General features: G+C 44.4%; 1 protein-coding gene and 1 long non-coding RNA gene across 2 annotated transcripts; one reads left to right on the top strand and one right to left on the bottom strand.

The window, feature by feature from the left end:
* Positions 1-41,815: 41,815 nt before the first annotated feature.
* Positions 41,816-58,550, top strand: LOC125450931 (selenoprotein P-like). The gene is made up of 5 exons (XM_048527381.1): positions 41,816-41,950; positions 45,441-45,652; positions 52,418-52,630; positions 54,606-54,726; positions 57,122-58,550. The coding sequence occupies exons 2-5, from the start codon at positions 45,459-45,461 to the stop codon at positions 57,392-57,394; spliced, it is 801 nt and encodes a 266-aa protein (XP_048383338.1). The 5' UTR covers positions 41,816-41,950; positions 45,441-45,458; the 3' UTR covers positions 57,395-58,550.
* A 12,339-nt stretch (positions 58,551-70,889) lies between these two features.
* On the bottom strand, positions 70,890-142,456 carry LOC125450874 (uncharacterized). The gene is made up of 5 exons (XR_009445645.1): positions 142,357-142,456; positions 132,854-132,922; positions 111,684-111,786; positions 87,461-87,550; positions 70,890-72,601 (listed from the first exon to the last, which is right to left on the bottom strand). It is a non-coding gene; the product is annotated as an uncharacterized LOC125450874 (long non-coding RNA).
* Between the last annotated feature and the right edge of the window lie 1,723 nt (positions 142,457-144,179).

The raw sequence follows: 144,179 nt of genomic DNA, 5'->3' as shown, positions 1-144,179 counted from the left end.
GTCACAATGATACCACCCGAAGGTTGCAGTAACAGCAACTCATATTCCGCTTGGGAACCCTGCAGCCCAATGGTATCAATGTGGATTTCACCAGCTTCAAAATCTCCCCTCCCCCCACTGCACCACACAACCAGCCCAGCTCTTCCCCTCCACCCACTGCATCCCAAAACCAGCCCAGTTCTTCCCCTCCCCCCACTGCACCACACAACCAGCCCAGCTCTTCCCCTTCCCCCACCGCATCCCAAAACCAGCCCAGTTCTTCCCCTCCCCCCACTGCACCACACAACCAGCCCAGCTCTTCCCCTTCCCCACCGCATCCCAAAACCAGCCTAGTTCTTCCCATCCCCCCACTGCATCCCAAAACCAGCCCAGCCTGTCTCTGCCTCCCTAGCCTGTTCTTCCTCTCACCCATCCCTTCCTCCCACCCCAAGCCACACGTCCATTTCCTACCTAGTCACCTCATCCCGCCTCCTTGACTTGTCCGTCTTCCCTGGACTGACCTATCCCCTCCCTACCTCCCCACCTATACTCTCTCCACCTATCTTCTTTTCTCTCCATCTTCGGTCCGCCTCCCCCTCGCTCCCTATTTATTCCAGAGCCCTCACCCCATCCCCCTCTCTGATGAAGGGTCTAGGCCCGACACGTCAGCTTTTGTGCTCCTGAGATGCTGCTTGGCCTGCTGTGTTCATCCAGCCTCACATTTTATTATCTTGGATTCTCCAGCATCTGCAGTTCCCATTATCACTTATCTCTTGGCAGTTGGCTCTCCCCGATTTTCCAAATGCCCTCATCTTTGTACCTATATTGATGAGCTAACATTTTCTTTCCCGTTGGATTGGTTCTAGGTTATTAACACCATCAGATTTAAATTTGATAGGGTTTTTTTTGTATCTAAGTGCTCGGTTCAAATTGATTGGCTAAATTTAAAATTTGGTCTTGGTAAAAATGCTGCTTGGCTATTCAACACACAATAGTTGCATTCTGGTGCTCTCTGTGTACACCTGCACTTCAAGCTGCTGGTCAGGCATCCATTATAACTCTAAGCACTGAAAAAAACATCATCTTTAAAAGGGGCAATGCAGTACTTTCCCCCATAATACAATTTTACACACACCAGCTTCACAACAGTATCACTGAATAGCCTCTACTGAAGACCACCTGGGTCTCTCGTGCCCTTTCAAAACTGGGAGTAGAGCACTTGCTTGGGGGCGGGGTGTCTTGTGTCGGTCATGTAGACAATGTTCCCCAGTTGATCATCGCCAATGAAAGGTATCAGTGCCTCGATGCTGGGGATGTTAGCCTTGTCGAGAATGCTGGTGTTGATGCATCTTTCTTCCCAGCAGCTCTGCAGGATCTGGTACAGACAGCATTGTTGGTACTGGCCCAGTGTCTTCAGGTGTCTGCTGCAGACAGTGCGCATTTCAGAGCTCAGGGAGGGGAGTGGCTTCTAAATATGACGACGTGTGAGTCAATGAAACTATCTATGATGCTGTCAGTGACTTTGGATGAGGATAAACGTTTGCAGGTGATCTTCAAATCATCAGATAGTGAATTTTCCATTACACTGAATGGGTACAGTTCTGCACAGGTAACAAAATGTAGAGCTGGATGAGCACAGCAGGACAAGCAGCATCTTAGGAACAGATGCTAAGATGCTGCTTGGCCTGCTGTGTTTATCCAGCTCTACATTTTGTTATCTCGGATTTTCCAGCATCTGCAGTTCCGTCTATCTCTAATACAGCTCAAATTTCTCAAAGTTTGCAGCCTTGAGGAGATCACTTTATCATTTGTTGACCTGTCACTGGATCAGACCTGCATTGTGCCTGCGAGTGCTGATCGGAAAGCAAGAACATTGCACCATAAAGTGTGTATTTCCTTTGTGTGTGTTTACCCAAACAGCCAGGTCAACTGATTTAAATCATGTTCTTTTAAGGTCTCAATTTGCTGTTGTTAGAAGAGTTGACAATCCAACCCCTCAAGCCTGGCTATTCACTATGATTATGGAAGATTTGATCTGGCCTCAACTCCACAAACCAACAGGTCTCTTGTTACCCTACATTTTTGTACAGTTCAAAAATCTATTGACCTTAGTCTTGATTGGATTCAATGGCCTCACCTTCACTGCTCCCTGGAATAAATCCTAAGATTTAAGAACCTCTAAAAGAAGAAATTCCTCCTCATCTCTGCCTTAAGTGTCCAGCCCCCTATTCTACGACCACACCCTCAGGTCCAAGTCTCTTCCACAAGGGACCCAACCTTCTCCCCTGCTTAGTCCTTGTTATTTAATGGGTTAGCTCTCATTCTTCTGGACTCTAATGAGTGCAGACTGGATCTACTCAACCTCTCCTCATAAGGTGGTCCCTCCATACTGGATATCAGATGAATGTTTTTTTTTCTGGACTGCCTCCAATGCCAATATATCTTTCCTTAGTTAAGATGCCCAAAAACTGTTCACAGTATTCCAGTCGTGGTCTGACTAGAGCCTTGGACAGTGCCATCTTACGTGAGAAAAAATTATTCCTCATCTCAGTCTTAAATGGGCAACACCTTACTTTTGATAGTAATCCCTAGTTCTGGATATTCCAACAGCAGGAAGCATCATTTCCACATGCACCATCTCAAGCTGCCTCAGGATCTCATGCTTCAATCAAGTCACCTCTTGCTGTTCTGAACTCCAGCAGACACAGGGTCAGCCTATCCATCCTTTGCTCATAAGACAATATGAACATATCCAGGTTTGGTAAACCTTCTCTGAGCTGCTTCTTTGCACTCACACCCTTCCTTTAATAAGGCGACCAATACTGTATGTTAGATGTGATCTCACCAGTGCCCTGTAAAAGTGAATCATAACCTCACTACTTTTGTATTCAATTCCTCTCATGAGGTGTTACCAACAGTGCTATCAGGTAGTACTTTCAAAGAAATGATCTACTTACTAACTTTAAGGAGTCAGGAGGTGAGTTACTGACTGCTATATTCCTAGCCTTTCACCCTGAACAGACATAAAGAGTTTTCTTTTGAGAATGGTGGAGGTCAGCTGGACAGCTCATTCAAAGCAAGCTTTCCCCCAACCCACACACACTACAACAAAAACAAAGTTGCTGGAAAAACTCAGCAGGTCTGGCAGCTTCTGTGGAGGAGAATACAGAGTTAAAAGTGTCAGGTCCGGTGACCCTTCCTCAGAACTCATCCAACCCAACTTGTTCTTAGTAGGTCTCCCTCCAACAGAATGAGATTAGGGAAGAACCTCTCCAAGCCAATTGCTGCTCTAAACAGCCCCAAGAGGATCAACAGCAAAGCAAGCTAGTATCATTAGTCATGTGATTTCTAGAAGGTATAGTTAAAAGAAATCCAATATTCAGTCTTCGTTCCAGTATACAATAGAACAAAAGAGAATTACAGCACAGGAAGAGGCCCTTCGGCCCTCCAAGCCTGTACCGATCATCATGCCCTAACTAATCTAAAAAACAAGTCCTCTGCCCTTATTTGGTCCATATCCCTCTAATAACCTCCCCATTCATGTAACCATTCAGATGCTTCTTAAAGATGCCAATGTGCCTGTTTTCACCATCTCCCCAGGCAGTACATTCCAGGCTCCTACCACTCTCTGTGTGAAAAACTGTCCTCGCACTTCACCCTTAAACTTTCCTCCTCTCACTTTAAACTTGTGCCCCCGGTAGTTGAAATTTAAGCCCTTGGAAAAAGCCTCTGACTATCCACCCTCAAAACTTGAAATGTCCTCAAAGCTCTAAATAAACCACAATCCTTCAAAACTAAGTACTCCAACCAATATGAAATGAAAGAACCTTCATAACATTGCCAACTACTTGGAAAACAGCATCACCATTTCATTTCAAATCAAATTCCCAAATTTAAATGTGTTCACAAGATATTCACATCTCCATCATAAAGTGCCTCGGTGTACCTGTTGCTATAAACATGGCAATGTATACAAAGCTTGTTGAGTTCCTGCTGAAATTGCATTTTAGCACTTCCTCATCCCTCTTCAGTCCCAACCCTGAACTTGATGGTTGAGGGACATGTGCTTGCAACCCTGTCAAACAGGCTGTGTATCAACCCGTAAATCCTTCTGACAGACACTGGCAGCACGTGGCGAGAGAGGGGGAGAGACTCCTGGGCAGTGTGTGGTGGGAAGAAATTGAAACCCCTTCCATCACACTTCCCAGCCACGGGACTACAATACCTCGCATCTTGGACAGGCTGAGTAAACAGCAACACTGCAGCCAGCACTCATATCCTCGGGTAATGTGGTAGGGTTGGTGCAAAGATTTTGTGATGGTTATATTTAATGTTTCATATTTTTCACTGTTGCAAGTCTAGACTTTGAATGACACATTTCCGGACACCTTAGAGTTAACTTTTAGCGAATGATGTTTCCCTTCTGGAGTTTAATCAAGGGCAAACTTTTAAAATGAACAAAACAATTTCAAGAGTTGATATCAGCTGATGGCAGAAATGCTGATGGAGACAGCTTCACACTGCACCCTGGCGCCGGTCCCAGTTACAGTTCCAGCCTGAGCTGGCCACACGCCCTGCGAACAAATTCCAAGTTAGTGCAACTGTTGCTTAAACAGGAAAAACGCACACTGAGCCTTCCTCCCCCTCCAAGAAAAACTTCATGTGTCAGCTTTTCAAACATCAACAAGGCAGACTGGAAAGAACTGGAATTTCAAAAAAAAATAGTCCCTGCAATTTGCAAATCTGCAAAACGTAGGAAAAACCAAAGATGATTCTGATTTGTATGTGTTTGAATCTGTTCTGTCTGAGCACTGTTGCCTCAGGAGTCTAAATGCCAATCCTATACTGCTGCAGGCCAGGACGTGAGTCAATCTATTTTCCGCTCCTAGGAGGTGGAAGGGAAAGGCATTGTGCAGCCAAACTCCCCTGAGTTCCAGGATGAAGCCACAGGTAATAGTCAATTCACCAAAGGCCCAAACCCACGACCGCTTCCATCCAGAAGGACAAGGGCGGTGAACACACGGGAATACCACCCCCTGCAAGTTCCCCTCAAAGCTACTCACCATCCTGACTTGGAAAGATATCCCCGTTCCTTCAGTGCTGCTGGGTCAGAATCCTGGAATTCCCTCCCTAAGGGCATTGTGGGTCAACCTACGGCACATGGACTGCAGCGGTTTAAGAAAGCAGCTCACCCCCACCTTCTCAAGGGGCAACTAGAGATGGGTAATAAATGCCAGTCCAGTCAGGAACACCCACGTCCCATGAATAAATGAGAAAACAGTCAGGTTTAAGTTATCAGTGGTCTTTTTTTTACTTTATAAAAACCAAAAGAACTGTGGAAACTGTAAATCAGGAGTAAAAAGCAAAGTTGCTGGAAAAGCTCAGCAAGTCTGGCAGCATCTGTGAGGGAAAAATCAGAGTTAACATTTTGGGCTTAGTGGCCCTTCCTCAGAACTCCTGAGTTCAGAAAACTTAAGAGTTCTGAGGAAAGGTCACTGGACCCAAAACAATAACTCTGTTTTTGCCCTCACAGATGCTGCCAGACCTGCTGAGCTTTTCCAGCAACTTTGCTTTTTGTTCCTGTCTTTTTTACTTTGTGAGGCACGTGAGCATCACTGTCACGGCCACCATTTATAATGTTCATCCAAGTTACCAATCTCCAATTGCCTTTGAACTAATTAGATTGCTTGTGCTTTTCAGAGGGCCGTTCAGAGTCAGCGACATTGCTGTGGGTCTGGGGTTGCATGTGAGCCCGGATGGGTAAGGATGGCAGATTTTCCTCCCTAAAGGACATTAGGTCAGCTCTGAGAGAAATTGCTAGTGGCCTGGAACACTGTGTCTCACCTGAAGAATCTCTGAGCCTTCTCGTATTTCTGATGAAGGGTCTAGGCCCGAAATGTCAGCTTTCGTGCTCCTAAGATGCTGCTTGGCCTGCTGTGTTCATCCAGCCCCACACCTTGTTATCTCATATTGCTACCTGGTAACAACAGTCAGCCTGAGGGCACGATTTACTCCATATCTGCGAGAGAGGTAACGAAGTGTGGAGCTGGATGAGCACAGCAGGCCAAGCAGCATCTTAGGAGCACGAAAGCTGACGTTTCGGGCCTAGACCTTTCATCAGAAACTACCTGGTTTGCTTCAGGACATGGTCGAGCAGTTTCAAGGCCGAAGATTCAGGCTGAAGAGATTACAAGAGAGTTGCAGTGGGAAAGAGATCCCCTGGGGTTTCTGATGAAGGGCCTAGGCCTGAAACGCCAGCTTTTATGCTCCGAAGGTGCTGCTTGGCCTGCTGTATTCATCCAGACCCAGACTTTGTTATCTCTTTATTCCTTATCTGCATTCAGATGAATTCCAGTGAGTCCAAAGTCCTGTGGCTGATAATGGCTAACAGATTAAAGTACAGTGACATGACTGGACACAAACAGTCCTGGTGTGTTGGCCAGTCCATTGTGTAAACAGGTGAATAAGCCTGAAAAGTCAATGAAGGCAGGAACTTGATGTTTTAGTTTGTACTAACTGTTGATCAGCAGGGAGAAAAGAGTCCATCCAATCTCAATGCTCACTGCAGCTTGGTCAGATTAAAATTCCTGTCATTTATTGTGAGGCTGACCAACAGAGCAATGGGAGGCAGGTTCAAACTCACAAACTCACTTAATAACCATGTATGGAGCGATGGTGAAGACTTAAATTCAACGTGCCTCACTGACAAAGGTCACACATCAATCTGTGCTACAGTGTCAGGAGCAGCTTAAATACACTCTGCAGACCTAGCAGTTAAATGGAGAGAGACAGTAGGAACTGCCGATGCTGGAGAATCTGAGATAACACGATGTGGAGCTGGATGAACATAGCAGAACAAGCAGCATCAGAGGAGCAGGAAAGCTGACGTTTCGGGCCTAGACCCTTCTTCAGAAATGCGGGAGGGGAAGAGGGTTCTGAAATAAAGAGGGAGTGAGGGGGAAGCAGGTAGAAGATGGATAGAGGAGAAGATAGGTGGAGAGGAGACAGACAGGTCAAAGAGACAGGGATGGATCCAGTAAAGATGAGAGTAGGTGGGGAGGTAGGGAGGAGATAGGTCAGTCCATGGAGGACGGACAGGTCGAGGGGGCGGGATGAGTCCAGTAGGTAGGAGCTGGGGGTGGGCCTTGTGGGGTGGGAGGAGGGGATAGGTGGGAGGAAGGGCAGGCTAGGGAAGCAGGGACAAGCAAGGTTTTGGGATGCAATAGCGTGAGGGAAGATTTTGAATCTTGTGAAGTCCACGTTGATACCTATCTTCTCCTCTTTCCATCTTCTATCTGCCTCCCCCTCTCTCCCTATTTATTTCAGAACCCCCTTCCCCTCCCCCATTATGGCAAAAGGATGTGGATGCTTTGGAGAGGGTGCAGAGGAGGTTCACCAGGATGTTGCCTGGTATGGAGGGTGCTAGCTATGAAGAGAGGTTGAATAGATTAGGATTATTTTCATTAGAAAGACGGAGATTGAGGGGGGACCTGATTGAGGTCTACAAAATCATGAGGGGTATAGACAGGGTGGATAGCAAGAAGCTTTTTCCCAGAGTGGGGGATTCAATTACTAGGGGTCATGAGTTCAAAGTGAGAGGAGGAAAGTTTAAGGGAGATATGCGTGGAAAGTTCTTTAGGCAGAGGGTGGTGGGTACCTGGAATGTGTTGCCAGTGGAGGTGGTAGAGGTGGGCACGATAGCGGTCATTTAAGATGTATCTAGACAGATACATGAATGGGCAGGGAGCAGAGGGATACAGATCATTGGAAAATAGGTGACAGGTTTAGACAGAGGATCTGGATAGGGGCAGGCTTGGAGGGCCAAAGGGCCTGTTCCTGTGCTGTAATTTTCTTTGCTCTTTGTTCTTTCTTGTTTCTGAGCTGGACTGACATGACCTTATTAGATATTACTTTTAAATCTCTCTGCAGCTCAGAGTTTTGAAATCTCTCATCATTTAGATTTTCTACTTTTTTTTATTTTTGCTGCCAAAACATACAATTTCACAATTTACCTCATTCTTCACCATTGGCCAGACCTTTGCCCATTCACTTCCCTGTGTTTATCCATCTGTAACTTTTGTATGTCCTTTTTAAAACTCTTTTCTACATCTAGAATAGAACAAAAATTTTCTGTCACGCGCACTTTTACACGGAAAATACTGCGAAAAATTTTATAAGTTGCCACGTCTTCAGTAAATATGGTCGCTATACCTTCTGTCCCTTCATCCAAGTCATTTATATAAATTGTGAAGAGTTGAGGTCTCAGCACTGGCCCCTGCAGCACACAATTCATGACACCCTGCCAAATTGAAAAATGCCCATATATTCCTACTCTCCACTTCCTGTTAGTGAGACAACATTCTAACAATTTCAATCTTAACCTACACCATAAAATTTATTTTCTGCGATCAGCTTTGATGTGGCACCTTATCAAATGCCTTCAGACAAAACTTCCTCAAATAACCCCCACAAGTCATTAATTTCCCTTTCACAAAACCAATGGTGACTGTGCCTGATTGTGTTGGACTTACCCAAATGTGACTCTATAATGTCTTTTAGATTAGATGATTAGATTCCCTACCGTGTGGAAACAGGCCCTTTGGCCCAACAAATCCACACCGCCCTTTGGAGCATCCCACCCAGACCCATCCTCCTATATCCCACACACCCCTGAACACTACGGGGGATTTAACATGGCCAAACCACCTAGCCTGCACATCTTTGGACTGTGGGAGGAAACTGTAGCACCCGGAGGAAACCCACGCAGATACGGGGGGAATGTGCAAACTCCACACAGACAGTTACCCGAGGCTGGAATCGAACTCAGGCCCCTGGCGCCGTGAGGCTGCAGTGCTAACCACTGAGCCACCGTGCCGCCATATTTGTCATTTAATAATTGCTTCTGATATATCTCCTACGACAGACATAAAGCTAATTGGCCTACAGTTTCCTACTTTCTGCCTCCCTGCCTTTTTGAATAAAGGAGCTATATTCATTATTTTCCAATTTAATAGGACCATTCCCAATTAAAGGAAGTTTTGGAAAGTGAAAACCAATGCATCAATTATCGCAGTAGGCGTTTCTTTTTAAACCCTAGGATGATGTCCATTAGGACTCAGGCACTCGAGTGCTTTTAAACGAAAGGGGGACAGATCCTTGTTGAGAAGGAGGATGAAATGTTATTGTGGGAAGTATGTTTACCACTGGATCTTATTGAATGGGGAGCAGGCATAATAGGTTGAAAGGCTTATTTCTGCTTCTTATTTGTACGTTTTTCTTGCCACTGCAGCCATGGACTTTTATTTATTTGCCTTGTGAATTGTCTTATTTTTCCATTTCTGTGCTCAATTGGACATGGCATTGACGTAGACTACTACAGCTCGCAAATTTTCTAATTCTGATTTCAAGAACACATCCCCGTTGTGATATCATTTGGGCCATGGCCTCTGGCTGGTAGCTTTCCGTCAGAAGAATGTCCTGCAGTTGTTCTGTGACTAATTTTATTTGCTCCTGGGATGTCAGTGTTACTGGCGCGGCCAGCTTTTATTGCCCAGACCTAATTTCCCAGGGGAGAGTGAGGAGTCACCCACATTACTGTGGGTCTCACCAGGCAAAGACAGCAGATTTCTTTCCTTCAAGGATATTAGTGAACCAGAGATAATGGGAACTGCAGATGCTGGAGATTCCAAGCTAATAAAATGTGAGGCTGGACGAACACAGCAGGCCAAGCAGCATCTCAGGAGCACAAAAGCTGACGTTTCGGGCCTAGACCCTTCATCAGAGAGGGGGATGGGGGGAGGGAACTGGAATAAATAGGGAGAGAGGGGGAGGCGGACCGAAGATGGAGAGTAAAGAAGATAGGTGGAGAGAGTGTAGGTGGGGAGGTAGGGAGAGGATAGGTCAGTCCGGGGAAGACGGACAGGTCAAGGAGGTGGGATGAGGTTAGTAGGTAGCGGGGGGTGCGGCTTGGGGTGGGAGGAAGGGATGGGTGAGAGGAAGAACCGGTTAGGGAGGCAGAGACAGGTTGGACTGGTTTTGGGATGCAGTGGGTGGGGGGGAAGAGCTGGGCTGGTTGTGTGGTGCAGTGGGGGGAGGGGACGAACTGGGCTGGTTGAGGGATGCAGTAGGGGAAGGGGAGATTTTGAAACTGGTGAAGTCCACATTGATACCATATGGCTGCAGGGTTCCCAGGCGGAATATGAGTTGCTGTTCCTGCAACCTTCGGGTGGCATCATTGTGGCAGTGCAGGAGGCCCATGATGGACATGTCATCAAGAGAATGGGAGGGGGAGTGGAAATGGTTTGCGACTGGGAGGTGCAGTTGTTTGTTGCGAACTGAGCGGAGGTGTTCTGCAAAGCGGTCCCCAAGCCTCCGCTTGGTTTCCCCAATGTAGAGGAAGCCGCACCGGGTACAGTGGATGCAGTATACCACATTGGCAGATGTGCAGGTGAACCTCTGCTTGATGTGGAATGTCATCTTGGGGCCTGGGATGGGGGTGAGGGAGGAGGTGTGGGGACAAGTGTAGCATTTCCTGCGGTTGCAGGGGAAGGTGCCGGGTGTGGTGGGGTTGGAGGGCAGTGTGGAGCGAACAAGGGAGTCACGGAGAGAGTGGAGCTCGAACAGTTCATCCACTTCACCAACACCTTCCACCCCAACCTTCAGTTCACCTGGGCCATCTCCAGCACATCCCTCACCTTCCTGGACCTCTCAGTCTCCATCTCAGGCAACCAGCTTGTAACTGATGTCCATTTCAAGCCCACCGACTCCCACAGCTACCTAGAATACACCTCCTCCCACCCACCCTCCTGCAAAAATTCCATCCCCTATTCCCAATTCCTCCGCCTCCGCCGCATCTGCTCCCATGACAAGACATTCCACTCCCGCACATCCCAGATGTCCAAGTTCTTTAAGGACCGCAACTTTCCCCCACAGTGATCGAGAACGCCCTTGACCGCGTCTCCCGCATTTCCCGCGACACATCCCTCACACCCCGCCCCCGCCACAACCGCCCCAAGAGGATCCCCCTCGTTCTCACACACCACCCTACCAACCTCCGGATACAAGGCATCATCCTCCGACACTTCCGCCATTTACAATCCGACCCCACCACCCAAGACATTTTACCATCCCCTCCCCTGTCTGCTTTCCGGAGAGACCACTCTCTCCGTGACTCACTTGTTCGCTCCACACTGCCCTCCAACCCCACCACACCCGGCACCTTCCCCTGCAACCGCAGGAAATGCTACACTTGTCCCCACACCTCCTCCCTCACCCCCATCCCAGGCCCCAAGATGACATTCCACATTAAGCAGAGGTTCACCTGCACATCTGCCAATGTGGTATACTGCATCCACTGTACCCGGTGCGGCTTCCTCTACATTGGGGAAACCAAGCGGAGGCTTGGGGACCGCTTTGCAGAACACCTCCGCTCAGTTCGCAAAAAACAACTGCACCTCCCAGTCGCAAACCATTTCCACTCCCCCTCCCATTCTCTAGATGACATGTCCATCATGGGCCTCCTGCACTGCCACAATGATGCCACCCGAAGGTTGCAGGAACAGCAACTCATATTCCGCCTGGGAACCCTGCAGCCATATGGTATCAATGTGGACTTCACCAGTTTCAAAATCTCCCCTTCCCCTACTGCATCCCTCAACCAGCCCAGTTCGTCCCCTCCCCCCACTGCACCACACAACCAGCCCAGCTCTTCCCCCCCACCCACTGCATCCCAAAACCAGTCCAACCTGTCTCTGCCTCCCTAACCGGTTCTTCCTCTCACCCATCCCTTCCTCCCACCCCAAGCCGCACCCCCCGCTACCTACTAACCTCATCCCACCTCCTTGACCTGTCCGTCTTCCCCGGACTGACCTATCCCCTCCCTACCTCCCCACCTACACTCTCTCCACCTATCTTCTTTACTCTCCATCTTCGGTCCGCCTCCCCCTCTCTCCCTATTTATTCCAGTTCCCTCTCCCCATCCCCCTCTCTGATGAAGGGTCTAGGCCCGAAACGTCAGCTTTTGTGCTCCTGAGATGCTGCTTGGCTTGCTGTGTTCGTCCAGCCTCACATTTTATTAGCTTATATTAGTGAACCAGATAGGTTTTTACAACAATTGACCTGGCTACCTTTTGATGAGCTTTTAATTCCAGTTCTTTTTTGATTGATTCATATTGCACTCTCTGCTACGGTGGGATGTGAACCCATTTCCCCAGTATGTAGATAGGCCAACAAGGGGCAAGCCACTTTAGATTTGGTACTGGGTAATGAGCGCGGCCAGGTGTTAGATTTGGAAGTAGGTGAGCACTTTGGCGAAAGCGATCACAATTCTGTTATAATATAATAAAATGTGAGGCTGGATGAACACAGCAGGCCAAGCAGCATCTCAGGAGCACAAAAGCTGACGTTTCGGGCCTAGACCCTTCATCAGATGAAGGGTCTAGGCCCGAAACGTCAGCTTTTGTGCTCCTGAGATGCTGCTTGGCCTGCTGTGTTCATCCAGCCTCACATTTTATTATCTTGGAATCTCCAGCATCTGCAGTTCCCATCATCTCTGACACAATTCTGTTATGTTTACTTTAGTGATGGAAAGGGATAGGTGTATACCACTGGGCAAGAGTTATAGCTGGGGGAAAGGCAATTACGATGAGATTAGGCAAGATTTAGGAAGCATAGGATGGGGAAGGAACTGCAAGGGGTGGGCACAATAGAAATGTGGAGCTTATTCAAGGAAAACCTCCTGTGTGTCCTAGATAAGTATGTACCTGTTAGGCAGGGAGGAAGCTGTAGAGTGCAGGAGCCGTGGTTTACGAAGGAGATGGAATGTCTGGTCAAGAGGAAGAAGAAGGCTTATGTTAGGGTGAGATGTGAAGGCTCAGTTAGGGCGCTTGAGGGCTACAAGGTAGCCAGGAAAGACCTAAACAGAGAGCTCAGAAGAGCCAGGAGGAGACATGAGAAGTTGTTGGCAGATAGGATCAGGGTAAACCCTAAGGCTTTCTATAGGTTTTTAAGGAATAAAAGAATGACGAAAGTAAGATTAGGCCCAATCAAGGATAGTAGTGGTAAGTTGTGTGTGGAGTCAGATGAGATAGAGGAAGTGCCTAAATGAATATTTTTCAACAGTATTCACTCTAGAAAACGACAATGTTGTCAAGGAGAATACTGAGATACAGGCTGCTAGACTAGGTGGGATTGAGGTTCACACGGAAGAGGCATTAGAAATCCTTCAGAAGGTGAAGATAGATAAGTCCCCTGGGCCGGATGGGATTTATCCTAGGATCCTCTGGGAAGCCAGGGAGGAGATTGCTGAGCCTTTGGCATTGATCTTCAACTCGTCATTGTCAACAGGAATAGTGCCAGATGACTGGAGGATAGCAAATGTGGTTTCCCTGTTCAAGAAGGGGAGTAGAGACAACCCTGGTAATTATAGATCAGTGAGCCTTACCTCAGTTGTTGGTAAAGTGTTGGAAAAGGTTATATGGGATAGGATTTATAATCATCTAGAAAAGAATAAATTGATTAGGGATAGTCAGCATGGTTTTGTGAAGGGAATGTCGTGCCTCACAAACCTTATTGAGTTCTTTGAGAAGGTGACCAAACAGGTAGATGAGAGTAAACCGGTTGATGTGGTGTATATGGATTTCAGCAAGGTGTTCGATGAGGTTCCCCACAATAGGCTATTGTACAAAATGCGGAGGAATGGAATTGTGGGAGATATAGCAGTTTGGATCGGAAATTGGCTTGCTGAAAGAAGACAGAGGGTGGTAGTTGATGGGAAATGTTCATCCTGGAGACCAGTTACTAGTGGTGTACCGTAAGGGTCGGTGTTGGGTCCACTGCTGTTTGTCATTTTTATAAATGACCTGGATGAGGGCGTAGAAGGATGGGTTAGTAAATTTGCAGACGACACTAAGGTCGGTGGAGTTGTGGATAGTGACGAAGGATGCTGTAGGTTGCAGAGAGACATAGGTAAGCTGCAGAGCTGGGCTGAGAGGTGGCAAATGGAGTTTAATGCAGACAATTGTGAAGTGATGCACTTTGGTAGGAGTAACCAGAAGGCAAAGTACAGGGCTAATGGTAAGATTCTTAGTAGTGTAGATGAGCAGAGAGATCTCGGCGTCCATGTACACAGATCCTTGAAAGTTGCGACCCAGGTTGACAGGGCTGTTAAGAAGACCTACAGTGTTTTAGCTTTTATTAACAGAGGGATCGAGTTCCAGAACCAAGGGGTTATGCTACAGCTGTACAAAACTCTGGTGCGGCCGCACTTGGAGTATTGTGTACAGTTCTGGTCACCGCATTATAAGAAGGATGTGGAAGCTTTGGAAAGGGTGCAGAGGAGATTTACTAGGATGTTGCCTGGTATAGAGGGAAGGTCTTACAAGGAAAGGCTGAGGGACTTGAGGCTGTTTTCATTAGAGAGAAGAAGGTTGAGAGGTGACTTAATTGAAACATATAAAATAATCAGAGGGTTAGATAGGGTGGCTAGGGAGAGCCTTTTTCCTAGGATGGTGACGGTGAGCACGAGGGCGCATAGCTTTAAATTGAGGGGTGAAAGATATAGGACAGATGTCAGAGGTAGTTTCTTTACTCAGAGAGTAGTAAGGGAATGGAACGCTTTGCCTGCAACGGTAGTAGATTCGCCAACTTTAAGTACATTTAAGTCGTCATTGGATAAGCATATGGACGTACATGGAATAGTGTAGGTTAGATGGGCTTCAGATTGGTATGACAGGTCGGCACAACATTGAGGGCCAAAGCGCCTGTACTGTGCTGTAATGTTCTCTGTTCTATGTACATTAGCCTTCAGTTCTGGACTATTTGCCCAGTGACAATACCACCACACCAACAACTCTTCGGCACATAACTGTCTCAAGCATCACAGAGTGAACAAACCAACCCAGAAGCACATTGACAGCGGCACAAACACCTGCCTGTCTCACTAATAAAGAATCACTGATCAGTAGTGCCGTTTCAATCTTCATCCTCCCCTCCAGCACAATGCGAGCATTCATGGTGCCACAGGCTTGGCTTATGCTGCACTGCTTCACAAACCATGCACTCTCACTGAGACCCAGAATGGAAAACCAACTGGTGTGCAGGACCTCTGGGGGCTCCCACACTACTTGCCCATTTCGCCTGGTCTGCCTGACAGTCTGCCATCCCTATTCCCCTTGTTTACCCCAACTTGTGATGTGCCTAGCACTCTAAAATACCAACTTTGTTAAACGTTCTCTGCATCGTGGATATTCCTCAGTAACCCGAGCAACTGCTTGATCGCTCAAACTTTTGCGTGCAGTGACTCTTGCTTCACTAGTAATGGGGGATGGAAGAGTATCAGGAATGAACAGGAATGTCGATTTTTGGTTAAAATCAAGTCAGCCATGATCTCATTGAATGGCATAACAGGCCTGATGGGCCGAGTGGCCTACTTTTATTCTGTGTTCATATATTTTATGTTTCATATGTGTCCACAACTCCCCCCATTGCAAAGAACTAACATTTTACTTGGGTGAGCTGCCCTGCTATACCTTATGTCATGCTTTTACGTTACTGACTAAAACGTTAATTGCTTGGCCTTATCCTTACACTATTAACTAAAAAGCTGGTGTTCTGTAGAATTAGAAATTCTTCTCCCTTACTCACAAATCAGCTCCCTCTTCCGTGCCTATAAATTTGTTTTTTTATTCTTGCGAGGAATGTTGGCAATACTGTCAAGGCCAACATTTATTTTCCATCCGTAGTTTTCCTTGATACTGATTGGCTCCCTCAAGCATTCCAGAGGGAAGTTAAGAGCCAATTACATTGCTGTTTGCCTGGAGTCACATGTGGTTCGGACTGAGTGAGGATGGCAGCTTTCCATCCCTAAAGGACATTCGTGTCGGTAAGATTGGGGAGATTATGCACTTTTGTTGGAAGAATAGAGGTGTAGATTGTTTTCTAAATGGGGAAAGGCTTCAGAAACCTGAAGCACAAACTTACTTTGTAATCTTCGTTCACGATTTGCTTCAGGTTAACATGCAGGTTCGGTTGGCAGTCAAGAAGGAAAATGCAATGTCAGCATTCATTTCACGAGAGCGAGAATGTAAGAAGCAGGGATGTGCTGCTGAGGCTGTATCAGGCTCTGGTCAGACCATGTTTGGAATATTGTGAGCAGTTTTAGGCCCCATATCTAAGGCAGGATGTGCTGGTGTTGGAAGGGGTCCTGAGGAAGTTCAAAAGAATGATCCCAGGGATGAAGGGCTTATGATATGAAGAGAGGTTGAGGACTCTGGGTCTGAACTCGATGGAGTTTAGAAGGATGTAGGGGAACATGATTAAAACTTATGGAATACTGAGAGGCCTGGATAGAGCAGATGGGGAGAAGCTGCTTCCACTGCGAGGTGAGACTAGAATTGAAGGGCACAGCATCAGGGTGAAAAGCCATGTCTTTAGAACTGAGATGAAGAAGAATTTCTTCAGCCAGAGAGTGGTTAATCTGTGGAACTCATTGCTGCTGAAAGTCATTGAGTGCATTTAAAACGCCTCTCTCTTATGCTTTTCAAGACGGGCTATTGTGAAGGCCAAAGCAAAATATTCATTCACTTCATTGTCTGTTTCTTTCTTGTGCATTACTAATTCCCCAGTCTCAATTTCTATAGGACCAATGCTCACTTTTTTAAACCCTTCGATCTGAAAACCTTGCTTTCTGTTTTGGTTTTTCTGGCTAGATTTCTTTCATAATTTCAATATGCTTTCCTAAATTGCTTGGTCATTTGTTACTGTCTTTTATATTGTGTTCATTCCTTCTGACCAGCCTTCCCACTGTCTTTGCACAATTATCCGTTGCTTTTTGATTTTGAAACTATAATTTCTGGTTAACCATAGATGGTGGAACTCATCCTTTGGGTTTTTTCTTACTTGTAATAATGTTTTGAATCCGTGTGTTCTGAAATATATGCTTAAGTGTTTGCCTCTGTTGATCTATCCTTTAAACGAACTTGTAAGTCCACTTACCCAGCTCTGCATTCATCTGCTCGTAATGGTCCTTATTCAAGTTAAATTGCAGTTGTGTTATTGTTGATATGATCTAAGTCACCTCCCAAATGAGACCATTGATTATTCCTATCTCGCTGCCTTAGGTGTAAAATAGCCTGCTCTCTGGTCAGAATGTGCTGCTTTGGTCACTACTGGTAGCCCAGCCCTGGTTGTTCTTGAGCTAATTGGATGTGTTGACCATTTCAAGCGGTGACCAGATCATAATTATTCATTTATTATTTGCACTCTGAACTCATCTGTTTTGTTTCAAATGGAAGTTTACACAGACGTAGAAACTTGACTTTTATCTTGTTACTCTTTACGTAAGTGCTCCCCCTCGTTCTCACACTCCACCCCACCAACCTCCGGATACAACACATCACTCTCCGACACTTCCGCCATCTACAATCCGACCCCACCACCCAAGACATTTTTCCATCCCCACCCCTGTCTGCCTTCCAGAGAGACCACGCTCTCTGGGACTCCCTTGTTCGCTCCACACTCCCCTCCAACCCCACCACACCCGGCACCTTCCCCTGCAACCGCAGGAAGTGCTACACTTGCCCCCACACCTCCTCCCTCACCCCCATCCCAGGCCCCAAGATGACTTTCCATATTAAGCAGATGTTCACCTGCACATCTGCCAATGTAGTATACTGTATCCATTGTACCCGGTGTGGCTTCCTCTACATTGGGGAAACCAAGCAGAGGCTTGGGGACCGCTTTGCAGAACACCTCCGCTTGGTTCGTAATAAACAACTGCACCTCCCAGTCGCAAACCATTTCCACTCCCCCTCCCATTCCTCAAGCGACATGTCCATCATGGGCCTCCTGCAGTGCCACAATGATGCCACCCAAAGGTTGCAGGAACAGCAACTCATATTCCACTTGGGAACCCTGCAGCCCAATGGTATCAATGTGGACTTCACCAGCTTCAAAATCTCCCCTACCCCCACCGCATCCCTAAACCAGCCCAGTTCGTCCCCGCCTCCCTAACCTGTTCTTTCTCTCAACTATCCCCTCCTCCCACCCCAAGCCGCACCCCCATTTCCTACCTACTAACCTCATCCCGCCTCCTTGACTTGTCCGATCCCCCCCCCCCCCAAGACTGACCTATCCCCTCTCTACCTTCCCACCTATGCTCTCCTCTCCACCTATCTTCTCCTCTATCAATCTTGGGTCCGCATCCCCCTCCCTCCATATTTATTTCAGAATTCTCTCCCCATCCCCCTTTTCTGATGAAGGGTCTAGGCCCGAAACGTCAGATTTTGTGCTCCTAAGATGCTGCTTGGCCTGTTGTGTTCATCCAGCTCCACACTTTGTTATCTCGGATTCTCCAGTGTCTGCTGTTCCCATTATCACCTCTAGTCCAATCTGTTGGCTTGGACCCTATATGACTTCCTGTTCATCATTTCCAGCATCATTCCCTCTCCCTTTGGTCTTTGCACCACTCGTTGATATATCCCATCTTTCCAAGTTTGATTCTTTATCCCCCCAGTATTTGGTTGAAAGTTCTGTCTGGCCATCCTCTAGGTGGTTCTGTCCGGCATCTTGCCTTGGGCTTGTCTTGTTGTGGACTTTGTGTTCTGCTTCTGTTTCACCTGCTCTGAGGCATACTCCTCGCTGCTATTACCTTTTACTGCATGTGCCTGTTTGCTCATATCCGGTTGTAGCCTCCAGCTCAGTCTTCCACAGGCAATTTCAACCTTCCAAGAACCTTGGAATGCTGGATAGCTCCATGGCAGATGTGGTGGACCACACTTAGCACACAGCTTGCCTGTTTTTTGTGCCTAGCTGCGGTGCCGAAGCCATTGGCCGCACTTACACTCCCTGCGGGCCTTGCTGTGCTGTTGTACCAGATTCACATTTCCCACTCTCTGATCGCAGTGTGTCAACCTTCGGGCCTTTTTTTTCACAAGAGGTCTCTTCGGAATTCTGCAACAGTTGCAGGGGCAATTACCAATTCCACACTCCACTCAGAGACGGAATAATCCCACTCATTGATAATGGGAAGTGCAGATGCTGGAGATTCCAAGATAATACAATGTGAGGCTGGATGAACACAGCAGGCCCAGCAGCATCTCAGGAGCACAAATCCCACTCATTGCCCTTGATATGTCATTTACTGACAAACTGATCACTGATTTCTCCAGTCAGACACTAATGCTCCACAATGAATTCCAAAACTGACTCTTACACAGAGCTGATGGGAACTGCAGATGCTGGAGAATCCAAGATAACACGGTGTGGGGCAGGAAGGACACACCAGGCCCAGCAGCATGGCCTGGTTGTGGTGGTCATGATGTTGCTTGGCCTGCTGTGTCCTTCCTGCCCCACACCGTGTTATCTTACACAGAGCTGATTGTCCTCCCCCGACTGACCTATCCCCTCCCTATCTCCTCACCTATACTCTCCTCTCCACCTATCTTCTTTACTCTCCATCTTCGGTCCGCCTCCCCCTCTCTCCCTATTTATTCCAGTTCCCTCTCCCCATCCCCCTCTCTGATGAAGGGTCTAGGCCCGAAACGTCAGCTTTTGTGCTCCTGAGATGCTGCTTGGCCTGCTGTGTACATCCAGCCTCACATTTTATTGTCTTGTACTTACCACAGCTTTGTAGGACCTTCCTGCAGGTCAGCTGGAGATGTTCACATTGGATTGCCCTCATTACTAACTGCTCTCAGTGGTTTCATGGTTTGGCTAGTTTGTCCAGGAAGCATGGCTAAAACTTCAGAGCCTCGTTGTGTGGTTCAAGGGCTAATCAAATTCAAAACTGATCCTACCCTGCCCCTTGGCTGGCAGTAAATTTCCAAGGACAGTCATTCTGACTGAACTAGCTTGGTCAAATTAACCCCTTTGTGACTATAGAATGTTATATGCTACAATGCATTTGTTTTCAGTCATATCGAGATGTTCCAGAGCAGTCAGGGGAAAACACGCTGCCCTGCTCCTTCTCCCCAAGCACCTCCCTCTGGCTTCGTGTAGCTGACACTAACAATCCTCTCTGCAATGCGTGTGTGAGGGTAACATCTCCATTTCTAATTCTCTTTGCCCCAATCTGCACTTCTCCACTTTTCCGACACAATCTCCTTCCTGCTACCTGAGCGAAGAGGTAATAACCTTTCCCAAGCCCAGGCCACAGCTCCCCCTCCCTGGCATGGCAATCGGCCACACACCTTCTACTGAGTTTTTGACAGCTTGGTGGCATTTGGTTCAGCTTGTGAAAGCTTTCCAACAGGGCTAACAGAGCTCACACTACTCTGGTCAGTTCAGACATTCTGCTCAAATGTGTAAAGCCATGTGTAAAGGTCATGTTTCAGAAACGTGGCCAATGGAAATTCACACCCAGCTGAACAGTTTTAGATGTCATCCAAATGTGCAAAGAATAAATATTTTACCCACATGCCCAGTGAAAATGGGTGTCACGTTCAGTGGCAAGAATCCCCAGTTGGTGCCCTGGTACGATATTGGCTAAGGCCTTCTCTCCAGCTCATGAAGATTCAGACCATGCAGTCTGCTCAGTGTGACCACTGGATGTTCATGTTTATCCTAATCCCTCTGATCGGGTGTCACTGCTGCTTTCCTGCAGTGACTGTCTAATCTAAACCCAATAATCGGAACTCTTTCATGGAATTGTGGCATGACCAGCATTTGATGTTCTTTCCTAGTTGCCGCTTGAATGGAGCATCTTGTTCAGCCATTTCAGAGGCAGTTAAGAGTCAGCCATATTGATGGGGGCCTGGAGTCACTTGTAGGCCAGACGAGGGGGGGGTGGCAGATTTCCTGCCCAACCATCTTCAGCTGCTTCATCAATGACCTTCCCTCCGTCATAAGATCAGAAGTGGGGACGTTCACCAATGATTGTACAATGTTCAACATCATTCGTGATTCCTCAGATACTGAAGCAGTCCGTGTTCACATGCAACAAGATCTGGGCAATACCCAGGCTTGGGCTGACAAGTGGCAAGTGGCATTCGCGCCACACAAATGCCAGGCTGTGACCATCACCAATAAGAGACAATCTAACCACTGCCCCTCGATATTCAATGGTGTTACCATCACTGAATCCCCCCCCCACTATCAACATCCTGGGGGTTTTCACTGATCAGAAACTCAACTGGACTCACCACATAAACACAGTGACTACAAGAACAGGCCAGAAAGTAGGAATCCTGTGGCAAGGGACTCACCTCCTGACTCCCCAAATCCTGTCCCACCATCTACAAGGCACAAGTCAGGAGTGCGATGGGATACTCCCCACTTGCCTGGATGGGGGCAGCCCCAACAACACTCAAGAAGCTCGACACCATCCAGGACAAAGCAGCCGCTTGATTGGCACCACATCCACAAGGATCCATTCCCCCCACCACCGACACTCAGTAGCAGCAGTGTGTACTATCTACAAGATGCACTGCAGAAATTCACCAAAGACCCTCAGACAGCACCTTCCAGACACACGACCACTTCCATATAGAAGGACAAGGGCAGCAAATACATGGGAACATCACCCCCTGCAAGTTCCCCTCCAAACCACTCACCGTTCCGACTTGGGAATATATCCCCATTCCTTCACTGTCACTGGGTCACAATCCTGGAATTCCCTCCCTAAGGGCATTGTGGGTCAGCCTACAGCAGGAGGACAGTAGCAGTTCAAGAAAGCAGCTCACCCCCACCTTCACAAGGGACAGACGAGAAATACCAGTGATGCCCTTATCCTACAAAGTGAAAATAAAAAACCTGCACAAGTGGGGTTTGAACCTGTGTCCACAAAGCAGTGAGCCTCTGCATTACCAGTGCACTAACGTGACATTAGCTTCAAGGACTAACTCTGCATTATACAGCTTCAAACCCCTTTGGTTAAAATTGTGGTGGCAATAACAGAAATCTGACTCAAGGAAGGGCAAGACTGGGTGTTAAGTATTCCCGGATATAAGTTATTTTGGAAAGACGGAAAGCAGGAGTATGTCAATGCTAGAGAAGGAGGATTTCTCAGAGCATTCAAGAACAGGTTTGATATGGGTAGAACTAAGGAACAAAAAGGATACAACTACATTGTTCAGTGTAGTCTATGCATAACCAATAGTGGAAAGGATGTAGAGGAAGAAATCTGCAGAGAAATTACAGAAAAAATGACAGGCTATGGAGCAGTTACAATGGGGGATTTCAATTACCCAACCTTGAATGGGAAATCAGCAGGGCAGTAAGAGGCTAGTGTTAAGAGACCGTGTCCAGGAGCGATTCCTACAGCAGTATGTATCCCATCCAACACGGAAAGATGTATCTTGGAGCTAGTGCTTGGAAATGGAGATGGAGCAAGTGGATTAAGTGTCCATTGGAGAACATTGAGAAGACAGTGATCATTGTATCATAACGTTCAGGATTTTGGAGAATGACATGCAATATTGGAAAAATGTGAATGCTTTGGAGAGAGTGTGGAGGTGATTTACAAGAATGGTTCCAGGAATGATGAACTTCAGGGATGAGGATAGATTGAAGTAGTCGGGACTATTCTGCTGGGAGAGAAGAGGCTAAGAGAAGATCTGGTAGAGGTTTTAAAAATCATGTGCTGGCTGGAGGGAAAGAAGATTGTTGCTAACTAATTCTTTGAGGATGTGACAAAGTTGATTCATGAGGGAAAGACTGTAGATGTCATATACATGGACTTCAGTAAGGCATTTGATAAGGTTCCCCATGGCAGGCTGATGGAGAAAGTGAAGTCACATGGGCTCCAGGGTGTGCTAGCTAGATGGATAGAAAACTAGCTGGGCAACAGGAGACAGACGGTAGTAGTAGAAGGGAGTTTCTCAAATTGGAGACCTGTGACCATTGGTGTTCCACAGGGATCTGTGCTGGGACCACTGTTGTTTGTGATATATGTAAATGATCTGGAGGAAGGTGTAGGTGGTCTGATCAGCAAGTTTGCTGATGTCACTAAGATTGGTGGAGTAGAAGATAGTGAAGGGGACTGATAGAGATTACAGCAGAATATAGATAGATTAGAGAGTTGGGCAGATAAATGGCAGATGGAGTTCAATCCAGGAAAATGCGAGGTGATGCATTTTCGAAGATCAAATTCAAGGGCAAACTATACAGTAAATGGAAAAGTCCTGGGGAAAATTGATGAACAGAGAGATCTGGGTGTTCAGGTCAATTGTTCCCTGAAGGTGACAATGCAGGTCAATAGGGTGGTCAAGAAGGCATATGGCATGCTTTCCTTCATTGGGCGGGGTATTGAGTACGAGAGTTGGCAGGTCATGTTACAGTTGTATAGGACTTTGGTTCGGCCACATTTGGAATACTGTGTACAGTTCTGGTCGCCACATTAGCAAAAGGATGTGGATGCTTTGGAGAGGGTGCAGAGGAGGTTCACCAGGATGTTGCCTGGTATGGAGGGTGCTAGCTATGAAGAGAGGTTGAATAGATTAGGATTATTTACATTAGAAAGACGGAGATTGAGGGGGGACCTGATTGAGGTCTACAAAATCATGAGGGATATAGACAGGGTGGATAGCAAGAAGCTTTTTCCCAGAGTGGGGGACTCAATTACTAGGGGTCATGAGTTCAAAGTGAGAGGAGGAAAGTTTAAGGGAGATTTGCGTGGAAAGTTCTTTACACAGAGGGTGGTGGGTGCCTGGAACGTGTTGCCAGCGGAGGTGGTAGACGTAGACACGTTAGCGTCTTTTAAGATATATTTGGACAGGTACATGGATGGGCAGGGAGCAAATGGACACCCACCGTTAGAAAATAGATGACAGGTTAGACAGAGGATCTTGATCGGCGCAGGCTTGGAGGGCCAAAGGGCCTGTTCCTGTGCTGTAGGTTTCTTTCTTTCTCTGTTTGTTTCTATTCAACTCTTCGTTCTCAAAAGAAGAAGAAGGATTTGAGGAGGATTCAAGTGATGCAGACAAGTTAAGTGAATAGACAAACACAGTACAATGTAGCTAAATGTAAACTGGCATACTTTAGTGTGAAAAACAGAATGAAAGAGCAACATTTCTTTATCCTCCTTGGACACTGAGTCGTTTGACAGTTGAAGAAACAAGATGTGATAGGAGATACACTTTTCACCCATCTCCAACCATGGCCATTCTATCATAAGATGGCCAGTGGATCTTATAATGAGTGGAGCAGGGAGGTCACAGTGAGTCATAGAGTCATACAGCATGGAAACCACCCCTTCAGCCCAACTTGTCCATACTAAACAGGTCGCCCAAACTGAACTATTCTCATCTGCCACATTTAGCGCATGTCCTTCTAAACCTTTCCTATCTCCATGCCTGTCCAAATGTCCTTTAGATGTTGTAATTGTGCCCACCTCTACCACTTCCTCTGGCAGCTTGTTCCACATACACACCTCTGTGAAATAGTTGCCCCTTGCATCCCTTTTAAATATTTCCCCTCTCACCTTAATCCCACACGCTCTGGTTTTGGACTCCCCTAACCTTGGTAAAAGACCGTGGCTATTCACCTTACATCAGCCTGGTTGATGTTAAAATTCTGTGGAACGACGCAAAGATGATCAGTGACTTCCCTCAGTGCCCAGGCCAACTCAACTGATCTGAACCAATTAACTTCACATTTTCCCAGCGATGATTGTGGGGCATTACAAATATGGAATATTTCCAGCCTCAATTCAACAGTTCGTGTTTCTCTTTCCCTCCAATATTTCATACTGTTTTGTCGTTAGTGAGCTGAAACAGTGGCAGTCAACAGCACACCCAGGAAGGCCTTGAAGTTAAATCCAATTTGAATGAATGAATGAATGGTTTTACTGTCACATCTATCTAGGCGGTTACAGTGAAAAGTATTTTGTTGCCACAATCCAGCACCATTTTGAGTTACAATAAGAATGAAAAGAAATTACTTCAATAGAGTTTATTTTCTGTTCACACTGGGTGTCAATCATAGGTCCATGCTTCTGTAAAGTCTCTGCAAGGTGTTCCAGGCCTCAAGGACTCCCTGCTCCGGGAACTGCAATGGCGATGCCAATGCCCCAGGACACCTCGGCTCCACTGCTGTCATCGCTGCTGCCTGAACAACATCGCCAAGGGTCCCTCCTCTGGGCTCACTGCAGCTGGGAGTCCTCGCTCGGGGCACTGTCCCAGCCGGGAATCCCTGCTCTGGGCCTACCACAGCCAGGAGTCCCTGCTCTGGGCCTACCACAGCCAGGAGCCCCAGCTCCAGGTCTACCACGACAGTCCCTGCTCCAGGCCTACACCGCCAGGAGTCCCTGCTCTGGGCCTACCACTGCCAGGAGTCCCTGCTCTGGGCCTACCACTGCCAGGAGTCCCTGCTCTGGGCCTACACTGCCAGGAGTCCCTGCTCTGGGCCTACACCGCCAGGAGTCCCGATCCATGCTGCGGACACCACTCCAGCCTCAAAAGTGAAGAAAGAAAGGAAAAAGGAAATGAAGTAGGATGTAAAGGAGAGCGAGAAAACAATATCGCCAACCTGGAGTGGATGGGCTCAGGATACCAACCAGTATCCACTGTTCCAGTGCCACCACCATGAAAAGGTAGTCCTCCTCTAACAGTCAAACATGGTTACAAACAGCACCAAGCCTGGTTGCCACTCGTCCTTCTTTTAATCATTTGCAAAGTGCCTTATTGTCATGCTTCCAACATAGTCCGAGTTCAAATCCGATCAGTCAGCCCACATTATGGGCTGAATATGAAACCATTTCAGTCAAACCTCAGTTAGATACCACAGCTGATCAAGCACTTCGTCACTGAGCTACAAGGGCCCTAACAAATGGGCTTTCTACATACTACCATAGAATTGAAAGAACCAAGCTAAACCAAACATAAATCTTGAAATTTTGACACATAATTGAACATAATTGCTAAGCTCAGATATAAAAATGGTTACTTATTCCAGCTGCAGAAAGCAAACAGAAACAAGAGTAAGATTAGGGCCAGTCAAGGACAGGAGTGGGAAGTTGTGTGTGGAGTCCGAGGAGATAGGAGAGGCACTGAATGAATATTTTTCGTCAGTATTCACACAGGAAAAAGACAACGTTGTCGAGGAGAATACAGAGATAAGGGCTATTATACTACATGGGATTGAGGTGTTAGCAATTCTGGAAAATGTGAAAACAGATAAGTCCCCTGGGCTGGATGGGATTTATCCTAGGATTCTTTGAGAAGCTAGGGAGGAGATTGCAGAGCCTTTGGCTTTGATCTTGATGTTGTCATTATGTTCAGGAATAGTGCCAGAAGACTGAAGGATGGCAAATGTTGTTCCCTTGTTCTTGAAGGGGAGTAGAGACGACCTTGGTAATTATAGACCAGTGAGCCTTACTTTGGTTGTGGGTGAAGTGTTGGAAAGGATTATAAGAGATAGGATTTATAATCATCTAGAAAGGAATAATTTGATTAGGGATAATCAACACGGTTTTGTGAAGGGAAGGTCATGCCTCACAAACCTTATTGAGTTCTTTGAGAAAGTGACCAAACGGGTAGATGAGAGTAAACCGGTTGATGTGGTGTATATGGATTTCAGTAAAGCATTTGATAAGGTTCCCCATGGTAGGCTATTGCATAAAATATGGAGTCATGGGATTGAGGGTGATTTAGTGGTTTGGATCAGAAATTGGTCAGCTGAAAGAAGACAGAGGGTGGTAGTTGATGGGAAATGTTCATCCTGGAGACCAGTTACTAGTGGTGTACCGCAAGGGTCGGTGTTGGGTCCACTGCTGTTTGTCACTTTTATACATGACCTGGATGAGGGTGTAGAAGGATGGGTTAATAAATTTGCGGATGACACTAAAGTTGGTAGATTTGTGGATAGTGCGGAAGGATGTTGCAGGTTACAGAGGGACATAGATAAGCTGCAGAGCTGGGTTAAGAGGTGGCAAATGGAGTTTAATGCAGAAAAATATGCGATGATTCACTTTGGAAGGAGTAACAGGAATACAGAGTACTGGGCTAGTGGTAAGATTCTTGGTAGTGTGGAAGAGCAGAGGGATCTAGGTGCTCATGTACATAGATCTCTGAAAGTTGCCACCCAGGTTGATAGGGTTATTAAGAAGGCTTACGGTGTGTTAGGTTTTATTGGAAGAGGGATTGAGTTTCAGAGCCATGAGGTCATGTTGCAGCTGTACAAAACTCTGGTGTGGCCGCACTTGGAGTATTGCGTACAGTTCTGGTCACTGCATTATAAGAAGGATGTGGAAGCATTGGAAAGGGTGCAGAGGAGATTTACTAGGATGTTGCCTGGTATGGAGGGAAGGTCTTATGAGGAAAGGCTGAGGGACTTGAGGCTGTTTGCATTAGAGAGAAGAAGGTTAAGAGGTGACTTAATAGAGACATACAAGATAATCAGAGGATTAGACAGGGTGGATAGTGAGAGCCTTTTTCCTCGGATGGTGATGGCTAGCACAAGGGGACATAGCTTTAAATTGAGGGGTGATAGATATACGACAGATGTCAGAGGTGGGTTCTTTACTCAGAGTAGTAAGGGTGTGGAATGCCCTGCCTGCAACAGTAGTAGACTCGCCAAGTTTAAGAGCATTTAAATGGTCATTGGATAAGCATATGGATGATAATGGAATAGTGTAGGTTAGACGGGCTTCAGATTGGTTTCACGGTCGATGCAACATCGAGGGCCGAAGAGCCTGTACTGCGCTGTAATGTTCTATGTTCTAACTCTAAACATTTTACAAAACAAAAACAGGGAAACCTAAAAACAGAACAAATATGATGTAAGATAACAAAGTGTGGGGCTGGGTGAACACAGCAGGCCAAGCAGCATCTCAGGAGCACAAAAGCTGATGTTTCGGGCCTGGACCCTTCATCAGAGAGGAGATTTACCAGGATGTTACCTGGTATGGAGGGAAGGTCTTATCAGGAAAGGCTGAGGGACTTGAGGCTGTTTGCGTTTGAGAGAAGAAGGTTAAGAGGTGGCTTAATAGAGACATACAAGATGATCAGAGGATTAGACAGGGTGGATAGTGATGAAGGGTCTCTGATGAAGGGTCTAGGCCCGAAACGTCAGCTTTTGTGCTCCTGAGGTGCTGCTTGGCCTGCTGTGTTCATCCAGCCCCACACCTTGTTATCTGGGATTCTCCAGCATCTGCAGTTCCCATTATCACAAATATGATGTAGTTGTCTCATGAAAACAGTTTCTTGATGTTTGGTTTTGGTTTTGAAACCAAGGATTAGAAACCAACACAAAGTACCGATATTATTTTAGACAGTCAGCATTTAAAAATAAATGAATGAATGATCTATTTTGAATTTATCGATAAAAATTCAGAATCTGATGAGTGGAAATGGTTTAGGAATTTTCCTGGCTTGTCTCAATTTTGCGTGAGCAAGTTACACAATATATAACTTAAATTCCCTCATTCCTAACAGTCTCCACCACCCAAGCAGACTTAATGACTTCACTTCAACGGGAAACCCCCTGGAAATCAAAACAGAAAATAGAAAACAGCTCTTCCTTCTGCCTAAATTAGAGCATTTAATTAAGGATCTCAGTGAATCAGTGAAGGTATTTAAATATCAGGACCCAGGGAAAAAAGGTGCAAATTTACAAATTGTTGACCTGACTTCAGTGCAAACACAAACTAATCGTGCATGAGATGCATTGAAATATAAGATGCCTAAACGTTAACAATCACATGTGGTTAGCAACAGGATGACACTCTTACTGAAGGATGACCATGACAATAAAGGAGGGATCATGCATTGATGGATGGATTGGCGATTATACAGGTCAGTATGAAACATTGTTTACCAAGCACACTAAAACACTTCTCTGCAGACTTTTATTTCTTTTGCCCTTCGCACTGATTTAACACTTTCTCGGAGCCGGCTGCTCAGCTAATTTTTGACATTTGCTGACGGCCAACACTTCACCAGAACCAACAACCACATTGCACTGCTGTGAGTAAATATTCAGAATAACTTTGTGGTGTTTTTTTTTGATGTCAGTTTTAGTTATCATCCCAAACACAATGTCCAGCACCAACTATTGTGGCCTGAATCCCAGTGCCATCATCATGCTCCACTGGCCTGTTCTTAGTTATTGTAACTTGCCTCCCATTATGGAGTTCAGTGTGTGAGTATCTCTGATTATCTGTTTCACATTCTGCTGCACTCAGTTGATTATCAGTACTGGAAATTAGCATGTAGCATATCATGCACCGGCTCTCTCTCTCTGAATCTGTGCAAACAAAATGGAAAATTTAAATGAAATGGTAGGAACTGCTGATGCTGACTTTGAGTAATTTAAAGACATCTACTTTCCAAAGGGCTAGGAAAAGCACTTCGGATGCTGGAAATTCGGATTTCAGAATCAGAACTTGTTGGGATCAAATGGCAGGTTCAAGGAGGGTCCATACATGATGCATTAGGTTTACTCCACAGTGAGATCTTGTTCCTTCTGAAGTGAATGATTTTCTGGTTATTTTTATCTGGTTCAATTGAGGTTTGAGCTCAAAGCAGTTTCTTGTGGGCAAAAGAGAGGCTTCAACAAGACACAGCAGCTGTGAAGGTAAATACTGATCTTATACTGATTCGTCCGACATTCCCTATGTACTAACACTATACACTAGCGACACACGTTTCTATCGGGTCTATTTCTCCAATGGTCTTTAAAGATTGCCTGAGACTGCAAGCACAAGGCAATGTAAAACTGCTTTACTTGGTGCAGTGTAGAGCCCCACAAGCAGGGGTATTAAACATTGTAGGCTTGGGCCTTTGTCTTTATTGGTCAGTGCATTGAGTATTGGAGTCGGGGGGGGTTCATCTTGCAGCTGGACAGAACATTGGTTAGGGTCACAAGTGGAATACCGCATGCAATTCTGGTCTCCCTGCTATAGGAAGGATGTTGTGAAACTTGAAAGGGTTCAGAAAAGATTCACAACAATGTTGCCAGGGTCAGAGGGTTTGAGCTACAGGGAGAGGCTGAATAGGCTGGGGCTATTTTCCCTGGAGCGTCAGAGGCTGAGGGTGACATTATAGAGGTTTATAAAAATCATGAGGGGTGTAGATAGGGTGAATAATCAAGGTCTTTTCCCCGGGGTTGGGGGGGAGTCCAAAACTAGAGGGGCATAGGTTTACGGTGAGAGGGGAAAGATTTAAATGGGACCTGAGGGGTAACTTTTTCACACAGAGGGTGGTGTGTGTATGGAATGAGCTGCCAGAGGAAGTGGTGGGGGCTGGTACAGTTACAACATTTAAAAGGTATCTGGATGGGGACATGAACAGGAAGGATTTGGAGGTGTATGGGCCAAATGAAACTGGATCACTTTAGGATAGCTGGTCAGCATGGACAAGTTGGACCAAAGGGTGAGTTTGCATGCTGTAAAATTCCATGACATTATGACTCTATGACCCATTGTCCCTGCAGGTCTCCATCTCTAACTACCCCAGCCCAGGGTGACTCTTTAACATGATGACAGCTTCACCTTGGGATACGGCTCTCAGCCCCAACATACAGAGAGAATGATTACAGCACAGATTGGGGCTATTCAAACCATCATGTCTGAGTTGGCCCTCTGATGGGAAAAGTACCTATCCCTTCACCACTTTCACATTGTCCTACAAATGGCTTCTTTCCAGATAATGGTTCAAATCATTCTAAAATCTTCAAATCCTCAAGTCTCCCCCACAATCTCAGACAGTACATCCCAGACCCTAGCCCCTCGAGTGAACCTGCCCTCCCACACTCTCAGACAGTACAATCCAGACCCCAACCCCTCGAGTGAACCTCCCTCCCCCACACTCTCAGACAGTCCATTCCAGACCCCAACCCCTCGAGTGACCCTGCCTCCCCCACATTTGCAGATGGTAAGTTTTAGATCTTAGCCATTTGGTCTGTGATTCCCTTTTCTCATCACTTGCTTTGTTTGCCAATTATTTTAAATCTATCCAATCTGGTTCTCAATCCTTCGTCGATGGAAAGAGCTCCTCCTCAGCTATTCCATGTGCATATCTTCATGAATTTGAACAGCTCAATCAAATCTCCTCTCAATGTCTCCAAGGTAAACACTCCCAACCCGTCCAAACTATCCTTGTAATTGAAGTGTATTGTTGGAAACTTTCTTGTAAATCTTTTTGATGCTTTTTAATGCCTTTGTTAGCACTGCTGTCTGGGGAACAGAGTGTGGGGCTGGATGAACACAGCAGGCCAAGCAGCATCTCAGGAGCACAAAAGCTGACGTTTCAGGCCAAGACCCTTCATCAGAAAAAGAGAATCTCGAATTCTCCAGCATCTGCAGTTCCCATGATCTCTCATTGTGCCTGGGACCTGGGTTCAATTTCAGACTTGGGCGTGGAGTTTGCACATTCTCCCTGTGTCTTTGTGGGTTTCCTCTGGGTGCTCCAGTCTCCTCCCACTGTTCAAAGATGTGCAGGTTAGGGTGAATTGGCCGTGGTGAAAGAAAATTGCCCATTGCATTTGGGCATGTGTAGGTTAAGAGGCTTAACCTTGTCCAGAGTTATGGTGGTGGGGTGGGGTGGGTCCAGGTGCGATGCTCTTCAATATGATTTGGTTTGAAGTTTCAAGAAGATTTGTAGCCTGGGTTATCGACACAGATGTGTCCAGGTACCCAAACTCACTTCTGATGCTGTTGCCACGATTCTGCACTGTTGGGCCCACTCAAGTATGCGCTGCTGGGCCTACTTGCCACTGCTGATGTCATCGCTGTGAGTGAATTCTTTACCAAGGGGTAAGTAAAATAAAATAGAAGCGAAATAAAAGAGAGAACACCGTGATCACTAACGGTCTTAGGAGTCTTGTTGTCAGTTCCAATATGTTCCTGATGTAGGGAAGTGTGGTCAGTGTGTTAGGACTTACTGTGTAGGCATCTGTGGATGAAGTTGCGGGAATAAGAGTTTGTAGCAAAGATTTTGTACTGGTGCTCTTCCTCTTTCCCATGTAGTTTCAGAGTGCTGCAGTGAGCGGTGGTCTGTTTGAATAGTGTCCTCATGTAGCTTTGTTTGTGGACATTGGTATGTTTGCTCTGGAAGTTGAGGATTTGGTTAGTGTGGGTTGCTTCGCTGTACACTGAGGTTTGGAACTCCTCGCAAGTGCTTACTAAATAGTCAACAAGAGGACACAGTAAGCCCTAACACACTGACCACACTTCCCTACATCAGGAACGTATCGGAACTGACAGGAAGACTCTAAGACCATTAGGAATCACGGTGGCCCACAAGCCCACAGCCACTCTATGACAAACACTCAGCAGGATTAAAGACCCCATTCCCACAACATGCAGAACCAACATGGTTTACAACATACCATGCGATGACTTCCACAAATATCACATTGGACAGACAGGAAGGAAGCTAGCCGTCAGAATACATGAACATCAGCTAGCAGTAAAATGGCACGATAAACTCTCCTGAATATCAGTATATTCAGACAAGGCCATCAGTTTAACTGGGACAAAATAACCATTAGCAGCCCAGGCCAAACATAGACACGCACAGGAATTCCCCAGAGGCATGGTTCTCCACCCGTAATGCAATCAACAAACATGTAGAATTGGACCCTATTTACAAACCCATACATATCAAAACCGGAAATGAGAGTACTCACCGTAACGGACCGGACAGTATAAATTCCAAGAGGGGTAGAATAACATCGCTTCATCGGAGACTCTACTGATGGTGACATATAACATGCTGATGGAATGTCTGAACAAAAACAAGCCAGCTCGGCAAGCAAGTCAACAAACTTTTCCGAACATGCTTTGTACAAAACTGAATGCAATTCTCCTGTTGAGGCTGAACAAATATTTGATATAATTTTAGATAACTTACTTCATAAAAAACTTTACTCCTGATGGTAGTCCCAGGATACCTTATTGACCCTGCTTTCAATCTGTCCTGCTGTTTTCCGTGAGTTATTCACATATACTCCCAAATCCCCCTTCGAGCATGCCCTTTCATTTGTATTTACTGTCTGCATTCCTCCGACCAAAACAAGTCACTTCAAGTGTCATGATGTAGAAAGACTAAATTTCTGCAATACTCCTGCCCATTGGTTTTTATGAGGTGGTTTGTGCCCTATATTGATCTTGGTAAAAATTCTGGGTATCCCTTTGACTTACTGTATGCGTCCCTTTAGTTGTAGCTTTAAAAAGGAAGAGAATGGTTTCTTCAGAGAACGAACACACACACATTGGACATCCACCTATATTACATGTTCTGACTGTGCAAAAATATTTGGAAAGTCTGAAATTATTATTTTGGTGCTTCACTTTTGGGGAAGGTGGGACCTGTACAAGAAGGGCGGGTTGCATCTGAACTGGAAGGGGACCAATGTTCTGGGTGGAAGGTTTGCTCGAGTAGTTCGAGAGGGTTTAAACTAGTATGGCAGGGGGGTGGGAACCTGAGCTGTATACCAGAGGTGAGCGTTGATGCAGGTGAGGCAGTAGCAAGAGGTAGACCAGCTAGTGGGAAGGATTTTCCTGGGAAGGGACCAAGGGATCAGTTAAAGTGTGTTTGCTTTAATGCAAGGAGTATCAGGAATAAAAGTGATGAACTTAGAGCATGGATCAGTACCTGGTGCTATGATGTTGTGGCCATAACAGAGACATGGGTTTCTCAGGGGCAGGAATGGTTGCTGGATGTTCCAGGGTTTAGAACATTTAAAAAGAATAGGGAGGGGGGAGAAAGAGGAGGGGGTGTAGCACTACTAATCAGAGAGGGTACCACAGCTACAGAAGCTTCCTTTGTCGAGGAAGATCTGCCTACTGAGTCAGTGTGGGTGGAAATTAGGAACAGCAAGGGAGTAGTCACCTCGTTAGGGGTTTACTACAGGCCCCCCAATAGCAGCAGGGAGATTGAAGAAAGCATCGGTCGACAGATTTTGGAAAAGTGTGCACGCAGTAGGGTTGTTGTAATGGGTGACTTTAACTTTCCCAATATTGATTGGAACCTCCTTCGAGCAGAAGATTTGAATGGAGCTGTTTTTGTAAGGTGTGTCAGGAGGGTTTCCTAACTCAGTACGTTGACAGGCCAACGAGGGGAGAGGCCATTCTAGACTTGGTGCTCGGAAACGAGCCGGGGCAGGTCTCAGATCTTGTGGTGGGAAAGCATTTTGGTGATAGTGACCATAACACTCTCTCATTCTACATAGCTATGGAGAAGGAGAGGATTAGGCAGAATGGGAGGATATTTAATTGGGGAAGAGGAAACTATGACGCGATTAGACATGAGTTAGGAAGCATGGACTGGGAGCAATTGTTCCATGGTAAGGGAACTATAGACATGTGGAGACTGTTTAAGGAACAGTTGTTGGGAGTGATGAGTAAATATGTCCCTCTGAGACAGGCAAGAAGGGGTAAGATAAAGGAACCTTGGATGACAAGAGCGGTGGAGTTTCTCGTCAAAAGGAAGAAGGTAGCTTACATAAGGTGGAGGAAGCTAGGGTCAAGCTCAGCTGTAGAGGATTACAGGCAGGCGAGGAAGGAGCTCAAAAATGGTCTGAGGAGAACCAGGAGGTGGCACGAGAAAGGCTTGGCAGAACGGATTAGAGAGAACACAAAGGCATTTTACACTTGTGAGGAATAAGAGAATGGTCAAAGAACGAGTAGGGCTAATCAGGGATAGCATAGGGAACCTGTGTGTGGAGTCTGAGGAGGTAGGGGAAGCCCTAAATGAGTTTTTTGCTTCTGTCTTTACGAAAGAAACGAACTTTGTAGTGAATGAAACCTTTGAAGAGTAGGTGTGCATGCTGGAATGGATAGAGATAGAGGAAGCTGATGTGCTGAAAATTTTGTCAAACATTAAGATTGACAAGTCGCCAGGCCCGGACCAGATTTGTCCTCGGCTGCTTTGGGAAGCAAGAAATGCAATTACTTTGCCACTTGTGAAGATCTTTGCATCCTCGCTCTCCACTGGAGTCGTACCTGAGGACTGGAGAGAGGCAAATGTAATTCCTCTCTTCAAGAAAGGAAATCCCCAGCAATTACAGACCAGTAAGTCTCACGTCTGTCGTCTGCAAGGTGTTAGAAAGGATTCTGAGGGATAGGATTTATGACCATCTGGAAGAGCATGGCTTGATTAAATGCAGTCAACACGGCTTTGTGAGGGGCAGGTCATGCCTCACAAACCTTATCGACTTCTTTGAGGATGTGACTAGAAAAGTTGATGAGGGTCGAGCTGTGGATGTGGTGTATATGGACTTCAGCAAGGCATTTGATAAGGTTCCCCATGGAAGGCTCATTCAGAAGGTCAGGAGGAATGGGATACAGGGGAACTTAGCTGTCTGGATACAGAATTGGCTGGCCAACAGAAGACAGCGAGTGGTAGTAGAAGGAAAATATTCTGTCTGGAAGTCAGTGGTGAGTGGGGTTCCACAGGGCTCTGTCCTTGGGCCTCTACTGTTTGTAATTTTTATTAATGACTTGGATGAGGGGATTGAAGGATGGGTCAGCAAGTTTGCAGACGACACAAAGGTTGGAGGTGTCGTTGACAGTATAGAGGGCTGTTGTAGGCTGCAGCGGGACATTGACAGGATGCAGAGATGGGCTGAGAGGTGGCAGATGGAGTTCAACCTGGATAAATGCGAAGTAATGCATTTTGGAAGGTCGAATTTGAAAGCTGAGTACAGGATTAAGGATAGGATTCTTAGCATGGTGGAGGAACAGAGGGATCTTGGTGTGCAGATACATAGATCCCTTAAAATGGCCACCCAAGTGGACAGGGTTGTTAAGAAAGCATATGGTGTTTTGGCTTTCATTAGCAGGGGGATTGAGTTTAAGAGTCGTGTGATCTTGTTGCCGCTGTATAAAACTTTGGTTAGACCGCATTTGGAATACTGCGTCCAGTTCTGGTCGCCCTATTATAGGAAAGATGTGGATGCTTTGGAGACAGGTCAGAGGAGGTTTACCAGGATGCTGCCTGGACTGGAGGGCTTATTTTATGAAGAGAGGTTGACTGAGCTCGGACTTTTTTCGTTGGATGCTGGGAGGGTGAATAGTTGTTAATGGAGGCTGTTAGTGACTAACAACAGGGGGGTGTGTAGTGGCAGGCTATGTCGTAATAAGGCCTGGTGTGTGGGCTGGGGTTGCTGGGACATGGGACAGTGTAGGCCCTAAAATTGGAGAAAAGGATGAGGAGAGGGGACCTAATTGAGGTATACAAGATAATGAGAGGCATAAATAGAGTTGATAGCCAGAGACTATGTCCCAGGGCAGAAATGGCTAACACGAGGGGTCATAGTTTTAAGCTGGTTTGAGGAAAGTATAGAGGGGATGTCAGAGGCGGGTTCTTTACACAGAGAGTTGTGAGAGCATGGAATGCATTGCCAGCAGCAGTTGTGGAAGCAAGGTCATTAGGGACATTTAAGAGACTGCTGCACATGCATTTGGTCACAGAAATTTGAGGGTGCATACATGAGGATCAATGGTCAGCACAACATTGTGGGCTGAAGGGCCTGTTCTGTGCTGTACTGTTCCATGTTCTATGTTCTATGTTCTATGTAACTGTTTCCACCCTTCTCCCCAGAAAGAGTCTGAACATAAACCAGTCTGTTCACAAACTTGGTCCCACATTTGGTCCTGAGAAGAGCTTCCAGCTTCATATTTGTGCATCTCTAAGACATCCAATTTCACCTCTGTGACAGAGTTTAGACTCGCCGTGTCTCTGCCCATGTGCTGCTGATTTATGTCTGAATGTGACTGTTTCAACATATTCCTGGCATCCCAGATTCAACTCTATAATTCTGCTGCCTCTTACTTGAAATGCAATGAGTCCTGTTTCCCTTTCAATGCTGATTCACTCACCTTCCTTGTCAAGAAATGTTTTGATTTTAAAATAAGCATCCTTTATTCCAATCCCCTGGATCACATTGCTCCTTTGTATCTCTGGAATCTTGCCAAGTCCCACAGCCCTCTGAGATATCTGCATTCCTTTAATTCTGGCCACTTGTGTCCTGATTGATTGATTTTAGCGTTACGCGTACCGAAATACAATGAAAGGCTTTATTTACGAGGAGTACACGCAGATGATAGTAAGCAAAGGATGTACCTATGAAAAACACCTCAATTGAGGCAGGCAGGTTAGTTGCACAGGGCAGCACTAGGTGAGATCAACATTTGTAAAATCAGCATCATTTGAGGCTACAGAGACCATCCGTCAGTCTGATATCAGCCGGGAAGAGACTGTTCCTGAACCTGCTGGTGTGTCTGTTCAGGATTCTGTGCCTTCAGCCTGATGGAAGAGGCTGTGGGAGATCATTACCGGGGTGCGATGGGTCTTTGATAACGTTGGCCGCCTTTCTGTGGCAGTGAGCCATGTAAATGGAGCCCATGGATGGAAGGTTGGCTCCTGTGATGGTCCGGGCTGTGTACACCATCTTCTGTAGTTTCTCACGCTCCTGGGCAGAGCGGTTGCCGTTCCAGGCCGTTATACACCCAGACAGTATGTTTTCAACGGGGCATCTGTAGAAGGTGGTGAGGGTCCTTATGGACTTGGCAAATTTCCTGAGCTGCCTGAGGAAGGAGAGGTGTTGTTGTACCTTCCTGACTATCACATCCACGTGGGAAATCGGGGACAGATTGTCAGTTATCGTCACTCCGAGGAACTCAACACTCTCCACCCTCTCAAATTCAGTTCCGTTGATGTAGTTGGGGGTGTATTCTCCTCCTCTCTTTCTGAAGTCAATGATCAGTTGTTGAGTTTTGCTGACATTGAGAGACAGATCAACTAGCCCTCTATCTCCCTTTTGTGTTCTGACTGTCATTGTTAGATATCTGTCCCACTTCGGTGGTGTCAGCAAACTTGTAGATTGCATTTGTTAAGAATTTGTCAACACCGCTGCAGGTGTACAGCAAGGTGTACAGAGTAGGGAACTGAAGGTGCTCCCCTGGGGGGCCCCGGCGTTGTGTGTGGTGGAGGAGGCCCAGTACTTATCTTCACAATTTTAATTGTTTCATCATTTGTGGTTGTGCCTTCAGTTGCCGGACCCCCAAAAGGTGTCATTGTCTCTATAATTCTGGTTCTGTACCACACTTTCCTCCATCTAAGGAGCTCTTTCAAAAGGATGTTGGTCATCTGAGGCGGCGGCCTCATAGAACATAGAACATAGAACATAGAACATAGAACATAGAACATAGAACAGTCCAGCACAGAACAGGCCCTTCAGCCCACAATGTTGTGCCGACCATTGATCCTCATGTATGCACCCTCAAATTTCTGTGACCATATGCATGTCCAGCAGTCTCTTAAATGTCCCCAATGACCTTGCTTCCACAACTCATGGTAATATTGCTGGGCCGTTCGTCCAGAAACCCAGATAATGTTCTGGGAACAAAAACAAAGTTGCTGGAAATGCTCATCAGCAGGCCTGGCAGCATCTGTGAAGGATAAGAAGAGAATTAATGTTTCGGGTCCAGCGACCATTCCTCAGAACTGATGGTGGCTGGGAAAACGTCAGTTTATATGCAGAAATTAGGGAGGGGGGTGGAATAGAGAGTAAATGATAGGACAGAGCATAGAGATAGAGAGAAAGACAGTGGAACAGACAAAGGAGTTGGTAACGACCAGGCTGGGAGGGTGAATAGTTGTTAATGGAGGCTGTTAGTGACTAACAACAGGGGGGTGTGTAGTGGCAGGCTGTGTTGTAATAAGGCCTGGTGTGTGGGCTGGGGGTGCTGGGACATGGGACAGTGTAGGCCCTAAAATTATTGAACTCAATATTGAGTCTGGAGGGCTGCAGGATCCCCAAGCAGAAAATGAAGTGTTGTTCCTCCAGAGATAGTAGGAACTGCCGATGCTGGAGAATCTGAGATAACACAGTGTGAAGCTGGATGAACATAGTCGGCCAAGCAGCATCAGAGGACCTAAGAAGGGTCTCGACCCAAAACGGCAACTTTCCTGCTCCTCTGATGCTGTTTGGCCTGCTGTGTTCATCCAGCTTCACACCACTGTTCTTTCAGCATGTGTTGAACTTCACTGGAACACTGCAGCAAGCCAGAGACAGAGATGTTAGCCAGGGAGCAGGGTGGTGTATTGAAGTGGCAGGCAACAGGTAGCTCAGGGTCTTTGTTGTGAGCAGAATGTAGATGTTCTACAAAACGGTTGGCAAGTCTACACTTTGTTTCCTCAGTGTAGAGGAGACCACACTGTGAGCAGCGAAAGCAGTGGTCTAGATTTTGGGAAATGCGGGTGAAGTGTTGCTTCACCTGGAAGGTATGTTTGGGCCCTTGGATACTGGGGAGGGAGGAGGTAAATGGGCAGGTTCGCCAGTTACAGGGGAAAGTGCCGTGGGGCTGGGGGGAGGTGTTGGGAGTGAAGGAAGTGTGGACCGGCGTGTCCTGGAGAGAATGATCCCTGCGGAAGGTGGACAAAGAATGGGAGGGGAATATGTGTCTGGTGGTGGCATCTTGCTGGAGGTGGCAGAAGTGGTGTCCGATGATCTTCGGGATGTGGATGCTGGTGGGATGGTAGGTAAGGATAAGGGGAACCCTAACACTGTTGCGGAGGGAAGTGAAGGTGTGAGGGTGGAAGTGCGGGAGAAGGGTCGGGTCTGTTTGAGGGCCCTGTCAACAACAGAGCTGGGGAATCCTTGGTTGAGGAAGAAGGTGGACATTTCGGAGGCTCACTTTGTCAAAGTTGGCCTCATCTGAACATATATGACGGAGACAGTGGAACTGAGAGAATGGGATGGAGTCCTTACAGGAAGTAGGATGTGAGGACGCATAGTCCAGGTAGCTTTGGGAATCAATGGGTTTGTCTTGGATATTAATGGCCAGTCTATCCCCAGAAATGGAAACAGAAACGTCGAGGAAGGGAAGGGAGGTGTCAGAGATAGACAAGGTGAAAGTGAGGGCAGGATGGAAATTGGAGGCGAAATTAATGAAGTTTTCCAATTCCAGGCAAGAGAGGGAAGCAGCACCAATGATACCTTTGATGTATTGGAGAAAGAGTTGTGGGTGGGGGCCGGAAAAGGACTGGAACAAGGAATGTTCCACATACCCCACGAAGAGACAGGCAGAACTAGGGCCCATGTGGTTACCCATGGCAACCCCTCTTCCCTGAAGAAAATGAGACAACGTTAAAGAGAAGCTGTTGAGGGTGAGGACAAGCTCGGCCAAGCAAACGAGGGTGGTGATGGGTGGGGATGGTTCAGGTCTTTGCTCCAGGAAGAAAAGAGAGCCCTAAGAGCCTCCTGGTGGTATTGGACGTGTAAAGGGATCGCGCGTCCATGGTAAAGAGGAGGTGGCAAATTGAAAGTTTTCAAAGCTGCAGAAGGTGCAGGTGAATCATGGGTGTACATGGGTAGAGATTGGCCCAGAGGGAGAAGACTGAGTCATGGTAGGAAGAGATGAGCTCTGTGGGGCAGGAGCAGGCTGAAACACTGGGTCTGTCAGGGCAGTCCTGTTTGTGAATTTTTGGCAGGAGGTAGAAGTGAGCTGTGCAGGGTGGGGGGACTATCAGCTTGGGAGCAGAGGAGGGGAGATCACCGGATGAAATGAGATCAGTAACCATAGTGGATACAGTGGCCTGATGTGTCATAGTGGAGTCATGGTCCAGGGGAAGGTAGGGTAACATTCTGGGAACTTGGGCTCAAATCACGCCTTGGCAGATGTTGGAATTTGAAATCAATAAAACATCTGGAATTAAGAATTGAATGATGACCATGAATCCATTGTCAATTGCCAGACTAATCGACATCTGGTCCATTAATGTCCTTTAGGGAAGGAAACTGCCATCCTTACCTGGTCTGGCCTACATGTGACTCCAGACCCACAGCAATGTACTTAGAATCCCAACAGTGTGGAAACTGGCCCTTCAGCCGAACAAGCCCACACAACATCCCCCCCAGACATCACCCCTAATCTCCACACCCCTGAACACCACAGGCAATTCAGCATAGCCAATCCATCTAACCTGTACATCTTTAGACTGTGGGAGGGAACCGGAGCACCCAGAGGAAATCCACGCAGATATGGGGAGAATGTGCAAACTCCGCACAGACAGTCGCCTGAGGCTGGAATCAAACCCAGGTCCCTGGTGCTGTGGGGCTGCAGTGCTAACCGTTGAGTTACCATGCCACCCTTAATGAGTTGACTCTGGGTTGCGCTCTGGCAATTAGGGATGAGCAATAAATGCTGCCTGGTCAGTGATGCCCTTATCCTGTTAGTGAATAAAAAAAAGACCTAATCTCACTTTCTATGGCTCATTGCCATGGTTTGTTTTATAATACTCGCTCGCTGTGAATTGCCTTGGATGTTTGATTATGTGAAAGGTGCCAGGTAAGGACTGTTGTTGGAAGATGCTGCTTGACCTGCTGTGTTCATCCAGCTCCACGCTTTGTTATCTGTGAAAGATTGTTGCTGCTGTCTTTGTATATAGTTTTGTGAAGAGGGCAGACAGAAACAATCGTGGATATTTCTGCTTAGACTGACTTAAAAGTGGAATTTACCTCTTTCAAGATTAGCTAGGAATTAATCATTACGAGGACTTTTGACCTGTTGAAGAAAAGTAATTATTTTAAAATCTGTCATTCCCAAAATAAGACCCTTTGGGTTTCACGAACTTTCACAGACTATTTTGTTGCTCGGCTGCCTTGTGTGACAGTGGAGAATTTTCTGTGAAATCCCTCATGGGAATGAAAAAAAATCTGGAAGCAGTTAGTTTTAAACATTATTTATTTCATAATATTCTACATTCTACCACAGGGCCTTGAAATATTTCCACATCTAAAAATGTTGGTAACATCATTAGGAAATATGAGATTAAGTATCTGACTGTTGCCTTTTTCATGAAGTGAAACAATAGCTTTTAAAAAAGACAAGAAAATGGGAACTGGGCACATTGTTGCTGGCTTTCCTTTTACTGTATGGCTGACAGATGTGAACTCTGAGCCAAATCTTGTGACTGCAAAGAGACAGAGATAAACAACAGGAATATAAATAGCGAGGAACAACTGGCAGACCGGTAGAAAGACCAATCGGAGCAGGAATAAGAACTAAGCAAGAAGACGAAAACGACATGTAAGGCATAATGTTGTGCGTTTTAATGAAGTTAACGGATATGTTTGCACTAAGCTGTTAAAATAAGTAACTAGCAATTAATAGTGCAAGGTAGAGCCGTATTTTTTCCCTCGTTTTGTCAGCGGCCTTTTTATTGGAAAACGTGCCAAGTCTAATGAAGTAAACAATTAAAAATGATTTTTTTTGATTCAGCGATATTTTTTGCTCAGTGAACAAGTGCGATTGAGTCGCGCAGTTTATGATGAAAAGTCCGATCGCAATATTCCGTTAGTTGGAATTACTCGTTCAGGTTTTGTGATTGAAATGTATTTGAAGTCATTGAATAATTATGTTAATTACTGCCCAGTTATTATTGCATTAATTTCAGAACCTGTTCGCGTCTCTGTTACCCTTGAGGGCCTTTTCAAAAACCTTTTGAGTATTTCTAGCGGTTTTGTTTTAATCTGAAAACGTCAGAATCTGTGCAATAGATATGAACTAGAAGCTGTTGCAGAATTGGCAAGCGCTGTTCGTGCTTTACAGGCCACCTACCAACACAAGAAATGCAGCAAACTTCACACAGCAGTCTGGGCAAATCCGTCAGGTTCAGTGCCAACAGTTCGAATTTATAACTTAAATAAAACCCGGCGTGCTACATGAACAGAGAATCGCCCTGCGCTGGATTCCTATTTCAATTCCAGTATATGAAGACCTCAACCACACTTCATGAAAATCCATCCGCTGCTAATTTCAAACAATAAATTTCGCTAACTGAACTGGATGTTTCAACAACAGCAAACATCGCCTCCTCCCATGCCTTGACCAGTTTGGACTGTCGAGAGGCTTTCAACGAGGCCGGGTGTGGGTTTGGTAGAGGGCAAATATTGACTAACAAGAGGATTTGGCAGTATTAGAGGGCAGTGATTGGGACAGAGTATCCAAACATTTTTTAAAAAGGCAATAAACAGGGTCAGGGTGAAATGGTAAAATGCCAACATTAATGGTCTTGTATGCAGTAGTGAGCAGAACAAAATAAATGAATCAACTGCTCAAATACAGGTTAATGGCTAAGTTCATAAAAACCAAAAGAACTGCGGATGCTGTGATTCAGGGACAAAAACAAAGTTGCTGGAAAAGCTCAGCAGGTCTGGCAGCACCTGAAGGAAAAATCAGAGTTAACGTTTCGGGTCCAGTGACCCTTCCTCAGAACTTCTCAGCCAGTTCTGAGGAAGGGTCACCAGACCCGAAACGTTAACTCTGTTTTCTCCTTCACAGATGCTGCCAGACCTGCTGAGCTTTTCCAGCAACTTTGTTTTTGTCCCTGATTTTCATTTTTTACATAAAAAAAGAGGGTTGGCATATTGGGGCTATTGTCGGGATGGAAACCTGTATTTAGTGAACAGCCACAGGGACCTGTGCTGAGGCCACAGTTATTTACAATTTATATTAATGACTCGGATGAGAATGGTGAATTTCCTGTTACCAAGTTTGCAGATGACACAAACATAGGTTGGGAAGCAAGTGGTTATAATGACAGAAAAAGTCTGCAGAAGGATATAGACATGGTAAGTGAGTGGCCAAAAAACTTGGTAGGTAAAATATATTGAGGGAAAGTGAGAGATTTATATATTTTGACAGGAAGAGCTGAATCTTTTTAAATAGAAAAAGATTGCATACATCTACAGAACTGAGGGATTTGTAAATCCTCACCCACAAATCACAGGAAGCCAGCATCCAGGTACAGAGAGTCATGGGAAGAGCAAGTGGACTGGTGGCCTTTATTTCAAAGGGAATGGAGTATAAAAACAGGGAAGTTTTGCTAAAATTGTTCAAGACACTAATGAGACCAGAGCTGGAATATTGTGAATAGTTTTGGGCCCCTTAAATAAGGAGAGATATACTGACATTGGAGGCAGACCAGAGAAGGTTCACTTGGCTGATCCCCAGGATGGAGAACTATCTTGCAAGGAGAGGTGGAGTAAGGGGAGCCTTCATGTATTGGGCTATAAAAGAATGAGAGATGATCTTATTAAAACATAGAAGATTCTTGGAGAACTTGACAAGATGGAAAGGTTATTTCCTCTTGTGGAAGAGTCTAGAACCAGAGGCCACAATCTCAGAATAAGGATCACACTTTTGAGACAGAGATGAGGAATTTCTTCTCTTAGAGGGTATAGAATCGGTGGAATTCTTTACCACAGAGGGTTGTCCAGGCTGGGTCGTGAAGTACATACAACACTGAGATGAATTTTTAATAAGTAGGGAAGGGTTCTGTGGAAAAGCAGGAAAATGTAGTTGTGGATAATGAGATCAGCCACAATCTCATTGAATGAATGGTGGAGTAGATTTGATGTCTCGAGGCCTTGTGTTACTAAACATCTAGGATAGACTAAACAGACCAGGTGCAGAAATCAATCCAGAAAATGCTGGAAACAATCTGGCTGTGGGAGCGTCTGTGAGAAACAAAACATAATTCTGACTTTTCTGTTCTAGTGAAAGTTATTTGACCTGAAATGTTAGTTTTATTTTTTTGCCAACTAACCCTGACCAATGGAGAAGTAGATGAATTAATACTGTTCTTTTCCCAAAAAGAGGGAAGCTTAATTAAGTATAGATTGGTGGAATTGGAAGATATGATCCCAAATTAACCAGGAAAGTTGGTAGAGTCCATGCAGTGCAAATGGGATCTGAGTCATCATTGTGGGGTAAATTTATAAATGAGGTGGCAATGCTCAATTGTCCTATAGAAATCAAATATTCTCTCGGGAGATTTATACTAACTCTATATTTGCAGCATTTTGCTTTAACACCAGGCTAAGTAAGATTTTGGTTTGTTTGAGTATCTGAATCATGGGGGTGGCACGGTGGCTCAGTGGTTAGCACCGCAGCCTCACGGCGCCAGGGACCTGGGTTCGATTCCACCCTCGGGTAACTGTCTGTGTGGAGTTTGCACATTCTCCCTGTGTCTGCATGGGATTCCTCCGGGTGCTCCGGTTTCCTCCCACAGTCCAAAGATGTGCAGGCTAGGTGGATTGGCCATGCTAAGTTGCCCGTAGTGTTCAGGGGTGTGTGGGTTATAGGGGGATGGGTCTGGATGGGATGTTCTGAGGGTCAGTGTGGACTTGTTGGGCCGAAGGGCCTGTTTCCACGCTGTTCAGATTCTAATATGTTGAGAGTATTTTAATACTGTCCAAAATAGTCTTCTAGAAAGTACAATGAATAAAATTATATTCCAATAAAATTGTGGTTTATTATAAAACAAAGCTATCATTATGGTGAGATAACACAGTGTGGAGCTGGATGAACACAGCAGGCCAAGCAGCATTAGAGAAGCAGGAAGGCTGACGTTTTGGGTCAGGACCCTTCTTCAGAAATCATTATGGTGAACTGGATATTGATGGCGGTGTGAAATGAAAATCTGTAAAAATGGGTTATGACCAAAATGTGTACTGTCCAGTTGCAAAAGTTATTAAAATTTTATCTAATCAAGACTTTAATACTTTTCTTTCAGCCAAAGCCCTGACCGTTAATGCGAAAAGGGCTGGGCGCTGCCCTGACTCTCTGCCTGCTCCTGCTGGGGTGGGTGGAGGGTCAGGAGCACTGCAACAAGCCACCAGCATGGACCATAGGAGGGAAAGACCCAATGACCGATTCTCTGGGCAAAGTGACCGTTGTGGCCCTGCTCCAGGCTAGCTGACATTTCTGTCTGACTCAGGCAGCTGGGTGAGAGCAGTAAATTAAGCACATTTGCTCTTTGTTCTGTCAATAAGGTGGGATTGTTTTATATATTTTTAATAATGTAGTATACGCGAGGTCACACATACTGGCTCGAACAGCAAAATCACAAATTGGCAAACTTTCAGCTGAACTGGAAATGACAGGATTTTTTTCCAGCAGTAATGAATATTTAGAGAGCTAGCTCAGCAGTACCTAACACACTTTTTATTCCCTAACCCTACAATTCTCTAGCCCTTTGAAAGTCTTGGGACAGCATGGATCATTCTGGAGTCTAAAGCTTTTCATGCCCTTTCCAAGATCTAACAAAGTTAGAGTGTTACTGAAAGCCGCTGATGTCCAACAGGGAAAATAATGCTCTGTAGTAGCAAGAAGCAAGAATGACCTCATTTCAGTTTTCACTATTGGTCTGTTATATTTATTCACGCTTCCAGATCATAGAAATTTACAAAACTTAATTCTGTACCAGTTTTGTCATTTCTGTTGCATATTATGAATGTAGCACATGTTTCATAACTGCCTACAAACACATGAATCAGAAGCAACAGAGGTTGTTCAGCCCATTAAGCCATTCTATAAGATCATGGTTTATCTTTATAGGAAATCCTACAATGTGGAAGCAGGCCATTCAGCCCCTAGAATCCATACTGACCCTCCAAACAGCATCTCGCCCAGACCCACCCCATCCCCGTAACCCTGCATTTCCCATGGCTAGCCCACCTAGCCTGTACAATATGGGGAAGTTAACATGGCCAATCTGCATAACCCTGCACATCTTTGGACTGTGGGAGGAAACTGCAACGCCCCTTGGAAACCCACGCAGACACAGGGAGAGAACATACAAACTCCACACAGTCGCCCAAGGCTGGAATCAAACCTGGGTCCCTGCCACTGTGAGGCAGTATTGCTAACAACTGAGCCACTGTACCATCCAATTGTAACAGCCCATCCACATGCCCACCTCTCCTGAAACCCTTTCACCTTTCTCTTCGCAAAAATCTATCTACCTCTGACTTAAAAATATCTACGACTCTGCTTACATCACCTTTTCAGGAAGAGAGTTCCAAAGACTCAAGATCCTTTGAGGGGGAGAAAGTCCTGATTCACCTCTGTTTTAAATGGGAAGCCCTGATTTGTGATCCCCTAGTTCTAGATTCTCCCACAAGGGGAAGCATTCTCTCCACATCTAACCTGTCAAGTACCTTCAGGATTTTATGTTTCAAGCACATTTTCTAAACTCCATCAGATACAAGATTAACCTGCCAAACCTTACCTCAAATTCAGGGAAGGACAATTAAATAAATACATTTGTTCCTGATTATATCAATAAGTTAGAATAATTTTACCAGTTTTTGTGATTCCAGTTTGGTAAATGTCTCCAAAGTGCCATTAATGCACTCATATCTTTCCTTTAAATAAAGTGACCAATATTGTGCCTAGTACTCCAGATGTGGCCTCACCAGCGTGCTTTCTGACTGAAGTACAATTCACTTAATTTTGCATTAGATTCTCCTTGCAATAAATATTAACATTCTATTAGCTTTCCTAATTACTCACTGCACCCTTTTTCTTTTATTCATAGAGTCATAGTCATACAGCATGGAAACAGACCCTTCAGTCCAACTGGCCCACGCCGATCATGTTCCCAAATGAAACTAATCCCATATGTGTTTTACCCATATCCCTCCAAAGCTTTCCTATTCATGTCTTTCAAATGTTGTAACTGTACCCACCTCCACCACTTCCTCTGGCAGCTCATTCCACACACAAACCTCTGCCCATGTGAGAAAAGGTTGCCTCTCATGTGATAACAAGGTGTAGAGCTGGATGAACACAGCAGGCCAAGCAGCATCAGGGGAGCAGGAAAGCTGATGTTTTGGGTCTAGACCCTTCTTCAGAAAATGTCTGCTCCTCTGATGCTGCTTGGCCTGCTGTGTTCATCCAGCTCTACACCTTGTTATCTCAAATTCTCCAGCATCGGCAGTTCCTGCTATCTCTGCCTCTCATGAACTTTGTAAATCTTTCTCCTCTCACCTTAAAAAATGTCCCATCATTTTGAACTCCCCCACCCTGGGGAAGAGACCCTGGCTATTCATCTAATCTATGCAGTCCATGATTTTATGAATCTCTCTAAGGTCACTCTTCAACCTCTGACACTCCAGCCTACCTTTATAACTCAAACCCTCCATTCCTGGCAATATCCTAATAAATCTCTTCTGAACCCTCCCAATTTAATAATATCCTTCCTGTAGCAGGGTGACCAGAACTGTACACAGCACTCCAGGGGAGGCCTCACCGACATCCTGTACAACCTCAACATGTTCTCCCAACTCCTATATTCAACGGCCTGAGCAATGAAGGCAAGTGTGCTAAATGCCTTCTTAACCAAATCTGTCCACATGTGACACAAAGTTCAAAGAACCCCTGGACCTCTCTGATGTACAAAACTACCCCGGGCCCTCCCATTAACTGTATAGGTCCAGCCCTTGTTTGTTCTACCAAAATGCGAGTGAGGGACCCAGTTCCTTCTGTAATTCAGTGCTTCGTAATATCTCATCATTTATTATCCTTTATTTTATTCTTCCTGCCATAATGGATAATTTCACATTTTTTCTGCACTATACTCCATTTTTCCACAGGTTTTTCCATTCATTTAACCTAGTTTTTGTTGGAAGCTCTTTGTGTCCTCTTCACAACTTATTTTTCTGCCTAATTATGTGCCATCAGCAAATTTGACAAACATACCTGAGACCGAAAATGAGGCCGTCTAGCCTATCGAGTCTGCTCCACCATTTGATCATGGCTGATATGTTTGTCAACCCCGTTATCCTGACTTCTGCCCATAACCCTTGAACCCCTCACCAATCAAGAACCTATCTGTCTCTGTCTTAAACACACTCAATGACTTGACCACTTCAACCTTCTGTGGTAACGAGTTCCACAAACTAACAACCCTCTGGCGGAAGAAATTCCTTCTCATCTCAGTTCTAAATGTTCGTTCCCTTCACTCTGAGGCTGTGCTTTCAGGTTCTAGTCTCTCCTGTTAAAGGGAGCATCTTCTCCATGTCCAGTCTATCCAGGGCTCTCAGTATTATGGAAACTTCAAACTGATTTCCTCCACATCCTTCTATGCTGTGAGTACAGACCCAGAGTCCTCAGCCTCTACTGATAAGACAAGCCCTTCATCCTTGGGATCATTCTTGTAAACCTCCTCTGGACCCACACCAAGGCCAACACATCCTTTCTTAGGTACCGGCCCAAAATTGCTAGGTCCTTTTAAATAAATTTTTAGCAGTTAAGGCCCTAGCACCAACAATTGTTGTACACCACTCATTATATCTTGCCAATCTGCTTTGCTTCCTGATGGATGGCCAAACCAAAATTCATGCCAAGATGCTACACATTACACCATAAACTTTTATTTTCTACAAAAACCTTGTTATGGCACATTATCGAATAACTTCTGAAAATCAAAGTACATTATACCCTTCCAGTTCCCCTTTAACTACAGCATTTATTACCTCCTCAAAGACTTCCAATAGATTGGTCAAATATGATGACCCTTTCACCAAACCATGTTGACTCTGCCTGATTATCTTGAGCTTATCCAAATGCTGGGTGTAACATTTTTAATCATAGCTTCTCTATGACAGATGGCAGGTGATCCTGCTGGGCAGTTCCTCCTTTCTGTTACCTTCCCTTTTTGTATACGAGCTACATTTGCTTTCTTCCATCCTCACATCAGGGAACTTTGGAAAACTTGAAGCTAATGCACCATCAATGTCACTACCCACTTCTTTTAAGGCACCGAGATGAAGTCCATCCGTCTGTCAATCAACAGCTCCAACAATTTTACTCAGAACCACTTCACTGACAGTTGTGATTTTCTTGAGTTCCTCCCTTCCTTCCATTTCCCAATGTATCATTGCATCTGGGATGTTATTTGTACTCCATGTGGTGAAGACTGATGCAAAATACCTATTCAACTCATCTGCCATTCCTTATTTTCTGTTATTAATGCCTTACTCTCAATTCCACTTTCTGTAGGACCAACACTCATTTTGTTAACTATTTTCTTCTTTAAATATTTATAGAAACTCCTACCATCAGCTCTTAGATTCCTTTTGTACTCCAACTTCTTTCTCTTTTTATTGTTTTTTGTGATTCTGTGTTTTTTACTTTCTGTCCAATCTTCTTAAATGCCACATGTCTTTGCACAATGACTTGCTTTTTCTTTAAGTTTGATGCTATCTTCAATATTTCCACTTAACCACAGACAGTGGGTTAATGGAATGAAATCAATTGGAAATTTTCTTACTCATTGAAATGTATTAATTCTGTATATTCTGAAATATCCTCTTAAATGCCTGACACTGCATCTCTGTTTACCTTTCTGTTAACCCAACATGCCAATTTACTTCTGTCAGCCATGCTTTCATGCTTCATAATTGGCCTTATTTAAATTTTGAAGAGTTAAGCATGGCCCCAGTCTTCCCTCCCTCAAACTGAATGTAAAATGCAATCACATTATGATTACTCCCACCTAGACTTCACTGTTATTCATTAATCCTATCTTGTTACACAATACCAGTATAGCCTGCAGTACAAGATTCAAAATGTCACCCTTGTCTTATCCCAGCTATTAATTTGAACCATCCCACTAGTTTACTATCCATTCTAACAGTGGTCAATTACATATTTTAGATGTTTTCAAACTGTCTGACAAATTTTGAGGAATACCATACATCATAAGCCTTGTTGTGTCAGTTCTTGCCATACTCTGTTAAAGATCTGTTAAAAATCCACAAGCATTGCTACATGTCATTTGAGGAGTCTGTTCAGCTTCTGGGCGGCGCTCACCACCACTAATCGAGCAACCAACTTAATTAGGACACGAATGTTTGAAAATAGCGTCACATGACTGACACAGGGTCAGAACCCAAGAATTCTCCATTTGCTGGGCTCCTGACCCTGAGCTGAAAATCTCAACTACTGAGTTCCACATTTTAAAAATTATCTCTCCTCATACTCACTGATATAAACTCATTCCGATTCACAGCCAGCTGGCAATTCATTTATTGTGCTGTATGAGGAATAGTTTCTTGTGAGTTGTGCCCTGATGTCTCAGTCTGCACATAGCACCCTAGCATCAGTATTTCACTATCTCCTTTGATAATCTTTTTGTATAATGTACTCCCCCTTGGCATAAAAGACAGGTTTTAGGGACTGGTTCTTGGAATTGGAACGTAATTTGATTAGTTATTGATTCATCCTGAGATAATCCTCTGTGAATATCCAGGGTCACATTTCAATCTGATCTGAACTCCTCTTCCATTCACCACCAGTCACTTTCAAAGAAACTATAAATTGTAAAAGTTATGACACAAATATAAGAGTTACCAGCAAAGTAGACTGTTTGGCCCATTGGGCCTGCTGTACCATTCAAAAGGATCATGGCTAAACTGTTTGTGTTTTGAATTCCACTAACACTGTGACTACTGATTTTTGAGGTGACATTCCCAAACCCCTAAGAGAAACAAGAATCTGCTCATCCCTGACCTGAAACAGTGACCCGTAATTTTAAAACAATATCGCTCACACACAATCGTTGCTCACTGTTCTAAACTCCAATGGAAACAAGCCCAGCCTGTTCATCCTTTCCTTGTAAATCAACTTACTCATTCCACATTATACTCCATCTGCAGATTTATGCCCAATGTCCGAACTTACATATATCTATAGGCATCCTCTGTAGTTAAAAACAAAATACGATGGAGAAAGTCTGGCAACATTTGTGGTCAGAGAAAAACTGCTAACGTTTTGAGTCTAAAGACTCTTCTTCAGCATCTTCCTATGTCCTTTCCACAACACATCTTCCTACCTATCTTTGTCATTTACAGATTCTCTCCCTTCATTTAAATCTTTCATAATAATTGTAAAAGGCTACTATACTTATCAGAACTGTCAATCAGAAGGCCCATTCATGCAAACTCTGTTTTCTGCCAGCTAATCCCCTAACCATGCTATCACTTTATTCAACCACTCATAAAAGCACAATGATCTTTTATATTCTGCATGCCCTTGTCTGAGGCACACTGTCAAATGCCTTGTGGAAATCAAAGTACAGGTTCCCTTTTACCCACAACTCACAGTAATCCTTCAGACGATTCCAATAAACTAGCTAAACATGATTTACCTTTCATGAAATGAAACCACTGTGAGTCTTTCTGATTACCTTGAATTTTTGTAAGTGTTCAGCTCTAACCTCCTTGATGATTGATCAATTTGTTCTCCCCACGACAGATGTCAAGCTGATTACCTTTTTCTGTTTCCCTCCCTTCTTAAGGGAAAGGTTTTATTTGGTACTTGCCAGACTGATAGAATCTGGAGTCTATCAAATTTGTGAAAGTTAACACCAACTTATCTAATTCATATCAATAAGTACTGCTTTGCCAATGCTGCCCAAGATGATTGCTTTTCAATGCTGCAGACAGGATTGCAAATTTAGCAACTTTCCAGTTTTGGAAGCACGTAACAAAACTTCTTTTCTCTCAGAAAGATGAGTAACGCTTGAACAATGTTATCATTCCTATTATTTCATTCCTCTTAATTACTTTGTTAGTTTGTAATTAATATTAGCAGTATTAATTAATAATAACTTAATGAAATATCCCAACTCATGTACACCTGAGCTAAGGATCATTTAACATGCAATCTTCAGTTTGTGGCTCATAAGTTAATTTATCATTTCAGTTTGACAATCCTGAAACAAAAACTCCACGCAAATGGATTTGTGAATGTCTCCTTCGTTGTGGTAAATCACCAAGGGAAATCCTCACGTGAAAAGTACCAACTTCTAAAATCAAAGGTGGAAAATCAAATTCCCGTGTATCAGCAGGAAGTTAATCAACCCGATGTTTGGACGCTGCTCCAAGGAGTTAAGGATGACTTCCTGATCTATGATAGGTGTGTTACACTATTGGTTAATTTTGAGATTAGTCAACAGCTTTCAGTATGTACATTCTACATGTTTCTCACTGCAAATTGCATTGACACTTCACTATACTCCTGTGGCTACTCCAACTTTGTCACTTATTTATAACATAAGTGCATCGTAAAAGAATGAATTGTGTTTTTAAACATTTCTAAAAGGAGATAAGAATTTGAAGCTTTCAGCATTGCATTTATCAGAACTGTGACACAAGACAGACTTGAACAAAATCCCACATCTTGTACAGTATGAGATTGATTGGTTGGGCCATCATTGGCATGGAGATGCAACAAGATCAGTTACTTGTAAATCTTAACCACAACATAACTACAAAGCCTACATGTTGACAGTAATAACATGTCGATGTGCTCTCTTGACATGACTAACTTATTTACCAACACAAAGATGCTATTGACATTCACATTATGTCACTCCATCATGGCCATCTGTGTGGGAATCTCAGTTCAGTGAACTCATAAACTTACTAACTTATGCAGTTGAGTTCAGCTTCAGTAACACCATGTACATTGCCACACAATCTCCTCTAGTTCCAGTATTGCTAAGATCTTTGTTGGTTACCAGGACAAGCACACTTTCAGTGGAAAGACAATGAACCTCCTACCAATTGCATCTAATGTGTTTCTGATATTTGAATCTGTGACTGCATCAAAGAATTTGTTTACAGCTGACTAAACTCCATCCATTGGAATGGAATAATTTAATGTTAGCTTGTGTCTTAGCTGAGCTTGACAGTGGGTTACCTATGATCTGCCAAAAGCCTATGTTCACCAGTCGGTGTGTATGTTTGGATTCCTACTGTCTCACACAGCACAGGATCAATTTTGTTAGCAACCTCATGAATGGGGCTCTAGCCATTTGCTCACCATGTAAGCTTGATGCTGAAAAAGAGCATATCAAAATTATCCTCTGTGATTGTGGATGCCCTGATCAAATCATCACTTGTATATTGCAAAACTCAAGAAAGGCCTGTGTGCACCATTTTTGGACCTGGAATGAAACTCAATCTACCTCAGATTACCCTGCGAAGAGAAGTATCTGAAAAATCTGCACATCAAGCTGTCACTATACAGTCAGTCCATGAGAGTTTTTTTTTCCATTAGCAGAACCTTGTAATCAAGCCAAAAAGACATTTTAGCAACCACACAAAGATGTAATGTGATATATAAATTTCAGTGCTCGTTACATAGGCCATCTGTCCCAATGACTGGCAGACCTTATCAAATAACACATCCTGTCAGCTATTCTAGGCTGTCAGTGTGCTGAACATGGTCCATGGTCTGAGATTGCAATCCTCAAAAGTATACCCACCAGTGGACGTTATTCTGCTGTTGAGAATCATTTATTAAATAATCCGGACTACGCTAAGAGTTAGGTTGGACACCCATCAGCTGGGCTCACAGTGTGATGTATTGCTGCATGCTATACACATAAGTAAGCAAGATACTGTTTTATGTAGGCAAATGGTTTGTGTACAAACATTTTGGCAAAAAAAGGGTCAAGGAAGCATCCCCATGGCAACAATCTGACCAATCAAAATCTATCTGTCTGGTCTGAGAATTAGGTTTGACAATTAACTGTTCTTGATGCATCGCCATTCCAATGTTGGAACGACAAATCAGTACCATATTCTCATGCTGTATAGATTGATGTCCCTTTGCCAAAGTCTGTTCATTGTATCATGGTTTTAGTGAGTGCAAAACAAAAAGCTCTTTGTAACAATGCTTAAGTTCTGTGTGACCAAGCTATTAGTTATGCTTTTGTTTCTGTTCAATTTTCCTCAACACTCTACAATCACTTACAAGTTGAATATCACAAAAGGCATACACTACTTTCTTTTTACCAGCTACAGTACAACACATTTAACTTTCTCTATTTAAATTTCTGATCTTCTGCTGTAGGAATCTAACAAACTGCACATTTTTTTAACAGCTGTGGCCACCTGACCTATCACCTGGAACTGCCATTCACCATCCTATCACAATCATATGTGGCACAGGCAATTGTAAAAACATATTGTCAAAGAATATGCAGTAACTGCTCTTTTGTTCAGGTAAGTACCAAGCTATGAATTCATGATATTATTCAAATGCTAGGAAATGTGTTGTGCCATCGTACACTGAGAACACACTAGAGAGTTGAACAGGTGGACGAATGATAGACTAGGGTTAGTGAGCACAACAGTTGTCTGACTGGGAAATACAGAAATGCCAGGACAGACTGAGCCCTCCAGGATATGATAGCAATGAAACAAGTAATAACTGACAACAAAATTGTAATTAGTTGTAAATGCAAAAGTTTAATAATGTCCTGTTAGGGAGAGAATTCTGCGTTCTCACCTGGTCTGACTTGCATGTTAACTCTTGATTACTCCCTAAAATAACTCAAAAAGACACTCCTTTGAGTGACATCCACATCTGAAGAAAGAATAAGTGATATCAACACAACTCAATATCAAAAAGCCAGGAGGGGGCACGAGAAAGGCTTGGCAGAAGGAATCCGGGAAAACACAAAGGCATTTTACACTTGTGAGGAATAAGAGAATGGTCAAAGAAAGAGTAGGGCCAATCAGGGATAGCATAGGGAACTTGTGTGTGGAGTCTGAGGAGGTAGGGGAAGCCCTAAATGAGTTTTTTGCTTCTGTCTTTACAAAAGAAATGAACTTTGTAGTGAATGAAACCTTTGAAGAGCAGGTGTGCATGCTGGAATGGATAGAGATAGAGGAAGCTGATGTGCTGAAAATTTTGTCAAACATTAAGATTGACAAGTCGCCAGGCCCGGACCAGATTTGTCCTCGGCTGCTTTGGGAAGCAAGAAATGAAATTGCTTCGCCACTTGCGAAGATCTTTGCATCCTCGCTCTCCACTGAAGTCGTACCTGAGGACTGGAGAGAGGCAAATGTAATTCCTCTCTTCAAGAAAGGTGGTAGGGAAATCCCCGGCAATTACAGACCAGTAAGTCTCACGTCTGTCGTCTGCAATGTGTTAGAAAGGATTCTGAGGGATAGGATTTATGACCATCTGGAGGAGCATGGCTTGATCAAATACAGTCAACACGGCTTTGTGAGGGGTAGGTCATGCCTCACAAACCTTATCGAGTTTTTTGAGGATGTGACTAGAAAAGTTGATGAGGGTCGAGCTGTGGATGTGGTGTATATGGACCTCAGTAAGGCATTTGATAAGGTTCCCCATGGTAGGCTCATTCAGAAGGTCAGGAGGAATGGGATACAGGGGAACTTAGCTGCTTGGATACAGAATTGGCTGGCCAACAGAAGACAGCGAGTGGTAGTAGAAGGAAAATATTCTGCCTGGAAGTCAGAGGTGAGTGGGGTTCTGTCCTTGGGCCTCTACTGTTTGTAATTTTTATTAATGACTTGGATGAGGGGATTGAAGAATGGGTCAGCAAGTTTGCAGACGACACAAAGGTCGGAGGTGTCGTTGACAGTATAGAGGGCTGTTGTAGGCTGCAGCGGGACATTGACAGGATGCAGAGATGGGCTGAGAGGTGGCAGATGGAGTTCAACCTGGATAAATGCGAGGTGATGCATTTTGGAAGGTCAAATTTGAAAGCTGAGTACAGGATTAAGCATAGGATTCTTGGCAGTGCAGAGGAACAGAGGGATCTTGGTGTGCAGATACATAGATCCCTTAAAATGGCCACCCAAGTGGACAGGGTTGTTAAGAAAGCATATGGTGTTTTGGCTTTCAGTAACAGGGGGATTAAGTTTAAGAGTCGTGTGATCTTGTTGCAGCTCTATAAAGCTTTGGTTAGACCGCACTTGGAAAACTGCATCCAGTTCTGGTCGCCGTATAATAGGAAAGGAGGAGGAGAGGGGACCTAATTGAGGTATACAAGATAATGAGAGGCATAGATAGAGTTGATAGCCAGAGACTATTTCCCAGGGCAGAAATGGCTAGCACGAGGGGTCGTAGTTTTAAGCTGGTTGGTGGAAAGTATAGAGGGGATGTCAGAGGCGGGTTCTTTACACAGAGAGTTGTGAGAGCATGGAATGCGTTGCCAGCAGCAGTTGTGGAAGCAAGGTCATTGGGGTCATTTAAGAGACTGCTGGACATGCGTATGGTCACAGAAATTTGAGGGTGCATACATGAGGATCAATGGTCGGCACAACATTGTGGGCTGAAGGGCCTGTTCCGTGCTGTACTGTTCTATTTTCTATGTTCTAAAAAGACAAAGACTTTGAATTTTATTGCTGTTTTCATATCCATAAGATTTCCCAAATCATTTTTACAGTTAATGAAGCACTTTGGAATGGTAGTTAGTGTTGTAATGTTGCAATTATGCACAGCAAGATCCAACAAATAACAATGTGATTAATGACAAGATAGCTTTATTTTAAATATTCAGGTATGTAAAAATATACATTTAAGGTATTTAGAAATATGGGCTAAGTTTACATTGTCTGACATGTCCTGTGCTTGTATCTGCAGGATAATTCTCCAGCATGTATTGCAAGAAACATAACAGAAACATTAAAAATTGATTCAAGGAAGTACCACAGCGGGCACCATCATGCTCATCAGAACTACAATCCCAATGGAGAAGACCAACTCCAGCAAAACAGGACAGATCCTGTGCAATTAGGGCATAATACACATAAACACCACCAAAATCGTCACCATCCCCACCATCAGCATGACCAGTCTAATTCAGAATCAGAAATACCTGACCTGGCAGAAGGTAATGGCTCACCACAACCATGAATAAACAAATCAAACTGTAAGAGAAAGTTCAAGTGAAAGCCTGAAGGTATGTCAGAGTTAGCAGGAATCAGATGATGATGATACTGTCGTCAGCTGCTCAGTGACAAATCCTCCAATAACGAGGTGACATGACACTGCAGGACACAATCATCTTCCTGACAATGACAGGAACAGGGACGTATAGACAGTGTCACTGAATCCTGACAGTGACGCTTGATCCCTGCTCTCTGACTACAAGATCAGATGAGCCAAAGGCGCTGAGGACCTTGACAAGGAGTTAAAAGCAGAGAATGACAAGATGGGTTGCAGTAAACATTTCAGTTGGAATGTAAACTGCTGTCTATTTTCGTACAGCTTTGAAGCTCCATGTTGAAATTTAGTTGCAAGGTACAGTCCAAACCCTCGTGTCCATCTTGAGGGCTGATTTGCTGCCAAACCATTCTCTGAGGCTGATCAGTATAAGGTACCGATTAGCCCTTTTCACTGTTGCTTGTTGTCCCAATCCTTGTGGTTGCCTCTATGAGGACAGCAGCACAAACTATCCTGTAGGAGCTGCTATTTGATGCAAGGCAAATGCAAAGGGAAGATAAGTGAAGTTGAGAAGCTAATCTGCATTATATCCAACAACATTTTAACCAGATAGATGCGTTGGTACTCTCAATGCATCATATTTTCTTCCCACAATAATTTTGAGATGAAAGATTCCTCTACATTTTATCTTTCCTCTGATTTTTTTCATTTCGGCTACAACAAGTAAGAACATTTTAAAGAGAAATTAGCAAATAATTCCTCAATTTTTCTGTAATTAAATACAGCCAGTGCAAACAGGAGATTGAGGGTCATAAACAGACAAGTTGCAATCCCAAATCACACCTACTCTCTTCTCTAATTCAAGATGTGAATAACAAAGACATCCTGTATTAAAATTAGGGAGTATTAGCTTTTAGTGTTGAGAGAAAACCTGATTATGTAGAAATGAAAGATCATTTGGAAGCAAATACCATACTTCATGATGGTTACCAGGGAAACCACTTCCCCTAGTTCACCTGAATTCCTGTATGGTAAATGTTAACGAATTAGATTCTCTGGAAAGTCTGTAGTGCACTGGAAGTATTCTGTAAGAAGATTTTAATAAACATTCTGTTTTCAAAAAGAACTGTTGGCACAGTCTTTTTTGTTTCTGAAGAAATCCATCAGTGATGAAGTCATATTTAATACTGGGCAATTGGTATTGGAAAAATTGCTTTGGGCGTTGAGATTCAATTCTGCATTTTAGTTTCATCAATTTAAGAATCAATTACACAACACAGATTTTAATTTGCTCCCACACTGAAGTTATTAGTGTAAATCTACAGTTCAGCCTTAACCTGACTCTGGATCAAAACAGAATATTTCAGGAGTCCCAATTCAGTTTGCTCTATACTGCAGTCATTACCAGATACCAGATTCATGCCATAAAATGTTAGGACAAGATAAATAGTCTGTGATGTAACTGTGCCATTAGGTTATCTTTGTGTCTACAGTAGCTGGCATTTCAAATTAGATTGAAACAATAAGAATACAAAATTAAAATGTTAGATTTCTAATGCTGGAATTTGAAATGCAAACAGAAAATGTTGGAAATATTCAACAGGTCTGGCAGCATCTGTGAAGAGAGAAACAGGGTTAACATTTCAAGTTATTGAATTTCCATCATAACTGTTCTGAGGAAAGGGCATCGCCCTGAAACATTAATTCTGTTTCCGCTTCCACAGTTCCTGCTTGAGGATTTAAGCTTTCCAATATCTGGTGTTTTCATCAATAATAGCAGCTGGCATATCAAAAGAACCCTTCATGCAACAGAATATCCAACAATGACATCACTGAGTTCTAAACAGTGGCAAATTGTCTGTGTGGAGTTTGCACATTCTCCCCGTGTCTGCGTGGGTTTCCTTGGAGTACTCCGGTTTCCTTCCAGAGTCCAAAGATGTGCAGGCTAGGTGGATTGGCAATGCCAAATTGCACATCGTGTTCAGGCAAGCTAGGTGGGAATAGCCATGGGAAATGCAAAGTTACAGAGATAGGTTAGGGGTTGGGTCAGGGTAGGATTCTTCAGAGGGACGATGTGGACTCGATGGGCTGAATGGCCTACTTCTGCATTATATGAATTGTGTGGCTCTATGAAATGGATGATAGTGTCAGAAATGTCCTGGTGGACAGTGTTGGTTAATTGGTATTTTAATGAGTGACACGGGTGACACGGTTGTGATTCATTTTTTAATGAAAAGGTTCTTGAATGGTGAATCTGGAGGGCATTTTTAAAAATGTATTCATGGAATTATGGGTGTGGCTGGCTGGGCCAGTTTCTATTGCCCATTCTTGTTTGCCATTGAGAAGGTGCGGGTTCTTAACGCACTAGGATAGGGTTAGGGTCACATGTGTGGTGGGTAGACCTACAATGTTGCGAAGGAGGGAATTACAGGATTTTGACCCAGCAACAGTGAAGTATCTGCAAAATATTTCTAAGTCAGGATGGTGAGTGATTTTGAAGGGAAACTTGCAGGCTGTGGGATTTTAATGTATCTGTTGCCTTTGTCCTTCCAAATTATAGTGATCATGGTTCGTAAGGTGCTGTCTTAAGAGGCTTGTTGAATTTCTGCAGTATAAAAATAGATGATTTGATTTGATTGATTTTACATGTTTAAAATTTTCCATGAGTCATGTGTACCAAAATACAGTGAAAAGCTTTGTTCACAAGCGCTACAGGCAGATCACAGCAACCAAAGGGTGTGCAGATCAAAAAGACTTAGAAGCAGACAGGTTATACTACAGGTTACTTTATTTGAGGTTGATGCCCATCCATCAGTCTGATATCAGCCGGGAAGAAGCTGCTCCTGAACCTGCTGGTGTGTGTGTTCAGGATTCTGTACCTTCAGCCTGATGGAAGAGGCTGTAGGAGATCATTACCGGGGTGCGATGGGTCTTTGATGATGTTGGCCGCCTTTCTGTGGCAGTGAACCGTGTAAATGGAGCCCATGGATGGAAGGTTGGCTCCTATGATGGTCTGGGATGTACACACCACCTTCTGTAGTTTCTCACGCTCCTGGGCAGAGCAGTTGCCGTTCCAGGCCGTTATACACCCAGACAGTATGTTTTCAACGGGGCATCTGTAGAAGGTGGTGAGGGTCCTTATGGACTTGGCAAATTTCCTGAGCTGCCTGAGGAAGGAGAGGTGCTGTTGTACCTTCTTCACTGTTGCATCTACGTGGGAAATCGGGGACAGATTGTCAGTTATTGTCACTTCGAGGATCTTGATGTTCTTCAGTCTCTTAATCTCAGCTCCATTGATGTAGATGGGGGTGCGTTCTCCTCCTTTCTTTCTGACGTTGGTGATCAGCTCCCTAGATGATGTACATTGCTGTTACTGAGTGTTAGTGGCGCAGTGAGAGGATGTTTGTGAGCATAGTGCCAATCTAGCGGGTTGCTTTGACCTGGATTCTGCCAAACCTCTTGACTGTTGTTAGAGCTGCACTCTTTCCTCTGACACCATTTTGATTTAGCCCTTCCCTTGATTTTTTTCGTCACTTGTGGGCAGTGGGTTAATTGTTGTTTATTTGGTTGTTTTAATCATTCAGTTTGGTGGCAGGTAACAGCTTTTAAAAAAGTCACTGATTTGGTGATGGGGAAAGAAAATCAGTTGTGTGTGAGAAATCTCCCAGATATTTTTTAAAAAAAGAAAAATTAAAAGCTGGGATCTTTTGGACAAAAAACTGAGTTCTTCACCCAATCTGGAGTCGCGCTGTCCGGTTTAGACTTGCGCCTGGGCCTGGATGAGGTCGCCACCAGGAAGGTTCAGAGAGCAGGGCATGAAGCGATAGCAATTGCTAACCACCCAACTCCCTTCCGCGACTGCAGTGATGCCTGGGTTTCATAGAAAGAGGTGTATGTGCTATCCCCCAATATTCTTGAAGCTTTCAGAGGTTACCATCACAGGCTGGAAAGCATGCTCTCCCCCTCCAATACTATTTTATCTAATTTCTTCCTTGGTTTCCCCACCTCTTAGATTGTTGTCATTAGACTGCCCCAGATAGTCAGTGTGCATTAACATAGAACATAGAACATAGAATATTACAGCACAGTACAGGCCCTTCAGCCCTCGATGTTGTGCCGACCTGTCATACCGATCTCAAGCCCATCTAACCTACACTATTCCATGTACGTCCATATGCTTGTCCAATGACGACTTAAATGTACCTAAAGTTGGCGAATCGACTACCGTTGCAGGCAAAGCGTTCCATTCCCTTACTACTCTCTGAGTAAAGAAACTACCTCTGACATCTGTCCTATATCTTTCACCCCACAGTTTAAAGCTATGCCCCTTCGTGCTCGCCGTCACCATCCTAGGAAAAAGGCTCTCCCTATTCACCCTATCTAACCCTCTGATTATTTTATATGTCTCAATTAAGTCACCTCTCAACCTTCTTCTCTCTAACGAAAACAGCCTCAAGTCCCTCAGCCTTTCCTCATAAGGCCTTCCCTCCATATCAGGCAACATCCTAGTAAATCTCCTCTGCACCCTTTCCAAAGCTTCCACATCCTTCTTATAATGCGGTGACCAGAACTGTACACAATACTCCAAGTGCGGCCGCACCAGAGTTTTGTACAGCTTCACCATAACCTCTTGGTTCCGGAACTCGATCCCTCTATTAATAAAAGCTAAAACGCTGTATGCCTTCTTAACAGCCCTGTCAACCTGGGTGGCAACTTTCAAGGATCTGTGTACGTGGACACCGAGATCTCTCTGCTCATCTATACTACCAAGAATCTTTCCATTAGCTCAGTACTTTGCATTATTTGGTTCATTCTGTAATTTTATTGATTTGGGTGGTGGGTAAAAGAGATACAAAGAGCTGTGTTCATAACTCCCTTTCCCATGCTGTTTTAGCTTCGTCCCCTCTCTTGTTTTCTTTACCTTTTTGGTGGAAGTGTTTGTAATTTGTTGATTGGTGATCAGATAAACTGGTGGTGGATGTTCAACATAAAAAAGAGCTTGCTCTTCCCCAGGAGGGAGTTGGGTTTGGACAAAGACAGGGTTCAAAAGGGAAAGGTGGAAACTGATATTGGTGTTATATATTTACAATAACACTGACAGATTTACAGTAAGACCTTTGAAAATCTTGTAAAGTCTTTTACTGCTCAGTTCAACATATGGATAGTTGTTTTACAACAATGGAAACTAAGCCAGGTGTGCAGAAATTTCAGGTAACTCTTAAAGGAGAGGGAAATACAGCAAAGTGTTGTGAGGAGCACATCAAAGTATTGAGATACAGGGTTTAATAGTAATGGTAGTGTCGGGATTCTGCTGCCGATGAAGTTAGAAATTGTGGTTGAATGCAATTTTGCTTCCGTTGATGGGCCACACTTCCTTAGGGATACCAAGTTTGGCATTGCCAGAAATGCATCCATTCATGTCACACAAGACATTGCAGGGTATTCTTTATGTGTGAGTAGAACTCCACCTCCACAAGAACTGTGCTGCAGCTATCCTACTGATATTGCCATGGATCTACTTACATTGGTTTCAGGTAAATTGATGAGGACCACATATGATGATATTTCCCCTTTTTCAGCTCATAGGCCCTGTCACTGGAGCTATGCCCTTCAGTACTCAATCATCTTGTTCAATAGTGGGACAAAGCGCGGAGCTGGATGAACACAGCAGGCCAAGCAGCATCTCAGGGGCACAAAAGCTGACGTTTCAGGCCTAGACCCTTCACCAGAAAAGGGGGAGGGGGAGACGGTTCTGAAATAAATAGGGAGAGAGGGGGAGGCTGATCGAAGATGGATAGAGGCGAAGATAGGTGGAGAGCAGACAGGTAGGTAAAAGAGGAGGGAATGGAGCCTGTAGAGGTGAGTGTAGGTGGGGAGGTAGGGAGGGAATAGGTCAGTCCGGGGAGGACAGACAGGTCAAGGGGGCGGGATGAGGTTAGTAGGAAGGAAATGGGGGTGCGGCTTGAGGTGGGAGGAGGGAGTAAGTGAGTGGAAGAACAGGTTAGGGAGGCGGGGACCAGCTGGGCTGGTTTTGGGATGCAGTGGGGGAAGGGGAGATTTTGAAGCTTGTGAAGTCCACATTGATACCATTGGGCTGCAGGGTTCCCAAGCGGAATACGAGTTGCTGTTCCTGCAAACTTCGGGTGGCATCATTGTGGCACTGCAGGAGGCCCAGGATGGACATGTTGTCTAAGGAATGGGAGGGGGAGTTGAAATGGTTTGCAACTGGGAGGTGCAGTTGTTTACTGCGAACTGAGCATAAGTGTTCTGCGAAGCAGTCCCCAATCCTCCGCTTGGTTTCCCCAATGTAGAGGTAGCCACATTGGGTACAGCAGATACAGTATGCCACATTAGCAGATGTGCAGGTGAACATCTGCTTGATGTAGAAAGTCTTCTTGTGGCCTGGGATGTGGGTGAGGGAGGAGGTGTAGGGGCAGGTGTAGCACTTTCTGCGGTTGCAGGGGAAAGTGCCGGGTGTGGTGGAGTTGGAGGTGAGTGTGGAGCAGACAAGGGAGTCGTGGAGAGAGTGGTCCTTCCGGAAGGCAGGCAAGGATGGGGAGGGAAAAATGTCTTTGGTGGTGGGGTCAGATTGCAGATGGCAGAAGTGTCAGAGGATGATGCATTGTATCCGGAGGTTGGTGGGGTGGTACGTGAGGACGAGGGGGATTCTCTTTTGTTGGTTATTGTGGGGCCCAGTGTAGGAACAGAAGAAGGATTGTTCCACGTAACCTACAACAAGGCAGGCATAGCTTGGGCCCATGCAGGTACCCATGGCCAGCCCCTTTATCTGTAGCAAGTGGGAAGCATCAAAAGAGAAGTTGTTGAGGGTGAGGACAAGTTCAGCTGGGTGGATGAAGGTGTCAGTGGAGGTATACTGGACTGGCCGTGGAACGTGACTCCCGCATTTCCCACAACTCATCCCTCACACCCCAACCTCGGAATAACTGCCAAAAGAGGAGTAAGCCATTTCCCCTTCATGCATGCTTGACCATTCAATGTGACTACGGCTGATCCTTGAACTCAAAGCCATATTCTTGCTTTCTCTCTCTTGCCAGCTTTATTATCTAAAACTTTATCAGTCTCTATCTTGAATATATCTGGTAGCTTGTCCCGCACAGCCTTCTGTGGTAGAGAATTCTACAGGTTCATTATCCACTGAGTGAAGAAATGTTCTCTCATCTAGTCCTAAATGGTTTACCTCATAGCCTGAGATTATAACCCTTGGTTTTTGACTCCCCAACCAGGAAAAATATCCTCCCAGTGATAGAATTTTGTGTGCTTAAATTGGATCCCCTCTCATTCCTCTAAATGTGAATGAACACAGGCCCAGTCTAACCTATCTCTCCTCATAAGACAGTCCCATGGTAGGAGGAATTGGTTCAAAGATTATATCTTAAATGGTAAGAATGTTGGAAGATATAAATGTACAAATAAGTTAATAAGTTACTGAAGCTAACAGGCAGGTAACAAATGATTAGGAAGACAAATGGAGTTAGGCTATAAAAATAAGAAGCATAAGTAGACCATTCAGCCCATTGATTTTAAGAGAGGGGCTCTGGGTCAGAAATAACTGTGCAAATCTTAAATTAGGGTAATTACAAAGGAGTAAGGCCAGACATAGCTGGAGTCAACTATCAAAGGCATTTAGCGATGGTGGCAGTCGAAAAACAATGTCTGATATTTAAGAAAATAATTCATGGTTCACAGCAAAAATATATGCCAGTGATGAAGAAAGATTTAAGGAAGCGTATAAGCCAACCACGGTTAACCAGGGAAGTTAAGGATAGCATCAACTGAAACAGAAAATCTATAATGTGGCAAAGATTAGTGATAATTCAGAGGATTGGGAAAGTTTTAAAAACCAACAAAAGGTAACCAAAATAACAGGAGAAAAGGAGAAGATACACTTTGAGGGCAGACGTGCAAATAATATAAGAAGAAGAGTCCTGGGCCAAAAGTGAACTTTTCTGCTCCCCTGACGCTGCCTGGCCTGCTGTGTTCCTCCAGCTCTACACTGTGTTATCTCTGAATCCAGCATCTGCAGTTCTTACTATCTCTGAGTAATATAAAGATGACAGGAAGGGTTACTTCACATAAATAAGGAAAATGAAAGCCAAAGTGAACATGGGCACCTTAGAGAATGAGGCTGGGGAAATAAAATGGGGAATGAGGAAATGGCAGAGGAGTTGATAAACACTTTGAATCAGACTTCATAAGAATCCATTAATAACATTCCAAAATAAAGGGATAAAAAGAGGAAAGAAATGCAATAATTATCACTAGAGGGAAAGGGTGAGGGAAACAAATGAAACTAAAGACCAGTATGTTCCCTGGACCTGATGCAACACATCTTTGGATGTTAAAGGACGTAGCTACAGAGATAAGGGATGCACTGATAGTAATCTTCCAGGAATCCATAGATTTTGGAAATGTTTGGAAAGTTTTGAAAACTGTCAATGCCATATATCAACTTAAGAAGGGAAGAAGCCATAAAAGCTAACTATAGGCCACAAAAACAGAAGTTGCTGGACAAGCTCAGCAGGTCTGGCAGCATCTGTGAAGAAAAAAATCAGATTTAACGTTTCAGATCCAGTGACCCTTCCTCAGAACCTCATTCTGAGGAAGGATCGCTGGACCCAAAACACTAACTCTGATGTTTCCTTCATAGATGTTGCCAGACCTGCTGAGCTTGTCCAGCAACTTGTTTTTGTTCCCCACTTAAAGCATCCACAGTTGTTTCAGTTTTTAGTTAATAACTTAACATCTGTTATTGGGACAATATTAGAGTGTATTATAAAGAATGTAATAGCAGAGCATTTAGAAACACGTAAAATGATCAGTTGGAGTCAGGAAGGTTTTTTGAAGGGGAAATTGTGCCTGATAACTTTACTAGAGTTTTGAAGTTGGTATCAAACAGGGTTGATACAGGGGAATATGTTGGGAATATTGGAACATTGGAGACAGTAAAGACTGCAAATGCTGGAAGCCAAGGTCAATTGATGTGAAGCTGGAAAAGCACAGCATGTCAGACAGCATCCGAGGAGCAGTAAAGTCAATGTTTTGGGCCAAAACCCTTCATCTGGACTGGGGAGGAGGAAGGGAGTCCAGATGTAAATAGAGGAGGAGTTTGGGATAGCAGGAGAGTAGGTGGGATGGTGATAGGTGGATGCAGAAACGGGGTTATTGTCATTAGTCAGTGGGAAGGGTGGAGTAGATAGCTGAGTAGGAAGATGGATGGATTAGGTCAGGTCAGGAAGGGGGAGGGCTGGGCATGGGAATAAGGCTGTGGGCGGAGGGATTTTGAAACTGGTGAAGTCAATATTGAGGCCATTGGGCTATAAGCTCCCAAGGGGAAATATCAGGTTACAGAGATAGTAGGAACTGCCGATGCTGGAGAATCTGAGATAACATGGTGTGAAGCTGGATGAACACAGCAGGCCAAGCAGCATCAGAGGAGTAGTTAAAATTTAACATTTCGGGTCGAGACTCTTCTTCAGAAATATCAGGTGTTGTTTCTCCAGTTTATGTTTGGTCTCACTCTGGCAGTGGAAGAGGCGAAGGATGGACATGTCACCAGGGGACTGGGAGGGCATTAAAATGGATGGCAACCATAGCATTGGGTTGGTTGGTGCATGCAGGGCACAGATCCTCTGTGAACTGGTTCCTGAGTCTGCATTTGGTCTCCCCGATATCGCGGAGACCACATTGGGAGCAATGGATACAACAGATCAGATTGGATGAAGTGGAGGTGAAACTCTGCTGGATTTGGAGGGATTGTGTGGGGCCTAGGATGGAGGTGAGGGGAGAGATGGAGGGACAGTGCTGCACCTCTTGCAGTTGCAGGGAAAGGTACTGGATGTAGTGGAGAAACTGGGGCGCATAGAGCTGACAAGGTTATGGAATGAATGGTCCCTGTGGAAAGCAGACAGGCATGGGGAGGGAAATGTTTCTTTGGTGGTGGGGTCTGATTGTAGGTGGCAGAAGTGACGGAGGGCGATGCATTGGATTTGGAAGTTGGTGGGGTGGTACGTGAGAACAAAGGGGACTCTATCCTCATTGTTGTTGGAGGAGAGGGTTTGAGGGCAGAATTGCGGGAGATGGAAAAGATGTGGTTCAGGGCATCCTTAATTACAGAGGAGGGGAAATTATGGTCCCTAGAGTAGGAAGCTATCTGGGATGTCCTGGAGTAAAACACTTCATTCTGGGAGCAGATAGGGCTGAGGCAGAAGAATTGAGAGTATGAGATAGAATTTTTGTAGGAGAGTGGGTAAGAGGAGATATAGTTGAGGTAGTTGTGGGAATCATGGATTTGAAATAGATGTCAGTGGTGAGTTGATTTCTGGAGATGGAGACAGAGGTCCAGGAAGAGGAAGAAGATGTTAGAAATGTTCCAGGTGAATTAAAGTGTGGGGTGGAAGGTGTTGGCAAAGTTAATGGACTGCTTAAGCTCCTTACGGGAGCACAAGGCAGCATGGATGCAATCATTAATATAGCAGAGAAAGAGGTAGGGGATGATGCCGGTGTAGTTGTGGAAGAGGGATTGTTCCACAAATCCCACAAACAGGCAGGCACAGCTCAGGCCCATGTGGGTGCCCATGGCTGCCCTTTAGTTTTCAGGATGTGGGAGAAATCAAAGGAAAATTGCTGAGGGTGAGGGCCAGTTCTGCCAAGCGAATGAGAGTGTGAGAGGAAGGGGACTGGTTGGGCTAGAGAAGATGAAGAAGTGGAGGGCTTTTAGGCCCTTAGTGTGGTGTTTAATTTGAGGGCCGAGTGAAAAGTGTTGGCAAAGTTGATGAAGTCGAGTTCCTCATGAGAGCATGAGGCAGCACGATGTAGTCTTCAATATAACAGAGTAAGAGGTGATGGGTGGTGCCGGTGTGGAAGAGTGCTGGTGTTAGTTGTAGAGGAGGGATTGTTCCACAAATCCTACAAAGAGGCAGGCAACAATGGAATTTTGATCTTTATTTCAAAGGGAACAGACTATAAAGCATTTGCTAAAACTCCACAAGCCATTTGTCAGACGATATCTGTGAATACTGTGCAAACCTTTGGGCCTCCAATCTATGGAAAGATATACTGGCATCAGAGACAGCGCAGAGAAGACTCACTCAACCAGATATGGAGGGACTGTATTATGAGGTGAGTTTTAGTAGATTGGCCCTGTACTCATTGTAATTCAGAAGAATGAAAGCTAAAGGTATTGAAACATGCTTAGGAGGCTTGACAGGGTAGATGTGGAAAGTTTCCTCTTTTTGAAGAGTTTAGGACCAGAAGGTATAATCTTAGAAAATGGGGTCATTCATTTATAACAGACAAGGAAGAATGTCTTCTCTGGGGTGGTAATGAATCTGTGAAATTCTTTACTACGGATGGCTATAACACAGTACATTCAAGGTTGAGTAGACAGTCTATTAATCAACAAGCAATTTAAGCATTATGAATATAAAGCAGGAATGTGGGGTTAAGGATTTTCAGATTAGGCAGTATCTCGTTAAATGTCTTATGCACGAATAATAAAAAGCACAGGTATATATGCGCAATTTTCGAAGTGGTTCCCCAAATGCAGGCAGCTGATTAGGAAGAAGTGAATTTACCACCTACACAGATCATGTATGAACTAACAGACCCAGAGGTCCACAGCAATGCAACATAAATGAAACAACAATGGGTAACCACAAAAACAAAAAATGAGACAGTAGTAACACTTCCTGGTGAATCAAATCAGCCAAGTGAACAGTAAGCAACATCAACACATACTTGTACCAGTAAGACACCAGCAAGACTTAAGGACTATGTATGGAGTGCACATGCAAAGATAAGGTCAAAACACAAGCTTTTGCAGTTCAGCTCCTTCCTCAGGTGTAATGTTTGCGCTCTGAATGCTTGCATTTTCAAATAAACCTGTTGGATTATAAGATAATAAAATGTGAGGCTGGATGAACACAGCAGGCCCAGCAGCATCTCAGGAGCACAAAAGCTGACGTTTCAGGCCGAGACCCTTCATCAGAGAGGGAGATGGGGTGATGGTTCTGGAATAAATAGGGAGGGGGGGGCGGACTGAAGATGGAGAGAAAAGAAGATAGGTGGAGAGGAGATAAGGTAGGAGATGGAGGTGCGGCTTGGGGTGGGAGGAAGGGATGGGTGAGAGGAAGAACAGGTTAGGGAGGCAGAGACAGGTTGGACTGGTTTTGGGATGCAGTGGGTGGAAGGGAAGAGCTGGGCTGGTTGTGTGGTGCAGTGGGGGGAGAGGACGAACTGGGCTGGTTTTGGGATGAGGTGGGGGTAGGGGAGATTTTGAAGCTGGTGAAGTCCACATTGATACCATTGGGCTGCAGGGTTCCCAAGCGGAATATGAGTTGCTGTTCCTGCAATCTTCGGGTGGCATCATTGTGGCACTGCAGGAGGCCCATGATGGACATGTCATCTGAGGAATGGGAGGGGGAGTTGAAATGGTTTGCGACTGGGAGCTGCAGTTGTTGATTGCGAACCAAGCGGAGGTGTTCTGCAAAGCGGTCCCCAAGCCTCCGCCTGGTTTCCCCCGTGTAGAGGATATAATAAGCAGAGGTTCACCTGCACATCTGCCAATGTGGTATACTGCCTCCACTGTACCCAGTGTGGCTTCCTCTACATTGGGGAAACCAAGCGGAGGCTTGGGGACCGCTTTGCAGAACACCTCCGCTCGGTTCGCAATAAACAACTGCACCTCTCAGTCGCAAACCATTTCCACTCCCCCTCACATTCTTTAGATGACATGTCCATCATGGGCCTCCTGCAGTGCCACAATGATACCACCCGAAGGTTGCAGGAACAGCAACTCATATTCTGCTTGGGAACCAGCCCAATGGTATCAATGTGGACTTCACCAGCTTCAAAATCTCCCCTTCCCCCACCTCATCCCAAAACCAGCCCAGTTCGTCCCCTCCCCCCAGTGCACCACACAACCAGCCCAGCTCTTCCCCTCCACCCACTGCATCCCAAAACCAGTCCAACCTGTCTCTGCCTCCCTAACCTGTTCTTTCTCTCACCCATCCCTTCCTCCCACCCCAAGCCGCACCTCCATCTCCTACCTACTAACCTCATCCCTTCTCCTTGACCTGTCCGTCTTCCCTGGACTGACCTATCCCCTCCCTACCTGCCCACCTATACTCTCCTCTCCACCTATCTTCTTTTCTCTCCATCTTCGGTCCGCCTCCCCCTCTCTCCCTATTTATTCCAGAACCCTCTCCCCATCCCCCTCTCTGATGAAGGGTCTAGGCCCGAAACGTCAGCTTTTGTGCTCCTGAGATGCTGCTGGGCCTGCTGTGTTCATCCAGCCTCACATTTTATTAGAACATAGAACATAGAACAGTACAGCACAGAACAGGCCCTTCAGCCCACAATGTTGTGCCGACCATTGATCCTCATGTATGCACCCTCAAATTTCTGTGACCATATGCATGTCCAGCAGTCTCTTAAATGATCCCAATGACCTTGCTTCCACAACTGCTGCTGGCAACGCATTCCATGCTCTCACAACTCTCTGTGTAAAGAACCCGCTTCTGACATCCCCTCTATACTTTCCACCAACCAGCTTAAAACTATGACCCCTCGTGCTAGCCATTTCTGCCCTGGGAAATAGTCTCTGGCTATCAACTCTATCTATGCCTCTCATTATCTTGTATACCTCAATTAGGTCCCCTCTCCTCCTCCTTTTCTCCAATGAAAAGAGACCAAGCTCAGTCAACCTCTCTTCATAAGATAAGCCCTCCAGTCCAGGCAGCATCCTGGTAAAATTATTATCTTGGATCCTCCAGCATCTGCAGTTCCCATTATCACTGTTGGATTATAACCTGACATTGTGTGATTTTTGACCTTGTCCACCCCAGTCCAATACCAGCATCGTGACATGATATGCAAAATTAGATAGGAATAATGAACTGATAAATGCATGGTTTATCTTTCTGGTATCTTGGATAATTCAAAATGTACATGATAATACCTGCAATCTTTTTCTATTTTTGTATAAAAATGTTGCAGGGAATGTTTCGATTGAAATGCCATCATGTACAAATTGCCTTCCTTTTCTGTTGTAATTCTGTAATCTCTCATGAAGCACTGGAGATCAGTTAATCAAGTTGGCTGGATAGCTGGTGTGTGATGCAATTCCTGTACCTGCTCATGTTACCATGGAGAACCTTCTTTCTCCACCTTACCCCCTTGCCTGATGCATGGTGACCCTTGGAATAAATCACTGCCACTTGTGTCTCTCTAATGACAATGCAGCCCTATGGTTTTCTGGGACTACTGTGGCTTTATTTCCTTGCCATAAAGCATACACTGTCGGCGGACATAGAACATAGAAAAGTAGAGCACAGTACAGGCCCTTCGGCCCACGATGCTGTGCTGTGGAATAATCCTAATCCAAAACTGAAATAACCTAACCTACATTCCCCTCAATTCACTGCTGTCCATCTTAAGTTCACTTCAAAAAAGGCCTTGTGTTTAATACAATGTTGGGTTATACATGTGGAACATGCTATCAACTGCCTCCTTTGTAGGAGATGGTGGATTTTGGAGATCAGGCTCTCTATCCTGGTCTCATGAAAATGGCTAAAGATGGGAAGAGAGACATCCACACCCTGCATAGCAACCATTGCTTTCTATCCTACCTGCATTTCATCCCGATTTGGGCTATGATAATCTGTTCTCTTCAGTTTGAACATGTTACCCATATACAAACCCATTTGCACTTGCACATTAAAATTCTCCCAGAATGTGGTTGCATATTGCAATAAGAATTACACAATAATTTCATGTATATCTATAAAAATGACCAAACATCTTAACCCTACTCATTAGATATTCCACTGTTGGAATTTTATTGCAGTTAAACATTTCACCAGAAATACTATTTTTAAAAAAATATTCAGTTGAACAACCAAAGGACACCATACCAGACACCAAGAGCCACAAATAGAGAATGAGAATAGATCCTCAAAAAAACAGAAGTGTGGGTTCTAGGTAAGGTGATAACATTGCACCTACAGAGAGACTATGCATCAAAATATGTTGATACTAAAACCTTCGACGTTTAACGTATGAGCCTTGATTGCAATCTTGCTGCTGTTCAAGTTCGCGAATGGTCCGACGAAGTGCTGCAATCTCTCGGTTTTTTTCCTCTTGCAAATGTTGCAACTTCTGTGGACAAAAAATCAGCCAACATGTTGATGCCTTCACCTTTCCCACAAAACTGTTGAGAGATGAGCATGGCTAGAGGATTAGTTAACAAACAATAGCTAGCACTGAGTACTATTTACAATCTGTATTAACACCGAGGTAGAGAATAGTGTACATAAGTTTGTTGATGATATAAAGGAAAGTGGGAACGCAAACTGCTACATAAAAGGATTCAAAGCGATATACTCAGGTTGTGATTGAGGCTAAGGTGACAAATGGTGGAATATAATGTTGATGAGGGTGGGGTTATTCACTTTGATTCTAAGAATAGGAAAGTAGAATATTTTTTAAAGGTGTAAAACTTGTAAATAGTCATTTGGTAATACAGAACTTGAATCTTGTTGAGAAAAAACATTTTGACGAACTTATAAATGTTGTGTTAAATGATTTGGATGTAATTCTACAAGGTGAACATGAAGGTGTATAGCGAATGATTAGGAAGGTAAATTGTATGTTGGCTTTTATTTCAATGGAATCGGTTGACAAAAATACGAAATCTTATAATGCAGAGCCTTGGTGAGGCAATACCTGGAATAATATAGCCAGTTTTGGTCTTCATTTCTCAAAACGAATACATTTGTATAGGAAGTTGTACGGCAAAGGATCATGAGATTGGTCTTTGGTATGATTGGGTTATCCTATGACGAAAGGTTGTATCAATTAGGTCTATCTTCTCTGTTCTAAGGAATGTTCACCACATCCGAAATGTTAACTTTTATTTCTCTTCACAAATCCAGCCAGACCTGCTGAGTTTTTCCAGCAACTTCTATTTTTGTTCCTATATTCTTTGGAGTTTAGAAATCTGAGAGGTGATTTTTATTCCAGCATTCAACATTTTGTAGGATCTTGAGGGGGTGGGTATTGAAACATTATTTTCTGGCTGAGGAATCAAGAACAGGGCCTCATTTCAGGATATAGAGATGATAAATTTAAGACAGTGGTTAGGTGAAATTTCTTTACTAAAAGGGCTACATTAATCTTTGGGGAAAAAAAACAGAGTTTTGAGGAAGGGTCACCAGACCCGAAATGTTAACTGATTTTTCTTCACAGATGCTGCCAGACCTGCTGAGCTTTTCTAACAACTTCTGCTTTCCCTCAATGATTTACAGCATCCACAGTTCTTTTGGTTTTGTTTGTCTTTGGAATTGTCTACTCCAGAAGCATAATTCTTTGAGCATTAAATCAATTCAGAATTGAAATTTTGGTCTTTGAGGGAAACAAAAAATTATGGGATCAAGTAGGAAACTAGAGTTGAAGCTGAAGATTAGCTGTGATCATACTGAATGGCAGAGCAGGTTTGAAAGGCTAGAACATGGGAGGCAAAGCTGCAATTGTTTCAGAGGACAATAGGACTGCTCTCTCAATAGAGGGACACAACTGGTGGTAGTTTAACTTGAAAGTCATCTTGCCTCCGGCAAGGGGCAAGGTGGAGAAGGAGAGATCCTCATGGTAACCTCAGTCAGTATGGGACTTTAACCTACGCTGTTGGCATCAGCTCATGAGACTTAGGAGTACATTCAGCCCATTGAACTAACCCCACGATTCAATACACTTGTGGCTGATCAAAAATATCAATGCCTTTACTTTAAAATCTCATTCATGGGTTGGGAGCATTGCTAGCTATGCCAGCAGTTACTGCCTATCTTTAGATTCCCTTGGGAAGTGAGCTACATTCTAGAATTGCTCAAATCTATGTACATAGACATGTAACACAGTTATGGAGGGAATTCCAGGATTCTGACCTAGTGATAGTGAAGGAACGGTGATATATTTCTAAGTCAGGGTTGTGAGTGGTTCAGAGGGGGACTTGAAGGTCAGGTGTACTCATATATCTACTGACCTCGTTTTTCTAAATGAGAGTAATTATGGATTTGGACGTTGTTATCTAAAGAACTTTGGTGAATTTCAGCAGTGCGTCTTGTAGATAGTATACAATGCTATGACTGAGCTTTGGTGGTGGAGGGAGCAGATGTTTATGATGTGGCACCAATCAAAAGAACTGTTTTGTCTCGAAGGTGTCAAGCTTCTTGAGTGTTGCTGAAATTGCAATCATCCAGTTAAGTGGGATATATTTCAAGACACTCCTGACTTATGCCTTGTAGATGGTGGACAAGCAATCAGGAGGTGAGTTACTCAGTGCAGAATTCTTGGCTCCTGACCTGCTGTTATAGCCACTGTATTTATATGGCAAATCCAGTTTATTTTCTGGTCTGTTGATAGTGGGGATGCAGTGATGGTAAGACCATTGAATGTCAAGGGTTGGCGGTTAGTTGGTTTCTTATGAGAGATGGTCATAGCCTGGCATTAGTGTAGCATGAATGTTACTAGCTATTTGTAGCCAAAGCCTGGATATTCCCCAGATCTTGTTGCATTTAAACATGGACTGCTTCAGTATCTGGGGAATTGTGAATTGTGTAGTCACCAGCAAAAATCCCAACTTCTGACCTGATGAGGAACGAAAGCCCATTGATGAAGCAGCTGAAGATGGTCAGATGTCCTAGACCTGAAGTGACTGACCTCCAACGAACATGACCATGTTTCTATGTGCCAGGTATGACTCCAACCAGCTGAGATTTTGCCCCCAATTCCCATTGAGTCCAATTTTGCTGGGGCTCCTTGATGACACTCTCCATTGAATGCAGACTTGATATCAAGGGCTGTCACTCACACCTCATCTCTGGAATTCAGCTCTTTTGTCCATGGTTGAACCAAGGCTGTAATGAGATCAGGAGCTAAGGAACCCAAACTGGGCATCACCGAGTAGATTATTGCTGAGCAGGTGCTGCTTGATAGCTCTGTTGTTGGAGAGTGGACTGATTGGGCGGTAATTTGACGGGTTGGATTTGTCCTGCTTTGTACGTACAGGACATATCTGGCAATTTTCTACATTACCAGCTAAATGCCAGAACTGTGGTTGTCCTGGAACAGCTTGGCGAGGGGAGCAGCAGTTCTGGAGCACAAGTCTTCAGAGCTGCCTTCATTGCTGGTATGTTGTCAGGGCTTATAGCCTTTGCAATATCCAGTGCCTCCAACCATTTCTAGTTTTGACGTGTTGAGAATCTATATGGTTGAAGACTGGCATTTGTGATGCTAGGGACCACTGAGGTGAATCATCCACTCAACACTTCTGGCCAAAGATTGCTGCGAATGCTTCAGCTTTATCCTTTGCACTTATGTGTTGGGCTCTTCTATTATTGAGGATGGGGTATTTGTATAGCGTCCTGTTGTATTGAGTTGTTTAATTCATGACTGGACGAGGCAGGACTGCAGAACTCAGATCTGATCCATTGAATGTGGGATCATTTAGCTCTGTCTATCACTTGCTACTTTTGCTCTTTGGCAGATAGGGAGTCCCGTTTGGTAGATTCACCAGGTTAACTCCTCATTTTTAGGTATGCCTGGTGGTACTCCTGGCATGTGCTCCTGCATCCCCAATAAACAAGGCTTGATTCTCTGGCTTGATGGAAATGGTTAAGTGGGAGATATGCCAGGCCATGAGTTTGCAGATTGAGCTGCAGTACAATTTTGCTGCAGTTGGCAGCTCACAGTGCTGTATACCCAGGCTTGAGTGGCAAGATCTGTTTGAAGTCTGTCCTATTTAGCATGGTGATAGTGTCACACAACACAACGGAGGTTATTCTCAATGTGAAGGCAGGTCACAAGGATAAGAGATAATGGGAACCGCAGACAAGTGTGGAGCTGGATGAACAAAGCAGGCCAAACAGCATCTTAGGAGCACAAAAGCTGACGTTTTGGGCCTCGACCCTTCTTCAGAGAGGGGGATGGGGAGAGGGAACTGGAATAAACAGGGAGAGAGGGGGAGGCAGACCAAAGATGGAGAGAAAACAAGATAGGTAGAGAGGAGAGTATAGGTGAGGAGGTAGGGAGGGGATAGGTCAGTCCAGGGAAGACGGACAGGTCAAGGAGAAGGGATGAGGTGGTAGGTAGGAAATGGAGGTGCAGCTTGAGGTGGGAGGAAGGGATGGGTGAGAGGAAGAACAGGTTAGGGAAGCAGAGACAGGCTGGGCTGGTTTTGGGATGCGGTGGAGGGAGGGGATGAGCTGGGCTGGTTTTGTGATGCAGTGGGGGGAGGGGAAGAACTGGGCTGGTTTAGGGATGCAGTGGGGGAAGGGGAGATTTTGAAGCTTGTGAAGTCCACATTGATACCATTGGGCTGCAGGGTTCCCAAGCGGAATATGAGTTGCTGTTCCTGCAACCTTCGGGTGGCATCATTGTGGCACTGCAGGAGGCCCATGATGGACATGTTGTCTAAGGAATGTGATGGGGAGTTAAAATGGTTCGTGACTGGGAGGTGCAGTTGTTTGTTGCGAACCGAGCGGAGGTGTTCTGCAAAGCGGTCCCCAAGCCTCCGCTTGGTTTCCCCAATGTAGAGGAAGCTACACCAGGTGCAATGGATACAATATACCACATTGGGAGATGTGCAGGTGAACATCTGCTTGATATGGAAGGTCATCTTGGGGCCTGGGATGGGGGTGAGGGAGGAGGTGTGGGGGCAAGTGTAGCACTTCCTGCGGTTGCAGGGGAAGGTGCCAGGTGTGGTGGGGTTGGAGGGGAGTGTGGAGCGGACAAGGGAGTCGCGGAGAGAGTGGTCTCTCCAGAAAGCAGACAAGGGTGGGGATGGAAAAATAGAGTGGGTGGTGGGGTCGGATTGTAGATGGCGGAAGTGTCAGAGGATGATACGTTGTATCCAGAGGTTGGTAGGGTGGTATGTGAGAACAAGGGGTATCCTCTGGGGGCGGTTGTGGCGGGGGCGGGATGTGAGGGATGTGTTGCGGGAAATGCGGGAAACACAGTTAAGGGCGTTCTCGACCACTGCGGGGGGAAAGCTGTGGTCCTTGAAGAACGTGGACATCTAGGATGTGCGCGAGTGGAATGCCTCATCCTGGGAGCAGATGCAGCGGAGGCAGAGGAATTGGGAATAGGAGATGGAATTTTTGCAGGAGGGTGGGTGGGAGGAGGTGTATTCTAGGTAGCTGTGGGAGTCAGTGGGCTTGAAATGGACATCAGTTTCTAGCTGGTTACCTGAGATGGAGACAAAGAGGTCCAGGAAGGTGAGGGATGTGCTGGAGATAGCCCAGGTAAACTTGAGGTTGGGGTGGAAGGTGTTGGTAAAGTGGATGCACTGATTGAGCTCCTCTGGGGAGCAAATGGCGGCGCCGATACAGTCATCAATGTAATGGAGGAAGAGGTGGGGTTTGGGGCCTGTGTAGGTGCGGAAGAGGGACTGTTCTACGTAACCTACAAAGAGGCAAGCATAGCTGGGGCCCATGCGGGTACACACGGCCACTCCCTTTGTCTATAGAAAGTTGGAAGAATCGAAAGAGAAGTTGTTGAGGGTGAGGACCTTCCATATCAAGCAGATGTTCACCTGCACATCTGCCAATGTGGTATTTTGTATCCATTGTACCCAGTGTAGCTTCCTATACATTGGGGAAACCAAGCGGAGGCTTGGGGACCGCTTTGCAGAACACCTCCGCTCAGTTCGCAACAAACAACTGCACCTCCCAGTCGCAAACCATTTCCACTCCCCCTCCCATTCCTCAGATGACATGTCCATCATGAGCCTCCTGTAGTGCCACAATGATGCCACCCGAAGGTTGCAGGAACAGCAACTCATATTCCGCTTGGGAACCCTGCAGCCCAATGGAATCAATGTGGACTTCACCAGCTTCAAAATCTCCCCTCCCCCACTGCATCCCAAAACCAGCCCAGCTCATCCCCTTCCCCCACCGCATCCCAAAAACAGCCCAGCCTGTCACTGCTTCCCTAACCTGTTCTTCCTCTCACCCACCCCTTCCTCCCACCTCAAGCCGCACCTCCATTTCCTACCTACCACCTCATCCCTTCTCCTTGACCTGTCCATCTTCCCTGGACTGACCTATCCCCTCCCTACCTCCTTACCTATCTTGTTTTCTCTCCATCTTCAGTCCGCCTCCCCCTCTCTCTCTATTTATTCCAGTTCACTCTCCCCATCCCCCTCTCTGATGAAGGGTCTAGGCCCGAAACGTCAGCTTTTGTGCTCCTGAGATGCTGCTTGGCCTGCTGTGTTCATCCAGCTCCACACTTTGTTGTCACAGGACACAAGGATTTTGCTTTCTTATATAGTTTCTGCAAAAGCTCCTCGTGTATATTCCATCTCTTTGAAATAAATGCCAATATTCCATTTGCCTTCCCTTATGCCACTGAACATGGATGTTAGCTTTTGAGACTCATGGATAATGACTCCCAAATACCTCTGATTGGATTGGAAATGTAAACCAACTATTTGAAAAAAGAGTGAGCAAAAGAGGGAAAGTGAATTACAGACTACTTAGCCTAACACAGTGATCGAAAAAGTGCTGGACTTTGTTGTGAAGGATGTGCTAATCAGATACTTTGAAAATATCAGTAGGATTGCACAAAGTCAAGTTGACTTTACAAAACTGAAATCATGTCTGACAAACCTACTCAAATTATTTGAAGCAATACTATTTGAGTAGATGAGACAGAACCAGTATGTATGGTTATTTGGATATTTAAAAATCTTTCGATAAAGTCCCCACAAGAGATTAGTGTGCAAAATTAAAGCACATAAGATTGGTGGTAATACACAGGCATGAATGATGAATTGGTTAGCATACAGTAAGCCAGGAGTGGGAATAAATGCGTCTTTTGACGTAGAAGGCATGACAGTAATGGTACAACAAGGACTCATGCTTGACCTCAGCTATTCAGAACAGATATCAACAATTTGGATGAGTGATTCACATGTAACATTACAAGTTGCTGGCAACACAAATTTGGTAGCATGGCCCAGTCAATTCAATGTCCTTGGTGGGACCAATTTTAGAGATCACTATCAAGGACAAGATTATTCTCACCTGTTTGGTGAGTGTGATTGAGTCTTTTGGTGCAGTTACATAAAGAGTACATGAATGTAATGCAGTGAATAGTTTGCATAACAAGCTCTTCATTTAATAGTTTAGTCCATAGCATATTTACCCAGAAAGTAAAAAGCTGGTTTTATTCTTCTTATAGCAAAGAAAGTTCCAGGGGTGGCGGGGTGGTATCAATAGATAGGGAAAAAGAAATAATGAATTATTTTAAAAGGAAATTGTTTGTGCAAATCAAAGAACTAAATCTGCAAGGTTAGGAAGATGGAGTGGGGCAGCAAGGCTGAATGTATTGCTTCATAGACAGCTGAAATGGACTTAATGAGCTGAATGTCTCAGAATCTAAGATTAATTGATGAGTTGTCAAGGAATCTCTCAAAACAGCCAATAAAAGCAAAATGGACCAAGTAGCCACCATCAGTCCTGTAATGTTCTACACAGGACTAAATTACCTACTCCGGTCCCACATCTATGTTTCATGTAATTTGTTTCATGGCACCATGATTAAAAACAAATGAAAAAAAAAACTTTTATGCCAGTGTGTTAGCCGTGGCACAGCTGGCAACAGTCTGGTTCTGTTATAAGGTTTGTGTTAAAGCTCCATCTAGGGCTTGAGCGCAAAATAAAGACGAACATTCCTGTGGTGTCATAAGGAAATATCATATGATTATAACTGCTGTGTTCCAGGTAAGATATGAAACTTAGACCTCATGTGCTTGGGTGGATGCAAAGGATTCCGTGATACTCAGAGTCTAGAAGTTTTAAAATGCAGAAGAAAGGCAATAAGCTGATCTTGTCTGCATTTACTTTCTAAATCAGAATTTCACTAGATGCCATTCTCCTACCCATTCCCTGTAACCCTTCATGCTGTTCCCTTTCAAATAACAGTCCAATATCCTTTCAAATACATTGATACAATCTGCCTCTATCAACCTCTCAGGCAGTGCACTCTAGAGCTTAACCACTCAGTGGGATATTTTTCCACATATCACACTTGCTTCTTTTGCTAGTTACTTTAAATCTGTGCCTCTCCTTCTCAACTCTTTCATAAGTTTCTTTGATAAATTTCCCTGTATCCAACCTGACCAGGATCCTCATGATTTTGAACACTCTTCAAACTTCCTCTCACCCTTCTCCACTCCAAGGAAAATCTCTCATCCTTGGAACTATTCACGTAAATCTCTTCTGCATTCTCTCCAATGTCTTTACATCCTTTCTAAACTGTTACATCCAGTACTGGAAGAAGCAATATTCTACCTTAGGCCAAACCAACATCTTAATCAAGTTGAACATATCCATCTTGCTCTTTTATTTTAAGCCCCTGTTAAGCGCAGATACTGAATGCCTTTTTGGCATGATCTCAAAATACCCTGTAATGATTTGTGCACACACAGCCATGTCTCTTTGCAACTGTGCCACCTTTAGATTTGTTTCTTTTATATCATTTCTCCAGTTACTTCCCTCAAAATGAATTACCTCACATTACTCTACATTGGATTGCATCTGTCACCTGCCTGCTAGTCCATCAATTTGCAATGTCTGTTCGAAGTTCTTCACTATTCCCAAACAGGTTAAATACATTTCCGAGTTTCACATCATCCACAAATTTTGAAATCATGTTCTGTATGCCAAGGTCTAGATCATTAATGAGGAAAATAGTAGGAAAAGTCTTCTCCAGCTCAGAGAGCATCCATTATCCATTACACTACAACATCATCCTGTTAACGAGCCAATTCTGTATATATGTGTTATTATCCTTTTTATTTCAAGAAATATAACATTGTTCACAATTCTGTTCTGTGGAACTCCATCAAGTGAATTTTGGAGACCGATGTTCATCACACCAACAGCATTTCCCTCATCAACACTTTCTGCTAAGGCCATAACATATAGGAGCAGAATTATGTCATTCATCCAATTGAGTCCACTTTGCCACTTGATCATGGCTGGTATGTTTACCAATCCTATTCTCCTGCCTTCTCCCCATAACCTTTGATCACATTGCTAATCAAAACCTACCTATGCCTGTCTTAAATACACTGAGTGAACCAGCCTCCTGTGGCAATGAAAACATCTTCTCCATTTCCATTATAGCCAGGTCTCTTAGTATTCCGTAAGTTTCAATCAGATGCCCTCTCCTTCCAAACTCCCTCAAGTACAGACCCAGAGTTGTCAACCACTCTTCATATGACAAACCTTCATACCCAGGATCACTCTTGTAAACCACTTCTGGAACTCTCCAACGCCAGCACATCCTTCCTTAGATACAAGGTCCAAAACTGCTCACAATCTTCCAAATGCAGTTTGACCAGAGCCTTATATATGAACACAGCAGGGGGTGTTTTGGCATATCCTCAAAGAATTCAGTAAGGCTTGTGAAGCATGACCTGCCCCTCACAAAGCCATGTTGACTATTTCTAATCAAACTGTGTTTTTTGAAATAATCATAAATACTATCTCTCATAATCCTCTCCAATAATTTGCCCCCCACAGAAGTAAGGCTGACATTTAAGAAATCCACTCTTCTTTAATTAACTCATATTGTCATGTGGCTAGCATTTTTGCTCTAAATTATTGTCTCTCGAAATTTCCCCACCCAATGAAGTTAAACTGTCTGGCTTATAGTTACTGGGCTTACCTCTACCCTTTTTTTTAATAGGGGTGCACCATATGCAATCCTCCAGTCCACTTGCACTGCCTCTAAGGCTAATAGAGCATGAAAAATTATTGCCAGTTCCTCTGCAAATTCCACTCTCACCTTCCTCAGTATCCTTGGTGTATAGAATTATAGAATCCAACCACTATGCAAAGAGATCATTTGGCCCAGCCAGTTGGATTCAGAACTATCTCGAAGGTAGAAGGCAGGTGGTGGAGGGTTGCTTTTCAGACTGGAGGCCTGTGACCAGTGGTGTGCCACAAGGATTGGTGCTGCATCCTCTGCTTTTCATCATTTACATAAATGATTTGGATGTGAGCATAGGAGGTATGGTTCGTAAGTTTGCAGGTGACAGCAAAATTGGAGGTGTAGTCAACAGCAATGAAGATCTTCGACCACACCATGCAACAAACCCGCTACTACAGCCATGTGACCTTTCTCAGCTCCTGTCCTCACAACTATCTCATCCTCAAGGTCTACAGGTATATTTTAAACCTTCAAAATTTGGCAAATTTGAAGAACAGCACATTCTGACTGGGTACCCTCCGGCCCAGAGGACTCAACACTGAATTCTCTAATTTCAAATAACCTGACCACCCCTTCCCTGCCTCCCCTTCCATCCCCACCTCCTGTCTTTCATTCCACCATCTGACACTCCCTTCCAGCCACCGACTGGATTCATCCCTCCCATCGACCAACCAGGTTGTACCTACCACCAGTGTCCACCTATCACCGCCGTTCCACCTCACTTCTTCCCTCCTCTTTATCTGCAGCACCCCCTAACCCCTGCATCCAGTCCTGAAGAAGGGTTATACCTGAAACATAGACTATTCCTTTACTCCAGAGGCTGCTTGGCTTGCTGTGTTCTTCCAATTTGTCTACTTTGGATCTGCAGATTTTTTCTAGCAAAGTAAGTTAACTGACTGTACAACAGGATCTTGATCAGATGGGCCAATAGGCTGAAGAGTGGCACTTGGAGTTTAATTTAGATAAATGTGAGGTGCTGCCTTTTGGAAAGCCAAATCACAGCAGGGCTTAGACACTTAATAATAAAGTCCTGGGGAATGCTGCTGAACAAAGAGACCTTGGAGTGCAGGTTCATAGTTTCTTGAAAGTAGAGTTGCAGGTAGACAGGATAGTGAACAAGACGTTTGGCATGCTTGCCTTTATTGGTCAGTGCATTGTCCATAGGAGTTGGGAGATCATGTTGCGGCTGTAAAAGATATTGGTTAGGCCACTTTTGGAATACTGCATTCAATTCTGGATAGAGGGTGGCTCTCAGTGAGTGGCCTGATTCCTGATTTTGAGTGTCTCAATCCTGCTATAGGAAGGATGTTGTGAAACTTAGAAGTGTTCAGAAAAGATTTACAAAGATGTTGCCAGGTTTGGAGGGTTTAAGCTACAGGAACAGGCTGATTATGCTAGGGCTACTTTCCCTGGAGCGTCAGAAGCTGAGGGTTCCATTATTGACGTTTATTAAATCATGAAGGGCATGGACAGGGTAAAAAGACAACGTATTTTCCCCGAGGTGGAAAAGTTTAAAACTGGAGGGCATAACTTTAAGGTGAGAGTGGTAAGATTAAAGAAGGACCTAAAGGGCAACGTTTTCATGCAGGGCATGTTGTGTGTACGCAATGAGTTGTCAGAGGAAGAGGTGGATGCTGGTACACCTACAACATTTAAAAGGCATCTGGATGGGCATATAAATAGGAAGGGTTTAGAGGGTTAGGGGCCAAATGCTGAAAAATGGACAAGATTAATTTAGGAAATCAGGTCGGCATGGATGAATTGGACCAAAGGATCTGTTTCCATGCTGTACAGCTCTATGGCTCTATGACTTTGAATCCATAGCAACGGATCTTCCCATCCAGAACCCCTGCACCACTCTTGGTAACCATGGATCTACCATGGCTAATTCACCTATCCCGCACACCTCTGGACACTACGGTGTACTTTAGTCTGGCCAATTTACCTAACCCGCACATCTTTCTCTGATGAGAGAAAACCAGAGCACCTGGCAGAAAGCCACACAAATACATGGAAAAAGTGCAAAGACAGTCACCCAAGGCTGGAATTGAATATAGGCCCCTGGCACTGTGAGGCCACAATCCTAATGACTAAGCCACCAACCATCTTATATGGTTCCTAATGTCATACCAATTTCAAGTGTAAACAGTTATTGTGTTAGGGGCAAGGTAAAGGCATGGAGGATTTTGTAGACTAGCAGAAGGCAGATATGCATACAAAGGCTCTTTTTTATGGATGGCAGCCAGTGACTAGTGGAGTACTTCAGGGATTATTGTTGGGTCCAAAACTATTCATATTATACATTAATGATCTGGATGAAGGACTGGGAGTTTTGTTGCTAAGTTTGCAGATGACACAAAGATAGGTGTAGGGACAGGTTGTGTTGAGGAAGCATATAGACTGCAAAAAGACTTAGACAAATGAGGAGAGTGGGCAAAGAAGTGGCAGATGGAGTACAATGTGGTAAAGTGTGAGGTTACGTACTTTGGTAGAAAGAATAGAGCCATGAATTATTTTCTAAACAGGTAGATGAGAGTAAACTGGTTGATGTGGTGGATATGGATTTCAGCAAAGTGTTCGATAAGGTTCCCCACAATAGGCTATTGTACAAAATGCGGAGGAATGGAACTGTGAGAGACATAGCAGTTTGGATCAGAAATTGGCTTGCTGAAAGAAGACAGAGGGTGGTAGTTGATGGGAAATGTTCATCCTGGAGACCAGTTACTAGTGGTGTGCTGCAAGGGTCAGTGTTGGGTCCACTGCTGTTTGACATTTTTATAAATGACCTGGATGAGGGCGTAGAAGATAATAAAGTGTGAAGCTGGATGAACACAGCAGGCCAAGCAGCATCTCAGGAGCACAAAAGCTGACGTTTCGGGCCTAGACCCTTCATTAGAGCTCCTGAGATGCTGCGTGGCCTGCTTTGTTCATCCAGCTTCACACTTTATTATCTTGAATTCTCCAGCATCTGCAGTTCCCATTATCACTGAGGGCGTAGAAGGATGGGTTAGTAAATTTGCAGACGACACTAAGGTCGGTGGAATTGTGGATAGTGACGAAGGATGCTGTAGGTTGCAGAGAGACATTGATAAGCTGCAGAGCTGGGCTGAGAGGTGGCAAATGGAGTTTAATGCAGACAAGTGTGAGGTGATGCACTTTGGTACGAGTAAGCAGAAGGCAAAGTACAGGGCTAATGGTAAGATTCTTAGTAGTGTAGATGAGCAGAGAGATCTCGGTGTCCATGTACACAGATCCTTGAAAGTTGCCACCCGGGTTGACAGGGCTGTTAAGAAGGCATACAGCGTTTTAGCTTTTATTAATAGAGGGATCGAGTTCCGGAACCAAGAGGTTATGCTACAGCTGTACAAAACTCTGGTGCGGCCGCACTTGGAGTATTGTGTCCAGTTCTGGTCACCGCATTATAAGAAGGATGTGGAAGTTTTGGAAAGGGTGCAGAGGAGGTTTACTAGGATGTTGCCTGGAATGGAGGGAAGGTCTTACGAGGAAAGGCTGAGGGACTTGAGGCTGTTTTCATTAGAGAGAAGAAGGTTGAGAGGTGGCTTAATTGAAACATATAAAATAATCAGAGGGTTAGATAGGGTAGATAGGGAGAGCCTTTTTCCTAGGATGGTGACAGTGAGCATGAGGGGGCACAGCTTTAAATTGAGGGGTGAAAGATATCGGACAGATGTCAGAGGTAGTTTCTTTACTCAGAGAGTAGTAAGGGAATGGAACGCTTTGCCTGCAACGGTAGTAGATTCGCCAACTTTAGGCAAATTTAAGTTGTCATTGGATAAGCATATGGACGTACATGGAATAGTGTAGGTTAGATGGGCTTGAGATCGGTGTGACAGGTTGGCACAACATCGAGGGCTGAAGGGCCTGTACTGTGCTGTAATGTTCTCAAAAAAAACAGGAAAGGCTTCAGAAATCTGACGCATAAATGAACTTAGGAGTCCTAGTTCAGGATTCTCTTAAGGTTAACATGCAGATTCAGCCAATACTACTTCATCATCAATTGTAAACCTTCAGATAACTGAATTAACGCATCTTTCTCAATGGTGTGCCTAGCATTGGAACAGAAGTAGGCTATTCAGCCCATCAAACCTGCCCTTTCATTTAATACGATCTTGGCCGATCAAGCACTTCAATGCCTTTTACCTATCCCAACTCATATCCCTGTGCATCATTGGAAATCAGAAATTGATCTTGAATGCACCCAAGGACTGAGCTTCCATGGCTTTCTGGGGTGGAGAATTCCAAAGGTTCATAAACCTCTGTGTAGCAGGAAAAGGCCCTTCAAACTATTATGTCCACGCCAGTCATCAAGCATCTATCTATTTAGAACACTGTGTCCAATTTTGGGCCCCACACCTCAGGAAGGACATACTAGCCCTAGACCCTGTCCAGCGGATATTCACATGGATGATCCCTGGAATGGTAGGATTAACGTATGATGAACGGCTAAGGATCCTGGGATTGTACTCATTAGAGTTTATAAGGTTGAGGGGAGATCTAATAGAAACTTACAAGATAATGTATGGTTTAGAAGGGGTGGGCACTAGGAAGTTGTTTCCATTAGGCGGGGAGACTAGGACCCGTGGGCACAGCCTTAAAATTAGAGTGTGTAAATTTAAAACTGAAATGAGACGATATTTCTTCAGCCAGAGAGTGGTGGGCTTGTGAAATTCATTGCCACGGAGTGCAGTGGAGGCCGGGACGTTGGATGCCTTCAAGGCAGTGATCGACAAATGCTTGATTTCAGAAGGAATCAAGGGCTATGGGGAGAGTGCAGGGAAGTGGTGTTGAAATGCCCATCAGCCATGAGTTAAATGGCAGCGTGGTCTTGATGGGCCGAATGGCCTTACTTCCGCTCCTATGTCTTATGGTCTAATCTAATTACATTTCCCAGCACTTGCCTCGAAACCTTGTAAGCCAGGATGTTTCAAGTGCACTTCCAAATATTTTTAATTGTGTTGGGAGTTTTTGCCTCTACCACCCTTCAAGGCAGTGAGTTCCAGAAACCCACCATTTTCTGGGTGAAAAAATGTTCACTCAAATTTCCTCAATGCAGTACAGCCACGGCTGAAATGGCACACCTTCCTCCATGGACAGGTTGGCAGCTGTTGTGGAGAGATGGGGCCAATACCCTCAGAGAATGTTGGACGGCCATGCAAATTGATATAAGTTTGACATGTCAAAGTTCTACTCATTGGGTTGAATGAACTTTGTCTCAGAACTTACCCTCTTGAAGATATTCTGTGGAAGTGCAGAAGAATCCTGATGTGGTGATTTGATTGAAGTGCTCTGGATCTTCACTAGCTTGGTGTTAAACTGCATGAATTGAAGTTATTACTGGGTTTAATCACCTTAAAATACAATATTTCTAAAATTACTAAAATTCACTCCTTCTTTCTCCTTTGCAAATATTGACAACTGGGGACAAAAATAAGGCCAAAATACACTCAAATGTCCAAGCCTACTGTTTTGTGAGACATATAACTTATATATATTTTAATATTATTTATTTTCCAGTTTGGATTTGAACTACTGGCAATTGGATTTGGTCTGTGTATCTAAAGCAGTTCAATGATTAACTTGCAAGTATTTTGTTGTCATGGTGATTTCTTTTAAAATACAGTGTGAGAGAGAGTGTTTCTGGTATGCATTGAGGTTTTCTTTCCTTTTGGGAGAGTTTATTCAAAAGTGAACAAAATAAATTGTGCAGTATTAGACTTGCAGTTTGGAATGTCCTGGAAATTCTGAAAATAGTTTAACTTAGTGCAAGTAGTACGAAGAGATTATTCAACAATGAGAGGTAGAACAATTAACTCTACCATTCCCAACACTAGAGTTAGAAAGGCAAATTCAACCACATAGATAATTTTGGATTAGGAGAATTGAAAATAGAACTGCTTTAACATTACTGGGTTGATCATTTGATCTCTTAGAAAATGTGAAGGACACTTGTGGTTAATTGCTGTTTACAGGAAAAGCAAATAATTTTGGTAAAGGAGACAACTCAAAACATTTAAAAAGATACTTTCATAGTCTTAATATCTTGACAAACAAACTTGAAGATAAATCCAAAGATCTATGCTGCCATCACTTAGCAACAACCTCTTTTTTAAAAATTTTTGTCACAGACCTGAGACTTTTGGCATTTGGAAGAAAACTAGCAGGAGGGAAATTTCTCAGTGAGCAAACGAAAGTCATTAAAGAAAGCCAGCTGTAGAAAATAGCTCAGAGAAGTTATTGGAAATCAGATTAAGTTCCATAAATTACTATGTCTTTATAGGTTGCTTTATAAATGTTGAAAGTTGAATTGTTAACCCAATCCAACGACTGGACCTAATTGATTTTCATCCAATCCAATGGTCTTTCATACTCCATACTCATTGACAGTTAATAAGAGGGAACTGTGAGACGTTAACCCTTTCAGATCCATAATGGTGCTGGTTGTTATTCCCATTTTGTCTGAGCCTTACCTCCGTTGTTGGTAAAGTGTTGGAAAAGGCTATAAGGGATAGGATTTATAATTTATAATTTATGATCATCTAGAAAAGAAATAAATATGTCCCTCTGAGACAGGCAAGAAGGGGTAAGATAAAGGAACCTTGGATGACGAGAGCGGTGGAGCTTCTAGTGAAAAGGAAGAAGGTAGCTTACATAAGGTGGAGGAAGCTAGGGTCAAGTTCAGCTAGAGAGGATTACATGCAGGCAAGGAAGGAGCTCAAAAATGGTCTGAGGAGAGCCAGGAGGGGGCACAAGAAAGGCTTGGCAGAAGGAAACACAAAGGCATTTTACACTTACGTGAGGAATAAGAGAATGGTCAAAGAACGAGTAGGGCCAATCAGGGATAACATAGGGAACTTGTGTGTGGAGCCTGAGGAGGTAGGGGAAGCCCTAAATGAGTTTTTTGCTTCTGTCTTTACGAAAGAAACGAACTTTGTAGTGAATGAAACCTTTGAAGAGCAGGTGTGCATGCTGGAATGGATAGAGATAGAGGAAGCTGATGTGCTGAAAATTTTGTCAAACATTAAGATTGACAAGTCGCCAGGCCCGGACCAGATTTGTCCTCGGCTGCTTTGGGAAGCAAGAAATGCAATTACTTTGCCACTTGTGAAGATCTTTGCATCCTCGCTCTCCACTGGAGTCGTACCTGAGGACTGGAGAGAGGCAAATGTAATTCCTCTCTTCAAGAAAGGAAATAGGGAAATCCCCGGCAATTATAGACCGGTAAGTCTCACGTCTGTCGTCTGCAAGGTGTTAGAAAGGATTCTGAGGGATAAGATTTATGACCATCTGGAAGAGCATGGCTTGATCAAATACAGTCAACACGGCTTTGTGAGGGGTAGGTCATGCCTTACAAACCTTATCGAGTTTTTTGAGGATGTGACTAGAAAGGTTGATGAGGGTCGAGCTGTGGATGTGGTGTATATGGACTTCAGTAAGGCATTTGATAAGGTTCCCCATGGTAGGCTCATTCAGAAGGTCAGGAGGAATGGGATACAGGGGAACTTAGCTGCTTGGATACAGAATTGGCTGGCCAACAGAAGACAGCGAGTGGTAGTAGAAGGAAAATATTCTGCCTGGAAGTCAGTGGTGAGTGGTGTTCCACAGGGCTCTGTCCTTGGGCCTCTACTGTTTGTAATTTTTATTAATGACTTGGACGAGGGAATTGAAGGATGGGTCAGCAAGTTTGCAGACGACACAAAGGTCGGAGGTGTCGTTGACAGTGTAGAGGGCTGTTGTAGGCTGCAGCGGGACATTGACAGGATGCAGAGATGGGCCGAGAGGTGGCAGATGGAGTTCAACCTGGATAAATGCGAGGTGATGCATTTTAGAAGGTCGAATTTGAAAGCTGAGTACAGGATTAAGGATAGGATTCTTGGCAGCGTGGAGGAACAGAGGGATCTTGGTGTGCAGATACATAGATCCCTTAAAATGGCCACCCAAGTGGACAGGGTTGTTAAGAAAGCATATGGTGTTTTGGCTTTCATTAACAGGGGGATTGAGTTTAAGAGTCGTGAGATCTTGTTGCAGCTCTATAAAACTTTGGTTAGACCGCACTTGGAATACTGCGTCCAGTTCTGGGCGCCCTATTATAGGAAAGATGTGGATGCTTTGGAGAGGGTTCAGAGGAGGTTTACCAGGATGCTGCCTGGACTGGAGGGCTTATCTTATGAAGAGAGGTTGACTGAGCTCGGTCTCTTTTCATTGGAGAAAAGGAGGAGGAGAGGGGACCTAATTGAGGTATACAAGATAATGAGAGGCATAGATAGAGTTGATAGCCAGAGACTATTTCCCAGGGCAGAAATGGCTAGCACGAGGGGTCATAGTTTTAAGCTGGTTGGTGGAAAGTATAGAGGGGATGTCAGAGGCAGGTTCTTTACGCAGAGAGTTGTGAGAGCATGGAATGCGTTGCCAGCAGCAGTTGTGGAAGCAAGGTCATTGGGGTCATTTAAGAGACTGCTGGACATGTATATGGTCACAGAAATTTGAGGGTGCATACATGAGGATCAATGGTCGGCACAACATTGTGGGCTGAAGGGCCTGTTCTGTGCTGTACTGTTCTATGTTCTAATAAATTGATTAGGGATAGTCAGCACGGTTTTGTGAAGGGAAGATCGTGCCTCACAAACCTTATTGAGTTCTTTGAGAAGGTGACCAAACAGGTAGATGAGAGTAAACCGGTTGATGTGGTGTATATGGATTTCAGCAAGGCGTTCGATAAGGTTCCCCACAATAGGCTAGTGTACAAAATGCGGAGGAATGGAATTGTGGGAGATATAGCAGTTTGGATCGGAAATTGGCTTGCTGAAAGAAGACAGAGGGTGGTAGTTGATGGGAAATGTTCATCCTGGAGACCAGTTACTAGTGGTGTACCGCAAGGGTCGGTGTTGGGTCCACTGCTGTTTGTCATTTTTATAAGTGACCTGGATGAGGGCGTAGAAGGATGGGTTAGTAAATTTGCAGACGACACTAAGGTCGGTGGAGTTGTGGATAGTGACGAAGGATGCTGTAGGTTGCAGAGAGACATTGATAAGCTGCAGAGCTGGGCTGAGAGGTGGCAAATGGAGTTTAATGCAGACAAGTGTGAGGTGATGCACTTTGGTACGAGTAACCAGAAGGCAAAGTACAGGGCTAATGGTAAGATTCTTAGTAGTGTAGATGAGCAGAGAGATCTCGGTGTCCATGTACACAGATCCTTGAAAGTTGCCACCCAGGTTGACAGGGCTGTTAAGAAGGCATACAGTGTTTCAGCTTTTATTAATAGAGGGATCGAGTTCCAGAACCAAGAGGTTATGCTACAGCTGTACAAAACTCTGGTGTGGCCGCACTTGGAATATTGTGTACAGTTCTGGTCACTGCATTATAAGAAGGATGTGGAAGCTTTGATATGGGTGCAGAGGAGATTTACTCGGATATTGCCTGGTATGGAGGGAAGGTCTTACGAGGAAAGGCTGAGGGACTTGAGGCTGTTTTCATTAGAGAGAAGAAGGTTGAGAGGTGACTTAATTGAAACATATAAAATAAACAGAGGGTTAGATAGGGTAGATAGGGAGAGCCTTTTTCCTAGGATGGTGACGGCGAACACGAGGGGGCATAGCTTTAAATTGAAGGGTGAAAGATATAGGACAGATGTCAGAGGTAGTTTCTTTACTCAGAGAGTAGTAAGGGAATGGAACGCTTTGCCTGCAACGGTAGTAGATTCGCCAACTTTAGGCACAGTTAAGTTGTCATTGGATAAGCATATGGACGTACATGGAATAGTGTAGGTTAGATGGGCTTGAGATCGGTATGACAGGTCAGCACAACATCGAGGGCCAAAGGGCCTGTACTGTGCTGTTATGTTCTATGTTCTATGTTTTCCATATCACTTCTGCAGAGCTGTGTCCTGCACGGTCTGTGAGATGTATGTGAATTAAGTAGTCCATAGTTTAAATCTCATAGTAGTTTAGTTGGTAACAAGTTTTGTTACTTCTCTAAAATATATTTGTTTGCAATAAATAAGATTACTGTTAATTCATTAAAGAAGTCTGCCACAAGTCTCTTTTGCTTTAGACAACGGTAACAAAGAAACACAAATTGGCGCTTTTGGTGCTTGCATTGTTGGTGGGGCTGATGGAGTCATGATTGATGGACAGCCCATTCCCGTCAGAATTGTAACAAATTTTGGAGGCTCAGTGTAGAATATCTGGATGAAAAAGCATGAGGTTGGATGTGGAGTATTAATAATTATTTCATTCATTCATTCATGGGATGAGGGCATTGCTGAACCAGGCAGCATTCATTACCCATCCCTAATTACCCAGTGGACAGTTTTTTAGAGTCAACCACATTACTGTGGGTCTAGAGTCACATGTTGGCCATACCATGTGAGGGTGGCACACTTTCTTCCCTGAAGGACAGTGAACCAGATGGGTTTTTCTTGACAATCAACAATGGGCTCATAGTCGTCATTAGATTCTTAATTCCAGATATATTTTTATTAAATTCAAATTCCACCATCTGTCGTGGCAGGGGTTGAACTTAGGTCCCCAGAATGTTATCTGGGTCTCTGGATTATCAGTCCAGCGATAATACCAGTAGGCTATTGCCTCCCCAAATAATAAATGACAGGTGCCAGGTTTATCATATTATAAATCTACTATGGTACTGGAAGCATTTGAAACTTTTTTTAAAAGATAAAAGATGTTTCCCTGAATGGTTTACTAGATGTAATCAAGGCTATACTAACAGCATTGACAAAGCAGTTAAAAATGAAAATTCCTGGAAATGCCAAGAAGATACATATTTGAAGCATTTACACAGCAGTCAGAATTGGTATAAATATTCCAAGTCAGGTACTCAATGTAGTGAGTTTTGGAGTTACTTATGATTAAGTTTGAAACTCCTAGGATATGTCAATACCAAGAAGGAGCAGGTGTTAGATTCTTGAAAAAACATTAAAGCAGACAGTTCCCCACTGCCTGATGGGTTCTGTCCCAGGATGCTGAGGTAGGCAAAGAAGCACAGGGCCTAGTGGTATCATCACTGGATGTTAATCTAGAGATCCAGACAATAGAACTCACAGAATTTCTACAGTGTGGAAACAGGCCCTCCAGCCCAACAAGTCCACACCAACCTCAGAGCATCCATCCAGACCCATCTCCCTATAACCCATCCAATCTACATATCCCTGAATGCTACAGTTAATTTAGCATGTCCAAGCCACCTAGCCTGCACATCTTTGGACTGTGGAAGGAAACTGGAGCATCCAGAGGAAACCCACACAGTCATGGGGAGAACATGCAAACTCTACACAGTCAGTCACCCGAGGGTGGAGTCGAACCCAGGACCCAGGTGCTGTGAGGTAGCTGTGCTAGCTGCTGAGCCACCATGCCATCCAATGTTCTAGGATAATGTTCTGGGAACCTGGGTTTAAATCCTACCAAGACATATGGTAAAATTTGAATTCAATTTTTAAAAAATTTGGAAATAAGAATCTAATGATGACTATGAATCCATTGCTGGTTGTCGGAAAAACCATCTGGTTCACTAATGACCTTTAGGTATGCATACTGCCATCCTTATGTGGTCTGGCCTATATGTGATTCCAGACCCACAGCAGTGTGGCTGACTCTTAACTGCCCTCTGAGCAATTAGGGATGGGCAATGAATGCTACCTGGCAATAATGCATCCTGTGAATGATTTAAAAAGAATGATTGCTCCATTGAGCACTCCATGTGATATCAAGAAATGGGTGGAGACGGTGGATACTCTAAAGGCTACGCATCCCAAAAACCTTCCAGCAATACTACCAAGACGTGTTCTCCAGAACTGGCCACTCTCCTAGTCTAGCTGTTCCAGTACAATTATAACACAAGTATCTACCAGGCAATGTGGAAAATTGCCCAACTATATAGTGTACACAGAAAGCAGAACAAGTCCAACCCGGCCGATACCACCCCATCAGTCTCCTCTCGACCGTCAGTTAAGTGATGGAAGGTGTCAGTCACAGAGCTGTCAAGCAGCATCTGCTCAGCAATAATCTGCTCAGTGATGCCCAGTTTGAGTTCTATCAGGGCCACTCAGTTCCAGACCTCATTACAGCTTTGGTTCAAACATGGACAAAGCAGCTGAATTCCAGAGGTGAGGTGAGAGTGACAGCTGTTGACATCAAAGGGTGGCATCAAGGAGCCAGAGCAAAATTGGAATCAATGGGTATCAGGGGGCAAATGCTCCAGTGATTGGAGTCATACCGGGCACATAGGAAAATGGTCGTGGTTGTTAGAGGTCAACCATCTCAGCTCCAGGGCATCTCTGCAGGAGTTCCTCAGTAGTGTCCAAGGCCCAACCAGCTTCAGCTGCTTCATCAATGACCTTCCCTCCATCATAAGGTCAGAAGTGGGGATGTTTGCCAATGATTGCACGATGTTCAGCACCATTCATGATTCTTCAAGTACTGAAGCAGTCTGTGTTTAACTGAAACAAGATCTGGCCAATATGCAGGCTTAGGGTGATATATGGTAAGTGACATTCATGCCACACAAATGCCAGGCTATCACCAATAAGAGACAATCTAACCACTTCACCTTGAAATTTAATGATGTTACCATCACTGATTCCCGATTATCAACATCCTAGGGATTATCATTGACCAGAAACTTAACTGGACGCACCACATAAACACAGTGGGTACAAGAGCAGACCAGAAGCTGGGAATACTGCGGCAAGTAACTCATTTCCTGACTCCCCAAAGCCTGTGCACCAACTACAAGGCACAAGTCAGGAGTGTGGTGGAATACTCCCCACTTGCCTGGATGGGGGCAGCCCCAACAACACTCAAGAAGCTCGACACCATCCAGGACAAAGCAAACACTTGATTGGCACCACATCCACAAGCATCCACTCCCTCCACCTCTGACGCTCAGTCGCAGCAGCATGTAATATCTATAAGATGCACTGCAAAAATTCACCAAATATCTTCAGACAGCAGCTTCCAAACCCACAACCACTTCCATCTAGAAGGACAAGGGCATCAGATACATGGGAGCACAACCCCCTGCAAGTTCCCCTCCAAGTCACTCACCATCCTGACTTGGAAATATATGTCTGTTCCTTCACTGTCACTGGTTCAAAATCCTGGAATTCCCTCCCTGGGGGCATAGTAGGTCAACCTACAGCAGGTGGATTGCAGTAGTTCAAGAAAGCAGCTCACCACTACCTTATCAAGGGCAACTGGGGATGGGCAAGAAATGCTGGCCAGCCAGTGATGCCCACATCCTTTAAATGAATAGAAAAAACAAAGCTGCCCCCAAGAAAAATGGTGATGAGCTGCCTCCTCAGTATGACTAAATTGAGAGAAATATACCTCTATTTCTAAGTCAGGATGCTGAGTGGCTTAGCATGGAACTTGAAGGTTCTAGTGTTCCCATGTATTTGTTAGGTGGAAGTGGTCGTTGGGTGTCCTTCAGGATTCAGTGTTGGGGCCACAGCTGTTCACCTTATATATTAATGATCTGGATGAAGGCACTGGGGGTATTCTGGTGATGTTTGTCGATGATACGAAGATAGGTGGACAGGCAGGTAGTACTGAGAAGGTGGGGAAGCTGCAGAAAGATTTAGACAGTTTAGGAGAGTGGTCCAGGAAATGGCTGATGAAATTCAATGTGAGTAAATGTGAGGTTTTGCACTTTGGAAAAAAGAATACAGGCATGGACTATTTTCTAAATGGTGAGAAAATTCACAAATCACAAGTGCAAAGGGATCTGGGAGTGTTGGTCCAGGATTCTCTAAAGGTTAACTTGCAGGTAGAGTCCGTAATTAAGAAAGCGAATGTAATGTTGTCGTTTATCTCAAGAGGGTTGGAATATAAAAGCAGCGATGCGCTTCTGAGGCTTTATAAGGCTCTAGTTAGGCCCCATTTAGAATACTGTGTCCAATTTTGGGCCCCACAACTCAGTAAGGACATACTAGCCCTGGAACGTGTCCAGCGGAGATTCACACGGATGATCCCTGGAATGATAGGTTTAGCGTATGATGAACGGCTAAGGATCCTGGGATTGTACTCATTAGAGTTTAGAAGGTTGAGGGGAGATCTAATAGAATCTTACAAGATAATGTATGGTTTAGAAGGGGTGGATGCTGGGAAGTTGTTTCCATTAGGCAGGGAGACTAGGACCCGTGGGCACAGCCTTACAATTAGAGGGTGTAAATTTAAAACTGAAATGAGACATTTCTTCAGCCAGAGAGTGGTGGGCTTGTGGAATTCATTGCCGCAGAGTGCAGTGGAGGCTGGGACGTTGGATGCCTTCAAGGCAGAGATCGACAAATTCTTGATCTCAGAAGGAATCAAGGGCTATGGGGAGAGTGCAGGGAAGTGGTGTTGAAATGCCCATCAGCCATGATTTAAATAGTAGAGTGGGCTTGATGGGCCGAATGGCCTTACTTCCACTCCTATGTCTTATGGTCTTCTGGATTCATACATCTGAAGGTCTGTGGTAGAGGAAGTGAATGTTTGTGGTTACTGATTTTACAGTTCCTCTGAACCATAGACATGACAATGGCCTGGTGATTACCTTGGACCACATTGTGGGGTTGTTTTCCTCTGCTGGTTTTCTGGGAAGAGGATAACCCGTCCCGGACCAGTTCCTCCACTAGGACTTCTGGGTCCTTGTCAGATAAACGAAGCACCTTTTTCCCCTTCACCAACATCTTTGGAAGGACTGCCCATCACTGAGCATGGCAACTTTGGAATGCCAGTGGCCATCCATGTGAGCAGTGGTCTTTTAAAGATGGCATGGGCATCAAGGATGGGTTGGTACAGTTCCAGGAGAGTAGCAAGTTCTTCTTGGGAGTGTGAGTGTAGGAGAAGTGAATGCTGTGAGTCTAGGAGAAATGAATACGGTAGATGTAAAAAGCAAAGGTAACCCCTTTATCTTCAAATTATATGGCTCAGCCATTAACTATATTAAGGGATATAGGAGCGATTCAAACTGAAGGTTGTGAAGCGTATCCTTAAGTCTCAGACAACGGCCTGGGAGAGGAATAGATTTGGTAGCTACAGCACGGGGTCAATGGCTTCAATCTTAAGTGCTGAGTTGGAAGGTATTTCTGCTCCTTCGGTACTGCATGTCCATTGAAATGAAAAATCAAAGACAGTGGTGAAGTCAAAGGTAGTGGTGGTGAAGTAAAGCTAGGTTTTGTCAGCATACATATGGAATCCAGCATTGTGTTAGTGTATGACATTGCTGAGACATCTTCTAATTTTAAAGCTCAGCAACTCATTTTACCAAACTATTAGGAAAGCCTGAGCCCCATGATACCTCCTTACCTTCTTCAAAGGTTGGTTTAACCCTCTAAAGAAAACTGCCTTTTTACACAATAACTGTCCTTACCTCCATCTGCAATTTGATGATCTCATTTTGTTTCTCCCTCTCCTGAGAACATAACTGCCTATTTAGGAGTTGAATCTCAGTTTCCTTTTTGTCAATAATTTCCTTGAGCTCTGTCTCCTTTATTTCAACTGACAAATATTGATACCACAAAAATAGAGTTAGCAAAGGTAATATAAAATTCAATAAATTATAACCTAACCAATAATATTTATAGGTTTAGATTAATCTTTATTTTAGTTTCATTAACTATAAAAACTGTAAAACAAAGAGTGTTTTAGCACAGAAGGGATCAAAAGGAGATCTGACAAGTGTGGAAACATTGTTGAGTAAATGGTTTGAAGAATGGTGAAGACATTTCAGACCAAGATCAATGGAAAAATGTATTTTTCAACTGTTCCTTGAAAACTGTTGCTTAACTGCTACACTGTATTAATGATCAATTACACTCAGAATTGTAATATGGAATCAACATTGAACCTTAGTAGAGTCTAAAGTGATTTCAAATTTAATTATCAATAATTTTCAATCAATAGTGAAGCCACCGTAGAAGCACCGACCTCAAGAAAAGTTGCCCGGAAAGGTTTCATAATTTCTTTTGTGAGAACGCAAAGAACTAAATAGTATTGCAGTGGAAGTATATCAGTCTCTCAAGTCTCCTGAGCCATTCTGGACCACAGCTGATAATCTATCTCAATGCTACTTTCCTACTCTAAAGTGAGGAACATAGAAACAAAGGACATAGGAGCAGGAATAGGTCATTTGTCCATTGATTCTTTTCTGCCATTCAACTAGATCATGGCTAATCTTCCACTTCAATGTTATTTTCCTACATAATTGCCATATTTCTCAATGTCTTTAATAAGTAGAAATCTACTGATCTATATTTCAAACTTAGAACAAAGAAAATTACAGCAAAGGAACAGGCTTTTCGGCCCTCCAAACCTGCGCCGATCGAGATCCTCTGTCTAACCAGTCATCTACTTTCTAAGGGTCTGTGTCCATTTGCTCCCTGCCCATCCATGTTCCTGTGATAATGGGAACTGCAGATGCTGAAGAATCCAAGATAACAAAGTGTGGAGCTGGATGAACACAGCAGGCCAAGCAGCATCTCAGGAGTACCTTAAAAGACGCTAATGTGTCTGCATCTACCACCTCCACTGGCAATGCGTTCCAGGCACCCACCACCCTCTGTGTAAAGAACTTTCTACGCATATCTCCCTTAAACTTTCCTCCTCTCACTTTGAACTCATGACCCCTAGTAATTGAGTCCCTCACTCTGTGAAAAAGCTTCTTGCTATCCACTATCTTACTCAACGTTTTTGGTCAGTTTCCACAGCTCTTTGGGGTAGAGAATTCCAAATATTCTAAGTGAAGAAATTCCTCCTTATCACGATGCAAAACAGCTTTCCCCTTATTCTGAGATTGAGTATCTAGAATCCACAACCACCCACGCCCCCACAACCCCCCACTCCCAACAGGGGAAACATTCTTTCTGCATCCACCCCGTCACATCGTTTAAGAATTAGTCATTGATTTATTGCTAAGTGCTGCTTGATACCACTGTTCATGACACCTTCGATTGATGACTGATGATTGAGAATAGATTTGAGATGCAATAATTGGTCAGATTGGATGTATCCTGCATTTTAAGTACAGAAGAAACCTGGGCAATTTTCCATATTGCTGGATGCCATTGTTGTCACTGTACTGGAACAGCTTGGCCATGGGTAAGACAAATTCTGGAGCACAACATTTAAGTACAATTGCTGGAATATTATCAGAGCCAATAACCATTACTGTATACCGCACCTTCAGCTGTTCCTTAATATCACGTGGAGTGAATTGAATGGGCTGAATACTGGTAATAGTGATGCTGGGATCTCTTGAAATTTAGCATCTGCTCGGAACCTCTGACAAATGCTTCAGCCTTATCTTTTGCACTGCTGTAGTGAGCTGCTTATCATTGGGGATGGGGATATTTGTTGAGCCTTCTCCTCCAGTGAGTTGTTTAATTGTCCATCATCATTCACAATAGATTTGGCAGGAGCTAGGGTTAGATTTGTTGATTGTGGCATCACTTGGACCTGTCTATCACTTGGTACTTATGCTGTTTGGTAGGCTAGTAGTCGCAATTTGTAGCGCGTTAACACTTTATTTATGGTATGCTTGGTGCTGCTCCTGGCATGCCCTCTTGCACTCTTCACTAAACCAGGGCTGATCCTCTGGCTTGATGGGGGGTAATGGTAGAGTGGGGAAATATACCAGTCCATGAGGTCACAGATTGTATTTGAGTACCATTCTGGTGTTGCTGATAGCCCACATTAATGTGCAGCTAGAGATGCATGATCTGTTCAAAGCCTAACTGATTTAGCACAGTGCCAGGCTTTCATCAAAGCGAACATGGGACTTTGTGTTCTCAAAGACTGTCTGGTGGTCACTCTTACAGATATTGTCATGCACAGATGCACTGCAACAGGCAGATTGGTGAAGATGAGGTCAAGTATGCTTCTCCTTGTTCCTTCCCTCATTAAGCTGCTGCAGGCATAGCAGCTATGTCTAGGGCTCAGTCAGCTTGGTCAATTGTGGTGGCACTGAGTCACTTGTGGTCATAGAGTTGTACAGCATGGAACCAGGTCCTTTGGTCCAACTCTTTCATGCTGACTAGAACATAGAACATAGAACAGTACAGCACAGAACAGGCCCTTCAGCCCACAATGTTGTGCCGACCATTGATCCTCATGTATGCACCCTCAAATTTCTGTGACCATATACATGTCCAGCAGTCTCTTAAATGACCCCAATGACCTTGCTTCCACAACTGCTGCTGGCAACGCATTCCATGCTCTCACAACTCTCTGCGTAAAGAACCTGCCTCTGACATCCCCTCTATACTTTCCACCAACCAGCTTAAAACTATGACCCCTCGTGCTAGCCATTTCTGCCCTGGGAAATAGTCTCTGGCTATCAACTCTATCTATGCCTCTCATTATCTTGTATACCTCAATTAGGTACCCTCTCCTCCTCCTTTTCTCCAATGAAAAGAGACCGAGCTCAGTCAAACTCTCTTCATAAGATAAGCCCTCCAGTCCAGGCAGCATCCTGGTAAACCTCCTCTGAACCCTCTCCAAAGCATCCACATCTTTCCTATAATAGGGCGCCCAGAACTGGACGCAGTATTCCAAGTGCGGTCTAACCAAAGTTTTATAGAGCTGCAACAAGATCACACGACTCTTAAACTCAATCCCCCTGTTAATGAAAGCCAAAACACCATATGCTTTCTTAACAACCCTGTCCACTTGGGTGGCCATTTTAAGGGATCTATGTATCTGCACACCAAGATCCCTCTGTTCCTCCACGCTGCCAAGAATCCTATCCTTAATCCTGTACTCAGCTTTCAAATTCGATCTTCCAAAATGCATCACCTCGCATTTATCCAGGTTGAACTCCATCTGCCACCTCTCAGCCCATCTCTGCATCCTGTCAATGTCCCACTGCAGCCTACAACAGCCCTCTATACTGTCAACGACACCTCCGACCTTTGTGTCGTCTGCAAACTTGTTGAACCATCCTTCAATTCCCTCGTCCAAGTCATTAATAAAAATTACAAACAGTAGAGGCCCAAGGACAGAGCCCTGTGGAACTCCACTCACCACTGACTTCCAGGCAGAGTATTTTCCTTCTACTACCACTCGCTGTCTTCTGTTGGCCAGCCAATTCTGTATCCAAGCAGCTAAGTTCCCCTGTATCCCATTCCTCCTGACCTTCTGAATGAGCCTACCATGGGGAACCTTATCAAATGCCTTACTGAAGTCCATATACACCACATCCACAGCTCGACCCTCATCAACTTTTCTAGTCACATCCTCAAAAAACTCGATAAGGTTTGTAAGGCATGACCTACCCCTCACAAAGCCGTGTTGACTGTATTTGATCAAGCCATGCTCTTCCAGATGGTCATAAATCTTATCCCTCAGAATCCTTTCTAACACCTTGCAGACGACAGACGTGAGACTTACTGGTCTATAATTGCTGGGGATTTCCCTATTTCCTTTCTTGAAGAGAGGAATTACATTTGCCTCTCTCCAGTCCTCAGGTATGACTCCAGTGGAGAGCGAGGATGCAAAGATCTTTGCAAGTGGCGAAGCAATTGCATTTCTCGCTTCCCAAAGCAGCCGAGGACAAATCTGGTCCGGGCCTGGCGACTTGTCAATCTTAATGTTTGACAAAATTTTCAGCACATCAGCTTCGTCTATCTCTATCCATTCCAGCATGCACACCTGCTCTTCAAAGGTTTCATTCACTACAAAGTTCGTTTCTTTCGTAAAGACAGAAGCAAAAAACTCATTTAGGGCTTCCCCTACCTCCTCAGGCTCCACAAACAAGTCCCCTATGCTATCCCTGATCGGCCCTACTCTTTCTTTGACCATTCTCTTATTCCTCACGTAAGTGTAAAATGCCTTTGTGTTTTCCCGGATTCCTTCTGCCAAGCCTTTCTCGTGCCCCCTCCTGGCTCTCCTCAGACCATTTTTGAGCTCCTTCCTTGCCTGCATGTAATCCTCTCTAGCTGAACTAGACCCTAGCTTCCTCCACCTTATGTAAGCTACCTTCTTCCTTTTCACTAGAAGCTCCACCGCTCTCGTCATCCAAGGTTCCTTAATCTTACCCCTTCTTGCCTGTCTCAGAGGGACATATTTACTCATCACTCCCAACAACTGTTCCTTAAACCGTCTCCACATGTCTATAGTTCCCTTACCATGGAACAACTGCTCCCAGTCCATGCTTCCTAACTCATGTCTAATCGCATCATAGTTTCCTCTTCCCCAATTAAATATCCTCCCATTCTGCCTAATCCTCTCCTTCTCCATAGCTATGTAGAATGTGAGGCAGTTATGGTCACTATCACCAAAATGCTCTCCCACCACAAGATCTGATACCTGCCCCGGCTCGTTTCCAAGCACCAAGTCTAGAATGGCCTCTCCCCTCGTTGGCCTGTCAACGTACTGCCTTAGGAAACCCTCCTGAACACACCTTACAAAAACAGCTCCATTCAAATCTTCTGCTCGAAGGAGGTTCCAATCAATATTAGGAAAGTTAAAGTCACCCATTACAACAACCCTACTACGTCCACACTTTTCCAAAATCTGTCGACCGATGCTTTCTTCAATCTCCCTGCTGCTATTGGGGGGCCTGTAGTAAACCCCTAACGAGGTGACTACTCCCTTGCTGTTCCCAATTTCCACCCACACTGACTCAGTAGGCAGATCTTCCTCGACAATGGAAGCTTCTGTAGCTGTGATACCCTCTCTGATTAGTAGTGCTACACCCCCTCCTCTTTTTCCACCCTCCCTATTCTTTTTAAATGTTCTAAACCCTGGAACATCCAGCAACCATTCCTGCCCATGAGAAACCCATGTCTCTGTTATGGCCACAACATCATAGCACCAGGTACTGATCCATGCTCTAAGTTCATCACTTTTATTCCTGATACTCCTTGCATTAAAGCAAACACACTTTAACCGATCCCTTGGTTCCTTCCCAGGAAAATCCTTCCCACTAGCTGGTCTACCTCTTGCTACTGCCTCACCTGCATCAACGCTCACCTCTGGTATACAGCTCAGGTTCCCACCCCCCTGCCATACTAGTTTAAACCCTCTCGAACTACTCGAGCAAACCTTCCACCCAGGACATTGGTCCCCTTCCAGTTCAGATGCAACCCGTCCTTCTTGTACAGGTCCCACCTTCCCCAGAAGGCATCCCAATTATCAACATATCTGAAGCCCTCCCTCCTACACCAGCTGCGTAGCCACGTGTTCAGCTTAGATAACTTAAATTAGTCTGGTCCCATTTGCCAGCATTTGGCCCCTATCCCTCTAAACCCTTCCTATTCATATGTCCATCTGGATGTCTTTTAAATATTGTAATCGTGCCCACCTCCACCACTTCCTCTGGCAGCTCATTCCATTTACATATCATCCTCTGTGTAAAAAAGGTGTCCTTTAGGTCCTTTTCATTATTTCCTCTCTCGCCTTAAAGCTATGCCTTCTAGTTCTGGACTCCCCCACCCTGAGGAAAACGCCTTGGTTATTCACCCTGTCCATGCCCCTCATGATTTTATAAACCTCTATAAGGTCACCCACAACCTCTGATGCTCCAGGGAAAATAGCCCCAGTATATTTAGCTTCTCCCAATAGTTCAAACCGTCCATCTCTGGCAACATCCTTGTAAATAGAGTCACAGAGTCCTACAGCATGGAAACAGACCATTTGGTCCAACCAGTCCATGCCAAACATAATTCCAAACTGAACTAGTCCCACTACCTCCTCCTTGTCCATATCTCTCCAAACTTTATTCATGTACTTATCCAAATGTCTTTTAAGCATCACATCCTCAGGAAATTTATGCCAGCTTGTGTAAAAATTTTGCCTCTTATGTCTTTTTTAAATGTTTCTCTTCTCACCTAAACATGTGCCCCCAAATCTTGAAATCTCCGATGCTAGGAAAAAGACAACTGCCATTAACTCTATTTATACTTCTCATTTTTTATAACTTCTAATAGGTCACCTCTCAACCTCCCATGCTCCAGTGAAAAAAGTCCCAGCCTATCCAGTCTTTCTTTATAACTCAGATCTTCCATACTGGCAACATCCTGCCTAATCTCTCCTGAACATTTTCAAGTTTCATAACATCCCTCCAACAGCAGGGATACCAGAATTGAACACAGTATTCCACCTCATCACCTCAGGGGACCTCCCACCCACAGCCTCCAACCTCATTGTTCCCCAACCCCGCGCGGCCCGTTTCTATCTCCTTCCCAAAATCCACAAACCTGCCTGCCCTGGTCGACCCATCGTCGCAGCCTGCTCCTGCCCCACCAAACTCATCTCCACCTATCTGGACTCCATTTTCTCCCCTTTGGTCCAGGAACTCCCCACCTACGTCCGTGACACCACCCACGCCCTCCACCTCCTCCAACACTTCCAATTCCCTGGCCCCCAACACCTCATCTTCACCATGGACGTCCAGTCCCTATACACCTGCATTCCGCATGCAGATGGCCTCAAGTCCCTCCGCTTCTTCCTGTCCCGCAGGCCCGACCAGTCCCCCTCCACCGACACCCTCATCCACCTAGCTGAACTCGTCCTCACCCTCAACAACTTCTCTTTTGACTCCTCCCACTTCCTACAGACTAAGGGGGTGGCCATGGGCACCCGCATGGGCCCCAGCTATGCCTGCCTCTTTGTAGGTTACGTGGAACAGTCCCTCTTCCGCACCTACACAGGCCCCAAACCCCATCTCTTCCGCCGGTACATTGATGACTGTATCGGCGCCACCTCTTGCTCCCCAGAGGAGCTCGAACAGTTCATCCACTTCACCAACACCTTCCACCCCAACCTTCAGTTCACCTGGGCCATCTCCAGCACATCCCTCACCTTCCTGGACCTCTCAGTCTCCATCTCAGGCAACCAGCTTGTAACTGATGTCCATTTCAAGCCCACCGACTCCCACAGCTCCCTAGAATACACCTCCTCCCACCCAACATCCCGCAAAAATTCCATCCCCTATTCCCAATTCCTTCGCCTCTGCCGCATCTGCTCCCACGATAAGACATTCCACTCCCGCACATCCCAGATGTCCAAGTTCTTCAAGGACCGCAACTTTCCCCCCACGGTGATCGAGAACGCCCTTGACCACGTCTCCCGTATTTCCCGCAACACATCCCTCACACCCCGCCCCCCCCCACAATCGCCCAAAGATGATCCCCCTCGTTCTCACACACCACCCGACCAACCTCCCGATACAATGCATCATCCTCCGACACTTCCGCCATTTACAATCCGACCCCACCACCCAAGACATTTTTCCATCCCCACCCCTGTCTGCTTTCCGGAGAGACCACTCTCTCCGTGACTCCCTTGTTTGCTCCACACTGCCCTCCAACCCCACCACACCCGGCACCTTCCCCTGCAACCGCAGGAAATGCTACACTTGCCCCCACACCTCCTCCCTCACCCCTATCCCAGGCCCCAAGATGACATTCCGCATTAAGCAGAGGTTCACCTGCACATCTGCCAATGTGGTATACTGCATCCACTGTACCCGGTGCAGCTTCCTCTACATTGGGGAAACCAAGCGGAGGCTTGGAGACCGCTTTGCAGAACACCTCCGCTCAGTTCGCAACAAACAACTGCACCTCCCAGTCGCAAACCATTTCCACTTCCCCTCCCATTCTCTAGATGACATGTCCATCATGGGCCTCCTGCAGTGCCACAATGATGCCACCCGAAGGTTGCAGGAACAGCAACTCATATTCCGCCTGGGAACCCTGCAGCCATATGGTATCAATGTGGACTTCACCAGTTTCAAAATCTCCCCTTCCCCTACTGCATCCCTAAGGCAGCCCAGTTCGTCCCCTCCCCCCACTGCACCACACAACCAGCCCAGCTCTTCCCCCCCAACCCACTGCATCCCAAAACCAGTCCAACCTGTCTCTGCCTCCCTAACCTGTTCTTCCTCTCACCCATCCCTTCCTCCCACCCCAAGCTGCACCCCCATCTACCTACTAACCTCATCCCACCTCCTTGACCTGTCCGTCTTCCCTGGACTGACCTATCCCCTCCCTACCTCCCCACCTATACTCTCTCCACCTATCTTCTTTTCTCTCCATCTTCGGTCCGCCTCCCCCTCTCTCCCTATTTATTCCAGTTCCCTCTCCCCATCCCCCTCTCTGATGAAGGGTCTAGGCCCGAAACGTCAGCTTTTGTGCTCCTGAGATGCTGCTTGGCCTGCTGTGTTCATCCAGCCTCACATTTTATTATCTTGGAATTCTCCAGCATCTGCAGTTCCCATTATCTCTGACAGTATTCCAAAAGTGGCCTAACCAATGTGCTGTACAACCGCAACATGACCTCCCAACTCCTGTACTCAGTGCACTGACCAAATGAGGCAAGCATATCAAATGTCTTCTTCACTATCTTGTCGACTTGTGATCCCACTTTCAAGGAACTTAGTTGATTTGCCTTTTCAAAATGCAGCACCTCACATTTATCTAAATTAAGCTCCATCTGCCACTCCTCGGCCTATTAGCCCATCTGATCTAGTCCCGTTGAACACTCAAATAACCTTCTTCACCATCCACTATGCTACCAATTTTGGTGTCATCTGCAAACTTACTAACTACACCTCCTATGTTCACATCCAAATTGTTGTGATAGACTTTGAGTACAGTCTGCATCCATGCCCTATATCAGCAGTAGAGATATGAAGAGAGAAGGTTGTATATGGCAATCAGCAGGAGGTTTCCTTGCCCATATTTGAGTTGCTGCCATAACGCTTCATGTATTCCAGAGTTAATGTTGAAGACTCCAAAAGAAGCTTTCTCCAAACCGTATGAGACTTTGATACTATCAGTGCTGGGTGCCAGATGCTTGTTGAACATGGCCAGGAAGAATAAAAAAAACAATCCACAAAGAACTGTGGATGCTAGAAGTCAGAAACCAAAGCAGAAATTGCTGGAAAAGCTCAGCAGGTCCAGCAGCATCTGTGGAGAGAAAGCAGAGTTAACATTTTGGGTCCTTCTTATTTATAACATACATTAATGACTTGGATGAGGAAATTGAGTGTACTATAGCCAGGTTTGCAGATAACACAAATATAGATGGGAAGACAATGGAGGGCTCACTGAGGGATATAGAAAGGCTAAGTGAGTGGGCAAAAACTTGGCAAATGGAATATAATGAAGGCAAATATGAGATTATGCTTGCTGGCAGGAAGAATAGAGGAGCTGAATATTATTTAAATGGAAAAAGATTGTAGACAGCTACAAAACAATGTTCAAGGAAATGTGAGAGAGGTAGGATTGATAAAGTGTGGAGCTGGAGGAACACAACAGGTCAGACAGCATCTGAGGAGCAGGAAAGTTGATGTTTCAGGACTAGGCCTTTCATCAGCCCTGATGAATGGTCCAGACCTGAAACATCAACTTTCCTGCTCCTCCGATGCTGTTGGACCTGCTTTGCTTTTCCAGCTCCACATTTTATTGACTTTGACTTCCAGCATCTGCAGTCCTCACTATCTCCTGCGAGACACAGGATTTTTTTTTTACACAGAATAATAGTGGCCCCAGCAGTGATCCGTGTGGCACATCACTAGTTACAGGTACCTCCAATCAGTCTGCCATTCCCCAAACTAAAACCCTACCAACAACAATTCTCTCCCCCCACCCCAGGACCTTTTCCCTATGGTTATCAACAAATGCTGGCCTAGCCAGTGACACACACTCCCAATGAATGACTTAAAATAAAGGGGACTTTCCAGGGACAAGGGTTTTTGTTGTCATAATTGTTAAAGCCTTGATTGATGACAGGAACTACATCAGGTTTCATTCCTTTGTTTTGATTTTGTATCAGTTTAATACAACTGAATGGTTTACATTTCAGACAGCAATTGATATTCAACCACATTGCTGTAGGTTGCAATTCAGAATAAGACTGTAGGTCAGAATAAGACAGAAGATTACCTTTCCTAGAGGTTATTAGCCAGGCAACCTCTTCCCTCAAGCCTAGCTGTTGAGACCATAAAACCAGACCAGGCCATCTAATCTAAGGTTGCCAGTCATGTTAAAGCAGTCTCAGCTATCTGAAAGACTCAACACTGTACAAACAAGGTCCTTCCCCACTCTGCTGGCATAAACATCACTATTCTCTCTGCCACACCTCACATTCACTCTATCATAGCTACAGCATCCAAGTGCCATCAAGGCTCACGCTCCACTGCTCTTGCTACTGTCTGCAACATCTTCCCTGCTTGCTTTACCCAACCTGCTATACCATTACTCTGGCTTCTTTCTGCGCCGCCTGCTCGCTCATTTGACACTTTCTCACATGAACCAACTATAAGTGTGCCAGTCACTTTCGTCTTCCACAAATTCTGCCTCACCCCTTCCATGAAGAAAACAGAGCAGACAAAACAATAAGGCAGGAAGAGTCATGTCAAATGGTGTATTGCCCATCATTCCCCCCACCCCAACCCCTAATGAGGATTGTGACAGTGGCCATCCTGAGTGGGCCTGGACTGGTGTCAGAGGTCACCCTTGACTTTTTGCACTGCGAACCCTTCAGCAAAGGCCTGCTGACAAGTATGACAAACTTCCAGGCTTTGTGTTTGTGCTAATGGCACAACAAGACAGCAGAAATATCAGCCTCATACCTCTCAGTATGGGACTGGATTTAAGGGCTCAACTCAATTTACTGCATACCAGTGAATTCAGACTGGGGAGAGGCCATACAAACCAGTGAGTTCACAAGTGACTGCAGGATTTGGACTTTGCTTTTAATTACATTCCAGATGGGGCTGTGTGTAGGTCCTTGGCGTATTGGTCAAAGTGCCAGCTCACGAATACCTCCTCCTACCTCCCCGGGACCATGACCCTACCATTGAATACCAGAAGACTGTGTTCACAACAGACACTAATATCATTTCAGATGGTGATCTTGCCCTGACTGTCTCTAAGCTCACAGTCGCCTAACCCCACACAGGCCATTTCCATTTCCTTCCCAAAATCCACAAACAGGACTGCATGAGCAGACCCATAGTTCCTGCCTGCTCCTGCCCCACTGAACTCATCTTTTCCGACCTTGGCTTGATTTTTTTCTCCCCTTGTTTAGTCCCTTCCCCTTACATACAGAATTCTTCTGACGCTTTATGTCAGTTTCAGAATTTCCAGTTCACAGGGTCCAGCTGCCTCCTCTTTACCTTGAATATGCAATCCCTTCACATGTCCATTCCCAATCAGGATGGTCTCAGAGGTCTATGCTTTTTCCTGGAATAAGGGTTTGAACTATCCCCAACCACCACCACCCTCCTCTGTTTGGATGAGCTCGATCTCACTTTGAACAACTTCTCTAACTCCTCTCACTCTCTTCAGGTCAAAGGGGGGCCATGGAAACCCCCATCAGCCCCAGTTATACCTGTCTCCTTCTAGGGTAAGTGAAACATTCCTTGTTGGTGATGCCAGCTTCAATAGGGGGACCTCAGAAATGCCCACCTTCTTCCTCGACCTAGGATTCCCCACCACCGTGGTTGACAAAACCTTCAGCTACGTCTGACCCATCTCTGCATTTTGGCCCACACCCCTTTTTCTTCCCTTCCACAACACCGATAGGGTCCCTCTGTTCTTCACTTATCATCCCACCAGCATACACATCCAACAAATTATTAGCTGCCCTTTTTGCCACCTCTAGCAGATGCCATTACCAAACATATATTCCGTTCCCCTCCCTTGTCAGCTATCTGCAGCGACCGTTCACTCCAGTAAACCCTGGTCCACTCCTCCTCCATTTTCAGGAACTCCCCACACCCCTACTGCACCTTCCCATGCATCTACCTGTTTACCACTACCCTCCTCAGTCTCCAAGGTCCCAGACACACATTGAATGAACTGCAGATATAATCGCTGTTTCGTCTGGAATGTAGTCTGGAATCTGTACGCTGTTCACAATGGGGATTGCCTCTACATTGGTGAGACACAGACAGAATGACGCATCGCAGAACACCTACATTCTGTTCTTAAAAATGATCTTGAGCTTCCTGTTGCCTGCCACTTCAACATACTGCTGTGTTCCCTGGCTAAGATCTCTGTCTTGGGCTTGCTGCAGTGCTCCAGCGAAGCTCAGCGCGAGCTGGAAGAACAGACCTTCATTTTCTGCTACGTGAGTCTGCAGCCCTCAGGACTCAATATCGAGTTCAATAATTTTAGGGCATAAGCACCTTCTACCATGTCCTTAACCAACCACCACATACCAGGTCTTGTCATCACATAGGCTCCTGTCACAAACGTCCCCTAATCAGTTACTAATGCTTCTCATTAGCAGCTATTGATTTCCCCCAGAATGATATTTACCCATTCATTTGTCTGCCCAACTGTTATTCTCTCCATCTCGGCTTCATCTCTACCTATTGTTTACTCTCCTTTCCTCCCCCACCATACACCCCATCTTCAGCATATATACCAATCTTTTCTGAGCTACAATCAATTCTAAAAAAGGGTCACTGGACCTGAAATGCTAATTCTGCTTTCTCTCTACAGATTTTGTCAGGCCTGTTAAGTTTATCCAGCAATTCCAGATAGGACTGTGTTCACTGGCGTGTGTTTCTGCTAATGTTAATAAATTTCAGCCCAGTTATATGTGCTGTTATTGTGGGCAAATGTAAAATATATCAGTCTTGAGTTTAAAAAAAGTTAGGCCATTTTGCACGCGGACAAGCAGCAATTTCTTCACTCAGAATGGTGTAGAAAATTAAGTGAGAGAAACTGAAGAAAAATTGGCTCTGATTGGTCTGGTAGCCAAGAACAGAGCCACTCAAATTTTAGTTTCATTGAAAAGGCTGGAGAAATTACTTTTGACTGTCATTTTTGAATTTAAATAAATATGTTGGGTGATACTTCCCTTGTGCATTCTCCACTAGAACATCTTGGCCAATCAGAATCTACTTACCAACCATCACTACTCTGTTTTGCATATAATTTAGCTTATACTGTTTTCCTTTTGAAGTGTGGTATTCTTTACTCTGCCCTGATGTTGCATGATAATCTTCGATATCTCTTTTTCCATCGATACTTCATTTCTGTGTGATCAAGCTTCTCCATTCATGTATCAATACTTTAAAAAACTGCTCAACACTGATTGTTTTTAAAACATAAAATGTCTTAAAAGGTTTTTTTTAAATCATGTTTATTAATGATTCTTAATACTAAAGTCATTAAGAAATTTATCACCTATAGTGTTAAGATAATTTACCGATAATGTGGCTGGGTTTTCCTCTATTAGGCTCAGCAATGCTGTTTTGCCTAAGGATGTTTGCAACTGTTAAGAAGGTAGGTTTCCCCCTTTTCAAGTGCCACTGCAAAGTTAAATCTACTTAGAAATGAGATGCACAGGTGCGGCAGAAAAACATAGATCATTGATGCTCAATCATTTGATTGATTTGCCCATTAAAATCAATTGTAATAATTGGGCAGTTGACCACAGAAGTAGCAAATCCTGACCTTTCTGCCTCTGGTAACTGTACTCCAGATACTTACATTTCCTGCTCATGTCTTGCTGAATCTTCACACATTCCACCTTGTGCTCCTGTTCCATTGTTTTCATCTCTGACAACAGCTTCTCAATATGTTCTTTCTGCTCCTGCAAACACATTGGGATGAAACTTTGAGCTCAAAAACTATATCCATCATTCTTTGAATGTAGGGATCACAAAGAACAATACAGCACAGGAACAGGCCCTTCAGCCCTCCAAGCCTGCACTGCCACATTTTGCCCTTCAGTCCTCAAACTGTCTTCACTTACAGGATCTGGATCCCTCTATTCCCTTCTTATTCATATATTTGTTCAGGTGCTTCTTGAAAGCTGCTATTGTGTCTGCTTTTCTATGTCCGCTGGCAACACATTCCAGGCACTCACCACCCTTTGTGTGAAAAACTTGCCTCGCACATCTTTTTTAAACTTCCACCCTTACAGCTTGGACCTGTATCCTCCTCGTAAATGGCCCCTCAACCCTGGGGAAAAAAGCCTCATATTTTCCACTATATCCATGCCATTCGCATTTCACAACCTGCTCAAATAGGTTCTGTTGGAGGCAAGATGTATTTCCAAAGCTGCTATCTCATTACTTTGATTGAGGCACAACACCAATCAGGTGTGAAGCTGCAACTGCCTCAGATTGAAGTTAAATTTTGCAACATTGCAGGCTAGCAATATTTGTTATGCTTGTTGTAATTGTTCCCTCTCATACTACCCTGATACACTGGTAGGGATTGGTTAGCTCAGTTGTTTGGTTGGCTGATTTGCAATGAAGTTCAGTTCCAGCACTGCTGAGGTCACTATGAAGGCCCCACCTTCTCAGCCTCATCCCTCACCTGAGACATGGTAATTCTCAGGTTAAATTACTAACAGTCATCTCTCTAATAAGACAGGAGTCTGATGGTCTGCTGGGAATACGACAATTTTGTCTTTACATTTTAGTTCTTCGCTTATTGGGTGGCGATAATGGCCTAATGATATTATCTCTGGGCTGTTAATCCAGAGACCAGATAATGTTCTGGGGACTGGTGCTCGAATCCCACCATGGCAGATGGTGGAATTTGATTTCAATAAATATCTGGAATTCAGAGTCTAATGATGACCCTGAATTGATTGCCGATTATTGGAAAAAGCCATCTGCTTCACTATTGTCCTTTCGGGAAGGAAACTGTCATCCTTACCTGGTCTGGTCCACATGTGACACCAGACCCAGAGCAATGTGTTTGCCTCTTAACTGCCCTCTGGGCAATTACAGATAGGTAATAAGTGATGTCTAGCCAGCAACGCCCTCATCCCGGGAATGAATAAATAAAGATTTATGTTGTGAAATGCATTGATGATTAGGGCCAGCTGTGGCCTGAGAATTGGAAAAATTCTCTCACCTGGAATTGGAAAAAATTATTGATTTTGCTACCAACTTCCATCCTGCTCTCACCTTCACCTGATCAATCTCTGACCCCTGCCTTCCCCTCCTTGACATCACTGTTTCCATCAGGGATAGGCTGGCTACAGATATCCATTACAAAACATCAACTCCCATAGTTACATCAACTATATATACTCAGCACGCTGCTTTCTCTAAGAACTCCATTCCAGTCTTCAAATTTCTTTATCTCTGTTGCATTTGTTCTGATGATGCCACCTTTCACATGGAGGTGTCAGAAATCTTCATCTTTTTTCTCACCCTAGGATTCCCTGCCACTGTGACAGACAGGCTGTCAGCTGCGTCTAAGCCTTTTCTCACACTTCTACCCTCACTCCCTCACTTCCAGAACAGCAACAGGGACTCTAACTCTTCTCTTTTTACCTCACCAGCCTCTGCATTCTAACATCTCCAGCAGGATGCCACCACCAGTCATATATTCCCCTCCCACAGTCAGCATGGTTATAATTTCTCACAAAGTATTCTGAACAAGGGTCACTGGATTGGAACATTAACTCTATTTTCTCTCCACAAATTTTGCCACACCGCTGAGTTTCTCTATCAAGAGCTGGTTTTACTCCCCTTCACTCCCTTGTCAGCATTCTGCAGGGGCTGTTCCCTCCGGAACACCTTGGACCATTCCTCCTCCACTTGTCAGCTAGAGGAAGGGCATTCCCTGATCAAGACAACCAGTGTCTGGATGATGGACATGACATAGGACAGGGGCATGTCTGCTAGGGGCCAGCCACTGTCCTTGTTTTCAGAGCCCTCTCTTCCTGCAATCCTATAAAGAATGTAGCTTATCATTTTTATGTACTTTTGATCGTGGACTGAAATGAGAAAAGGAATGTTTTGAAATCTAAAATTATGGATATGATTACTGCACATTTTTAAAGCAAGGTGTCTGACATTCAATGTTAAACACAGTTTTTATACTACTTTTTGTTCAATAATTGAATCCCCATAATGTGAAACCAGGTGTCATTTAGCCCACTGAGTCCACACTAACCCTCTGAAGAGCATCCCACGCAGACACATCCAATTCCTGTAACCCTGCATTTCTCAGGGCTAACCTATTCAGCCTGTAAATTCCCTGGACACTAGAGACAATTTAGCATGGCCAAACTACATCAACTGTGTATCTTTAGCCTGTGGGAAGAAACCCACACAGTCAAGGGGAGAATGAGCAAACTCCACACAGACAGTCACCCATGGCTGAAATTGAACCCAGATCCCTGGTGCTGTGAGGCTGCGGTGCGAACATTGAACCTGTCTTCTCTGTTAGTTTCTCTTGTTGCACCAAACTCTGTGCAGCTCCCACAATACTCATCAAGTTTGACACTAGAAATCGTAGGAGCTGCAGTTGCTCGAGAATATAAGACAACAAGGTGCGGAGCTGGATGAACACAGCAGGCCAAGCAGCATCAGAGGAGCAGGAAAGGCTGACGTTTCGGGCCTAGACCCTTCTTCAGAATTTGACACCATAAAAGTCAAAGCAGTGCACTTGATTGGTGCCACATTCATAAAAATCACTCCCTCTTCCACCGATGCTCAGCAACAGTGGCGTGCACCATCCACAACATACATGGGAACACCACCCCCTGCAAGTTCCCCTCCAAGCCACTCACCATCCTAACTGAGAAATGTTTGTTATGTATGTAATTGGGGGCGGTGGGGGGGGGGGGGGGGGGGGTGGTGGTGGTGCAGGGTGCTGCCCCTTTAAGAGAGCAGGTCAGATGAGCCAGAGGGGTGAGCTTTGGGGTCAGTCTCAGTCCCACTGTTTAGCTGTAAAAACGTATAATAAACAGTTCCCGATTCAAATTTCTACAGGCGTTCCTCATGGTCTTTTTATAGCTTATAATTAGACTCAATGAGGCTGAGCCATTGCCCGTTAATTGTGTGCAACCACTGTTTTCAGAAGGAGGGAGGAAATCGAATGTAGCCTGAACTTTCAGAACTTTGTGGGATTCAGGAGATAGCATAGTCGACTTGCTCAGCGACAGCCCAAAAAGTTGAGGGAAGCACTCACAAGGGCACTTGGGCTGCAATCAATGCCAGGAAGAAGGGTACTCACTGGCTAGCAGGTCAAGAGCAGAGGTTGTGAAGAAACTCAGGCTGTAGCCAACGGCTTTAAAAAGGGGTAATTAGCCAGGAGCTTACTGAAATTGTTGCAAAGAGTGTTCACCGAGGGGACTCCATCTGCAAACAGCTACCAACAAGACTCAAACGGCAGGTCAATTTGTAGCAACAGGACTATTTAAAGAAGAGACAGTTGGTTGGATTCTGTGTCCAAATGTTTTACTGCATACTTGAAGTTAAACAGAGTGACCTTTGTGATTCTAAGGAGTCTGAGGTAACAAGAGAAACCAACAGAGAAGACCTATAAAGAATAACGTGAAGTGTTGGATAGTAATTTTGCACTAAAACCACTGATGATAACGGAAGGTTCTGCAGATATAAATGGGTTCAACATGAAGGAGAATCACTTGTGGCAACCTGAAAGACGCTAGCAGAACATTGTGAATTCAAAAGATTCCTTCAGGATGTCTTGCGGGACTGGATGGATTGTGGCCTTGAACATGAAGCCATTCAATGGAAGCTACAAACAAAGAGAGACCTGGATTTTAAGGCAGCTTTCAAAATCACTATCTTGATGGAGTTCGTAGCCAACAAAACAGCACAGCTGGGTGTCAATGCCCAGGTGAACACATAAGCAAAAACTCAGCAGAGTGTGGTACCAACCACAGAATGCTGCTGATGTGGCAAGTTTAGCCACAAGGAGTCAATGTGTTGGACTCAAGAAACCTAGTGCCAAAAACGTAAGCGAATGGATCATATTGGCTGAAATTGCCATTTTCACCTAAACAAGAGAAGGGGAGTCAAAACAAAACAGTCTTGAGCACAAGGCATAAAACAAATGTCACCAGCCAGACAGTAGTATTGAGTCAGCTGAGTCTCCGTAAGAAGCAACAGGGCCAAAGTCAGCAGAGTTTTGATGAAACATTCCATCAATATGCAGTGAAACTGATCATTTCTAGGTTCTTCCAAAATTAGAGGGGAAGACAGGAAAGATGGAAGTGGATATAGGTGCAGCAGTGTCTCTGGTTCCTGAATCAGGTTATAGGGAGAAATTACGGACATTACCATTGAAACTTGAAATACGCAGAACAAGTGATGCCACTGCAGGGCTATGAGCTGGTGACAGCACAGTTAAGGGACCGGAGTATAGAATGGCCACTTTACGCAGACTCAAACATGAGTTTGCAAGAGATCTGGACAAGTATGAAAATGTCTTCAAGGGAACTCTGGGGTAAATGAAAGGACTTGGCAATTAAAATACAGCTGAAGCTTGTCTGAGAAGTCTGAAGGAATGGCCTATGCCATTTACCATCTGGCCTAAAGTAGAGGCAGAACTGGAATGGCTGAAGAATCGAAGAGCACTAGATATAGTGAACACCAGTGAATGGGCCACTCTAATCTTTTTGGCCTTAAAAACAGATGGCAAGTTGAGGATTTGTGGTGACTTTAAGGTCTTAGTCCAACTAGGTCTGAGTGTGGATCTGTACCTACTTCCACTCACAGAAGACCTATTCAATGGACTGGTATCAAGAAAGAAAACGGGGGAAAGAAAAAAATTGATCTTGTTGCAAGCCTACTTATAGATGGGGTCAGGAAGGAGTCTCAGCCGCTGTTGATGATAATGATACACAGGATTTTTCTGCTATAAGCAACTCTCTTTTGCCACCAGGTAAGTGCTGGCTCTTGTTCCAGAGGGCCACGGACCAAATTTTAAGTGGATTGCCAGGAGTCCAGTGTTATCTAGATGATATGATGGTCACTGGCTTCTCTAAAGAGGAGCTTTTGAGAAACCGAGAAGAAACCCTAAAAATAGGTTGCAGGAGCATGGCCTACAAGTAAAAAGAGTCAAATGTGAGTTTATTAGGGAGTCCATTGAGCACCTGGGGAAAATACCTTGGCTATTCACCATATCCATGTCCCTCAGCCTCTGATGCTCCTGGGAAAATAGCCCCAACCGGTTTGCCATTTCCTCTGGCAGCTTATTCCATACATGCACCGCACTCTGCGTGAAAAAGTTGCCTGTCAGCCTCTCTCTCCAATCCCGGCAACATCCTTGTAAACATGGACAAAAACAAAGTTGCTGGAAAAGCTCAGCTGGTCTAGCAGCATCTGTGAAGGAGAAAACAGAGTTAACATTTCGGGTCCGGTGACCCTTCCTCAGAACTGGATCCTACAATCCTACGACATACACAGGGTGGTAGATGTTTGGAATCCTCTCTCACAGATGGTAGTAGATGTTGGGTCAGTTGTTAATTTTAAGAATGAGATAGATAAGATTTTGTTAAGCAAAGAGCCAAACGAGTTTAGGAGGAGGCAAAGGAGACATAGAGTTCCTATACAGTTTTCAACACAGAAAAGGTTCTTTTAGCCATTGTGTCTGCTCAGATCATCAAGATTCCATCTATTCCGAGGAAGGGTCACTGGACCCGAAATGTTAACTCTGTTTTCTCCTTCACGGATGCTGCCAGATCTGCTGAGCTTTTGCAGCAACTTTGTTTTTGTTCTTGATTTACAGAGTCCGCAGTTCTTTTGGTTTTTAACATCCTTGTAAATTTTTTCTGATCACTTTCAAGTTTCACAACATCTTTCCTACAGCAGGGAGACCAGAATTGGACACAGTATTCCAAAGTGGCCTAACCAATGTCCTGTACAGCCACAACATGACTCCCCAACTACAATACTCAATGCACTGACCAATAAAGGCAAGAGCACTAAATGCCTTCTTCACTACCCTGTCTACCTGCAACTCCACTTTCAAGGAACTGTGAACCTGCATTTCAAGGTCTCTGTTCAGCAAAACTCCCCAGGACCTTACCATTAAGTATTTAAGTCCTGCTCTGATTTGCCTTTCCAAAATATATCATCTCACATTTATCTAAATTAAACTCCATCTGCCACTCCTCGGTCCATCGGCCCAAATGATCAAGGTCCCATTGTATCAGAGATAATGGGAACTGCAGATGCTGGAGATTCCAAGATAATAAAATGTGAGGCTGGACGAACACAGCAGGCCAAGCAGCATCTCAGGAGCACAAAAGCTGACGTTTCGGGCCTAGACCCTTCATCAGAGAGGGGGATGGGGGGAGGGAACTGGAATAAATAGGGAGAGAGGGGGAGGCGGACCGAAGATGGAGAGTAAAGAAGATAGGTGGAGAGAGTGTAGGTGGGGAGGTAGGGAGGGGATAGGTCAGTCCAGGGAAGACGGACAGGTCAAGGAGGTGGGATGAGGTTAGTAGGTAGCGGGGGGTGCGGCTTGGGGTGGGAGGAAGGGATGGGTGAGAGGAAGAACCGGTTAGGGAGGCAGAGACAGGTTGGACTGGTTTTGGGATGCAGTGGGTGGGGGGGAAGAGCTGGGCTGGTTGTGTGGTGCAGTGGGGGGAGGGGACGAACTGGGCTGGTTGAGGGATGCAGTAGGGGAAGGGGAGATTTTGAAACTGGTGAAGTCCACATTGATACCATATGGCTGCAGGGTTCCCAGGCGGAATATGAGTTGCTGTTCCTGCAACCTTCGGGTGGCATCATTGTGGCACTGCAGGAGGCCCATGATGGACATGTCATCAAGAGAATGGAAGGGGGAGTGGAAATGGTTTGCGACTGGGAGGTGCAGTTGTTTTTTGCGAACTGAGCGGAGGTGTTCTGCAAAGCGGTCCCCAAGCCTCCGCTTGGTTTCCAAAATGTAGAGGAAGCCGCACCGGGTACAGTGGATGCAGTATACCACATTGGCAGATGTGCAGGTGAACCTCTGCTTGATGTGGAATGTCATCTTGGGGCCTGGGATGGGGGTGAGGGAGGAGGTGTGGGGACAAGTGTAGCATTTCCTGCGGTTGCAGGGGAAGGTGCCGGGTGTGGTGGGGTTGGAGGGCAGTGTGGAGCAAACAAGGGAGTCACGGAGAGAGTGGTCTCTCCGGAAAGCAGACAGGGGAGGGGATGGAAAAATGTCTTGGGTGGTGGGGTCGGATTGTAAATGGCGGAAGTGTCGGAGGATAATGCGTTGTATCCGGAGGTTGGTAGGGTGGTGTGTGAGAACGAGGGGGATCCTCTTGGGGCGGTTGTGGCGGGGGCGGGGTGTGAGGGATGTGTCGCGGGAAATGCGGGAGACGCGGTCAAGGGCGTTCTCGATCACCGTGGGGGGAAAGTTGCGGTCCTTAAAGAACTTGGACATCTGGGATGTGCGGGAGTGGAATGTCTTGTCGTGGGAGCAGATGCGGCGGAGGCGGAGGAATTGGGAATAGGGGATGGAATTTTTGCAGGAGGGTGGGTGGGAGGAGGTGTATTCTAGGTAGCTGTGGGAGTCGGTGGGCTTGAAATGGACATCAGTTACAAGCTGGTTGCCTGAGATGGAGACTGAGAGGTCCAGGAAGGTGAGGGATGTGCTGGAGATGGCCCAGGTGAACTGAAGGTTGGGGTGGAAGGTGTTGGTGAAGTGGATGAACTGTTCGAGCTCCTCTGGGGAGCAAGAGGCGGCGCCGATACAGTCATCAATGTACCGGAGGAAGAGGTGGGGTTTGGGGCCTGTGTAGGTGCGGAAGAGGGACTGTTCCACGTAACCTACAAAGAGGCAGGCATAGCTGGGGCCCATGCGGATGCCCATGGCCACCCCCTTAGTCTGTAGGAAGTGGGAGGAGTCAAAAGAGAAGTTGTTGAGTGTGAGGACGAGTTCAGCTAGGCGGATGAGAGTGTCGGTGGAGGGGGACTGGTTGGGCCTGCGGGACAGGAAGAAGCGGAGGGCCTTGAGGCCATCTCCATGCGGAATGCAGGTGTACAGGGACTGGACGTCCATGGTGAATATGAGGTGTTGGGGGCCAGGGAATTGGAAGTCCTGGAGGAGGTGGAGGGCGTGGGTGGTGTCACGGACGTAGGTGGGGAGTTCCTGGACCAAAGGGGAGAAAATGGAGTCCAGATAGGTGGAGATGAGTTCGGTGGGGCAGGAGCAGGCTGAGACGATGGGTCGACCAGGGCAGGCAGGTTTGTGGATTTTGGGAAGCTTTGCAGAACACCTCCGCTCAGTTCGCAAAAAACAACTGCACCTCCCAGTCGCAAACCATTTCCACTCCCCCTCCCATTCTCTTGATGACATGTCCATCATGGGCCTCCTGCACTGCCACAATGATGCCACCCGAAGGTTGCAGGAACAGCAACTCATATTCCGCCTGGGAACCCTGCAGCCATATGGTATCAATGTGGACTTCACCAGTTTCAAAATCTCCCCTTCCCCTACTGCATCCCTCAACCAGCCCAGTTCGTCCCCTCCCCCCACTGCACCACACAACCAGCCCAGCTCTTCCCCCCCACCCACTGCATCCCAAAACCAGTCCAACCTGTCTCTGCCTCCCTAACCGGTTCTTCCTCTCACCCATCCCTTCCTCCCACCCCAAGCCGCACCCCCCGCTACCTACTAACCTCATCCCACCTCCTTGACCTGTCCGTCTTCCCTGGACTGACCTATCCCCTCCCTACCTCCCCACCTACACCCTCTCCACCTATCTTCTTTTCTCTCCATCTTCGGTCCGCCTCCCCCTCTCTCCCTATTTATTCCAGTTCCCTCTCCTCATCCCCCTCTCTGATGAAGGGTCTAGGCCCGAAACGTCAGCTTTTGTGCTCCTGAGATGCTGCTTGGCCTGCTGTGTTCGTCCAGCCTCACATTTTATTATCAAGGTCCCATTGTACACTGCGGTAACTTTCGCTGTCCACTACACCACCTATTTTGGTGTCAGCTGCATACTTACTAACCACACCTCCTATGTTCACATCCAAATCAGGTATATGAATGACAAAAAGCAGTGGATCCTTGTGGCATACTGCTGGTCACAGGCCTTCACTCCAAAAACAACACTCTTACACCATCCTCTGTCTCCTACTTTGAGCCAGTTCTGTATCCAAATAGCTAGTTTTCTCTGTATGGCACGTGATCTAACTTTGTTAACCAGTCTACCATGTGGAACCTTGTTGAACACCTTATTTCCCCCAATAAAACACTTTGTCTGTATATAGAAGTGCATAAACACAGAAACTCAGAACCTACAATTTGGAAAACAACCATTTAGCTCAAACAGTTAGGTCACTTCATATTTATGTTTGTTTCCAGGCTAAAAAAGTCCGAGTAATATTCACTCATCCTGGTTGAACATCCTTTCTCTGCTTCTCCTTATGCCATAAATGCAATATAAATGAATAGCTCTGTACTGAAAACTAGTAAGGTTTTTTTGAGACAGATAGTCAGTCTGTGTAGTAGTTAGTGTTCTACTGTAAGAATATGGGAATATGAGACACTGAGATCACTCAGTTCCTTCAGCCCGCTTCACCATTCCAGATTATACATTGTTTGAGATAGATTCTCTGCATCAGCTGGGAGTACAGGTGTACTAACATCAGTGTCTTTGAAGGTGTCAATAATACCAACATCAGGGCCATGATAATTCAATATCAATTCCATTGGGCTGGTCTCGAGTGTAGGATGCCTGAGTTCCATTGGCCAATTCTTCTTTTCTCAGCTCTAGGAAGGCACTCAAACAAGAGGAGGACCATGGAAGCATTTCAAAGACTAATCTCAAGAAATGCAACATTGACATCAATGCCTGGGAGACCTTTACTCAGAAGAAACCAACTTGGTGAAACCTCCTGTACTAAGGGACACAGTTCTTCAAGAACACCCATCAGCTTGAGGAAGTGCAGAAAAAGAGCCTGAGAATGGAACGCCATTGATCTCAAGAATCAATGACCAGATCAATTCCTTTTCTGAGAAACACCTATCAAATGCGTCATCTAAGATGCGACCCTAGGATTGGGCTCATCAGCCACACAAGGACCTATGACAAGTGACAAAGAATTTCCTAGGTGGACCTTCAAACTTGCTAACAAGTGACTGCTGACAATGACAACATCTAGTTCATAGCTGATCACCTCAATGTCATATCCCCACATTGTTTGATGTCATTAGTGACCAGAAATCTATTAGTATCTCTCTTGACATTAATGACTGAGATTCTACATCACTCTGGAGTGGAGAATTCTAAAATTCACCACCCTCTGAGTGAAGATGTTCCTTCTCATCTTAGACCTAAATGACCTGTCTTTTATTCTGTGATTGAGTTACCTGATTTTGGATCCATAACAAGGGGAAACATCCTTCCTGCATCTGCTCTGACTATCCCTTGAAGAATTCTGTTTTTTTTTATGACATTGCCTCTCATTCTTCGAAACTCCAGACAGCACAGGCCCAGTCTTCTCAATCTTGCCTGATAGAACAGTCTCTGTTGAACCTCCACTGCACTTCCTCTATGGCAAGTCTTCTTTTAGCAAGTAAACCAGAACTACACAAAAAAAGTCCGGTTGCAGTTTCATCTGTGTCCTAAACAGTTAAAGCACAACTTTTTTGCTCCTGTGATCAAGTCTTCTTGCAATGAGGGTTAACATACCATTTGCCTTCCAAATTGTTGCTGCGCCAGCACGCTAGATTTCAGTGACTTTTGAACAAGGATGCTTAGATCTCTTTGGACATCAACACATCATTACTCTTATCAAAGTGGTTAACCTCACATTTATTCAAATTATTTCCATCCACTCTTTACAACTTACTCAGCATGTCTAAGCCTTTCGAAGCCTCTTTACATCTCCTCACAATTGGCATTCCCACCAAGTTTTGTACCAGCTGAAAACTTGTAAATATTGAAATTGGCCCTCATATAAAAATCATTAATAAAGACTGTGAACAGCTAGGGGCCGAGCAGGAAACTATAGGTTGGTTAGCCTGACCTTTTTTGCTGGTAAGATTTTCAAGTGTGTTATGAAGGATGAGGTTCCAAAATACTTTTAAGTGCATGGTTAAAAAGTTAATTGCAGCTTGGAACTTGATCAAAGCATTTTATAGACTCATCACTCCAGATTTAAATTTCACCAGCTTTAGTACATTAGTCTGGGTTTCTGGTTTCAACTGAGGCAATCTAATCTCCTGGTTATGTATTTTTTCTTTGCCTTTTATCTCCTGTTTATATTGTTTTTGTGTGCGTGCGTAGGTCCAAGGCACAGTAAAAATACCAGGAAGAACATCCATGTGACCAAAGTACCAGTAGCAAGTAGAGCCTCCCTGGGGACAATGCCTATGTGAAAAAAGTGAGGGGGGCAGTTAGGGATACTGGTTAAGTTCTATGCATTACATATTTAGCTGTTGGATTATTGGGAATGAAATCTGTACAGCAGATACTTGACAGTCAAGTACACCAATTAAAGAACACTTCCTAGCTTCATAACAAAAGTTCACAGCATGAAAACCGGTGCAAAGTTGCTTTTTCTAGATCTGACCTGTTCAGCTATTTTTAACTTCGCTTCTAGATCCTGGATACACTTTTTAAAGTGTTCATTTTCATCTGTAAAAGTAGAGAATTTTTATAAAGTATATTAATTCAACTGATAATCATTTAATCAATTCAATTATCAGCATAATATCTAATGGTATTTACGATTAAGGAGAACAAAATAACCCCTTTACAGAAAAGTGAAAGGGGGGGAGAGTTTTCCCCAGGTTTTCTGGCAAATGCTCTTACTTTTACACTTTCTTACATGACGCCTTCTCCAAGGAATTCTGCCAGTACATGCCTACTACATGCACTCTATTGTACTTATCTATCTTTCTGTTACTCCTTCAAGATAATAACATTGTTGCAAAGTAATATTTCACATACTGCTTTTTCTTAGGTTCAACTTTATACTATTTAGACTACTAGACTGTGATTTATTTAGAAGAAGAGCTAAACTCCACAGAGGTGAGGTGAGTGACCACAGGTGACATCAAGACACCACTTGACCCAGTGAGGCACCAAAGAACACTGAATTAATGCAAATCAGCAAGAATCTCTCTACTGTTTGCGTAATACATAGCAAAAAGGAAAATGGCTGTGGTTATTGTAAGTGAATCATCTGCAGATGATCAGTTCCATAACATCATAGCATGAGTTCCTCAGTCATGAGTCAGATCAAACTATCTTCAGCCGCTTTATCAATGACATTCCTTACATCAAAAGTTCAGAAGTGGGATGTTCACCAATGATAGCCCAATGTTCAGCACCACTTGTGACTCCTCAGATAGTGAAGCAGTTCATGTCCAAATGTAGCAAGACTTGGACAACACCAAACTTGAGTTGACAAAGTGGCAACTAACAATAGCTCAACAGTACCAGGCAATGATCTTCTCCAACAAGAGAGATCAAACCCATCTCCCCTGTAATTCAATGGCATTCCCATAACTAAAACCCCATTGTCAACATTCTAGAGGTTACTGTTGACCAGAAACTGAATTAGATCAATTACATAAATTGTGGGGCTACATGAGTAGTTCAGGTCTGTCAGTGTGGCATGTAATTTAATTCCATTCTTCCCAACACCTTTCTACCATTTACAAGGCACCAATCAGGAGTGCAAATGAATACTCTTCACTTGCCTAGATGAATGCAGCTTCAACAAGAAGGTCAGCACCACCCAGGACAAAGTAGTTCATTTGGCAGACATCCCAATTACAACCTTCAACATTCATTCCTTCCCCCTTTGATGAACAGTGGTTGGAATGCTTTTGATCTAAAAGATGTATTGCAGTACATCATGGTAGGTCCTTCAACAGAACATTCCAAACCCATGGCATCTACAAACCTAGAAAGACAAGAGCAGCAGATATATATAAACAATAACAGTGGTTAGTTCCCCTTTAAGCCACACATTATCCCACAATCTTGACTTGAAAATATAATAGTGTTCTTTGGCTATCCCTGGATCAAAAACTCAGGCCTCACTCTCTGACACCACTGTGGGTTTACCTATGCCAGATGGAGTGCAGTGGTTCAAGAAGCAGTTCACCACCACCGACACATCACAATTAGGGTTGGGCAGTGAAAAATGGGCTTGGCCTTCAATGCTCATGTCATGAATGTAGCGAAAAAGATTTTGTGGATTATATCTCTCATGAAATCTATCTATCTCTCCTTTAAATATTCACGTCAATATTTTGCTAACCATTTATCTCTTGTACGTACAATTTTGAAGTAGTTTAAAGTATTCACAAGTTTCCTGAAATGAGCATGCAAACTAAATTTGACACCAAATGACATAAAGAGATATGAAAAAGCTATGTCAAGCTTTATTTTAAGGGTGCTGGATTATCAGGCTATAAAAGTCAGGTTGCATTAAGACTGAATGTTAGCAAAAGTAAGGAGGCATGGGATTCAGGGAAATTTGGCTGTCTGGATACAAAACTGGCTGTCCAATAGGAGACAGAGGGTTGTAGTAGATGGAAAGTATTCAGCCTGGACCTCAGTGACCATGGTGTGCCACAGGGATCTGTTCTGGGACCTCTGTTCTTTGTGATTTCTATAAATGACTTGGATGAAGAAGTGAAAGGGTGCGTTAGTAAGTTTGCTGATGACACCAAGGTTGGTGGAGTTGTGGGCAGAGTGGAGAGCTGTTGTAGGTTGCAACGGGACATTGACAGAATGCAGAGCTCGGCAAAGAAGTGGCAAATGGAATTCAATCCAGAAAAGTGTGAAATGTTTCATTTTAGAGGTTTAATTTGAATGCAGAATAATGGCAGGATTCTCAGCAGTGTGGAGGAACAGAGGGATCTTGGGGTGCACATTCATAGATCCCTCAAAGTTGCGACCCAAGTTGATAGGGTTGTAAAGGCATGTGGTGTGTTGACTTTCATTGGCAGGAGAATTGAGTTTAAGAGCCATGAGGTTATGCTGCAGCTCTATAAAACTCTGGTTCAACCACACTTGGAATATTGTGTTCTGTTCTGGTCACCTCATTATAGGAAGGATGTGGAAGCTTTAGAGAGGGTGCAGAGGAGATTTATCAGGATGCTGCCTGGACTGGAGGGCAGGTCATATGAGGAAAGGTTGAGGGAGTGAGGGCTTTTTTCATTGGAGTGACGAAGGATGAGAGGTGACTTGACAGAGGTTTACAAGCTGATGAGAGGCAAATATAGAATGGGTAGTCAGAGACTTTTTCCCAGGGCAGAAATGACTATTACATGGGGGCATAATTTTAAGGTGACTGGAAGAAGTTATAGGGGAGATGTCAGAGGTAGGTTCTTCACACAGAGAGTGGTGGGCGTGTGGAATGCGTTGCCAGCAGTGAGATTTTTAAGTAACTCTTGGGTCGGCACATGGAGGATAGCAAAATGTAGGGTATGCAGGGTCGGCACAACATTTAAGGGCCGAAGGGACTGTACTGTGCTGTACTGTTCCATGTTCTATGAAACCACATCTAGAGAACTGTGTGTGAGTTTGGTTGCCACACCTAAAGAAGATGTTAGAGCTTTAAAGAGGGATGCAACAGGCCTTGACTGGATCGATTGCCGGGATGAAAGTGGTGACCAGTCAGGAAGTAGAGCATAGAGTGGAAATATATTTCTGGAATTCACCCTAGTGAAAGAGTCTGTAATTATGGGATTTCGGGTTCAAAATTAGAAGTCAGTTACTTCAGACCAAGATGACAAGAACATCATCAACTCAGTGTCAAGAATCTCAAGGAGGAATTTGAATGTTCAGATGCTATTCAGGCAGAGATTGACAAATTTTTGGGAAGTAATAGAAACAAAAGATATAGGGCAGGAAGGTGGAATTGTTGCAGAAGTTCAGCTACGATTTTCTTGAAAGGCTCAGTGTTCAGTGTCACCCGCAAATCTTCAGATAATGAGGCAGTCTTTAGTCTCATTCCAGACAACATTTAGGCTGGGCTGATAAGTGTTGGGCACACTCCGCATGCACCAGGTAATGACCGTTGCCAACAAAAAGAAGTCTAACCACCTTGCGATCAGAGATAATGGGAACTGCAGATGCTGGAGAATCCGAGATAACAAAGTGTGGAGCTGGATGAACACAGCAGGCCAAGCAGCATCTCAGGAGCACAAAAGCCTAGACCTAGGCCCAAAGCATGAGCTTTAGTGCTCCTGAGATGCTGCTTGGCCTACTGTGTTCATCCAGCCCCACACTTTGTTATCTAACCACCTTGCCTTGACATGAAATGTCACTGGTTTGGAAAATGCTAACTACACAATCTTGTGCAAATGTTTCAGTGCGTATTGTGGATAGTAGACACTGCTGCTACTGTGTGCCAATAGTGGTGGGAGTTAATGTTCCACCATTAAGGCTTTGTTCAATAAAATTTTATTGAATCACAATGAATGGTTACAACATAGAAGGAGCCCACAGGTCCATCAAGTCTGTGGTGATTTTCTGCAGGAGCATTTCACCTCATATCATTCCCTCTACTTCACACTGTAACTCTGCATATTCTTCCTTTTTAGATTATAATCAAGTTCCCTTTCAAATGCCTCAACCAAGCCAATATTCAACACACAGTCAGGGAGCATATTCCAGATCCTTAGCACTCATTGTGCGAAAAAGTTCGGCCTCATTTCATCATTGCTTCTTTTTCAAATTACTTAAATCTGTGCCTTCTCCTATTCATCCTTTGGCCTATGGAAACATTTTCTCCCTATTTATTCTATTGAATTTGTTGACTAAATCTCTTCTCAACCTTTGCTTCCCCAAGGTAAACAGACCTAACTAATTTATACCTGAATAAAGGTTTTCACATTTCTCCTTCGTTACTCTCAATTGTTTTTGAAAAATAAATGTTTTAGACTGAGAGGTATTTCATACTTCAGGGAGGTTGAAGTAGTAATACCATAATAAAAGTTAAAACTTGAAGGCTGTGGCTCCTGACACCCCCAAAGATTCACACTGTACATGTGGAAAGTTCTGTGCAACTGTACTTTGACAAACACTGTGTCAGCAAAAAAAAATGACAAGACCCCAAAAAAAGCAAAATAAACAGGACAACTAAGGACAGGTGATAATTGCTGGCCAGCCAATGATGCCCATGTCCTACAAGTGAATAGCAAAAAAAAGAATGAATGAGATGGAATGATGTCACTTGCAGTACTGGCTGGGGTCCTGTGCATGCATGTTTTGCATATGCATACTGGCAGCATTTTGGAGGAGTCAAAAGAGATTCTCAAGCTTTAATCACAAGTTATTGCCCCTACTGCCCTCAGATTCTCAACTTTACAGCTCACTGTAAGAGCCAGCCACATGTGTACTTTAGAAATAATGGGAACTGCAGATGCTGGAGAATCCACGATAACAAAGTATGAAGCTGGATGAACACAACAGGCCAAGCAGCATCTCAGGAGCACAAAAGCTTCAGAAATAATGGGATTGAGATGCTGCTTGCCTGCTGTGTTCATCCAGCTTCACACACGTGTACTTTGCCTGATCTGCAAATTGCAGTGAGGTACGAAGCAGATTGCTCAGGGCTAATTTTTGGCACAAGTTGATTTTCTACTGTGCTGTGAATAATAGTTGCAGTATTTCTATTTTCCTGCAGATGGCATTAATGTTCGTTAAAATCACAAATCCTCACTTCAGTGCTTCAAGAAGTATGCAGCCTACAAACTGCATCATGTTAGTCCTAATTTGAAGTAATAAAGAACATAGCTCAATAATTTAACGAAGTGTGAGGCTGAATGAACACAGCAGGCCAAGCAACATCTTAGGAGGATAAAAGCTGACGTTTCAGGCCTAGACCCTTTTTTGATGAAGGGTCTAGGCCCGAAACTCAGCTTTTGTGCTCCTAAGATGCTGCTGGGCCTGCTGTGTTCATCTAGCTCCACACTTTGTTATCTTGGATTCTCCAGCATCTGCAATTCCCATTATCTCTGATAACTCAATAATTTATTGAACATAAAGTCTATCACAGTTATACAGTTTAATGCATTCACACAATCAGTAGGTATAGGGTCAAGGCACATTGCTGGCTTATGTTCCAAGCAAATTCCTGAGCATTCAAGACTTAATGTTCAGTCAAATACTTGCAATGTGTTTAGCAGACTTGAACAAACAAAACAGACAACTCAGTATTTGGAAAAGGGAGGAAGCTGAAATCCAACCAGAAGTATCCCTTCAACATGAGGATGAAGCAATCCTGATGGAGAAGAGTACAGAAAGTTGGAGGGGAACACTATGGTCAGAGGACAGCACCCTTTGCAACAACTTCCAATACTGAAGCACAAGAACACCTGGAAATTATCAAAGTTTGGCTTATATGTGCCAAGTAATGACCATTTCCAACACGTGAGAATCTAACCAACGCCTATTGATGTTCAATGACATCACCACATCTGAAGTCCCTCCACTATCAATGCAATGCCCATTGATTAGAAACACATCTGGACTCGCCATATAAATATAATGGCTAAGAATTCTGTGGTGTGTAACTCAGCTTCTGTCTCTACAAAGTGTGTTCAACAGCTACAAAGACTCAAGTCAGGACTGTGATGGAATACTGCCCCACTTCCCTGGATTAATGCTGCTCCAATAACCCAAACACTGACCAGGACAGGTTAATTTAATCGGCACCACATCCTCTTCCGTACAAGTTTACTGCTCCTGATAGTGCAATTATCAATGAACATCTCCACTTCTGACCTTCGGTAGGAAATTCAGTGATGAAGCAGCTGAAGACAACTAGGCCAAGGAGCTCCTGCAGAGATGTCCTAGAGCAAAGATGACTGACCATGGACAATCATAATCACCTTCATTGTATTAGGTATAACTTCAATTAGCAGACAGCTTTACCCCTCATTTCCATTCACTCTAATTTTGCTGGTGTTCTTTCATGCCACATTCTGTCAAATTTGGCCTTGATGTCAAGGTTGTCACTCCCATTTCATCTTTGGAGCACATTCGTTCACACTTGGAGCAAGGCTAAAATTAAATTTTGAGGCGAGTGGTCCTCACAGAACCACAAGTGAGCATCAAAGAGCAGGTTGCCACCAATTAAGTGCCATTTAATAATGCTGTCGACGACTACTTCCGTCAATTTGCTGATGATTAGAATACGACAGAATTTCGCCAGTATTTGTGCTGCTCTTTGTGTACAGGGTATATCAGTGTAAAAGATAAGGCTGATGCCCGGCAACAATCTTCAATCAGATGTGACAGTGGATGATCTATTTCAGCCTCCTTCTGATGTCTAATTCCAAACTGATTCCCTCCACGTGATATCAAGAAATGGTTGATGACATTAGATAATGCATAAGCAAAGACCCTAAATATATTCCAGCAGTAGAACTGAAATCTTGTGCTCCAGAACTTGCACGCTTCTAACCAAGTTGTTCCAGTACAGCTACAACACTGGTTCTGGATGTGAGTTTGCTCGCTGAGCTGGAAGGTTAGTTTTCAAACGTTTTGTCATCATTCTAGGTAACATCATCAGTGAGCCTCCGACAAAGAACTGGTGTTACGTCCCGCTTTCTATTTATCTGTTTAGGTTTCCTTGGGTTGCTGATGTCATTTCCTGCATTGGTGACATCAGCCACCCAAGGAAACCTAAACAGATAAACAGAAAGTGGGACATAACACCAGCGCTTCGTCGGAGGCTCACTGATGATCTTACCTAGAATGGTGACAAAACGTCTAAAAACTAACCTTCCAGCTCAGCGAGCAAACTCACATCCAGAACCTCAACCTGAGCTACAAATCTTCTCAAAGCTCACAACACTGGTGTCTACCCAATTTTGACATGATCCTCCCAAATGTTATTCAGATCAGACAAAACAGGAACAGGAGCAGCCCAAATGGCTCCTCAAGCCTGCTCTGTCATTCAATAGGATCATAGCTGATCCAACATTCGTCACATCTACTTTTTGAATTTTCCCCACAACCCTTGGTTCCCCAACTGATTAAGACTCTATCTCAGCCTTAAATATACACAAGGACACTGCCCCACAGTTCTCTGTGGCAAGGAGCTCCAAAGACTCACAGCCCTTTGAGACAAGAAATCTCTCCTCACCTCAGTCTTAAATTGACGCCCCTTTATTTTGAGACTATGCTATCTGGTCTTACATTCTCCCAGGAGAGGAAACATATTCTTACCACTCATCCCATCAAGCACCCTATATGCTTCACTGAGATCACTTTTCATCCTTTCAAACTCCAGTGAGTATAGTCCTAACCTATTTAGCCTTTGCTTCATAAGACAATCCCTTCATGCCAAAGATCATCTTAATGAACCTGTTCTGAACGGCCGCCAATGAAATGATAAATTTTCTTTAATAAGGGAAGCAAAACTGCTCACAGGACTCTAGATATGGTCTTAACAATACCTTTTACACTTGTAGTAAGGCTTTCCTACTGTTATACTCCATTTCCCTTGAAATAAGAGCTAACATTCCATCTTGATGGCCTTTTCTTTAATTTATTCATTTATGGGATGTGGGTGTCTCTGGCTGGCCAGTAATTATTGCCCATCCCTAGTTGCTCTTGAGAAGGTGGGGGTGAGCTGTCTTCTTGAACTGCTACAGTCCACCTGATGTGGGTTGAGCCATAATGCCATTTGGAAGGATTTTAATGCAGTGGCAGTGAAAGAACAGCGATATATTTCCAAGTCAGGATGGTCAGTGGCTTGAAGAGGAACTTGAACATGTTTCCATATATCTGCTATCATTGTCCTTCTAAATGGAAGTGGTTGTGGGTTTTGAAGATGCTGTCTGAGGATCTTTGGTGAATTTCTGCAGTGTGTTTTGTAGATAGTACACCCTGCTGCTGCTGAGTGTTGGTGCTGGAGAGTGGATGTCTGTGCATGTTAAGACATAGTTGGATAGATTCTTGATAAGCAAAGTGTTGAAAGGTTATCAGGGTAGGTGGGAATACAGATTTGAGGTTACAAATAGATCAGCCTTGTGGGAGGTGATGGCCTAGTGGTATTATGCCTAGACTATTAATTCAGAGACCTTGATAATGATCTGGGGACTCAGATTCAAATCATACCATGTTGGACAGTGGAATTTGGAATCAATTAATATCTGAATGATAATGGTAACTATGAAACCATTGTTGATTGTTGAAAAAAACCCATCTGGTTCACTAATGTTCTTTAGGGAAGGAAACTGCCATCCTAACCTGGTCTGGCCTACATGTGACTCCAGACCCACAGCAACGTGGTTGATACTTCTGGGCTATGAGGGATGAGTAATAAATGCTTGCCTAGCCAGAGACACACACATCCCCTGAATAAATAAAACAAAAGCCATGAGTTAACTGAATGGCGAAGCAGGCTCACAGGGCTCAATGGTCTACTTCTGATTCATATGTTTATACGTGAATTGCAGTGTTGGTGTAATGCTAGGTATGCTGAATTTCCTGATGATTGTCTGATTAATCATACAGCATGTCACAGCCGCTGTTCAGAGGTGAGCTATTGACCATGTCCAACCAAGGCCATGCTCGCAAAATTCTAAACAAAGCCATTATCTAGTTTGGCAAAATGTATCTTTTCTCATCAGTACTCAAGTTCTGTAAATATCAAAGCTTAGGGTCACTTGACTCTTGGTGACAACTTGATTTAAGCAAAACAAATTTATTCTGAATGTAAATACATAATGTAAAATATGGAATACCTAAATTTCACCTATGAGGTAACAATTCAAATTCCAGACTCAAAATCCATTCCTATTCAATCTCCACCGAGTCAACGAGCCTGCCAGTTATTGTTGGAAAGGGTAGGAAATGGATACAGGAGAGAAAAGAGTAGGAAGATTTTCTAAATGAAAGGAATAAAATTTTGTTATTTTCATATCCTATTCAATTTCATCAGTCAAAGTTGCCAATGAGCCCTTACCTCTCACGTCATAGTGTTTCTGAATGGTAACCTGCAGCTCTGCTATCATTCCATGCAGCAAACTGCATTCTGAAAAATATAAATATCCAAGACAATGCTGGTTGAAAGATTTCCAATACTACACACAATACTGCAGAAAAGATAAAACATGTTGTGTTGTTGGCACAAATGAAGTGTTGTTTCGGGGCTGAATATTTTGTTTGATTAAGGATCAAAACTTTTATGCATGTTTGTTTAGGATATTCACAGATTTAAAGTCCTTGAGCAGAAAAATATAATCACAGTCAGTACATGTGAATTCATATAATTTAGGAAAACAAGGAGACAATGGGTGCATATCATATTTTGTAATAGAATCTCAGAAGTCTACGATGCAGCAGGAAGCCATGTGGCCACCATGTAAGCACATACTGTCTAATCGAGCATTATGACTTATTGCCATTCTCCTGCCTTTTCTAGCTGTCCTTATGTATTGTTTCCAGTCAAGTAATCACCTAATGCCCTTTTGAAAGCCTCATTTGAATTTTGCGAGCATGGCCTTGGTTGGACATGGTCAATACCTCACCTCTGAACAGCAGCTGTGACGTGCTGTATGAATATTGTCAAAAAGACATTAACTGCATGAAAAAGATTTTTCTTACCTTGTATTTGCTTCTTTCGCAAGTCACTTTAAATTTTTGCCCTCTCATTTTTGATCCTTTAAAGAATAGAAACACTTTCTCCCTATCTACTTCATCCAGATGTCTCATGATTTTGGAAACTGCGCAGAATACTCTAGTTGTGGCTTAACCAATGTTTTACACAGTTCCGGCATAATCTCCTGTTCTAACATATCTCAACTAATAAAGGCAAGTAGACCATATATCTTGTTAACATTTCAACACCTGTTCTAATATCTTAAGGGACCAGTGGGCATGCACATCAAGGTTCCTCTGATCCTTGGTGCTTTCCAGGGTCCATCATAGAACATAGAACATTACAGCACAGTACAGGCGCTTCGGCCCTCGATGTTGTGCTGACCTGTCATACCGATCTCAAGCTCATCTAACCTACACTATTCCATGTACGTCCATATGTTTGGCCAATGATGACTTAAATGTACCTAAAGTTGGCGAATCTACTACCATTGCAGGCAAAGCGTTCCATTCCCTCACTACTCCCTGAGTAAAGAAACTAGCTCTGACATCTGTCCGATATCTTTCACCCCTCAATTTAAAGCTGTGCCCCCTCGTGCTCGCCGTCACCATCCTAGGAAAAAGGCTCTCCCTATCCACCCTATCTAACCCTCTGATTATTTTATATGTCTCAATTAAGTCACCTCTCAACCTTCTTCTCTCTAATGAAAACAGCCTCAAGTCTCTCAGCCTTTCCTCATAAGACCTTCCCTCCATATCAGGCAACGTCCTAGTAAATCTCCTCTGCACCCTTTCCAAAGTTTCCACATCCTTCTTATAAATGCGGTGACCAGAACTGCACACAATACTCCAAGTGCGGCCGCACCAGAGTTTTGTACAGCTTCACCATAACCTCTTGGTTCCGGAACTCGATCCCTCTATTAATAAAAGCTGAAACACTGTATGCCTTCTTAACAGCCCTGTCAATCTGGGTCGCAACTTTCAAGGATCTGTGTACATGGACACCGAGATCTCTCTGCTCATCTACACTACTAAGAATCTTACCATTAGCCCTGTACTTTGCCTTCCGGTTACTCCTACCAAAGTGCATCACCTCACACTTGTCTGCATTAAACTCCATTTGCCACCTCTCAGCCTAGCTCTGCAGCTTATCTATGTCTCTCTGCAACCTACAGCATCCTTCGTCACTATCCACAACTCCACCGACCTTAGTGTCGTCTGCAAATTTACTAACCCATCCTTTTACGCCCTCATCCAGGTCATTTATAAAAATGACAAACAGCAGTGGACCCAACACCGACCCTTGCGGTACACCACTAGTAACTGGTCTCCCGGATGAACATTTCCCATCAACTACCACCCTCTGTCTTCTTTCAGCAAGCCAATTTCCGATCCAAACTGCTATATCTCCCACAATTCCATTCCTCTGCATTTTGTACAATAGCCTATTGTGGGGAACCTCATCTAACACCTTGCTGAAATCCATATACACCACATCAACCGATTTACTCTCACCTACCTGTTTGGTCACCTTCTCAAAGAACTCAATAAGGTTTGTGAGGCACGACCTTCCCTTCACAAAACCGTGCTGACTATCCCTGATCAATTTATTCTTTTCTAGATGATTACAAATCCTATCCCTTATAACCTTTTCCAACACTTTATCAACAACTGAGGTAAGGCTCACTGGTCTATAATTACTAGGGTTGTCTCTACCCCACTTCTTGAACAGGGGAACCACATTTGTTATCCTCCAGTCATCTGGCACTATTCCTGTAGACAATGACGAGTTAAAGATCAATGCCAAAGGCTCGGCAATCTCCTTTCTGGCTTCCCAGAGGATCCAAGGATAAATCCCATCCGACCCAGGGGACTTATCTATCTTCACCTTCTGAAGGATTTCTAATACCTCTTCCGTGTGAACCTCAATCCCACCTAGTCTAGTAGCCTGTATCTCAGTATTCTCCTTGACAACATTGTCATTTTCTAGAGTGAATACTGTTGAAAAATATTCATTTAGGCACTTCCCCTCTCATCTGACTCCACACACAACTTACCACTACTATCCTTGATTGGGCCTAATCTTACTTTCGTCATTCTTTTATTCCTTAAATACCTATAGAAAGCCTTCGGGTTTACCCTGATCCTATCCGCCAACAACTTCTCATGTCTCCTCCTGGCTCTTCTGAGCTCTCTCTTTAGGTCTTTCCTGGCTACCTCATAGCCCTCAAGTGCCCTAACTGAGCCTTCACATCTCATCCTAACACAAGCCGCCTTCTTCCTCTTGACCAGAGATTCCACCTCCTTCGTAAACCGCGGCTCCCGCACTCTACAGCTTCCTCCCTGCCTGACAGGTACATATTTATCTAGGACACACAGGAGCTTTTCCTTGAATAAGCTCCACATTTCTAATGTGCCCATCCCCTGCAGTTTCCTTCCCCATTCTATGCTCCCTAAATCTTGCCTAATCTCATCGTAATTGCCTTTCCCCCAGCTATAACTCTTGCCCAGTGGGATACACCTATCCCTTTCCATCACTAAAGTAAACATAACAGAATTGTGATCGCAGTCACCAAAGTGCTCACCTACTTCCAAATCTAACACCTGGCCGGGCTCATTACCCAGTACCAAATCTAATGTGGCTTCGCCCCTTGTTGGCCTATCTGCATACTGTGTCAGGAAGCCCTCCTGCACACTCTGGACAAAAACTGACCCATCTATAGTACTCGAACTACAGTGTTCCCAGTCAATATTTGGAAAGTTGAAGTCCCCCATGACAACTACCCTGTCTCTCTCACTCCTATCGAGAATCATCTTTGCTATCCTTTCCTCTACATCTCTGGAACTATTCGGAGGCCTATAGAAAACTCCCAACAGGGTGACCTCTCCTTTCCTGTTTCTAACCTCAGCCCATACTACCTCAGTTGACGAGTCCCCGAACATCCTTTCTGCAACTGTAATACTGTCCTTGACCAACAATGCCACACCTCCGCCCCTTTTACCATCTTCTCTGTTTTACTGAAACATCTAAATCCCGGAACCTGCAAAAACCATTCCTGTCCCTGCTCTATCCATGTCTCCGAAATGGCCACAACATCGAAGTCCCAGGTACTAACCCATGCTGCAAGTTCACCCTCCTTATTCTGGACGCTCCTGGCATTGAAATAGACACACTTCAATCAACTTCTTGCTTGCCGGTGCCATTTTGCTTCCCTGAAACTTTATTTCGGACCACCCTACTCTCAACCTTTTCTATACTCGAACTACAATTTTGGTGCCCATCCCCCTGCTGAATTAGTTTAAACCCACCCGAATAGCCTTAGCAAATTTCCCCCCCAGGATACTGGTACCCCTCTGGTTCAGGTGAAGACCATCTTGCTTGTAGAGGTCCCACCTACCCCAGAAAGAGCCCCAATTATCCAAGAATCCAAAACCCTCCCTCCTGCACCATCCCTGTAGCCACGTGTTCAACTCCTCTCTCTCCCTATTCCTCGCCTCACTAGCACGTGGCACGGGCAACAAACCAGAGACAACAACTCTGTTCGTCCTAGCTCTCAGCTTCCATCCTAGATCCCTGAATTTCTGCCTTAAATCCCCCTCTCTTTTCCTACCTATGTCGTTGGTGCCAATGTGGAACACGACTTGGGGCTGCTTCCCCCTCCCCCTTAAGGATCCCAAAAACACGATCAGAGACATCACGAACCCTGGCACCTGGGAGGCAACACACCAACCATGAGTCTCTCTCGTCCCCACAGAACCTCCTATCTGTCCCCCTAACTATGGAGTCCCCAATGACTAATGCTCTGCTCCTCTTCCCCCTTCCCTTCTGAGCAGTAGGGACAGACTCTGTGCGAGAGACCTGTGCCCCACTGCTTTCCCCTGGTAAGTCGTCCCCCCCAACAGAATCCAAAATAGTATACTTATTGTTGAGAGAAATAGCCACAGGGGATCCCTGCACTGCCTGCCGGTTCCCTTTCCGTCCCCTGACCGTAATCCATCTGCCTTTTTCCTGTACTTGAGGAGTGACTACCTCCCTGTAACTCCTCTCAATAACCCCCTCTGCCTCCCGAATGATCCGAAGTTCATCCAGCTCCAGCTCCAGTTCACTAACGCGGTTTTCAAGGAGCTGGAGTTGGGTGCACTTCCCGCAGATGTAGTCAGCAGGGACACTCGTGGTGACCCTTACCTCCCACATTCTGCAGGAGGAACATTCAACTGCCCTGACCTCCGTTCCCATTATTCTAAATTCCCAAAGACTTAAAAGAATAAAAAATAAACTTGTTACCTTACCAATCAGGCACACAGAACCTTTTTTTGGGTTGGAGGAGGAGGATGGATGGGAGACACTACTCGGGTAGTGTTTCGGGTAACGCAACCACACAAATATATTACCTCACTCACTCACCAGTCCCGTGTCGGCTCCGGCTCAGAGTCTCTCCGCCTATTCACGAGGTAAGCTTTTTAACGATTCAAAAACCGTGACTCACCGGCTTCCCGACAGGCTCCTGCTCCAAGCTCCCGCTCGTGCTGCTGCTGCAACCAGAAATGGAAGGCACCGGCACTCGAGGTAAGCTTTTTAACGATTCAAAAACCCTGACTCACCAGCTTTCTGACAGGCTCCTGCTCCAAGCTCCCTTCATGTTTGTTCTGCCCCAGTACATCACCTCACATTCACCTGGATTGAATTCCATTTGCTGCTGTTCAGCTCACCCTACCTGCTTGTCTATATCCTCTTGTAGTCGAAGGCTATCCTCCTCACAGTTTACCCCCTCCATCAAATTTTGTATCATCTGAAAACTCAATGATCAATATTCAAGTCTAAATCATTTATGAGAATCACAAACAACAAGGGCTCCAACACTGAACCCTGTAGGACACAGGGTTCCAGTCAGAAAAATATCCTTCAAACATCACCCTCTGCTTTTCCAGATCCTCAACCAAACTGCCAAATTTCCTTGGATCCCAAGGGCTTTTACCTTTGTTGTCAATCTCCCATGTGCAACTTTACCAAAGGCCTTGTTGAAGTCCACGTAGACTACATCAAAATCATTGCCCTTATCTTCACCTGGTCACATCTTTGAAAAACTCAGTCAAATTGGTCAGACATGATATAACAGGGAGGATGTGATAGCATTGGAGAGGGGTTACAAGCGCGATTTAACATTTATGGGAATTGGTCTGGAAAGATAATTGCTGGTTAGTTATTTCCAGAAGAACCAAAATATTCTAGGCTGACTGGCAATTGATTGGGAGTTGAATTGGTCAAACAAGAACAGAACGGTGCTAGAAAACCAAACACGAATTATGTTAGCACTAAAATGAAAATGTTTGCACCTGTTCTGACTAAAGTTTTGAAACAATGAATGTGTTTTGTAAAAGCTTTTGGTTGTTGTTGGTTGTTTTGCTCTCTCTCTCTCTGTCTCCCAGCCTTTGGCTTTCACTACAGTTGTTAACTTGTTGGTTTTTCTAATAAGAAAATACCCTCTGTAAGTTGGTGAATAATCTTATGGTTTGATGGTCTTATCATTTTCAATGTCCTCAGTCTTATCCTCAGAAGACAGCTTCCTTCTTCAGGTTCTTTAGCACCAACTACTTTACCAGGATGGTACACTACATTCTATTTGGACTAGACTTGAGGGCCTAATGACCTTCAAGTTATATTATGCATTTAGACAATGGTAAGTGACTGTTGAGAACACAGAGCATGGTGGACACTTTGAGCACTAGGCCCGGCCTAATCACCAGGTAACCACCCCTCCAGAGCCTTTTACATTGCTCTCCCACAACAGCTAATTTCCATCCATTCATCCATCCACTCAATTTGGAGGCCCAATACATTGAATTTAATCTCCACAGTTCATCTTAACCCCTGAACCTCAACACTACACTTAATTATGTCAATCTCTCTCTTCTGTGCTCCCCCTGTGGATACCAGGTGGAGGACACTGCTAGTAAACTACCTACTCATATCCTACCATGTTCTTCAATCCTTTTCCACTTAACTCTACATACACCTTCAGTTTCTCCCACTTCACAGTTCATGTTACTACATCCACAAATTACTCTGCCATCCAACTCCAGCCTGGACTCCGCCACCCATTTTGGCTGATCTCCCTGCTTCAAGCACACGTCCTCTTTGCACCCATCAGAGCAATCATTGGACTTAACCTCAGGACTGCATTTGTCCAGACCTTTCACTGATTTCAGTAATCAGCCCCAAGCCATGACTGACCAGATCCTTGATCATGATCTTTGCAGATCCTCAACTGATATTATCCAGTTCCCCTGATGTTTGATGCTAGCCCTACTGAATGGAATGTTGCCTGCTCTTGGATTGCATCTGGACAAATCCTCTGAAGGTGAGTATCTCAAGCTACAAGTTTGAGTTATAATGAGATAGTGGATAGGCTGGGACTTTTTTCACTGGAGTATAAGACGTTCAGGGGTGACCTTATACAGGTTTATAAACTTCTGACGGGCATAGATAAGGTGAGTAGCAAAGGTCTTTTTCCCTAGAGTGAAGGAATTCAAAACCGGGGGCATATTTTTATAGTGAGAGGAGAAAGATTTAAAAGGGATGTGGGGGGCAACCTTTTCACACAGAGAGTGGTTTGGGTGTGGAATGAACTTCCATAGGAAGTGATGGATGTGGGTACAGTTACAGTGTTTAAGAGGTAATTTGGTAGGTAGGTATTTGAATAAAAAATGTTTGGAGGTTTACGGGCCAAGTGTGGGCAAGTGAGACTAGTTTAGTTTGGGATTAAGTTTGGCATGCACTGGTTGGGCTGAAGGGTCTGTTCCCGTTGTGTATGACTCTATGATTCTAACTCAGTTGGACAAGCCAGATAAATATGATAGCCATAACAGCCTGTCAGAGGCTGGGAATACTGCAGTGAATAACTCACCTTCCAATTCCTCAAAGTCTGTCCAACATCTACAAGGCACAAGTTAAGAATGTAGTGGAATATTCCCTACTTACCTGGATGAGTGCCACTCCAACAACATTCAAGAAGCTTGGCAAAGCAGCCTGTTTAACTGGTATCACACCCACAAACATTCAACACCTCCACCTAAAGGGTGCACTGCAATGAGCAACACACCTCCTAACTCCCCAAAGTGTATTCACCATCTGGAAAGCACAAGTCAGGAGTGTAATTGAATCCTGGATGAATTCTTAGAACACTCAAGAAACTTGATACCATGTAGGAAATATTAGCCTACTGGATTGGTACCACATGCAAACATCACTCACTCCACCACAAACGGATTGTGGAAGCAGTGTGAAAGCATCTACATGATTCACTGCAGCAATTCATTAAGGAACCTGAGACAGCAACTTTCAAACCTATGACCACTACTATTTTGAAGGAGAAGTGTAAAGAGCGTACCTCTTTAATCTTCTGCATTATTGTTTGTATACTTAAATGGAAACCAGGCTAAAAGCAAGGATTTTGAAAGGAATTGATGTACTTTTAAAAAGCAAGTTACAGAATCCCAAATTTACTAGAAGTTGTGTACATACTGCTGACTTTTTCAAGTAGTGGGGGAAGCTGTTTGTAGATAAGTTATCACCAGATTCCGTAAGGTTTGGCTGGCAACAGGTTGCCGATTGGTTTTTGGAGTTGTGACTAGTGGAGGTGAGAAACCTCACCGCCTTTAAAAGTACTTGGATGAGCATACCTAGTGCAGGAAAGTGAGTTTAGTACTGGTACTGGTATAGTTTTGGCAGGACAGACTCAATGAGCTGAAGGCCCTCTTCTGTACTGTATGATTTGATGATTCTACGTAGTATCTATCCGTCTCTCTCCATCTCTTTCTCTCTCTCGAGTAAAATGTTTGAAGCTAAAAAAAGCCAGTTGTTTTCCCTTACTAGCTACTGTAAGGTGTTGCTTTAAATTAATTAGGCAGAAACTTTATAATTTTGAACCAGCTGTTCTGTGTTTCCCATGAAAAAGTGAAGCAACATAAAGGAAAAGATCACAGAACTTTGGAAACAAAAGGAACATCCCAATCCCAAGTGAATCCTGAGGATTTGTGTATTGAACAGCTTTGAACTAGGTAGTGCTGTTTGTTTGAAGACGTCGTGCAAACACGATGGGATGAATGGTTTCCCTCTACACTGTAACAATTCCGTGATTCTGTGATACATTGCCTTTTCTCAGTGTGTCTGGGGCCATCCTGTGTCCTAATGGAAACAGGATACCTGTCGTCTTTTCCACTTGCTTCACCAAGATCTGTCATGCAGTGCTGAAAACCTGGATGCCAGTACTCTCCAATTCTTCTGTCTTTTCTATTAAATTCAGCTCTAATAGGACATGGTCCTGCCAGAATGAACCTCCTGACTAGATTTAAACACAGCATGCTAGCTTTAAGCTGTATCAGAAGTATTAATCCTGGGTCCCCCTAATTATGAGTGCATCAAGTTAACAGTGCATATAAAGCAAGCTGCAAAAAAAAAGTATGTATATCAAGACACATACCAAAGAGACCTTGCTACTTGCATTGCATTGAACAGGCATGCATTAATCATTTCAATCAGATAATGTAATTCATGTAGCTATTTGGAAGCTACTCAAATTAAACCCTTAACATTCTAACTCAGGTATATAGTTTATTGAGACGATATTCTGCGATTTTATGTGGTTTGAACTTGTAATTCACATTTGTAACCATAGTTATTGGAGACCTATATCGAATGTAGTTCTGATGTCAGAGATGCAAATGTCTGAGCTACGAATCTCTCATGAGCTGTTTCAGTGGGTTTTTTGAAAATGTCAAGAAAGGGATTACTCAATTTCTTCAATAAATTGGGCCAGTAAAGCTGCAAACAAACAAAAGAAGCACTAGTACCAGTACAAATCGTGTTACCTTCTTGCATACAGTTTTCCTTAGTCTGTGTTAGCTTCACCAAACGATTTGCTTCCTCCAACTGAATCTCCAACAGATTATTTCTCCCCTGAGTTTCAGCTATTTTCTAAGGAATGTAAAGAAATACTTAGAAGTTACACCTGTGAAAAATTGTTTCGGCTAATTATTAACAGCAGGCTGGTGATAGCCGACCTTTTGATTAAAAAAAGTTGCACTTCGCCCTTTGCATTATGAGAGTTTTTTTGTAGGATAATGGGTGTCACTGGCAAGGACATCCTGAATTGCTCTTAAACTGAGTGGCTAGCAAGCCATTTCAGTGGGTATTTAAGAATCAACTACATTGCTGTGTGCCTGGAGTCAAAGGTAACGGTGAGCCTCTGTCCCAGAGCATTGCTTGGGCCTCTGGTCTGATGACATTACCACTACACCACCATTTCATCCTCATTTTACCTTTAAAAGCACTGTAGGTGTAGAACTAGGAGAGGATATTATAGAACAAATCAGGGTGCACAAACCGTTGTGATAAGCAAATATCACTAAAATAGAGAATAACAAGTTAATAGGTTTGATAGCAAGGGAAGAAAGTAATAAAGTTTAAATCAGGGTTAAGCTTGTATTTGTGAATGCATGGAGTGCAATTAGTAAGATTAGGGAGTTACAGGCACAGGCTACTTTGTGGAATGATAATGTTGTGACAATAATGCAGACTTGTCTTTAATAAGAGCAGATATTCCTGGTAACAAGGTGTTCAGAAAAGACGGAAATGGAAAAAAAGCCATTTGGTTAAGGACCGCACCGCAATACCAAAGAAAGATGATATTTCAGAGAGTTCATGGACGGAATTGATTTTATCAGAGTAGGTGATCTGGGTACAGAAAAGGTGTACTCCATCATAGGGGTAAGGTTAAACAAACAAATCCAGACCTCCGTGGCTGACAAAAAAATTAGAAATTTGAAGAAAAAGTGTGCCATATAATAAAAACAGTTGAGAACCTAGTTGAACACAGTAGGTTCAGTTGGGCAGTGCTAAAATAAAAAGCAAAGAAGGATTATGAACAAAAGACTGGCAGGCCACAAAAAAAGAAATCCCAAATTCTTCGATAAGGATGTAGGAAATAATGCCCTGAATAAGAACAGAAGGGACAGAGTGTAAAAACATAAAAATGCAAGTAGGATCAAGGGGTGAAACAAAGGTAAATAAGTGAAATTAATGACTCTTAAATGCATGCAGTATTTGGAATAAAAAAATGAATTAATAGCACAAATAGAAATTAATGGAAATTGCTGGAGAAACTCAGCAAGGCTGGCAGCAATTGAAGATGGATCACTGGACCTGAAACATTAATGCTGCTTGTTCTCCATAGATGCTGCCAGGTCTGCTGAATTTTTACAGCAATTTCTGTTAATATTTCTGATTTTCAGCATCCATATTGTCTTTCCTTTGTTTAGTGACTGTTTATGATCTTATAGCCACAATGGAGACAAAATTACAAGATCAAAGCTGGGAATTACACAGGATTATGTGACTTTTCGGAAGGACAAGCAGGAAGGGGGTAGTTTTGTTTGTATGAGATGGAATAATTATAACTGCAAGAACTAATCTAGGATTAAAAGGTAGAGAATCTAAAACAAGGTTGCTGGAAAAGCTCAGCAGGTCTGGCAGCATTGGTGGAGGAGAAAACAGAGTTAACGTTTCAGGTCCGGACCCTAAGTTCTGAGGAAGGGTCACCAGAGCCGAAACGTTAACTCTGTTTTCTCCTCCACAGATGCTGCCAGACCCGCTGAGGTTTTCCAGCAACTTTGTTTTTGTTGCTGATTTACAG

This window comes from Stegostoma tigrinum, chromosome 3 (genome assembly GCF_030684315.1).
Source record: "Stegostoma tigrinum isolate sSteTig4 chromosome 3, sSteTig4.hap1, whole genome shotgun sequence".
Classification (NCBI taxonomy): domain Eukaryota; kingdom Metazoa; phylum Chordata; class Chondrichthyes; order Orectolobiformes; family Stegostomatidae; genus Stegostoma; species Stegostoma tigrinum.
The sequence above is the reverse complement of the archived record's forward strand: the minus strand, read 5'-3'. Positions and strand labels throughout refer to the sequence as shown.